General features: G+C 41.7%; 3 protein-coding genes across 7 annotated transcripts in view; 1 reads left to right on the plus strand and 2 right to left on the minus strand.

Annotated features, from left to right (window-relative positions):
* Positions 1–7,532: 7,532 nt before the first annotated feature.
* On the minus strand, positions 7,533–68,245 carry NBN (nibrin). Of its 4 annotated transcripts, XM_050940863.1 has the most exons (16): positions 68,139–68,245; positions 62,749–62,882; positions 60,711–60,859; positions 52,126–52,285; positions 38,729–38,832; positions 28,467–28,584; positions 25,610–25,800; positions 23,065–23,162; positions 22,717–22,864; positions 21,953–22,234; positions 20,920–21,391; positions 18,455–18,526; positions 16,417–16,572; positions 15,114–15,227; positions 12,523–12,572; positions 7,533–7,721 (listed from the first exon to the last, which is right to left on the minus strand). In XM_050940863.1, exons 1-16 carry the CDS (start codon positions 68,179–68,181, stop codon positions 7,691–7,693), a joined length of 2,322 nt encoding a protein of 773 aa, XP_050796820.1. In that variant the 5' UTR covers positions 68,182–68,245; the 3' UTR covers positions 7,533–7,690. The 4 variants fall into 4 exon arrangements, with proteins under 4 accessions (XP_050796820.1, XP_050796821.1, XP_050796823.1 ...); XM_050940864.1 differs by lacking the exon at positions 18,455–18,526; XM_050940866.1 differs by lacking the exons at positions 62,749–62,882; positions 68,139–68,245 and adding an exon at positions 52,988–53,220 and having other exon boundaries at positions 60,711–60,798.
* A 5,914-nt stretch (positions 68,246–74,159) lies between these two features.
* Positions 74,160–111,158, plus strand: DECR1 (2,4-dienoyl-CoA reductase 1). Of its 2 annotated transcripts, XM_050941177.1 has the most exons (10): positions 74,161–74,311; positions 90,679–90,881; positions 94,352–94,409; positions 94,542–94,628; positions 99,197–99,344; positions 104,271–104,370; positions 105,490–105,562; positions 109,186–109,332; positions 110,781–110,843; positions 110,948–111,158. In XM_050941177.1, exons 1-10 carry the CDS (start codon positions 74,240–74,242, stop codon positions 111,005–111,007), a joined length of 1,011 nt encoding a protein of 336 aa, XP_050797134.1. In that variant the 5' UTR covers positions 74,161–74,239; the 3' UTR covers positions 111,008–111,158. The 2 variants fall into 2 exon arrangements, with proteins under 2 accessions (XP_050797135.1, XP_050797134.1); XM_050941178.1 differs by lacking the exon at positions 110,948–111,158 and having other exon boundaries at positions 74,160–74,311; positions 109,186–109,360.
* A 14,838-nt stretch (positions 111,159–125,996) lies between these two features.
* The window catches only part of CALB1 (calbindin 1), a 23,079-nt gene continuing 4,896 nt past the window's right edge, over positions 125,997–144,179 (minus strand). Inside the window, exons 3-11 of the mRNA XM_050941304.1 lie at positions 143,670–143,744; positions 136,570–136,653; positions 136,422–136,478; positions 133,786–133,863; positions 129,622–129,677; positions 129,490–129,529; positions 129,354–129,407; positions 129,121–129,192; positions 125,997–128,780 (exon numbers count right to left, since the gene is read on the minus strand). Of these exons, the coding sequence (XP_050797261.1) occupies positions 128,667–128,780; positions 129,121–129,192; positions 129,354–129,407; positions 129,490–129,529; positions 129,622–129,677; positions 133,786–133,863; positions 136,422–136,478; positions 136,570–136,653; positions 143,670–143,744 (630 nt within the window). The 3' untranslated portion in view covers positions 125,997–128,666. The remainder of the gene's footprint in view (positions 128,781–129,120; positions 129,193–129,353; positions 129,408–129,489; positions 129,530–129,621; positions 129,678–133,785; positions 133,864–136,421; positions 136,479–136,569; positions 136,654–143,669; positions 143,745–144,179) is intronic.

Raw genomic sequence — 144,179 nt, forward strand, 5'->3', positions numbered from 1 at the left:
GGTCTTATATTGTCCATTGCTCTAGTTTTGCAGCACCTCCCAAAGAGTTAACAGTGATCTCTTCCATTCCTGCTAGTGTTCCTAGGCATTCAGCTAAGTTTTGAGTGTAGGTCAGTGGGCTGGACAGAGCAGTAGTTTTCAGTATGCATGTCTAGAATTTGAATAAATGTTAGCTAGCCAGTATGTAAATAAGCCTTCTTACTGATTGAAGCAGTACTGAGAAATCTTCCTTTTATGCTAGGAGCTGCTAGTTTTGTATTTGCAACTGGCTTTTATTCACCGAATGAAAAAACGGTTAACTGTCAATTATGTGACTAATTTTTGGTGTTTTCAGAAGACCTGGACTTATTTTAAAAATTGATAATTAAATTGCAGTTAACCCGGGTAGTACTAACCTGAATTGTGTAACAATGCAATTTATATTTTTATAGTTGCCTTTGGTTCAGAAATAGGTTCTAATCCAAAGCACTGCTGAGTTTATCTTCAGGCTAAATTATAGCTATGAGGTTTTTAAAATAATTTGATCTCTGCAAGTGTCTTGGAGTTAAATCTCAGAATTGGCATACCAGACTTCACTAATGGTGCACTTAGTATGTGACTGTTTAACAGTGGTAATTGTTTAAAGAAACGCACTTGTGTAATAAACTATGGGGAGAGTTTCTTTTGTGGTCTAGCAGATTGGCTTATAACTTGAAACCTGAGGTCTGACAGGTGACTAAAGCTTTCATACTACTGAGTAACTGCAGAATTCTTGATTCAGATACAACATCTAAACTTCTCTTGAATTTTACCAAGGTGTTCACCTAAGGCACTGATTTCCACAGATTGGTGTGTTACATTATAAATGTTGTGCCCACTAATCCTGACTGAATTGCACCCTCTTTCTCTACAGACCGGAAGCAGTTTATGTGCTTTGAAGGGAATGCTGGACCTACTCACCTGGCAACTCACCAGAAGACTTCATCTGAAGTTGTAGAAAATTTAAATCCTAAATGTAATCATTCAATTCAGTTTTGAGATTAGGGTTTGGTTTTTTTTAGGCCTGTCACCCTTAAAGAAGTGGGAGGGAATTGAATTGATTTACTGGGAACCTGCTCTCGGATAAGTAAACTGAATACAGTCGGTTAGGATGATTTAGTGTAATCATAACTGGAAGAAAGAAAATTGGCATTCTTCTGGATAATCTTCACTGATGGCAAGCAATGAGCAGTGATGAACAATAGGGAGAGAAAGTAGGTAAGATAACCTACGAAAGATTCCCTTCTGACCCTGGAGGGTTTAAATTGGGACCAGACACAGGAGTATTGCCCCCCTGAAGGAAGTCTCTTCAGATGCTTGCAAACTGAGTGTGTAGATCTGACAAAAGTGGAGAGAAGACCATACTGCAACCTTATATCTCCCTCTCCCTACTAAGGCTGAAATTCTGACCAACACATTGCCATGCTCCATGACAAATAAGCCTAGATGTCCTTTGGATATTGCATTTCTGGAAGCCTTGCATTGTCTATTATGTAACAGTGAATCCATCTAGTTCCTGAAGCTGCGGAAGACTTGTTAAACTTTGTATTTAGAGTGAAAAACAATGTGGAAGAGTTTCTCAGTACTACTTCATTTAGATATATTTTTAAAGTCTTGCTGACATGCATGGTGTGCTGTTTCCACCCTTGTGGCTGTGTTTGAACTGAGCTGACAAATGGGAGCACATTACCTCAACTGGGGAGAGAAGGAGCATTTATGTTTGTAATAAAACTCAGAGATGGTTTAAGAACTGTTTTGCCTTCCTGAAAGAGGAAAGAAGTGTCTTGCTTGAAAGCGTTATACTGTCTGGGACTCTAAAGTGATGGCAACTGAAACGTCTTTTGACAGAGAAAGCAAGGCTTTGTTGACATTCGCATTCAAATGAAGTCCAAGTAAGGGTGTTGAAGATGCCATTCTGGTCCTTGCAGGGGAAACTGTGAGAATGGCTTTAAGAGGTTTGGCAAGTTTGAGGGTGATAGAGGCCAAGGAAGATCTGGATTTAAAACAGTGAGGGCAGAAAGTTTCACCGTTGAGGAATTAAAGCTGAGACCTATGGACAGATCCTCGTGCAACAGTTGAATAGAAGCCAGCATCCCTGGGGTTATTTTTTATTTTTCCCCTTAAAAAAATTTCTTACAGTGCCAAGAATGTGCTTGGGTCATAGACTTCTTTCTAGATGAGTGCAATGTAAGGATAATTTGTCCAGAATATCTCAAGTCAGATAACAGTTTAGAAACAGAGGGAGAAATATTAAGCCCAGGTCAGAGGAAGGGGTGAGACCAAAAAGGAGAGCTATCATAGCTGATATATGCTACTAGAATCACTGTCCCACCCCACTTTATTTTTGTACTGTGTTGTCTCTTGGAGGAATGTGGAAAATGCATAGCAAAGATTGTGGCCACTAATGTGACCGAATATGCATCCCAGAGGAATCTGAGTTCTCCCTGGAAAAATATTAATCCCTTTAGTTTTTTGTCAGCTTGCAGACAGGTCTGTCTGGGGTTGCCCTAGCTCTGTCTGAAGGAGAAGACCCATTCCATTTGGCATATTGATTGCCTGTGGAGCCGGTTTGTGTTGCTGTTGCTTGAGAGCGGCTAAGGGCCGAGATGAAAGACTAGGGATAAAATTTGCAAAAGCACCTAAGTAGATAAGAGCTAAATTGTGAAGGGCTTTGAAGGTAAGGACCAAATGTTTGTCTTCGATATAGTGGAAAAGGAGGAACCAGAGGAAGGATTTGAAGCATAGTGACAGGATCAACTAGGAAACAGCTTGGCAGCAGTGTTTTGAATGGACCCAAGGTGGTAGTAATTATGGTTAGAGAGGAGGTGGTTCAAATAGTCAAGTCATATGAGATCGATCAAAAAGTTTGACAATCTGGACAAGGAAAAGGTTGGTTCTTGAAGATATTGAAATGGAGAAATTGCAAGATTTGAATATACCTTGGTTACAAGGGTTCAGAGAGGGAAGTGTTGAAAACCCATATGGAGTCTTGGATGTTGGTGGCCATCAACAGTGATAGAGAAGAGGTTTTGGCAGGAACAATGGAGCTCAGTGTTTGCCATGTTCAATTTAAGTTGCCAGATCAACTAAGACAGTGGTTCTCAATCTTTCCAGACGACGGTACCCCTTTCAAGAGTCTGATTTGTCTTGCATACCCTCAAGTTTCACCTCACTTAAAAACTACTTGCTTACAAAATCAGACATAAAAATACAGTGTCACAGCACACTATTACTGAAAAATTGCTGACGTTCTCATTTTTACCATACAATTATAAAATTGGAATATAAATATTGTACTAACATTTTAGTGTATAGGGTACAGAGCAGTATAAACAAATAATTGTCTATGAAATTTTAGTTTGTACTGACTTCACTAATGCTTTTTATGTAGCCTGTTGTAAAACTAAGCAAATGTCTAGATGAGTTGATGTATCTCCTGGAAGACCTCTGAGTACCCCCAGGGGTACACATACCGCTGGCTCAGAACCACTGAGCCAAGGTGTGGAATAGGTCCTGAGTAGTGAGGCATGTATTTGAGTCATAATTACAAGTTGGTGGTCAGAGCCTATGAAAGTGGGTAAGATTGCCTAGACATTTTGTACAAGCTGTGGAGCACAAAGGACAGATACGTGGGAAACAGCTACTGAAAGAGAGGGGAATGGGAAGAAAGACCCAGCAAATGCCATGCTGAAGGGAATAAACATAGTAGCAAAGGAGAGCCATGGGAGGATGGAGTTATGAAAGCCAGCGGTGGACAGGATTTCAAGTACTAGATAGTCATAAAGTGCCATAAGCCTTCAAAAGGAGAGTGAAGATGGAGCAGAAGCCCTCACCTTTGTCCAGGAAAAGGACAGTGGAATGAAGAGGGTAGAAGATAGGTATTTCAGGCAATGATTGAAAATGCAGTTGAGTCAGTTTGGGAGTTCGGGCAATAATTGGAAAGGCAAGTGAGGTCAAAGTTGGGGTATTTAAGATGAGGGAGACTAAAGGATGCTTATTGTGAGGGGAAGAAAAGTGAGAATGGAGCCAAAGGGGGTGAGCAGTGGAATGGGATGGGGCCTCGGGAGAAGATGAGAGGGCTAGAAAACAGCCAAGAAACCTGAGTGTTAGCAAGTGGGTGATAAGGCCCTGCTGGTGATCGTGTCTAAGACCTGATACCTGTCAGCCCCCGTGGAGAGGTGGAGGGGAAGCACCGCACAAGCTCTAAAGCCTGCCCAAGGAGGGACAGGGGAGAGCACAAAGAGCTTTGACATTTTTTTGATGACACACTGTCTGCTGGTTGTCAAAGCGCTCACCTGGGATGTGGGAGAACTGGGTTCAAGTACCTGCTCCAGAGCACATCCCACTTCCCAGGTGAGTAACTTCTGGGCTGGGACACTCTCTCTCTCTCTCTCTCCTATTGGAGTTCTATTGTATAAGTAATTAAATATTCATTGGCGCAGGGACTTGAATGTGAGTCTCCCACATCCCAGGTGACTGCCCTAACCAATGGGCTATAGTCAGTCTGTCTCTGTGACCTAATGAATATTTATTTATACAAGAACAGTGAGAGATTGAGATTCATTTCAGAATACTCTATAGCAGGGGTAGGCAACCTGTGGAACACATGCCAAAGGCAGCACACAAACTGATTTTCAGTGGCACTCACACTGCCTGGGTCCTGGCTACCAGTCAGGGGGCTCTGCATTTTAATTAATTTTAAATGAAGCTGCTTAAACATTTTTAAAACCTGATTTACTTACATACAATAGTTGTCATATTATAGACTTATAGAAAGAGACCTTCTAAAAAGTTAATGTATTACTAGCAGGCAAAACCTTAGAGTGAATAAATGAAGACTCAGCACACCACTTCTGAAAGGTTGCTGACCCCTACTCTATAGCCTGGTGGTTAGGGCATTCACATGGCTTCAAGTTCCTGCTCTGAATCATGCATGCTTCCAGTTGGCTTTTGTGACAGGTATCAGGTCTTAAGTGTGCTCAGAGCCTACGGGTTCAGGCCCTGGTAGCAAGATAGGTTTGAGAATCCTGCTCTGGGGCTCAACTTGAGTTAGGGGTCCAATCCACAATGTGGTGTCAGCATTTAGGCACTTGAGTCCCCTAGGCTCCTACTAGGTTAGATGGTGGCTGAGTAGGGGCTTGCAAGATACCAGTGGTGCCTAAAATGTTGGACTTAAGTATCTAAATGCCTTTGTGAATCTGGGCTATTAGCCCTGCTTCACAGGTAGGGAAACTGAAGCACAGAGCAATGAATGAACTTGACCAAGGTCCCCTAGCAGGTCAGGAGCAGAGCTAAGATCTCCTGACTACCCCTGCTCCACTGTTAACCTTTTCTTCATGGCCTAAACTTTGTCCATAATTATTCTCTCTCTTCCTTGGTTCACCAGCATCCCCCTTCCCCTATAGAGAATGAAGAGGTAGTCTCTTGGATCGAGCCCCTTTCTGTTTGCACAAGGAGTCAAGATAAGAAATGACATTTCTCCTCATTGGAAGACAAGTAACCTGTGCAGAAGGAAACTTTCCCAGAAGAGGAATAGAAAAAGGGATAAATGCTCATTACAGCCACAAAATAAATAAATAAAAATCTGGCTCCCTGCACCTGCAGAGCTACTGGCAGGTTGAGCAATTCTTAGCATTCTCTTCAAGGTGCTTGAGCTGTAGCTGGCCTGAGGAAGAAATGGGCAAGACATTTGTGAATGATGATGGAGAAGTAAAACAAAAAACCTCAGTTTCATCTTGTGCCTTTTTCCACACAGTGTGAAAGAACAGTCTTTATAAACCAAATACTGCAGCCACACGAGTACATTTACACTTGGGAATAGTTCCCTCGACATGTGCTTTAACCTGAAGCACCTCAGAGGTGTTTAACTAGGGCCTATACATTATATACTTTTAATTTATGTTAGTGGTGCTTACTGAGATTATAGAAATAAATAGCAGTGAAGTGGATTTTGAAAAGATTCCTAGTGCGACTTTTAACACAATTGGTCCCAATAAATAGGTAAGCAGGTTTTGAGTCTTTGTATTGTTCCAAACTCATTGATACAACATTTATTTCTACTGGAACAGAACAAATGATGAAAATTTAAAAATGGATATTTGAGGTGATCTGATTTAACTGAAGTTTTGTTTAAAATGAGTATTTGTTATAAAACAATACAGTAACTTCACTCATCAATTTGGTATGTGACAATACTGAAAAGCTCAGGTTCTCAGCTTTGAAGACACTAACTTTGAAAATTCTAAGTAGCTTTGGAAACAGCAGCACGCTGATTATCTTGTTTAACAATTTAAGGAGACATCAAGGGTTTGTGTTAGATCTCTCGTTCACTGGTTGGGGCAAAGGCTTAAGAACCAGACACTTAGGGTATAATGCATTCATAATGGCTCAGCCAGTGCTCCCACAAGAGTGGCAGTTGACTATTGCTGTCTTAAAGCTATATATTGGAATCTAGATTGAGCCTGTTATGAAATAGTAGTATCTGGGTGTTTAAAAAAAAAAAAAACTCTGAATACTTGGCATGTAAAAATAAATGTATGTTTGATGGCTGGCTACATATGACAGCTGTAACTTACACTGATCACTTCAAAGTGGCAGTAACCATCTTGCTAACACATGGAACCTCATTTTCTGACTCTGAATAAGTTGGGCACAGTCTTCTTTAACAGTAATCAAAAAAGAAATCACAAGTGTCAATACTACTGCCATCCACAGACCTAAGTTTCTTCGACTACATCTAATTCTGTGCACCATGTGATTAAAAAGTTAACCAGACCTGTTAACCACAAGTCAAATCATGGTTAGCAGGTTCTAGACTGGCTTTCCTTCACCTGCTGCAGAGAGATTTTATTCTTAGCACACTAACAACAATGCTGTTTACCAGTTGGAAAACAGAGTTGTCAGAATAAAATCCCTGTCTCTAGTGGGCAGGAAAGTTTTAGAATTCTGCCATCCACAACCATGCTTACTGCCGTGGCTATTATTTCAAACCTAGTAAGGGCAGAGTCATAGGTAACATTTAAAATAAAACCCTGCATCACATTAGAAGAGGCTTATAAAGTTTCACTTTAAATAACAGCACCATTTCTGTTGCAGAAATGCAAACAGGAGCTGAAGTTAAGTCACCTTAAGGTTAAAGGGTTGTTTTAAACCAGTGTAAGTATTTACAGTGTTGGAGCCATAAGAGGGGGGCGGGTAAGGTAATCTCTTTCACCAACAGAAGTTGGTCCAATAAGAGAGATTGCTGCCCCCACCATGTCTGTTTTATGTAGTTTAAAGTGTTTGTACTTTGAGCTGTATTGTACAGCAAATGATTACTGTTACACAAAGAGCTAAACAAATTAACTGGGTCTTTTTGCAGAACAACAGAGTAATAACAGAAGTGTATCTCAAACAGACAGAAGAAAGCTTGAAGTGAAGACCTAACTATCCAGAATGTTGTACTGTAGCACTGCTTTGAAGCAAAGGAGTTTAAAGACTCGAAACCAGAAATGTGGACTCTGTACGTTCCAAAACAACGTAAAACTGATTCCGTTTTCCTTTAATAAAAGCAGGACTTAAAACAATTGTTACAAGAAGAAAATTTAAACCTCCCATATATATTGTACACTGGAACCAGCAACCATGATGTCAAGATGATTTTGCTGTAGGTTCATTGTAAATTCAAGAGAATTTATCTTCTCCTTTTCACATTAGGATCGTATCTGCAGTAAGAGGGGAAAAAATGTTATAAGTAAACAGATACCAACTATTTATTTCAGATATTCAAAGCTAAATGTTTGATTTAAACAGTTAAAAGTTGACATTTCCTTTTCAGATGGGGTCAGGAGCACACACTACTCCCACTTAAGTCAATAAATGTTGAGGGTTTTCAGCCTCTTGCAGCACTGTGTTTATTGCCAGTAAAATAAAAAGAGTTACACCTGGACTGTGTGATATTTCTAGAATTTGTGAGTGGTTTTGGTTAAAGGTAACTTACTACCTTCTAGGATTTTTAGATGCTTTAATATTGCAATCAAATGAAAATCTGTAGACATATTTCACCATGAAAGCTGCTATTTCTTGCTGCAAGAATTTTCATTGGCTAATATTGAAAGGACTTCCTCTCAATAACAATGAACTTACGATAGCGACCATGTCATATGCTACAGCTCAGTTCAGAGAAGCATTTACTAATCCCTTCCACTTCTCCTCCCACACTTGATTCTTCTCCAGCTCCTGCCTACCACTTGATCTTTTAATGAACTTTTTTGATAGGGTACAAAATGATTAACTAGTGCCCAGGAATGTGTTTATACTCTGAATTCAAACCTTGTCCTTTTTTCTCTCCAGGCCTGCCTCCCACCCCCAGCCCAAAATACAAACAAAAAACCCTTCTTCGCTTCTAACCTGCTTTGTTTTCACAGATGAATAGGTTACAGCCACAAGCAAATGATCAGGCAGTTTTACTTCCCTAAAATCTCATTCCATTTACTAAGCTTTCTTTTCTCTGAGACAGGAAAATGTCTCAACTTGTGAGCCAATTTACATCACCACATCACAACTGGAAATGTATTACAGGTCATTGCTGTTCCTAGGCAACTCATTTATCCTTTTTTGGGAAAAAGAAATGAACTGTGACTAACTATCACAGGCTGCATGCTGGTAACACTCAGAATTTGGAAAGGCTCTTTACACGTTTGAATATGCTAGAATACTTTATACCTCAAATCACTAGTTCAGCTGGTGAATTAACAAATGTGTTCTGCAACAGCATACAGGATTTTTTTTTTTTTAAAGAAATCACATTTTGTTTAAATTAGGCATAACTGATGCAATTCAAGTCCTACAGCTACTGCTACTTCCCTCCGATAGGGAAACTAAAGATACAACATATACTTTTTGGCTGAGTGGAGCAGGATGTTTGACTATTTCGGCACTACGCAGCTTTTAGCAACAGGATTGTGTAGTTACAGCTAAGGCGCGCAGTGTAGCTGCTCTTTATCGGCTCTCCTGCCACCAAAGAGCTGTTCACAGCAGCACTTGTCATCGACAAAATGTTTGTCTTTTGGGGTGTGTGTGTTTTTTAACACCTCTGAAAGACAAAAGTTTTGTCATTCAGTTGCCAGTGTAGACAAAGCCCTACACTCAACCTGATGGCATTTCTCCACTTGTCTGTCTGGCTAGAACGCAGTCTGCAGTAGTGTTGAGCTGTGTTGGTCCCAGGATATTAGAGAGACAAAGAAGGGGACCTAGTACCTTTTATTGGACCAACTTCTTGGTGAAAGACAAGCTTTCGAGATACATAAAGCTCTTCAGATCTGGGAAACATGCTCAGTGTAACAGGTAAATACAAGGAGTAACAGATAATTTAGCCTATGTAGTTAACACACATTTCAAGGGACCATTCAAGGCGTAAGCACTGACTCCATGAGTGCTCCAGGGCTGAAGCACCCATGGGAAAAATAATGGCTGGTGCTCAAGTACCCACCAGCAGCCCTGCAGATCAGTGTCTCCCCCTTCCTCCCAGCACCTCCCACCTGCCTTGATCAGCTGTTCTGCAGTATGCAGGAGGCACTGGGAGGGAGGGGGAGGAGTGGGGCAGGAAGAGGCAGGGCAAGGGTGGGGGAAGGGGTAGGGCCTGGGGGAGAGCAAGGGTCAAGCATCCCCCAGCATCTGAGTAAGTCAGTGCCTATGATTTAAGGTGAAGTGGCTTGTTACCCCTCCAGTTTGGTGGGGAGCAGCTGGGCAGGCAGTTTGTGGGCTACAGAGTGTTGTAATATGCCATAAATTCCACTTTCTGTTCAGTCCATGATTTTTAGTGTCTAGCAAAGTTATGAATTTAAGTTCCCAGGCTTGTCTTTTGAAAACATGCAGGTTTCCTTTGAGGATGAGAACGGATAGGTCAGAGATTGAACACTTTTTGCTAAGTGATCATTCTCTCAGAGATGACAGAGTGTTTTTGTCTTTTATCATTTTCCTGTGAGAGTTGTCGAGAGCATAACTATTGTCTGGCTTCACCCACCTAGTCAGACATGCCAACTCTCATAGAAATTGTGACTCTCACGATCAGTTTGAGTAAAATTAAGCCGCACACATGATCTCTCAATAGAACTCTCAAATGTCAGGGTTTTTTTTCATATTTCCAGTGAAACAGGAGTTATCCCACTCTCAAGGAAGGAATGTGGTTTCTCTACCTGGCAGTTAATTCCAAAGTACTTTGAAAGACAATGAGAATTTATTTACATATCAGATAAACAAAGCTATCAGACTAACAAGAGAAGAGGGGAGAAGAGACACTGTGGCTACCCCAGCAAGGAAAAGAAACTTCATATTGGACTATGTCTACACTACAGCTAATGTTGGCATAATTTACGTTGCTCAAGGGGGTGAATAAATCACCCCCCGAATAACTTAAGTTACACTGACATAAGCGCCAGTGTGGACAATGCTATGTTGATGGAAGAGCTTCTCCTGCTAAAATAGCTACCGCCGCTCACAGGGGCTGGAGTACTAAAGCTGACAGGAGAGCACTCTCTGACCTAAAAAACAATATGATGTATTGCCACCCTAACTTCTGTGCTGCTCCTGGCGAGGCACTGCCTTCAGAGCTGGGTGTCTGTCCACAGCCCCCCCTGCTCCCCGGCCATCCAGCTCTGAAGGCAGCGCAGAAGTAAGGGTAGCAATACCGCAACCCCCCTAAAATAATCTTGTGACCCTTCCTGCAACTCCCTTTTGGGTCAGGACCTCCAATTTGAGGAACATTTGTTTCCCCCACGAAATCTGTATAGTATAGGGTAAAAGCACACAGACGACCAGATTTCACAATCCGTAACGCGTCTCACATGGCTGTGAATTTGTTAGGGCCCTACTCATATCATATTCTACTGCCCAGGCATTTCTATCCTTTTTTACAGAAGAGTTTGGATTCTGCAAATTGGGATTTTTGCATAATTTTGTCAACTGTAAAATTAAAAAATCAGAGCTGGAATTTTTCTGGGTTCTTCCTCCCCTAGTTAAAAGTTCCAACGGTAGCAGGTTTAATGAGCAATGAAAAATTAATTGTTTCTAAACAATAATATTGTTGGTGAAGTTGCAAATAAGGATTTAACCAAGTGAATGTGTGTGAACTGAGGGTCACTCTTGTGATTACTGAAAAAAGAAAAAAAAAGAGCTCTAGCAATAATCACAAAATACTTCATTCCAGGTTACAATCTATACATACACATACAAGTAAACTATATAGTTTACAATACATATCATACAATGTGCACATGTCGGAACAGTGCTGAACAATACAGTGACTTTTAAAGAGAAGAACTGAATAAACAGAAGCAGACCGCTTAGGAGTGGGCTCCCATTTTTGTTTATTATTAGAGACTGGGTTAGGACTCATGCCTAGGAAAAGAGGCTGTAGAGAGGCCGAGAATGAACTGGCCAAGGAATAGTGTGGAAGAAGAATCTAATGTCTTCTCTAAAGAGGGCAGACAGGGAAGGAGGAGTAGAAGTAAAATGAGGATATCAGCAGAAAACTGGTAAAGAGGGTTTATGGAAGAGAAGGTGCTTTACACAGGGTAGATTTACAGATGTACAAGATACAGCAGCATAACAATATCTTGAGCCAGGATAAGAGCCATCACCTCACTCCAGTGACATGGGTCCTGCCCAAACAGAGGCATTCTGTGACCTGTAGTCCAATCAGGAGCCACAGAACCAGGGGAACAGTAGGCTTCTAACAGCATGCTGGGTATAAAAAGGCTTGCTTTATTCTGGAGAGAGAGATCAGGAAGATGGCAAGACCTGTTCAGTCTCTCTACCAAAAAGGAAACAAGGAAAGCGCAGTATTGATCTTTTTATGGAGAAAGGGGCGAAGCAGCAACCTGGGCAGAAGCCTGGAAATGAATGGGGGAAAGGCCCATTTAGGATCCCTGTGTGAAAAGGTATGAGCCCCTCTGTAAAAAGTGGAGAGGGTCCCCCCAGACTGATTACAGCACTATAACCCAAGCAATCTGTTTTTATTTTGGACTAGTTTTGTTTATGCTGGAAAGGGGAATCTCTGGTTCAGCCAGAGCAAAACCTTCCAACCAATAGGGAGACAGGCACTGGCAAACTCTGCTAGCAGGAAGGAAAGCTGCATCCTCACAAGTAGGAAAGTGATTCTTGATTCAAACTTAATGCCAAGGTTCCTGGAATTGGGGGCTAAAGTGGAGTTTATAGGACGGAGATGAAGTGGCAACAATTCTATCTGAAAAGGCTCTAATTACCATAAGACTAGTAGTTTTGAATGTTGCATTAAAAGGAGTCATGTATGGCCCAGGAACTGATGAAGTTTAAGGTATAAAGAAAGTTAGGAAAGAGCAGAAGAGGATGCCACGTTCTACTCATATGTGGTATCAAGAAAGGAGGCAGCCAATGGAGCTTTAGCCATCGTGGTTTAATTACAAAACTGAAATTTATCCAGAAAATAAGTGAGGTGATTTATAACATATCAGACCTTTTAAAAGCATTAACAAAAAAATCCCTTACCTAAAGAGATCATCAGCGAGTGATTCCTCTCTTGCATGCCGATTCTGTTCCTGACAAAATAAAGTAAATCTCTTCACTATTGTTCATACTAACACAACAGTCCTGTACTGAGACATCTTGCTGTGAATACCTCACATACAATGCATTTTACTAGAATGTCAGATTATGGTTTTCAATTTTTAAAGTAGGCCACAGTTACAGAAACCAATCTGAAAAACGATCAGACACTTGTGGGAATGTCTTCACTGTAGTTAGTCTTAGCCCATGCTCTTACACGTTTTTGCCCAAACCACTCTCATCCACACACAAAACCCTCAAGCATGTACTTATTTGGACTTTGAATTTATGCTTGCTTGCATGGGTAGGGGTACGGATTAAAGTCAGAACTGTGGTTTAGCTCAGGCTAGAACTTGCCTACTTTGCAGTGAACATGCAGGCAAGATCACTCGAGTGCTGAAAGTCCTACAAAACCCTTTCCCACAATTTTCTCCAAAGGACCGAGAAGTTCTCCCACAATTTACTGTGAAAGAATATTAGAGTTTCTGCACAAAAAAACCATAGGCTATGTCCCCAGACATTCATGGATGAGGGCAGTAACAATGAGGACACAGTAACAGAGGGCCAGTTTTGTTGTGGGAATGCTCATACTCAGGCTAAGCTAACTCAAATGCTCAGACCCAGGTGCCAATTACCTGGGCTAACTGCACAGTGTAGCTGTCCTGTGTCAGACAAAACTGAAGGGGACGGAAAAATATCCAGGGCTTTACATTACTTGTAATGATGGAACTTTCAAAAGCAGGAATGTCAGACTAAAACTGCAACAAGCGGAAATCTATTAGTTGGTCAAAATTTTGAGTTTTGTCACAATTAGTTTTAAACTCTGAAACTAGTTCAGCAGTGGTGTGAAGGCTCCTTTACACAGTGTCAAGTAGCTGTAAGTTAACGTAACTTCTGCCAAGGAGATGCAAGTTAAAGTAATGGATGACCTACTTTAGTTTACAGCTATCTAAAGCTTCCTGCTACAGAGTTTTTTCATTTAGTGCTATCATCTTTCAGCAACTGAGTCTGCACTGCACCAACTTCGAGTAATTAAGTCTAGTCTAATACAAGTGATGAGTTATACGGGTGTGTAAGTGGTATGTTGTGAGTCTAAGTTAAAATCTATGCTCTCTAAGTGTAACGTATACTTTGGTGGCAAAAAGGGAAGGGACAAAAGGAGCTGCAAATTTCACCATTTTAAACTGTCCTCTGAGTTTGATCCCTTGTTTTGCTATAATATTTTCAAGAGTTGAGCCGGAGAAATGCTGAACATCCACAACTGAAGACAATACAAGCCGCAGAGCTTTAGCATCTCTCAGGGTTAGGCCAACATCCTGCATGGTACCTTTTTATGCAAACTATATTCTAAACTAGTTTAAAAAAACTGGGTAACAGCATACTCTCAAACTGTGGTCTGCTGACCTCTTCTAACCGGAGTTGCTTCTGTCATGGGAGTAAAGCATCTATGCCTGTTTTCAAGAGAGGATACTTTGTTAATTGGAATCCAGGTTATGATTAATTTTAGGGCTTCCATAGGCTTTTTTAGCTACCTGAGCTGGAGGGTAAGAGGGAAAAAGGAGTCAGAATCACATCGCTGCACTGCTTGTGTCCTTCATAGGCGTGCCTCATATAAATTCAACAATGAGTAAATTTGTGGTGGATGCCAAATTTCAACATGGCTGGGAGAGATTATGCAGTGCTTTCCTGCAAGGTAAAACCTAACACTGAAATCAACGGTTAAAATCAGTGAGAGGAAATAAACAGCAAATACAAAAGTGGGGATGGAGTAAAAACCTCAAGAATTCTCACCTATTGCATTTTCTCCTTAATACTGTTGTATTACCTTTCCAATTAACCAAGTAATATTGATACCACAGGAAAGATACGGAACCTGGAGTGGGAGACTGGAATGGAATGTGGCCTGAGATGCTTTTTTAAAGAAGCATCACACAAAATGAAAAAGTTGAGAACTGCTACAGCAAGATATAAATTACGTACAAATGGAAATATGTTCTCTAGTTAAAAACACAATATTCAGTCTCCTGATTACAACATGCACATCTCATATATTTTTTTCATCTGAATATCAACTGCATTCTAGTCTGTGAGCAGACCATCAGCAGTGCTGCATTGAGTGCCTTGAACACTGAGGTTGCTGAGCTTGTTAATGTAAAAACTTTCACTGTCACACTCAGAATTCATGCAGGGCTAAGCTTCAATCAAATGTTTATTTTACTCAGTCATTAAAATCACTTTCTCCTAGATCAGTGCCTTTTGCTTTACAGCAGTCTCCTCCGCACCCACAGTATGAAAGAGTTAAACATTTTATTACATTTTTTATTAATATTACATGTCAGATTTATCCAAAAGAATCAGTAGAGTGTCAGCCTTATCACGGAACCCCTTTTGTTTATTTAGGTCACATCTCTAACATCTTTTTGGATGTGTTAAGTGGCAGATTTGTTCAGCACATAGGCTCAACTTTTAGTACAGAGCTGCCCTGTTCTTGGGAAGGACTGCAGTTGTTTTGTTGCTTGGAAAGAATTCCTTACCTCCATTTCCTGCCTTAACCATTCTTCCAACTGTGAATTCTTTTTGGCATGGTGACCTATCAGATCTGATCCTCCAATAATGTGTGGAAGTTGTCCTGCTCCAGGATAAGGTACCTGTTGGACAAGAAACATTTGCTGTTATAGTGCAGGCTGACAACCATGCAAAACAAGAGTAGTCACCTCTAGTAAATTCACAGTGGCAGAATACCTTTCATCCAATTTGTCTAACAGTATCTACGTAATGAATATTTCTACTTAAATAGCACACCACCTGCAAACTCTCCCCTAAAAGAAAGACCTGTGACTAGTTATATTTTTAATTTGTTAAATTAATAAACTAATACATTTAAAATGCATTTGAAAACAACAGAAACTGATATTTTAAGTTTCTAATCCAGTCTGATGTACAGAAGAACTTGTAATACAGAACGAAAAGGATGATACATTAAAAGATATTGCATGTTCTATTAAACAATTTTTAAATGCTACTTGGAACTACGGTAGGTACAATATTTTCATACACATGTGATTTTCAAGATGACCATGTCCATTTAAAGGCATTTAAATTTTTTACTTAAATGTAGTGTATTGCATATCTCAGATTACACTGCACTCTCTCTTTAAATTCTGCACTGAAGCTATATTCCTACAATGAACACAAAGGTTTGTAAAAGTCACTCTCAGAACCCAACTGATCTTAGTTTTATAAGATATGCATTTTAGTAGTTATGTTTAGAAATCCAAATTTTCGTAGTCAAAACGTCAAGCCAATATGTGTTCTCAATAGGTTATTTGAAAGTGACACAGTAAGCCTACGAGGAGATACAACCTGAAGTTATAATACTGTTCAAGAGCACAGCATCATTTAATGAGTCAGCTTGAGTAAGAACTGCACAAGCCTCCAAAAAGAACACAGGTCTCTAGGTAATCATCTGGTGGGAGCAGAGATGACCTGTGCTGCTGATGGGGGGAGATGGAGGTTGGTGAGGGCATGCTCAGTCCATGTGAGCATGCTCAGTACAAGGCAAGGAGCAAATCTGGGGGGCACGTGACTCTGCATGCCCCCCCCGGGTTGCCTCTGGGTGGGAGGTAACCTTCTCTGGTATCTGTCTGATAAATTAGTACAAAAATAGCCACTGTATTTTGCTCTTTACCACAATGGTGATAGTAAGTTAATAAAATATAAGTGGAAGTAGAATCTCTAAGAATGCCTTTCATCTAATAACATGTCTATCGTATTAGCAGCACTTACACGGCTATTTCAAACAGTGCCATCTTGTGGCAGTTTAAAATATGCACTCACCTTTTTGAATTTCTTAAAGTTGTTCAGTTGCTTATAACTGATTTGTGCAGCAACAAGACTATTTGGCCTTGGATGACTAACAATCAGTGATCTAAATTCAGTCAACAAAAGTCTGCTGGGCAGATTGCTGGAGACATCTTGAAGTCCGTCAGTGTTCTTTTGAGAAGAAAAAGGGGAAAGGAGAACTTCAAGTTGTTCAGTAAACTAAAAGCCTATTTTTAAGAGATTAAAGAATATACACTTGACGGGTTAGAAATGGAAGGCAGATATTAGCTCAGAACATAACAGTCTAGATAAGGCTTAAAATTTAAAACTAGATTTCTAGTAAACTAAGGCTAACCTTAAGTGTTACCCCTACTCTGGGGAAACTCGGTCCCAGGTGGTTCCTCCCCTTACCATGTGGCTTTGGGGGAAAAACTGCAGGGAAGAACCGGATTTGGGCTTGGATCTACACTGCAGCTGGAGATGCAGTTCCCAGCTCAGACAGATGTACAAGCACTAACTTTGATCAAGCTAGCATGCTAAAAACAGCAGTGTAATCACTGCCGTGTGGACATCATGAGCTAGGTCCAGTGGTGTGCAAACTGTGGGAAACACCCAGAGGAACATTCAGGGGCAAGTGGCAATGCAAGGCAACTTGTGCCAGCTCCGTGCAGTAGGGCCTGGGCCACCGCCACAGGGGAGGTGGGGACAGAGCGCCACCTCCACCCCAACTCACCTCAGCGGGCCACCCAGCCTGTGGATCAGTGTGCCGCGCCAAGTTCCACCCCCAGCAGGCTCTGTGCCCAGCTCTGGCTCCGCCCCCAGAGACCATCACATGCAGCCTCCCTCACCCTGAAAACCGGAGGCGGGAGGGGCAGAGGAGAAGGTATTGGCCCTGCCCTACCAGTGAAAGACTGGCTGGAAGGTAGAATAAGCCTGGTGCAGAGGAGGCCTTGGCTGTGCAGTAGCATGTATATGTGTGGGGTGTGCGCGCGCATGTGTGTTTGGAAACAACAAACAGATTCCTTTAATGGTAAGGGGGTGGGCGTGACTGGAAAAGTTTGCACATCACTGGACTAGTCAACTGAGTACGTACCTGGCATCTCAGATGGGACTGTATTCCAGCCCTTAGCTCGTGATGCTGCCTGCACCACCCTGCCTACCCTGCTATTTTTAGCAAACCAGCTTGATCACAGCTATCACATGTACATCTACCCGAGCTGGAAATTACATCTCCAGCTGCAGAGTACATGTACCCAGAGACTCCAGCCCATAGGAGCAGCTGCAGAAGCAGCCAAATCAGGGACCTTTGGACACTGAGACAACTTCCTATGGTTCTGACTGGACTTTCTCTGGCCTGTGCTGATTGACTGTTTGCTTCAACCCTCTACCCCTCACGATCTCTTCATGTCATCTTCACTCCACACCTGCTCTCTCAACTTCTTCTCCACTGCCCTGTCCTTCACACACCTCCTTTCTTTCAGTGCCCCTTTTTCCTTCATTTCCTCCCTAATTAGCTGATCTTCCAACTCCTCAAAATAATGGAATCAATATGACATTTGCAGCCATCATATTTTTACTATGCTTGTGTGTTATACCCTTTCACTCACCCTGTGTCTGTCTGGTCTATTCATATTATAAACTCTTTGGGACAGGAACTCTACTAGTATTTGTACAGCACCTAGCACAAGGAGGGCCTATTCTTGGTATATGATTACCATAATAAACACGGTTAATCATAATATTTTGGTTAAGAGTGTGATTTATCTCCCTTCCTCTATGGTAATAATCTACATGGGATAAGCACTTTTATACCAATGTAACCGCATCCACATAAGAGAAGTTGGTGGTGTACCTGTACATCTTTGACTATATACTGATATAGTTAAAGCAGTACAACTTTTATGTTTAAATAAGCCCTTATTCATCAAACCCTCCTATGTCCACTGCACACATATGAATTTAGTTTAAAAAGCAAAAAACTGTGGTACATTTCCTTCACATTTCTGAGTATTAACTAATGCTAGGTATTCCTTGCATTTGACTAGTTTCTTACCAAAACTGATGATTCTTGCTTAATCTCAATTTTCTTCTTTGTAGTTGGAACAGCACCAGGTTCATTTTCTTGCTGTTTGACCAAACAATTTTAAAGAGCAATCATTGTAAATGTAAATTATGATTGCATATTTACAAAAAAAACTAATATACCCTGGACATATACTTTAACAATGAATTGTTCTAATAAAACCACTGCCCCTGGTTTGTTTGGATTATTTTTTTTTTAGTATAAGAAAACAAAGTGTTTTTCCTTAAGAATTCATAATTCCTAAAATCCTACCTGTAAGGATTACGAAAATCACTAAGTTTTCATGTATGAATCAAAGTATTAGTTTTCTATTTTAAATTATATCCCAGAGTTCACGGTCAGGAAATAACTAAATGTAAGTGTCAATTTGGGAGCAATTGTGATTAGGATCAAGGCTAGTCTCCTCACAGCCTGTAGTTAAAGAAGGGAAAGCATAATACTACACATCACAATTTTGCTCAGTATCTAATAACTTCCTCTAAGGCTTTTCTATTTCTGCTATAAAGGTGTGTTGATGTCACAAATGGTGTTTGTTATGAAAAAAATCAGGTGGGAAAGGTGCTAGTATCAACACATTTCCTAACGTGTTTACTTGCAGTGGCCCAAGTGGTCAGATTAGATTAATATTTTGCCTTTTATAAAAAGTCCCTGGTCATTTTTGGCTCAATACCAAACACATTCTTTCATACCAGAAAACTAAAGCCTTGCCTACACTTTTACCTCAGCCACATGACCAGAATCTCAGTACAAATCAGACTCTGCACCCTCAGATTCCAGAAAGTGTCCAAAAACACTTATCTGACCTCTGAAAAGGGACACAAACAAAAAAGGATCCTAGGCCACAGTTATGAGGCAAGAAATTGTCTACCACATGAAGAATTAAACTTATAATAAATTCTGTAGTTACTATGTCTAAAGAATCTTTAGAAGTGTTCTCTTCCAGGTGAATGTCATCAGCTTCCTTAATTTCAATAAACAAGTAATTTTCGGTGCTGACCTTCCACAATATAGGTGAAGTGGGGGGATTCTTTACTGTATAATGTAGAGACTTATTTGATGCTAAGAAAAAATTCCATTAATACAGCACTTAGGCCATGTCTACACTAGGTCATTTTCCTACCAGTGTAGATTAAGCTTCAGCAACTTGTGGTGTTTTTACCACTATGTCAATTAAACCTAATCCTTGTTCCCTTAACACCTCTACATACACACACTTGTCCCCTATGCTTTTAATAATATCCTTCTCTCAAGCATCTTCTCTTGTCCTCTTTCAAATAACTTATTTTTAATTAGACCAAACATCCAGTGCCTTCTATTCTTCCTCTAGGACTTTACTTCGTTCTCAAATTTAAGAGTCAGTAATCACAAGCTCATAACCACACAATCAATCACATGAGTCCTTATTTGTTATAACCCTCCGTCTGCCTGCTGTCACCACTCACGTTGTCTAACTTTGATTATACACTCTTTGGGGTAAGAACTAGGGTGACTAAATTCCTAATATTAGGGGCTGTCTTGTATATGCAACTATATTTCCTCCTCTTTCCCCCTTGAGGAAAAAAAATGTGTCACAATTTTTCACACTTGCTATCTGGTCACCCATGTAAGAACAGTTTTACATTTCTACAAGTTTTGTGAAAATTTATAGTGCTATATAAACGTGAAATAAGAACATTTAAAACTCTAGTTTCTTTCTGCAATCTGAAGATAAGAAAAATAGTAAAGAAATTAACCCGATATCAGATCAGACATCTGTCTATGCAGCTTAGTGTCTCTGTTTCACATATGGGGTTTAGCTACTTGAGAGCTATTAGGTGAGAACGCTAAGGATGCATAATGATCTGACAATATATCATCTTGCTGACACCCAACACACAGGTACAGAAACTCTCTGACTGGAAAGGAGCTTGACACAGTTTCTCCTGGGAATTCAGAAGCATAACAATTAATAACAATAACTTCACACTGTACTGAAAAAACTTCTCTTCAGGACAGGAAAAGGTTTGGCTGTTCTGCTTACAAAGGCTGTATTTCTTTAACAAGAGCAAATTGACAGCTTCAGAAAGAAAGTATGAAGCGTAAATAACTGATGCCGGTTAAAAGTTACAAAGTGCCTCCATCTGGGGAAATAAACTCTAAAAACGCTACAGGATAGTGACTTCTGGAGAGCAAGGAAGTCTATATTTTAACTCCTTCATCACAATGTTTACATAAAATCCCCAGACTACACCTACTGCTCATTTATAACGGCATGAGAGCTAATACATTGCATCAAACTGCTCAAAGCTGGTATCTGTTCTTAAGCTGCATTTGTCTTTGTGCTAAGAGGCTAATCTTGCAAGATGCTGCTGCACAGGCTCCTCCAGTGACGCTGTAACTTGCAGGATCAGGTCCATAACGAGTGATTAATAAAGAACATTACTTACATTACTTACCAATATCCTATTGGCTTCCTCTTGAATTACATTTTCTTCTTCAATCCTTTCCCCCTTGGTTTCCAAACGTCTTTTTTTCTGCATATTGGTTCCATGCTCCTCACCGCGATCCCCCACGTCAACTTCCCAATCCAGCTCTTTGCTCCCAAACACAAGCTCTAGCGTAGCCGCATCCTCAACTAAATCATCTAACTCTTTTCTCTTCTTTGATGCAGGCTTTTCACTGGAAACATTTTTAGTAACAGTTTTTTCTTTCTCTGATTTGCTAGTTTCTATTGCAAGCTTTAGGCTTGTATCTACAGGCAAAAGGTTTGTTTTCAAGTCCAAGTTACATTGTTCCTTTTGAGTCTCTTCCACTTTACTTTTCCACATCAAGGAAGTTGTGGGTTGGGTTTGACTGGAAAGATTAGATGACTTTTTATCCATCTTTGCCAGTTTCGGTACAGATGTTTCTCCCTCTTCAATCCTTTCCCTTAGCCAGAAAGAAACAAAGAAATTTTCAACATGATAAACTCAGTAAGTGAACAACGCACAATGACTGAATATGAATCCAAAAATCCACAAGTGATGATTTTCTTCATTTTGATTTTGTAATGTTGCTTACGTGTTTAGAGTACTTGATTGTGTGCACTGTGCTTAGCTATATGTTGGGTGTCCATGGGAGTTTGTTACAGAGATGAACCACCTGCATGAACATTGCATAATACGAGTTAAGGCAATCTTTATTTATATGCCTCAACTGACAATCTTCTGCATTTTTTCATGATTGTGTTGGGATTTGAATCTCAGCAGTCTTAGCATACACTTTTCTGTTTGGGATAACAGATACCTAGAAATGGCCAGTTTAAACTAAAAAATGAATAGAGGAATTCAATTTCTTAGTCAGGTAGTAAAATCTACATTGGGAATAAAATGTATGCCCCTTGAACTAAAACAAATTACTTTCTAAAACAAAAAAAGCACCATCTGAAAAAATATGAAAAATACCCCCCCCCCAAAAAAAAAAAAAAAAAAAGAATTTCTGTGAACATACCTTTTCTTTGGAGCTGCCTGGAAATAATTTTTAATGGAGTTAGACTCTTGCTGTGAAGCTCTCTCTCTATTTCTATTAACTCCTAAAATTTTAGAGGGTGAGAGGGGTTGATTCTTTTGGTCAGCCCCAAGCATTCTATGCATCCTGGGTAATATTGTCCCTGTATTTACACTGCCACTAGTGCTGGGAGTCTCCTTTACAGTAGTTATATTCTGTGAATACACTTTGTCTCTTTGATCCATTTTGGGAGTTTTCTCTCTCTCCTCTCCGCTTATCTCCATACTGCACAAAAGGGAGAAAAAACTCTAAGTAAACATACAGGCAATCGTTGTAGAAACAGCATACACATTACAGAGCAGCACAGTAGTGCAGCTGTACCTGTGGCATACAATGAACACTTATGAAAGCTATATAAATTAATACCTGCTATGACTAAATGATCTAGATAAATATGAAATTGCTTTAGAATTCTGAACATGGTTAAAAGAGCCAATCAGATCTGCTGCATCACCAATTGCATATTCTAGTGTCAAACCTGATGCCCCAAGCTGGCTTTCTTGCTGTACCCTATCACTTCAAGGCAGAATTTGGACCCCTGTGGATAGTGACCACAGTTTACTTTTGCAAGTTAGGGAGTGCCCCATCAAAAGCTGAGCCCCACTGACTATGGCAAGTCTAGAACTGGAAAGTTAAATTTCCTCTGACATGGTAATAGCTTTATTTATAGTCATCAACTTAGGAAACTATTTCAATGTGTACTTTACCACGTGTCCATCAGTTCTTCTGGTTCTGTGTCAGCTACATATGCTCTGTTATCACTTGTAGTAACAGGCATTATGGTCTCATGTACAGACGAACTCTGAGAAAGCGTTGGATGCAGAATAGCTGATCCTGGACTAACTGGCTGTTTAGCTGCAAGTTGAACATATAGAACAATTAAAAAGTCAGCATTCTTCCTGTGGCTCTGTGTATTTATAAGTCATTATTACAGTACTATTACTGTTAACTGATTTTAATTATAAATCCACACAGATTCAATTGAGTACTGTGTTCAGTTCTGGTTCTCTCATCAGAAAAAAGGTACAGCAAAGTATCAAGGTTTATAAAATTACCTATGCCAGGCTGGTTTTGAGGGTTGCAATATCTTTCCATAGACATGAAGATAACTGCTAATCCAATTTCTGCTTCTGGAATGGCTCTGAGATTCTTGCTATTAAAAATAAAAAACAGTTTTAGATAATTAAGTACCAAACAGCAGCAGCTTTTATATCCAAATACTCTGTTTTTTTTATCCAAACGTGCTTCTCAAAAACACATTCAAGACAGAGTAGCAAATGGCAGCAATCCCACTTTATGGTACAAAATGCTTCATGCGCCAACAGCAGGCTTAAGGGAAAAAATGTTAACATATGAGCCTTGCAGGTGAGAACTTCAATGTCCCATGGCCACTGCAGGTCCATTTTTAGTCCTAGTAATCTTGACAGTGCCCCTTCCCTTCCTGACCTCAATCAGTTCAGACCTGGACACTTAACCAAACTAAAGTGCTTCCCATAAAGTGTGCTCTAATTCACTGGGGAGGAGGAGAGTAGAAAAATTATATGAAAAACAAGTTCTTCTGATACGATCTGACTTCTATGGAGACACCTCTCTTCCATGCACACAGCCTCCCGTGAAACAAGACAGGTTCTCTGGTTTTCTTTCCTACGTGGGTGATCTGTGGGCCTAAATACTATTAACCTATTTTAGGTTTGTTAAAGTTTTTCTTTTTTAAATCATTTTTACCAGTGTTATCCTCTATAAAAACAAAGGACAGCCCCTGGATCTTATTAGTATTCAGTAAGAGTTTATTTTGAAAGTACACTGTAGTGGGCCGGCGTGGCTTCCCTCCTCCCTGGAGAGGGTAGGGCCCCGGCAGAGGCCAGAGTGGGCGAAGCTATGGAGCTCTGAGTCCTTCCCTCAAAGGGTCAGGCGGCGACCCGGAACTATAAATGCCAGCCCTCAGAGCTCAGTCAGGCCCCAGCAGCCAGAGAGACCAGACGTCCCTCTGGGAGCTCAAAACTGGGAGATGCCAGCAACCCAGGGGAGCCGCCCCGACTGGCCAGAACTTCCCCACGCTCGCGACCAGGAGGAGCTGCTGGAGCTTCCCCGCGCTCGCTACGAGGAGCTGCCGGAGCTTCCCCACACTCACTACCAGGAGGAGCTGCCTGAGCTTCCCTGCGCTCGCTACCAGGAGGAGCCGCCGGGGCTTCCCCGTGCCTGCTGCTACCCGGAGGAGCCGCTGGCGCTACTGTGGCCTGAGCACCCTGAGGAGCTCCCGGATCTACCACCCAGCCCCAGTCGTGATGAGCCTATGCTCCTGGACCCTGCTGAGGCCAACGTTAGAACCCAGGTAGGTCCTGAGGGGGAGTACGGAAGCAGCCCGGGGGCAGCCGACCCCCGTCAGGCTGCGGAGTTGTCGGAGCCTATGTCAGTGTGTTGCGGCCAGTAACCCCACTGACTGACCAGCGGAGTGACAGCCGCTGTTAGGGCCCTGGGCTGGGATGCAGTGGAGTGGGAGGGCCTGCGTCCCCCCTGCCACCCCACTCCGGGGTGGCAGATTCCCCCTCTCCCTGGCCTGAGGAGGGCGATAACTGTTATCACTGAGCTTACTGCTTCAGCGTTTGCTGCCCGCCCTGACCTAGGGCTGGGCCTTAAAACTGCTACTGTTGCTGAGCCCTGACCAAGGACTGAGCCTATTGACTCAATGTTTTGCTGCCCCACCCTGACCACGGGTTGGGCCCTAAACTATTACTGTTGCTCAGCCCTGACCCAGGCCTGAGCTTACTGATTCCGTGTTGCGATCTGTCCTGATGTAGGAACCAGCGCCTCGTGGTTGTTACGGCTCAGCCCTGCCGGAGGGCCTGAGCCCCTGGCCCGTCGGGCAGACAAGTACCGCAAGGACTGCCGGGCTAACTTCCCGGGCCAACCGGAGCAGAGTGGGCCGGCGTGGCTCCCCTCCTCTCCGGAGAGGGTCGAGCCCCACGTTTACACACCTCTACCTCGATATAACGCTGTCCTTGGGAGCCGACAAATTTTACCTCGTTATAGGTGAAACCATGTTATATTGAACTTGCTTTGATCCACCGGAGTGCGCAACCCTGCCCCCCCCGGAGCACTGCTTTACCGTGTTATATCCAAATTCGTGTTATATTGGGTGGCATTACATCGAGGTAGCGGTGTAGTACGTATTCATCTGTTGAGAAATGCACTTGTGTCTATTTAACCAACAGAGTCTCTCTCCTATTTTTCACAATCCTTTTATTCATAGCTTATTTTTTTAAATGGTAGAACCAAGAAAGGACTTGACTTTCCCTTTTATATTGTAGAAAGCAACAGCTGGTCAAGGAAAAAAGTAAACTGACACTTTAACTGAACAAAGTCCAATTAATTGTGGTTCATTTGGATGTTCTTACACAAAATTATCTAAGACGACAACAATCCTTCCCTCCCCCGAAAGTTTTAGTCAATATTTCCTTAAATTATTGTAAGATTCTCAAGCAATATAAATAGACACCCTCTCTAAAAAGGATCTCATCTTTAATTCGTATACAAAGAACTAATCCATATTACTGCTAAAATTTTCTGAAATGTCTATTAAAGTAAAATAATCTGTTTCACCTTTGTAACATGGTGATAATGGAATCAATCCAATTTCTCACTGAGTCAGACACTGGGACCTGCGAGTTAGTTAATCCTGCATCAATGACACAAACTTCAGGAGCTACAAGTAAAGAAGTTTCTTTTATTCTCTCTGGCAACAGTTTTGCTTCTCCCCCTCCAAGAATAATAGCTGGACTCAGTTTCTTATGCTAAAAATCAAGAAAGAAAATGCAATTTAATGAATAGATTAAATTTAGCCAGACCTATTAGTTTTCTTTTTACTGAAACAACAACAATATTGAATAATATCAGAACCTATTCTAGAATCAGAACTATTAATCTGAGGAAATCTAGATCCAGTTGGAAATTTTCTGATGATTAATTTTGTTGGAAAATGCCTGTTCATCAAAGCCATATTGTCTTGAGAAAATGGGTCAGTTTGACAAACAAACAGCCCTGGGTTCTCAGTCCTGAGGTAGTGGGCATGGCCAGTCTTCCCTGAAGCTGCAGACCCTGAGGGTACGTCTACACAGGGATAAGATTCCCATGGCACAGATGAAGGTGCCCAGGTCATCTGACTCAGGCTCATGGGGCTAAAAACTGATGTGTAAACATTTGGTTTTAGGCTGCCAACATCTACACAGCAATTTTTTAGCCTCAGAGCCCAAGCCCAAGCCAGCTGACCCAGGTCAGCTGCAAGTTTTTTATCCCCTTGTAGACATACCCTGGGAGACCTGGCAGCTACTGACTGAAATGGACACTCCTGTCAGTTTCACCACTGCTAGGAATAGTACCCAACAGTAGTGTTGCAACTGTCAAGAGCGTTTCAGTCAGCAGCTGCCAGATCCTAGGGAACATACTATGTTTCAGAAACACCACGTGACAGCGTTCCCAAAATGAATTTTCTTCTGGATCTTCTGTTAGTGAGAGAATAAAACCAAATTTCAAAGTTTGCAATTTCTCGCAGATTGGAAATCCTGAGTTTCAGCCAGCTCTAAGTAAAATGCACATGTGCTACTCCTGGGGGTATTCTGTATCAAAAAATTAAAATTCTGCACACATTTTAAAATTCTGCAAAATTCTGTAAATTCTGTCACTACATAATTACTCCAGTTTCTAGTGTTTTGGTAATTTATTTCAAAATAGCTGTCAGCAAGTATGTCTGTAATAATAAACAGACACACACAACATTTGCCCCAGGAGCAGAGAGTTAAAGAAACCCCTATGACAACACAGTTCCTATTTCTCTGCCCCCCCCACCTCACCCCCCGCCTGTCCCTCTGAGCCCAGTCGGGAGCCCAGACCCACAACCCCTTCCCCCCAGAGCACTGCCATGGTGCCCTCTCCAGCCAATACACCCAAACGCCCCCCCCCACCCACACCCCAAGCCCAGCTGTTGCCCTCCCATCCCAGGGATCCAGAGGGAGAAACAGCCTGATGCTTGGTCCCAGGCTTGCATGGAGTTTCCTGCACACTGCTGTCTCCTTCCCTTAGGGCATGCTGGGAACTGCAGTTGCCAGGAACTCTTTAGCTCCCTTCCCCTTCCCTCAGCATGTTTTCTGTGTGCGAGTTGGGCTCTGCTGGGTCCAGCAGCCCCTAATGGCGGCCAGCAACACTGCAGCCCATTTCTGTGGGGGAATAGAAATTCTGCATGCATGTTAATTTCTGCAAAATTCTGCATTGCAAGTAGCGCAGAATTCCCCCAAGAGTAATGTGCTTATGTACACCAGCTTATACTACCAGTGCAAATGATTATTCAAATCTCCATTAAGTATGTCTGGCATCAGAAAGACAATATCAAAAGAGACCATTGCAAGTTTTCTGATTCCTCCCAGCCAGTTGCCATCATGTATTCATCAGTATTTCTCTCATTAGACCTTGTCTCAAACTGGGCCCTGATCCTGTAAAGAGTTCTGAAAATGCAGACTTTTCTTTCCTGTGCAGAATTCAGTTATTTCAGTGGGAATCCACATGGGATAATGATCTGCACTTGCAGATTCCTTTGGAGGACTGGGCCTCTGACTCGAAGATCCTGAGGGAAGAGGCAGGGTCTTATGTCTGTAAAGTGCCATGAACATTTATATTTCTCATTTACATAAAAAAGTAAGAGGCACACATATACAATAGCACAGGTAGGCAACATCTGGGAGCAACTAAGATAGCCTTTAAACCCTCTCGCCCAGTTTTGCGATCCAAGACCAAAAAATTAGTATTTCGCACCCAACAGAAGGCATTTTTAGTGATCAACCTAAATGGAATAGCTTAACCCTACTCTTCTTTTACAGATTTCAGCTGTGTGCGTATTCAACTAAAACTGTTACAAAATGTAGGTTTTTATCCAGGCTTCTGCAAGAAAAGATCCCTTTCTTTAAACAGAGACTGTCCAGGAGTTTATATGGGTAAAGTTGCTATAGTTTTAGGATACTTCACAGCCGATAAGCTTGATATAAAACTGCATGAGCACAACTGCTTTTCTATACTCAGAGGATTGTGGACTTTCAGAGCATGCCAATTGGAATCAGACATTCGAGGACAGTTTCCATAGGTGAAGGGAGATGACAATGTTTTAAATGAAAGTGAGTAAGAGACACAGATTGAAGGGCTGAGATCCAATTTCTGTTGATGGGTTAAAACAATGTCTCCAAATAAAGATCAGGTTCCACAGATGTCCCCCACAAAAGTTTCAGTCCCTATTACATACCTTCAGAACGAGTGCAGTTTCAATACACTATCAAAACAGAAGGTGTTACCTTTGAATTCTAATTGGTGCATTTTTACAAACAAAACTAATTTCATACGTTTTCTGTTTCAAAGTATCTTTTAAATACTTTGATCAACATTGTCTTTACATCTTTGCAACCCAGAGACCAGTTACCTGTTTAGCACTTAGGAACAGAAAGGTTTTGCCTCTGAAGATAATTTTTCTTTCATGACGCATAGACAGATCCAATTTTTCAGGGCCAATAGCAGGCTCATCAACTGGAGGATAAAAACTACAATGAGGGGGGAAACAAAGTTATAAAATTCAGATTTATGTTTTATGCAGCTTTTACTGCAATTTATTTCTACTTTGTTTATTTCAAAAGAAATCTTTGAAGGAAGGACATCAAAACATATTGTAATTCTTTACTGCTGTTAAAACTACTGATAAAATGGGGAAAGGAGGGACTGGATCTTTCAAGGGATTTATAACAGTATATGGAGTCTCATTTCTGGATCAGTGATTTGAGGCAGAGATTTTCAAATTCAGTGGAGTTGGGCATCTCTCTCTCTCTCAGGCTCCTTTGATAATCCTTACCTAAATCTGGCACAGGTCAAGTGTGACCCAGAGTCATTACCATCAGTAACGACTTGGTGGTCTAAGTGCCAGTTCTACTAAAATGATAACCACATCATAAAAACTATAATCATGACAGATACCTTATTGGCAATCTCAGCGGAAGCCCATGTCTCAAGGATCCCTGCACAACCTACTCACTACTACAAGTGGTCCTTCTAAACAGGGATAAGGTACATGTATTAGAAGAGATGAAAAACATGTACTAACACTGAGTGTGCTACACATCTTTAAATAGCAATATGTGCATGCGCGCGCACACACACACACACACTTTTCACTAAGCAAAACAGAGAAAGTTATTCACTCTGTGTAGTAACCGAGGTTCTTTGAGATGGGTGTCCACGTGGGTGCTCCACTTTAGATAAACCTGCACCCCTGCCCTTGTAATCGGAGATTTTTAGTAGTAGCGCTTGGTTGGGTCTCCATCTCGTGCCACCTCTCGAAAGTTACATAACATTGTGCGACGAACCTTCACTTCTCTACCACAGTTTCTAGCATAAAAACTCTGAAGTAGAGGGGAGAAAGGTGGGTAGCGGACCACCCACAGGAACAACCATCTCAAAAAACCTCAGTTACTGCACAGTCTGAGTAACCGTCTCTTTTTCAAAGAGTGTCCATGTGGGTGCTCCACTTTAAGTAACTGTAGAGCAGTGCCCCTCTCTGGAATGGAGGGGCTTTGGAGTTGCAGTCTGGGCGGATGATAAAACCACAAGTCCCAGTATAGCGTCTGATGTCGTGTCCAGCTATACCACACAGTACTGTGTGAATGTATGGGCAGAGGCCCAAGTTGCTACTCTGCAGATGTCCATAATGCGCACATTGTGAGGAAGGCTATCAATGTAGAGAGAGCTCTGGTGGAATGTGTGTGGGTCTGCAGTGGAGTTTGTATTTGTTGATGGCGATAGCAAAAGCCAGTGCAGCCAGAGATTCATTTTGACAGCCTTGGGATATGGTGTCTCCCTTAGATCGTTCCATGATGGAAAGAGAGAACTTTGGTGACTGTCTAAAAGACTCTGTCCTTTCAATGTAAAATGCTAGAGTCCTTTGGACATCCAGGGTATGAAGTATTGCTTCTTGTTTGTTCCCATGAGGTTTTGGGAAGAACGATGGGAGATGGATGGGTTGATTTAAATGGAATGACTAAACTATTTTAGGTAGAAACCTGGGGTATGGTCAAAGGGTAAATTTGTAAAGAATATTGTGTATGGGGGATGTGCCATGAGGGTCCCAGTTCTCCCACTCTTCAGGCAGATGTGATAATGACAAGGAAGGCATGGAGAGGTGAAGAAGTGAGCCTATCACCAGAGAGCTTGCATGTGACTGCAGCTCCTGTGTGTATGCTGATGAAAGTGTAAGCTTGGAGGGCTTTACAGCTTGTCACAGCAGCACAGTGTGAGAGGGAACCCAGGCTAGGGGGATCAGAGGGCTCAGTGGTACCCCAGTTCCAGGTGGCACCACTGGGGAACCCGTCACACCCCACCCCTGCAGCCAGACCACTCCTCGCTGAGCTCCCCACACTTGAACCCCCACCCCAACGAGCCCCATCCCACTGCATCAGGACCACTCCAATGAGCCCCCTTCACCAGAGCCCCCACGCCACAGAGCCCAAACCAACTGCACTTGGACCCCCTAATCCAGCATGCCCCACTCCCCCAGCACCCAGACCCTCCCCGCTGATTTCCCCTCAGACCTCCGCTGCTGAGCCCCAACCAACTTCACCTGGACCCCCCTGCTGAGTCCCACTGCTGCTGCATCCAGATCCCCCATACAACCAGATCCCTGACTGAGCCACCCACACCCAGATTGCCCCACACAGAACCCTCTCACTCCCACCTGGGTCCCTCCACATTTGGTTCCTGCCAGGCTGAGCCTGCCTGCCCACACCTGGTACAGAGGGGCAGTGCCCCGGGGTGTTTCTGGGACAGATCCAGCCTTTGCACTGTATCAGGGTAGAGTGTAGTCTCAACACCTGTCATAAACAGATAGCTAAGGGTTAATGTCTCTTTTACCTGAAGCACCTGACCAGAGGACCAATCAGGAAACCGGATTTTTTCAACTTTGGGTGGAGGGATTTGAGTGTCTGAGTCTTTTGTCGTCTGCCTGCTTTCTCTGAGCTTTGGAGAAGTAGTTCTACTTTCTAATCTTCTGTTTCTAAGTGTAAGGACAAAGAGATCAGATAGTAAGTTCTATGGTTTTCTTTTGTGTGCTGCCTCTTTGGCTGCCTGTTCTCTTTGGTAGGCTGCCTGTTCTCTTTGGTAGGCTGCCTGTTCTCTTTGGTAGGCTGCCTCTTTGATCTGTTCTTCTCTTTCTTTCATCTCCATCTCTTTTTGTTTTATTTCCAGTTGTCGCCTGTGTTCAGCTTCTTTGATTTGTTCTTCGGCGTCAATTTTTGCCTTAGAAGTCATGGTTCCTGTTTTTTTGTGTTGGGGTGCCCTCCGGTGTTTATCTTCTGAACTGCAGGTTTTGTTGCCTCCTGGAGTCTGCCTAGCAACAGTGCTTTTTTCCTTTTCTCTCTCTAGCTAATGTTCAATGAAGGGAAACCAGAAAAACCACTTTATTTGCATGCATATAAGTGCTGGTACTTGCCTCCTAATGGGAGGGCTATTGCATGACAAAAGACCCTCAACAGTCTCTTAATGGCTTCTCGCTTAACATGCAAGCCACAAACTGCCAGAGAGAGCAGAAAAAAAAATTCTCTCTGGTTCCCTTTTAAAACCAACTGTTTCTCTCTGCTAAAAAGCCCTTAGCAGAGAAAAGAAAAATATAATATTCCTACTGGCTTCTGGATTCTGTCTATCTCCCACCGCTGCCACCATGTAATAACCTAGTCCCAGATTTGGACCTTAGCGTCCAAAATATGGGGGTTAGCATGAAAACCTCCAAGCTTAGTTACCTGCTTGGACCTGGTACCTGCTGCCACCACCCAAAAAATTAGAGTGTTTTGGGGCACTCTGGTCCCTCTGAAAAACCTTCCCTGGGACCCCAAGACCCAAATTCCTTGAGTCTCACAACAAAGGGAAATAATCCTTTTTCCCTTCCCCCCTCCAGGTGCTCCTGAAGAGATACACAGACACAAGCTCTGTGAAACTACACAGAGGGACTCCCCCTCTCTGTTCCCAATCTGAAAACAAAAAGTACTTTCCTATTCCCCCAGAGGGAATGCAAAATCAGGCTAGCAATCCAACACACAGATCTCCCCTTGACTTCTTCCTCCCACCAATTCCCTGGTGAGTACAGACTCAATTTCCCTGAAGTAAAGAAAAACTCCAACAGGTCTTAAAAGAAAGCTTTATATAAAAAGAAAGAAAAATACATCCAAATGTCTCTCTGTATTAAGATGATACAATACAGGGTCAATTGCTTAAAAGAATATTGAATAAACAGCCTTATTCAAAAAGAATACAAATCAAAGCACTCCAGCACTTATATTCATGCAAATACCAAAGAAAAGAAAACCATAGAACTTACTATCTGATCTCTTTGTCCTTACACTTAGAAACAGAAGATTAGAAAGTAAAACTACTTCTCCAAAGCTCAGAGAAAGCAGGCAGACGACAAAAGACTCAGACACTCAAATCCCTCCACCCAAAGTTGAAAAAATCCGGTTTCCTGATTGGTCCTCTGGTCAGGTGCTTCAGGTAAAAGAGACATTAACCCTTAGCTATCTGTTTATAACAACACCAAATCCATGTCTCTGGTTGGGGAGGGGGAAATGACTCCAAGGTGCTCACCCAGAGCCTCCACATTTGTTGACAAAGTTTGCAGAATTTTTAAATATTGTGCACAGAATTTTTAATTTTTTAGAGCAGAATTACCTCAGGAGTACCTGATGTAATTTCACTCATGCTGGCTTTCTGATAGACTCAAGCTTCTGAACATTATGATTTTTCCTAATGATCAGTGGAAAAGTGTTTCTCCCACAGGGTCTTTGGCACTGCCTAAGAATATTAGTTAAAATATACAGCCAAATCCCCCTCCTCCACCTTTTTTGAGGTGTAGGAAGAAAGCAGATATGATATTTGTGAAAATTAAAGAGTTTTTGGAGATTTAACACAAGCAGTTGCTAAGTAAGTTTATAATAGCTCCCTGAAAATTACATCTTAAGGATCATCCATTCTGAGATACTGTAATTATTTTAAATATAGATCTGGTTATTATATGAGCTGTCTCATCCTGCTTGATGCATAGGTATCTCTTTGAAAGTTAAATGATACACTGCAGTGTCAATCATGTTTAGTGAAGTTCAATTCCACTGGGGGGCTTTAACAGTTAACAAAAATGTTAGGAAGAGAAAATATCCGTCAAATTCTATTTTAGGGAGCACTTAACGTTCAATTATATTGTCACCTTTTAGCACATCTGTACTTAGACTGGTCATTATGTACTCTGATTTTCAGAAGCATATGCACTGGCAACACACATTAACAGTAGCTTTACAGCTAGAAAATGGAGTACCATTAACATACACTAATCGCAGTTTACATTATCAATGAACTTACTCTCATGTAGTAATCAAGGGCTTGGCTATACTTGTGACTTAGAGTGCATTAAAGCATCCCCGGGCACCCTAACTCATGACACGTCCACACTGGCAAGGGACGTAGAGCGCCCGGACTCCATGGCTAGAGTGCTCCTGGTAATCCACCTCAACAAGAAGCATAAAACTTGCTGCACCCTGACTGGAGTGCCATGGTGCCAGTGTGGACACCTGGTCTGTTAATGCACTCTGATGGGCCTCCAGAAGTGTCTCATCATGCCTGTTCTAGCCACTCTGGTCATCACTTTGAACTCTACTGCCCTGCCCTCAGACCTGTCCTTTAAATTCTCTGGGAATTTTGAAAATCCCCTTCCTGTTTGCTCAGCAAGGCGTGGAGTGCTCTCCACAAATCTTTCCATGCCTCCACACACCAGGTGATCCTCAGTATGGAGCAATGGCGAGGTGCTGGACCTCATCAGTGTTTGGAGGGAGGAAGCTGCCCAGTCCCAGTTGCACTCCAGCCATAGGAATTACAATACCTTTGGGCAGAGATGAAAAACATCCCTTGGTATCTGCAAGGGAGTTCTCCAGGTGAAGGAGGAGCACAGACAGCATCTGTGGGGTAAGTGACTGTCTGCAGTGTTTGGGTTTGTGTGTGTGTGTGTGTTTGGGGGTTTGTCAGTCCGCAGATACCAAGGGATACGATGTAGTTGCTGGAATGTGTTAAATTGTATTCTTTTGGAATAAGGCTGTTTACACACATGTAAATACAAAAGAAAACAATATAAACCTATTGTCTTACTATCCTTGTACTTACAACTTGGAAACAGAAGATTAGAAAGCCAGGAGATAAAAAGATCACTCTCAGAGACAAAAAAAGGAACAGATCAAGAACAAAGGACTCACACCCAAAACTTCCCTCCACACAGATTTGAAAAAGTCTTGTTTCCTGATTGGTCCTCTGGTCAGGGGTTTCAGGTTACTGTTGTTACCCCTTTACAGGTAAAAGAATATTAACTCTTAGCTATCTGTTTATAACAAAAGCTCAGTGTGATAACAGGACATACGCAAACCTGTGATTCTCCCATTCCCATTCCCCTTCCCATTCCTTTGCCCTTTCTGTTTCCCAAGCAGTTGTTTTTCTTTTCAATAAATGAATTTTTTGGTTTTGAAAACATTCTTTATTATTGCATTAAGTAAAAGATATCTTAGCCCAGGAAAGAAACAGGCACTGCAAGTCAGAGTATCATATGTAGCAAACACAGATTCCTACTAACATTGGAACCACTGCACTTCACTCCTGTGCAGGGCACCACTGGTGGCTTTCAGCCTCAAATTGCTTCGTCAAAGCATCCCTAATCCTTGCAGTGCCGCGCTGAACCCCTCTAATAGCCCTGCTCTCTTTCTGTTCAAATTCAGCCTCCAGGTCCAGGCCTGAGTGAATCTTTCGCCCTTCCCTTCACAAATGTTATGGAGGGCACAACACACGATATAACCGTGGGGATGTTGTCATCGGCCAGGCCCAGATTCCCATACACAGTTATTCTGCACCGACTCAGCCTGCTGTTGAACCACTCCTTGCTGCTGTCACGGCTCCCTGTGTAGGGTTTCATGAGCCATGGCATTAAAGGGTAAGCGGGGTCTCCAGGGATCATAAGGGGTATTTCGACTTCCCCTATGGTGATCTTCTGGTCTGGGAAGAAAGTCCCGGCTTGCAGCTTCCTGAACAGGCCTGTGTTCTGAAAGAAGTATGCATCAAGCACCTTTCCAGACCAGCCTGAATTAATGTCAGTGAAATACCCACAGTGATCCACAAGCACCTGGAGAACCATAGAGAAATACCCCTTCTGATTTATGCACTTGGAGGCTAGGTGGGCTGGTGCCAGAATTAGAATATGCATCCCATCTATCGTCCCTCCACAGTTAGGGAAACCCATTTGTGCAAAGCAAGCCACAATGTCATGCACCTTACACAGAGTCATGGTTCTTCTGAGCAGGATGCAATTAATGGCCCTGCAAACTTGCATCAACACAATTTCAACAGTCGACTTTCCCACTCCAAACTGGTTAGCAACCGATCGGTAGCTGTCTGGAGTTGCCAGCTTCCAGATTGCAACAGTCATGTGCTTCTCCACCATCAGGGCAGCTCTCAATCTTGTGTCCCTGCGCTGCAGCGTGGGGGCAAGCTCAGCACATACTCCCATGAAAGTGTTTTTTCTCATGCGAAAGTTCTGCAGCCACTGCTCATTGTCCCAGACTTGCATGATGAGGTGATCCCACCAGTCAGTGCTTGTTTCCCAAGTCCAAAACTGGCGTTCCACTGTGGTGAGAATGTCCGTGAATGCTACAAGCTATCTCATGTCGCAAGCGTCATGCGAGTCGACATCAACGTCGGACCCCTCACTGTCAATTTGTAGCTTAAGGAGTAACTCGACTGCCATTTGTGACATGCTGGCGAGACCCATCGGCATATTCCTCAGCATTTCGGGATCCATTCCCACAGACCGAAAGAGAAGACAGAGAGCATAGTACAAAAAACACTGAAAGATGGTGCCAAATGTGGACGGACACACAGGGATTGCTGGGATGTGAAACGATGCATCATGGGGCTTTGGGACAGGACCCAGAATGCCCCGCATCCCCTTACCACAAGCTACAGCGTCAGAATGGGAAGAGGTGTTCTGGAGGATAGCTACCCATAATGCACCGCTCCCAATGCTGCTGCAAGTGCTGCAAATGTGGCCACGCCAGTGCGCTTGCAGCTGATAGTGTGAACACACTGAAGCGCTCTTCCTGCTGTGGTCTCCAAAGGCTGGTTTAACTCACAGTGCTCTACATCTGCAAGTGTAGCCATGGTCTGAGTGATCTTGGACACCACCAGATCTCCTAGAAGTTCTGTAGCATGCAGGTCTATCACCACTGTTTTTAAAAAGAAGAAAAGTTCTGCTCTAGGTCAGGGTACTGCAGTGTCTTGGTCATAATTTAGCTCTCTTAAGCTTTCTCAGCTATTCAGCTGTAGGCGTGAGAAGGAAAAATTCGCAGGTATCAAGTATCTTTGTTTTTAAATCTTTTGTAACTTAAAAGGAAATGAATTAATTATTCTGAATAATGACTGGGCTTGATGTGCCATTAAATTTTTAAAAGTTCGCGATGGCCAGTAACTACTGTGATAAATTCTTCTCTGGCCACCAGTCCAGAACTAATACTTTGAAAAGTTTACTGCTCCAGAAATACTTGTATCACTCTAACAAAGTATTCTTAGCAATTTTCAGCACACACGGTTCTTACATACAAACTGCAAGTTCACATAAGCTTACTGTAATCCTTCAATAATGCTATACGCCACTGAGACTTGTTTGATTTAACAGCAATTTTTCTTTAAAACATTACATTAATGATGAGCTTCAGACATATTAAGATAAAAATTAAATCTCTCTTCCTGGCTTTCCAGCAGCCCTTCAACATGTAAAACAGTCTCCATTCATTTTAGACAACCAAAGAAAACCCCCAACCCCTCCCCTCCCCGCCCTCCCAGTGATGGTATCTTGGGTCCATTACTCACAAATTTAAAAGAATATACGAGGGAAAAACAGGATGGCTTAACTATAGAAAATGAAAGATGGCTTCTCAAGGATCTTCTTCCAATAAGTATATTAGAACTCAGCATCCCTTATTTTTCTTATATCATAAATCCTAACCACTTCCATGTATTGTTTTGACTTTATTTTATATAGTCTTTAATTTCAGAGCATATCAAAGGTAACTAACACCCCTTCCACTTATGATGATTAATGTCACAGACTGTTAATGCGGTAAAAACATCTTAATTAAAAAATTAGTAATAGAAGAATAGCACCTATAGTTACACTATCTAGCATAAAATTACAAAATCTATCCATCTTCATGATTCAGAGTTATAGCCCATTCACTTTAAGATTAAGCTAAACAAGGAAAAAGTTTATAAGAGCATTCATATATGGAACTGTTCTAGAATAACCACAGCACTTTAAATTCATACCGTACTTTATTCCAGAAAAATTTGTGTAAACAAGCTGTGAAGCATTTGATATCAGCCGAGGGGAGAGGTAGGAGAGCAGACTAAAATGGACCATTAGTCTTTTCTAGTCTGACACTGTCTGTTCTTAAATTTCTAACAATGTGAAATATACAAGACCAAATGACAATCTTAGATGCACAGGCATGAACTAAGTGCAATTTGCATTGTGTATTCATGTGATACAGCCACAGTATGCACCCTGTTTATCTTGTAAAATGACTTGCTCCACAGGCACATCATCTGGTTACACAAGATAAAAAGTGATTCTTCCACATAAGATCATGACCTAGCCCTCGTTATCTAGTGGCATATTAATCTTATTTTAACTTCAGACAAAAGCACAAACATTTGATATTAAAGGCAGCTGAACATATTTGGGTTATTTCTGTTGATGACCAAAGCTTAAAATGAACCTAATCTTACGAATTGAAAAAATAGTGGAAGAATAAGTGTTCATATTGAGATAAGCTTTATATAATTATTTTAAAACAAGAAAATTAGATTCTTAACGTATCTATTCCCAGAAGAGTATATATGCTGCTTTGACTATATTACCATAGAGATCTCTATGGCAACCTCTGAAAATGAAGCCTAGGTAGAGCTAGTAGCATCTCTAAGCATCCAATGAACACCAAGAACTCACATTTATACATTAAGTTTTTTAACTCCTCAGGGATCAAGGCAAGAAAATTACCAGAATGTAAAATGTTTCAAATTAAGCAGTTTGCTGCAACTCAAATTATTGCAATCACAACTTTTTTCAGTGCTACACTTTACTTCTTTCCACTTTGTACAAGGCAAGAAGGTGAATTACAAAAAAAATACTGAATTGATCACAGCATCTTTACGTTAGTTGGAATTAGGACTTTTAAGAAAAACATGTAAAAACCTCTCTATACTCTGAAAGACATAAGTAGAACAATGCTATTATAAATTAGTTTAGCTCTTTTATCGGGTAGTTATATGACATATAAATACAGCTGTTACAACAAAGTAGATGCCAGAATATCCTATGGTGCTGAATAATACAGACTATTCCATATGCAATAAGACATGGCAGTTGCATCTAAACAGGACAAGCTTACGGGGTTTCTTGTTTTAGGAGTAAATAAGTATTTATACGTAATATAATGTTATAACTTCAGAAAACAGATGCTACAAATATGAAAAGATTATTAATCTAGCACTCAAGTAATGTAAGTATTAAATTAAATATAAGCCCTGTTAAATGCAACTTTGTGGTTCTGAAAACATGCCATTTACCTTTCCAGTTTTGGCAACTGCTGCTTGGATTGAATGGCTTTGATACATTCCACAAAGTACTCTGGCTTTATAATTGGTCGATTGCAAATCAAAGCACATATAGTCTGAAAAGAAGAAAAGATTCATTACCATACTTAACAATTCAAGCAGAATATGCTGTCATCTAAAAAATAGTACTGAAATCTAATATTTATGTAAGGTCTCAAATGTGGAAAGTGTGTTTCCTAAGTGCATGATCATTCTACTCAGGCTAACGTAAATAAACAAAATACCAAATAGGTTTGTTCTTACACCTACCACTTATTCTTTATAATTGGAATTATGTTGACAAAAGCCATTAAACGTAATAACCCTTTTTATTACTAACCTGCTGGCAAGCACTCTTTAAAAAAAAATTAGAAAAAGGAAAATCAGAGATGCTATACAAACAGTCTTATTTCACCACAAAAGAGCCATACATGCAAATTTACAAAATTGAATATTTAGATATCAAATGGCAAGTAAAATAACTGCTAAAATCTCCTTTTTATGTACTTGTTTGAAGTTTCTAAGGCCTTGTCTACATTACACAGTTTTGTCAACATAAGTCAGGTTTCATTGAGAAAGCAGCAGAGGTGTAAACACAACAATGCTCCTCACACAGATTTAACTCTCCTGTTATGCCGATATAAAACCACCGCGACAAGCAGCATAGAGCTTTTTGCAACAAAGTCAGAGCCACACAGTGTCAGTGCAGACACTGCACTTGCTTATGTCATTCTAAGTGGCCTGCAGAAGGTGTCCCACAATGCCAATCATGATCACTCTGGTAAGCAGTTTCTACTCTGCTGCCCTGCAGCCAGGTACACAGGCATACACCCCGCCGCCTTTAAAACTCAAGAGTATTTGAAATTCTACTTCCTGTTTGCTCAGCACCAACAGATCACATTGTATCTTTCCAGCTGACGACGATGGCTTTCTGCAGCAAACGCGCTCCCACCTGGAGTATACCAAAGTTGCTGGATCCATTGGGAGAGAAGGCTGTGCAGTCACAGCTCCAATCCAGCTGTAGTAACTTTGATACCTACAAGCAGATTGCTCGTGGCATGGATGAGATAGAAGGGACACACAGCAGTGCCATGCTAAAATCAAGGAGCTGAGGCAGGCATACCAGAAGGTAAGGGAAGCCGAAAAGGCAAGGTTGCGGTGCCGAAAACATGCTATTTCTAGAAGGAGCTGCGTGCCACCCTTGGCAGCAACCCCTCCTCTATCTCCAAGAGCCCCATGGATACTTTGGGGGGAATGGAGGCAGTGGCCAGCTGAGTCAACCCCAAGGACAAAGTAGTTGATGAGGAGGTTAGACAGGCAACAGGCTCGTCCGTTGGCATGGTGAGCCAATACCTCTTTTTGGCTCCAGAAGGGCGTAGCCTGTCCCAGCAGTGGCATGCCTGAAGTGGTAAGTACTCTTTGTTTTTTAATAGTGCACAGTCACACGAGGCAGAGATGGCCTTTATTTTGTTACATGGTGCGCATGGAAGAAGAGATCGAAATTAACAACACTAGATACTGTTTGCATCTGCTTCGCATTCCCTTGTGCAGCTATGCTTCTACACACAAGCAGAGTGCCTCAAGAAGGTAAGAAGGCAAACAAGGAGGAGAAAGGAGGACATGTTTGTGTAGTGCTGCAATCGTCAGATCAGGCAGATAGCAAGAACACATCTAGGAGAGAGACAAATGAAAAACTAGAAATGGATAGCCAAAAAGGAGACGGACAGGAGCAGGTAACAGAGGGTCAGGAGCGATGATAAAGCTCATGGATAGGGCCATACCAAATTCATGTCAATTTTGATCAATTTCATGGCCAGTTTTACCAAATATTTGTTTCTGTTTGGTTAGAAATTTGTACAATGAAAATAGAAGAATAATTTTATTTTCCACAATTGGGGAAGTTTTGAAGAGTTGAGACTCGAAAACAAAAACCAAACCAAACAAAAAACAGATTTCCAGGATCTGTATGGCGTGGTTATCATTCATTCTAGTGCACTTACTGGCTAGAAGGACAAAAAACAGTGGAAAAATGAATATTTGAAATTTGAATATTTGAAATAAAATATTTCATTCAAAATTGAAAAACAATTGTTTCACTCCAAGCTTTGCAAATTTAGAAACAATTTAAACTGGAAAAACAATATAGTGAATGTTTAACCAGCTCTGATAAGTAGCCTACGCAACTGACTGTAATCACAGGTTATCAAGGCCAAGGACTTGTTGAGTTTCAAAAAAAGAATTACACTACAACGTTAGGTCGATGTAAGCTGCCTTGCATTGACCTAGCTGTGCATGTGCCTACATTTAATTCGTCTCCCATCAATGTACTTACCCTGTTGTGATCCAATAAAACCACCTTCCCGAATGGCAGAGAGCCATGGTTGATGTTCTGAGGTTGACGTAGTGTGAATGTAGACATTGAATTACCTGTGTCAACCCTAACAGTCCTCCAGCAACTGTCCCACAATTCCCAGCACTGACTGCTCTGGCCACAATTGTGAATGTCATTGTGCAGGGGGATGACAACTGGATCCCTTCCCTCATTTAAAACCTGATGAATTTTTTAAATGCCTTTTCAAGTACACTTAGCAGCTCTGTTGTATGCAGCTGCCCAACCAACCAGCACAGCTACATGCTCCAGACATGCTCTGGCCTGTAGCAGACAGGAGATATTGGATCACTGGGGAGAAGAGGCTATGCAGGCACAGTCACGGGCCAGCCACAGAAATGTGTACATCTATGAGCAGATTGCATGGGGATGCAGGAGAAGGGATACAACAAGAATCATTAGCACTGCTGCAAAGTGAAGGAATGCTGACAGGTATATAAGACAGCCAGGGAACCCAATGGTCAATTCAATGCCAAGCCACAGACCTGCCACTTTGACAAAGAACTGCATGCCATATTTGCTGGAGTCTCCACCACGGATACTTCCGAAGAGCCTGAGCCACAGACCCCAGTGCAAACAGCAAGGATGAGGATAGGGGTCATTTGACCAGGGGGTCCACCTATGCTGCAAGCCAGGACCTGTTTGAGACTCCACTGGAGAGCCAGTCCTGGCAGTCAATCATGGGAAAACCTGATGCAGGGGAACTTTTTCATTATTTTACTCATATTAGAAGTAATGTATAACGAAGAGGCAGCATTATCATCTGCTTTTCATTTCCCAGTAGAGTTAGATGAGGAGCAGTTTATTTATGTACACAGGGATGTCCTTTGAATCCTCCTGAGAGAACTGGCTGAAACGTTTGTGGAGGTACTCTGCAATCCTCCCACCAAGGTTTCTAGTGATGGCAACCTTATTCCTTCCTACGCAGCAAAACATCTCCCTAAGCCAGTCAGCAATTACTGCAATGGTTGTCATAAACAGATAGCTAAGGGTTAATGTCTCTTTCACCTGAAGCACCTGACCAGAGGACCAATCAGGAAACCGGATTTTTTCAACTTTGGGTGGAGGGAATTGAGTGTCTGTGTCTTTGTCTTTTGTCTTTGTTTTCTGGCTGCCTGCCTTCTCTGAGCTTTGGAGAAGTAGCTCTACTTTCTAGTCTTCTGTTTCTAAGTGTAAGGACAAAGAGATCAGATAGTAAGTTCTATGGTTTTCTTTTCTTTGGTATTTGCATGAATATAAGTGCTGGAGTGCTTTGATTTGTATACTTTTGGAATAAGGCTGTTTATTCAATATTCTTTTAAGCAATTGACCCTGTGTTGTATCATCTTAATACAGAGAGATTATTTGTACTTATTTTTCTTTCTTTTTATATAAAGCTTTCTTTTAAGACCTGTTGAAGTTTTTCTTTACTTCAGGGAAATTGAGTCTGTACTCACCAGGGAATTGGTGGGAGGAAGAAATCAAGGGGAGATTTGTGTGTTGGATTGCTAGCCTGACTTTGCATTCCCTCTGGGGGAATAGAAAAGTACTTTTTGTTTCCAGGATTGGGAACAGAGAGGGAGATTCACTCTGTTTGGATTCACAGAGCTTATGTCTGTGTATCTCTCCAGGAGCACCTGGAGGGGGGAAGGGAAAAAGGATTATTTCCCTTTGTTGTGAGACTCAAGGGATTTGGGTCTTGGGGTCCCCAGGAAAGGTTTTTCAGGGGGACCAGAGTGCCCCAAAACACTCTAATTTTTTGGGTGGTGGCAGCAGGTACCAGGTCCAAGCTGGTAACTAAGCTTGGAGGTTTTCATGCTAACCCCCATATTTTGGACGCTAAGGTCCAAATCTGGGACTAAGGTTATTACATGGTGTGCAGCTGGTGGGACTAGAATCCAGAAGCCAGTAGGAATATTATATTTTTCTTTTCTCTGCTAAGGGCTTTTTAGCAGAGAGGAACAGTTTGGTTTTAAAAGGGAACCAGAGAGAAATTTTTTTTTTCTGCTCTCTCTGGCAGTTTGTGGCTTGCATGTTAAGCAGAAGTCGTTAAGGACTATTAACAGTCTTTTGTCACACAATAGCACTCCCATTGAGAGTCGTACCAGCACTTATAGGCATGCAAATAAAGTGGTTTTTCTGGTTTCCCTTCATTGAACATTAGCTAGAGAGAGAAAAGGAAAATTAGCTAAAGGCACTGTTGCTAGGCAGACTTCAGGAGGCAACAGAGAACCTGCAGTTCAGAAGATAAACACCGGAGAGCACCCCAACACCAGAAAACAGGAATCATGACTTCTAAGGCAAAAATTGAGGCCGAAGAACAAATCAAAGAAGCTGAACACAGGCGACAGATGGAGATGAAAGAAAGAGAAGAACAAATCAAAGAGGCAGCACACAAAAGAAAACTAGAAGAAGAAGAGGTGGCCCACCGCCGAGAAATGGAAAAGCACCGCCGAGAAATGGAAAAGCACCAAAAAGAAATGGAAAAACAACAAAAAGAGAATGAAGAGAAGGAAAAACAGAGAAAACATGAACTGGAATTGGCAAAAGCTGGGCTGCATGTGCCAGCCAACCCTAACAACCCGGCGCCAAATATTGCTCCACAGCACAGGAAATTTCCCACCTACAAGGCAGGTGATGACACCGAGGCCTTCTTGGAAAATTTTGAAAGAGCCTGTCTTGGGTACAGCATTCCCGAAGACCAGTACATGGTAGAATTGAGGTCACAGCTCAGTGGACCTTTAGCAGAGGTGGCAGCTGAAATGCCTAAGCACCAAATGAATGACTATAAACTTTTTCTAACCAAGGCCAGATACAGGATGGGGATAACCCCAGATCATGCCCGTCGGCGTTTCAGAAACCAAAAGTGGAAACCAGAGGAGTCATTTCCCAAACACGCCTACTACATTGCAAAAAACTATGAGGCCTGGCTAACAGGAAACAACATTCAAACCTTGGAAGAACTGAACCTCCTCATACAAATGGAGCAGTTCTTGGATGGTGTTCCTGAAGACATCACACGGTACATACAAGATGGAAATCCCAAAGATATCGTTGAGGCGGGGGAGATTGGAGCCAAATGGATGGAACTGGCAGAAAGCAAGAAAGCTACTGTCAAGGGGAACGATTACCCCAGGGGGCACACAGACCATAAACCCTACAACCGAGGACAGCCAAAGACCCCACATACCACCCAAGTAAAGCCACAGATACCCTACCCTTCAACCTCACCAGTCTCCAGTAACTCACCTCGGCCCAGTGACCCATCAGATGGAAGATGCTTTAAGTGTAATGAACTGGGACATATCAAGGCCAAGTGTCCCAAGAACACCATGCGAGTGCAATTCATTACACCACCATCACACCAAAGATCCCCAGGCCCGGATGCCTCTCAAATACCCTTGGAGCGAAGGGAAAATTTGAGAGTGGGCGGAAAGAAGGTTACTGCGTGGAGAGACACGGGGGCACAAGTGTCAGCTATCCACCAATCCTTCGTTGACCCCAAATTCATCAACCCAAAGGCCAAAGTTACAATTTACCCCTTCATGTCACAAGCTGTAGACTTGCCTACAGCTCAACTGCCTGTCCAGTACAAAGGCTGGTCAGGAATGTGGACTTTTGCAGTCTATGACAATTATCCTATCCCCATGCTACTGGGGGAAGACTTGGCCAACCAGGTGAGGCGGGCCAAAAGAGTGGGAATGGTTACACGTAGCCAAACCAGGCAAGCTTCCAGACCCATTCCTGTTCCTGAGCCGTCCACAGAGGCCCCGTCTGTGTTACCAGAGACCCAGACAGAGGTAGTGGACCCGGATTCCATGCCAACCACTGAAACAGCCACAGCACCTCCAGTCCCAGGCCCGGAACTGGAACAGCAACCAGCACCAGCAAGTGCAACCACATCTTCAAACTCAACGCCAGAGGGCGCCAGCGAGCCAAAACTGGCAGAAGCAACAGACAGCCATACCCAAAAGGCTCAGCCAGAGCCTGAAATACCCTCAGGTGCACCAGCGGAGAGCGGTTCACCAGCAACGGAAACAACCCCATCACCTACATCGCTTCCAGAGGGACCAAGCCCAAGTCCACAGTCTGAGGAAGAACTGGTGACCCCAGCCTCAAGGGAACAGTTCCAGACTGAGCAGGAAGCGGATGACAGCCTTCAAAAAGCTTGGGCGGCGGCACGGAGCACCCCACCGCCTCTCAGCTCTTCTAATCGATCCCGGTTTGTTATAGACCAAGGACTTTTATACAAGGAAATTCTTTCTGGTGGACACCGGGAAGAATGGCAGCCGCAAAAACAGTTGGTGGTTCCAACTAAGTACCGGGGGAAGCTCTTAAGCTTAGCCCATGATCATCCCAGTGGCCATGCTGGGGTGAACAGAACCAAGGACCGGTTGGGGAAGTCCTTCCACTGGGAGGGGATGGGCAAGGACGTTGCCAAGTATGTCCGGTCTTGTGAGGTATGCCAAAAAGTGGGAAAGCCTCAAGACCAAGTCAAGGCCCCTCTCCAGCCACTCCCCATAATTGAGGTCCCATTTCAGCGAGTAGCTGTGGATATTCTGGGCCCTTTCCCAAAAAAGACGCCCAGAGGAAAGCAGTACGTACTGACTTTAGTGGACTTTGCTACCCGATGGCCAGAAGCAGTCGCTCTAGGCAACACCAGGGCTAACACTGTGTGCCTGGCCCTAACAGACATCTTTGCCAGGGTAGGTTGGCCCTGCGACATCCTTACAGATTCAGGGTCTAATTTCCTGGCAGGGACCATGGAAAAACTGTGGGAAACTCATGGGGTGAATCACTTGGTTGCCACCCCATACCACCATCAAACCAATGGCCTGGTGGAAAGGTTCAATGGAACTTTGGGGGCCATGATACGAAAATTCATCACCGAATTCTCCAATAATTGGGACCTAGTGTTGCAGCAGTTGCTGTTTGCCTACAGGGCTGTACCACATCCCAGTTTAGGGTTTTCACCATTTGAACTTGTGTATGGTCACGAGGTTAAGGGGCCATTACAGTTGGTGAAGCAGCAATGGGAGGGGTTTACGCCTTCTCCAGGAACTAACATTCTGGACTTTGTAAGCAACCTACAAAGCACCCTCCGACACTCTTTAGCCCTTGCTAGAGAGAACCTAAAGGATGCTCAGGAAGAGCAAAAGGCCTGGTATGACAGACATGCCAGAGAACGTTCCTTCAAGGTAGGAGACCAGGTTATGGTCTTGAAGGCGCAACAGGCCCATAAGATGGAAGCATCATGGGAAGGGCCATTCACGGTCCAAGAGCGCCTGGGAGCTGTAAACTACCTCATAGCATTTCCCAATTCCTCACTAAAGCCTAAAGTGTACCATGTTAATTCTCTCAAGCCTTTCTATTCCAGAGACTTACAGGTTTGTCAGTTTACAGTCCAGGGAGAGGATGCTGAGTGGCCTGACGGTGTCTACTACGACGGGAAAAAAGACGGTGGCGTGGAAGAGGTGAACCTCTCAACCACCCTGGAACGTCTGCAGCGGCAACAAATCAAGGAGCTGTGCACTAGCTTCGCCCCATTGTTCTCAGCCACCCCAGGACGGACTGAACGGGCATACCACTCCATTGATACAGGTAATGCTCACCCAATCAGAACCCCACCCTACCGAGTGTCTCCTCATGCCCAAGCTGCTATAGAACGGGAGATCCAAAACATGCTACAGATGGGTATAATCCGCTCATCTACCAGTGCATGGGCATCTCCAGTGGTTCTGGTACCCAAACCAGATGGGGAAATACGCTTTTGCGTGGACTACCGTAAGCTAAATGCTGTAACTCGTCCGGACAACTATCCAATGCCACGTACCTATGAGCTATTGGAAAAGTTGGGACGTGCCCAGTTCATCTCTACAATAGACTTAACCAAGGGGTACTGGCAAGTACCGCTAGATGAACCTGCCAAGGAGAGGTCAGCGTTCGTCACCCATGCGGGGGTGTATGAATTCAATGTCCTTCCTTTCGGCCTTCGAAATGCACCCGCCACCTTCCAGAGGCTGGTAGATGGTCTACTAGCTGGACTGGGAGAATTTGCAGTTGCCTACCTCGATGATGTGGCCATTTTTTCAGACTCCTGGCCCGAACACCTACTACACCTGGAAAAGGTCTTTGAGCGCATCAGGCAGGCAGGACTAACTGTTAAGGCCAAAAAGTGTCAAATAGGCCAAAACAGAGTGACTTACCTGGGGCACCAGGTGGGTCGAGGAACCATAAACCCCCTACAGGCCAAGGTGGATGCTATCCAAAAGTGGCCTGTCCCACGGTCCAAGAAGCAGGTCCAATCCTTCTTAGGCTTGGCCGGATACTACAGGCGATTTGTACCACACTACAGCCAAATCGCTGCCCCATTGACCGACCTGACCAAAAAGACCCAGCCAAATGCCGTTAAGTGGACTAATGAGTGTCAAAAGGCCTTTACCCAGCTTAAGGCGATGCTCATGTCGGACCCTGTGCTCAGGGCCCCGGATTTTGACAAGCCATTCCTAGTAACCACAGATGCATCTGAGCGTGGTATAGGAGCAGTGCTCATGCAGGAAGCAACAGATCACAACTTCCATCCTGTCGTGTTTCTCAGTAAGAAACTGTCTGAGAGGGAAAGTCACTGGTCAGTCAGTGAAAAGGAATGCTATGCCATTGTGTACGCCCTGGAAAAGCTACGCCCATATGTTTGGGGACGGCGGTTCCAACTACAAACTGACCATGCTGCACTAAAGTGGCTTCATACTGCCAAGGGGAACAACAAGAAACTTCTTCGTTGGAGTTTAGCTCTCCAAGATTTTGATTTTGAAATTCAACACATCACAGGAGCTTCTAATAAAGTTGCTGATGCACTCTCCCGTGAGAGTTTCCCAGAATCCAGTAGTTAAAAAGTGTTCTTAAAATGTAGAAGTGTATTAGTTATATACTTAGGAGTATATGTAAAGGTGTATGTGTTGTATTAATCTGTTTATTTTCAAGTTCTAGAAGGAAATCGCCGCCAGTGAGCTTCCCCACTGTCTGCAATTTGGGGGGCGTGTCATAAACAGATAGCTAAGGGTTAATGTCTCTTTCACCTGAAGCACCTGACCAGAGGACCAATCAGGAAACCGGATTTTTTCAACTTTGGGTGGAGGGAATTGAGTGTCTGTGTCTTTGTCTTTTGTCTTTGTTTTCTGGCTGCCTGCCTTCTCTGAGCTTTGGAGAAGTAGCTCTACTTTCTAGTCTTCTGTTTCTAAGTGTAAGGACAAAGAGATCAGATAGTAAGTTCTATGGTTTTCTTTTCTTTGGTATTTGCATGAATATAAGTGCTGGAGTGCTTTGATTTGTATACTTTTGGAATAAGGCTGTTTATTCAATATTCTTTTAAGCAATTGACCCTGTGTTGTATCATCTTAATACAGAGAGATTATTTGTACTTATTTTTCTTTCTTTTTATATAAAGCTTTCTTTTAAGACCTGTTGAAGTTTTTCTTTACTTCAGGGAAATTGAGTCTGTACTCACCAGGGAATTGGTGGGAGGAAGAAATCAAGGGGAGATTTGTGTGTTGGATTGCTAGCCTGACTTTGCATTCCCTCTGGGGGAATAGAAAAGTACTTTTTGTTTCCAGGATTGGGAACAGAGAGGGAGATTCACTCTGTTTGGATTCACAGAGCTTATGTCTGTGTATCTCTCCAGGAGCACCTGGAGGGGGGAAGGGAAAAAGGATTATTTCCCTTTGTTGTGAGACTCAAGGGATTTGGGTCTTGGGGTCCCCAGGAAAGGTTTTTCAGGGGGACCAGAGTGCCCCAAAACACTCTAATTTTTTGGGTGGTGGCAGCAGGTACCAGGTCCAAGCTGGTAACTAAGCTTGGAGGTTTTCATGCTAACCCCCATATTTTGGACGCTAAGGTCCAAATCTGGGACTAAGGTTATTACAGGTGCCTGCCAAAGTTAACAAGTTAGCAGCATACAGACCTGGGCAGCTTCAGGATGCCAGCAGCAGCTGTGATCTCTCTGCCTTTGTTACCCTCAGGATAAGAGTTAAAAATCACCACCACTTGCAGGAAATGGTGCCAGCATTCAGTACCATAGCCTTATACTTAATTTCATGGAACTGAGAAATGCCTTCCTCATTTTCCTCATCCCTTGAAGGCCATCCTCACCCTGGGTGGTGTTGTGAGCGGTACTGCACAAAAGCTCTCTGAAGCAGAAGTGTCAACAAGCATGTAAAACTTTAGAAGAGCAAAGGAAAGGAGTTCTGAACATTAATTTTTGCTATTCATTGTTACTATACTAACAATGGTACCTCTGTTTTATCTGTAGCTGCTGCTGTTATGGCTATTAAGAGTTCCCCTTCCACACCTGTGAAAAGCCTGAGCCAGACATGGAGAAAAAAATAGGAGGACTCCAGATAACATGTTCAGCGAGATCCTGCATGGCAGTACTGCACTGGGCTGGAGGGTGAGTATTTCAGACTGGAGAAGGAAAAAGCAGACAAGAAACAGACTCAAGAGGCCCACGAGGAAAAGCAGAGAGAGATGCACCAGGACATAATGGGGCTTCACTTTCAGAAAATAAATATGCTGCAGATGTTTGTGGGTCTAGAGCTTCAACAATCACAGACTCGCCTCCTTTTTCAGTCCATGGAGAACTCCAGTACAGCAACTCCGTATATCCACCTCAACATTCTATATGGCAGCAGCGGCTACCACTACCACTCCAGACCAGGGGACTGTAAGTACAACCACAGCTTCACATACACTGACCTGTGAGAGCCACAGTTCCCATATGTGTAACTAAAATGGACATAAATGTTCTTTCCCCTTGTTAAGATCTGTTCCATTATTTTATTAAGTTTTTAATGTATTTGTTTTTTAAAATTGCAGTTTCTATGTGCTGGTTCTGTTACTCAAAATTCTATTCCTCAAGAAATAATTCATTTTTATTAATTCATAATATATGCTGCAGAATGTCTAGGGGTACTGAAAGCACCCACTTACTTGTTCTTGTATAGTGTGACAGAACTCATAGTGTAATAAACACAGAAACACAGTGTACTAGTTATAAATGTAGCTGAATCTTTGTCTTGTTGCTGTTGAGGTGGCTGGTACATTGCTTCATGAGCCATGGGAGCAAGGAGTAGGCTGAGTCCCCCAGGAGCACTACTCATCAACGTCACCCATGGTAATCCGCCAGTCGTAAAAGAAAGTCCCTGCTTGCAGTTTTCTGAACAGTCCTGTGTTCTTAAGGAGACAAGCATCATGCCCCTCCTTTACCATCTGAGACTGATGTCAGTGAAGCGCCCCCAGTAATCCACCAATGCTTGGAAAAAGTAGCCCTTTCTGTTGAAATACTCTGGGACAAGGCAGGCTGGTGCCAAAATAGGGATATTCATACTATCACTCCACTGCAGTTTGGGAATTCCACTGCTGAAAATCCATCCACTATGTCACGCATGTTGCCAAGAGTCACGGTCCTGCATAATAGGAGACAATCAATGGCTCTGCACACTTGTCCGACAATAGCCTAGTGGATTTTCCAACTCCAAAATGCTACCAGTAAGTGGGAAATCAATCTGGTGTTGCAAGTTTCCACAGTGCAGTCACCACTCATTTCCCCACGGCCAGTGCAGCTGTCATTCTGGTATCTATGAGCTGGAGGGTTGGGGTAAGGTTGGCATACAAATCCAGGAATGAGGCCTTGTACCTCCAAAAGTTCTGCAGTCATTGCTCTCGTCCCAAACCTGCATTATGAGGCAATCCCACCAGTCAGTGCTCATTTCTCAGGCCCAGAGTGGTGCTTCACCATTTGCAGCTGCTCTGTTAATGCTACCAATAACCCTCAATTGGTTCTCGCTATTTCCCACAGCAATCTGTCCTCCATGAAATCATCATGTTCCCCACTGATGCAGTTCTTCTTGAAGCTCTGCAAATACAATAGCAGAAGACTGTGCATCCTGTGTTTGCAACACTCATGACAACTGTGCAGAGCAGTGCATCTTCTGTCAGAGACAGAGAGCGAGAAGGGATGCACAGGTTTGCAGGATTTGTAAAGGCTCAAAAATTATGGTATATGGATGACGTTATTTAATGAGACAGTTGCATGCTGGGAACTTCACCCTTTGTTTCCAGTCACCCCCGCACAACTCGTTTCTGCCCCACCATGCATTGCCAAACATGCCAAAAGACAGTGTGCTGGACACTGGCAGGTTGCACCCTCTGATACATAAGCATGATGCACTGCACTTTGCATCAAGACAAACACTCCTTATGAGTACACACAGTACAGACATAAAGAGCCAAATATGCACACGTGAGCCTATACAATATACAATAGCTTTATGTCAAAGTAACTTGAGTCAGCCAAACTTTGTAGTGTAGACATGGTCTTATCCATATAAATGTCTAATGAAAACATCCAGAGTGACATTACATAGGATTTTCATACAAACTAGAAAAGACCTAAATTCTCATGTTTGAAGGTAGAAACTAACCTCTAACTACAAGTTAGGAGGAAACTCCCACCCCCGCAAGGCCATATTATTCCATAATCATTCGCTACAGGGTATCTTGCACTTCCTCTAAAGTATCCAGTTCTGGCCTCTATCAGACAAAAGGATAATTAATATTATGGACTGCAACCCTAAGAGTATGGTATAGTAACTCCTAGGTTCCTCTGATTCTCACTTAAGTGGTCTGCTTCTTTTGCATTTTCAAATACCACAGCGAAGAGAAAAAATGAAGCCCAGAAAAATACATCATGCACAAAAGTGGATGACAATTGCAAAATATTTTATCTGCTATAAACAGTTCAGACTCTTCTGATTTTAGTTAAATATTCATATTAAGGTTGTTTACAAGGACTCTTTACTTGAAAACAATCATTTTCCTAACTGAAAATCTGGACTAACTGAAGTCAATGAGAATTTTGCCACTGACTTCAATAGGGCTCTATGGTTTCACCCCACACATTTTCATGTTGAAGTCACAAAATCTATTAACATATAGAAACTCAACCTACCTTAACAGTAACTTTCACTGATAACATGACAAGATGAGTACATTCTTCTGACCAATCATTCACAACAAGGCCTCCAAGCTGCAGAATAGCTTGATTTAGAGCAGTTTTCCCAGAAGCCTCTAAACACGAGGAGCAGACAATCAAAGGTTCATATTCTACTCTGCAAGGAACAAAATACAGAAGAGAATTGTCTAAATTAGGGCTGTCAAGCGATTACAAAAATTGCAATTAATTGTGCGATTAAAAAAGTAAATCATGATTAATCATGCTGTTAAACAATAGAATACCATTTATTTAAATCTTTTTGGATGTTTTCTATATTTTCAAATATATTGATTTCAACTACAACACAATACAAAGTGTAGCATGATCACTTTATATATATATATATATATATATATATATATATATATATATATATATATAAAACAAATATTTGCACTGTAAAAACAAAAGAAATAGTATTTTTCAATTCCCCCATTACAAGTACTGTAGTGCAATCTCTATCACGAAAGTTGAACTTACAAATGTAGAAATATATACAAAAAAAAAGGGCATTCAAAAATAAAACAAAACTTTACAGTCTACAAGTCCACTCAGTCCTACTTCTTGTTCAGCCAATCACTCAGACAGACAAATTTATTTACATTTGCAGGAGATAATGCTACCTGCATCTTGTTTACAATGTCACCTGAAAGTGAGAACAGGCATATTGTTGTAGCCAGCTTTACAAGATATTTAGGTGACAGATGTGCTAAAGATTCCTACGTCCCTTCATGTTTCAAACCACCATACCAGAGGACATGCGTCCATGCTGATAACAGGTTCTACTTGATAACAAACCAAAGCAGTGTGGACTCACGCATGTTCATTTTCATCATCTAAGTCAGAAGCCACCTGCAGAAGGTTGATTTTCTTTTTTGGTGGTTCGGTAGTTTCTGTAACCAAGTGTTGCTCTTAAGACTTCTAAATGCATGCGCCACACATCGTCCCTCTCAGATTTTGGAAGGCTATTCAGATTCGTAAACCTGGGATCCAGCGCTGTAGCTATCTTTAGAAAGCTCACATAGGTATCTTCTTTGCATTTTGTCAAATCTGCAATAAAATTGTTCTTAAAACAAACATGTGCTTGGTCATCATCCAAGACTGCTGTAACATGAAATATATGGCAGAATGCTGTTAAAAAAGAGCAGGAGACATAATTCTCCCACAAGGAGTTCAGTCCCAAATTTAAATAAAACTTCTTTTATTTTTATTTTTATTTTAAACGAGCATCATCAGCATGGAAGCATGTCCTCTGGAATGGTGGCCAAAGCATGAAGGGGAATACGAATGTTTAGCATATCTGGCAAGTAAATATCTTGCAATGCTAGCTACAAAAGTGCCATGAGAACGCCTGCTCTCACTTTTAGGTGACATTGTAAATAAGAAATGGGCAGCATTATCTCCCGTAAATGTAAACAAACTTGTTTGGCTGAACAGGAAGTAGGACTGAGTGGACTTGTAGGCACTGAAGCTTTACATTGTTTTGTTTTTGAGTGCAGTTATATAACAAAAAAAATTACATTTGTAAGTTGCACTTTCACAATAGAGATTACTGTACTTATATGAGGTGAACTGAAAAATAATATTTCTTCTGTTTATCATTTTTACAATATAAATATTTGTAATAAAAATATATAAAGGGAGCACTGTACACTTTTTATTCTGTGTTGTAACTGAAATCAATATATTTGAAAATGTAGAAAAACATACCAAAATATTTATAATAAATTTCAATTGGTATTCTATTTAATGGTGTGATTAAAACTGCAATTAATCACGATTTTTTAAATTGTGATAAATTTTTTTGAGTTAATCATGTGAGTTAACTGCGATTAATCGACAGTCCTCGTCTAAATAGTTAAAGTGAAACATTATAGACAGACAGAGTTGGCTGAAAACTGGAATTCCTGTCTGAAACATTTCCAGGGTTCTCTGAGCTGCATGGAGCTCCTGCCGGCAGCAAGCTGGGCAGCTCAGGGAGCCTGGATGCCGGACAGCTCAGAGAGCAGAAACTCCAAAGGCTCCCACTGCCAAAGAGCTGGGAGCCTAAAAGCTCTGGGAATCCTTACTCCAAGAAAGGCCTCCTAATTGGCTACCCTGCAGACAAGTAGACTGGAAGTTCAGGAAGAAATTTATATGTGGATCTTTTAAAGTCTAATAGCATCAACAAAATACGGCAAGTATAATGAATAGCACAACTGATTAAAGAAAATACATATAAAACTAACAAATGTCAAAGTGCGTTCAAGTTAAAATAGATGTTGCTTCTTTTAACGAAGTGATTCTCAACCAGGGCATTTGTACCCCTGGGGGTACACAGAAGTCTTCCAGGGGATACATCAACTCATCTAGATATTTGCCTAGTTTTACAACACGCTACAGAAAGTTTGCTAGCACAGTCAGTACAAATTAAAATTTCATATAATTGCTTGTTTATACTGTTCAATATATTATACACTGAAATATAAGTACAATATTTATATCCCAATTGATTTATTTTATAATTATATGGTAAAAATGAGAAAGTAAGCAAATTTTCAGTAACAGCGTGCTGTGTCACTTTTATATTTTTATGTCTGATTTTTAAGCAGGTAGTTTTTAAGTGAAGTGAAACTTGGGAGTATGCAAGACAAATCAGACTCCTGAAAGAGGTAAAGACGTACAGTAGTCTGGAAAGGTTGAGAGTCACTGTTTCAAAGAACGCACTCATTTTGTTCAGCCTAAATGTAAATGTACACTGGTTAACAGCCCTTCATTCCCATTAAGCGTGAAATACATTTTTTTAAATTTATTACAAGTTCAATTTTCTGTCCATTCTCAGCATTGCCTCCTTTCTCCCCTGTTACTGGAAAAAAAAAATCCTTCTTCTAATCTGAATCGCTCTTCCTTATCAAGCCTCCCATCCCTTAAGTCTTAGCTGAGAAACACACATTTTCTTCTTTGGCTTTGACTCTTAATTTCCCCCTCTGCTGCTCTATTACAGTATTATATGATTCTTTAAGGGCTTTATCCCTTCATCGATGGTGGAACTAGGGGTGCCGCAGCACCCCTGGCTTCAAGTGGTTTCCATTAAATACAGGGTTTACAGTTTGGTTCAATGGCTCTCAGCACTCTCACTATAAAAATTGTTCCAGTGTCACTGCCTCTACAGTAGGAAGATAAAACCCTGGGACTGGAAGGAGGATTGGGTGTAGAAAGAAGTCCCAACTCCACAAGAGGTACATCTCCATTTTCAAAATGTTGGGATTTTTGAAGTCAAATTCTTGTGGATCGTGTCACCATTAACTTTCAGAGGGAGAAAGCAGGAGAGTTCTGCAGTGTGCAGGGAGGAATTCTTAGCACATCTGCTCCTGATAGCTGGAAGGCATCAGGGCTAACAGCTATTAGAGATACAAGATTGTTACATGACTGTGGTTTTGCCTCTGAATGTCTTGTTTGCAGTGTTGTAGCTTTGTTGTTCCCGGGATACAAGAAAGATAAAGTAGATGAGGTAATATAAGCTTGTCCATTCCACCAACAGAGGTTGGTCCAATAAAATATATTACCTTATCTATCTTGTCTCTCTGAATATCTTGACATATTAGCTAGTTTAAGGGCTAATCCTCCTCCTCCTTCTATGGCAAGAGAGGGTGAATGCATCAGCAAGTGTTTGCATGAAAATGTTTCAAGTTTCTTGTTCCCTCTGTCCTTTGTAACAAAAAAGGGCAAATATGTCAAGCTGCACAAATTTCTTATTTAGCTTAGTTGCATACATTAATGGAACAATGACATCCAGTCATGAGAAAAAATATTATAAATAGCCAGCAACAGTTATAGTTAGAAACTGGAGAGGTCCAACTATTGGATATTGTGCTAGGAATTATGCAGAAGGATGCACTACTACACGTGTGGCAGAATCCATAAAAGGGGCTATGGCATATGAAAAGAGCTCTTCCAAACCTATTATAAACTGAGATAAAAATCAACAGGCTCCTGTATGCTAAGCTATTGGTTTTCAAACGGGGGGTGAGGAGAGAAGAGGAGCATGACATGGTTATCAGGGAGGAGGAAACAAGCTGGGGTATAGGGCTATGGCCAGCTGGATGTCTAGGCTAGGGCAGGACAGCAGCTGGGAGAGCACACAGGGAGTCCTCAGGGGCAGGACTTGCAGCCCTGAGAGGGCAGCTTGCTGCTCTCTCCCTCCTCCCCTTACAAATCACGGAGGACTCCTTGAGTGCTCTTGTCCCTGCTGCTCTGTCCTGGACATCTGGCCAGCTGCAGCCCTACGTGGGCTAAACCCTCTGGAGCTTGAAGGAGTGAGGGCAGGTGAAGATCGGACCAGGCCTCCTCACCCTCTCTGTGCCATTCTGCCCTGGATTCCTCCAAAGATGGCGCCAGATGGGTCCTACTGCCACCTTGGGCATGAGCCACCCTCTTTCCTGAGTCACCTGCTGCCTCAGATGAATGGGAGTTGGCAAGGCTGTTATGTGACTCCCATGGGGGATCACAGCAAAGTATTTAGGACCCTCTGTGCTAAGACATCTCTTGAAAGTTTTATATTTTGAATATTGAGGTGTTGATTATTGCTAACTTATGCTTACTCTGCAGTAATAAGTTATTTTCTTAAAAATTATTCACCTTAACCTCTGAGGACAGAACAAGTAATGGGCTTAAATTGCAGCAAGAGAGGTTTAGGTTGGCCATTAGGAAAAACTTCCTGTCAGGGTGGTTAAGCACTGGAATAAATTGCCTTGGGAGGTTCTGGAACTTCCGTCATTGGAGATTTTTAATAGCAGGTTAGACAAACACCTGTCAGGGATGGTCTAGTTCAGAGATGTGCAAACTACGGCCCACGGGCAACATCCAGCCCATGGGACCCTCCTGCCTGGCCCCTGAGCTCCTGGCCTGGGAGGCTATCCCCTGGTCCCTCCCTGCTGTTCCCCCTCAGCTCACTGGGCCGCCGGCCCAATGCTCTGGGCAGCGGCGGGGCTGCAAGCTCCTGCAGGTGCAGTGTATTAAACTGTTCCCTGTAGGAATGTGCTAATGGTAGCAGTTCCTGAGACGAAGGCTTATAAGAAACTTCTTTTCTGGCAGCACAGCTGCAAAGCCCTGGCCTGACCCGGTGCCTTGTGCTGCATGGTGCCGTGGCTGGCTCCAGTGGGTCAGAACGGCTGCCTGTCCTAGTGCTCTGCGTGGTGCGGCTGTAGCGTTGCCAGCCACCGGTGCTCCAGACAGGCAGCGGGGGGGCAGGGGGGTTGGATAGAGGGAAGGGGAGTTTGGGGTCGTGGATAGGGGTTGGGGTATGGATAGAGGTTGGGGTGGTCAGAGGACCGGGAACATGGGGATTGAATGGAGACGGGGGGGGCAGCAGTCAGGAATGAAAGGAGGGGTTGGATGGGGTGGCAGGGGACAGTTAGGCATAGGGGATCCTGGGCTGGTCAGGGGGACGGGTGGTTGGATGAGGCAGGAGTTCCAGGGGGCCATCAAGGGGTGAGAAGCAGGGGGGGTCGGATGGGGGCAGGGGCCAGGCCATGCCTGGTTGTTTGGGGAGGCATAGCCTCCACTACCCAGACCTTCATACAATTTCGGAAACCTAATGTGGCCCTCAGGCCAAAGTTTGCCCACCCCGGTCTAGTTATTAAAATAGTTCTTCTTTGAGTGCAGGGGACTGGACTAAATTACCTCTCAAGGTCCCTTCTAGTCCCACGATTCTATTTTCCAAGAGTGTATTGTACCTTGTTCTTTGGCTTAAAAATTATTCAGTTTTTTTATGCTAATGTCATGACTGTATGTGGTTCTATGACAGTTTCTGAAACATGTTTCAAATATATTTTCTAAATATGATATACTAAAATATCTGTTTGTTATAAGAACTGAAGAGTGCTGTTTTGCTACAAACTGACGACACTGGAAGCACTAAATTGGAATAGGAGTCCAATGTAAGAGACAAAGCCAGGGTACATCTACACTACAGGATTATTCTGATTTTACATAAACCGTTTTTGTAAAACAGACTGTATAAAGTTGAGTACACGCAGCCACACAAAGCACAATAATTTGGTGGTGTGCGTCCATGTACCGAGGCTAGCGTCGATTTCTGGAGCGTTGCACTGTGGGTAGCTATCCCGTAGCTATCCTATAGTTCCCGCAGTCTCCCCCGCCCATTGGAATTCTGGGTTGAGATCCCAATGCATGATGGTGCAAAAACAGTGTCGTGGGTGATTCTGGGTAAATGTCGTCACTCATTCCTTCCTCCGTGAAAGCAACAGCAGACAATCATTTCACGCCCTTTTTCCCTGGATTGCCCTGGCAGATGCCATAGGATGGCACCCATGGAGCCCGTTTTGCCTTTTGTCACCATCACTGTATGTGTACTGGATGCCACTAACAGAGGCGGTACTGCAGCGCTACACAGCAGCATTCATTTGCCTTTGCAAGATAACCGTCTCTGCTATCAGTCATTCTGTACCGTCTGCTGCTGTCATGGGTGCTCCTGGCTGACCTTCGCTGAGGTCGGCCGGGGGCGCAAAGATAAAAATGGGAATGACTCATCCGGTCATTCCCTCCTTTATGTTGTATCTAAAAATAGAGTCAGTCCTGCCTAGAATATGGGGCAAGTGTACTAGAGAGTGTACCACAGAGCACAGCCGCTCCATGTCAGATCCCGCAGAAATGATGAGCTGCATGCCATTCTAGGGGGTCCCCCTGCAACAACCCCACCTGTTGCTTCCCTCCTCCCCCAACCCTCCTGGGCTACTGTTGCAGGGTCCCCCCATTTGTGTGATGAAGTAATAAAGAATGCAGGAATAAGAAACACTGAGGTTTTAGTGAGATAAAATGAGGGAGAGGCAGCCTCCAGCTGCTATGATAGTCCAAGCAGTACAGAATCTTTTCTTTAGACATGAAGGGGGGGGGGGGCACGAAGGAGCTCAGCCCCCAGTTGCTATGATGAGGACGGTTACCAGCCGTTCTGTACCATCTGCCGGGAATAACCGGCAGTCATTCCTATTTTTACCCAGGAGCCCCCCGGCCAACCTCACCTGAGGCCAGCCAGGAGCACTCACAGGATGATGACGAGGACGGCTACCAGTCCTTCTGCACTGTACCGTCTGCCACCGGGGAAGGGAGGGGAGAGGATGCTGCTGTTCAGTGCCACAGCACCGTGCCTAGCAGCAGCATGCAGTAGACATACGGTGACATTGAAAAAAGTCAAGAAATGATTTTTTCCCTTTTTTTTTTACGGGGGGTGGGAGGGGAACTGACGAGATATACCCTGAACCACCCTGGACAATGTGTTTGACCCTACAGGCATTGAGAGCTCAGCCAAGAATGCAAATACTTTTCGGAGACTGCGGGGACTGTGGGATAGATGGAGTCCTCAGTCCCCCGCTCCCTTCCTCCATGAGCGTCCATTTGATTCTTTGGCTTTCCGTTACACTTGTCACGCAGCACTGTGCTGTGGACTCTGCATCATAGCCTGGAGATTTTTTTGAAATGCTTTGGCATTTCGTCTTCTGGAACGGAGCTCTGATAGAACAGATTTGTCTCCCCGTACAATGATCAGATCCAGTATCTCCTGTACGGTCCTTGCTGGAGCTCTTTTTGGATTTGGGACTGCATCGCCACCCGTGCTGATCAGAGTTCCACGCTGGGCAAACAGGAAATGCAATTCAAAAGTTCATGGGGCTTTTCCTGTCTACTTAGCCAGTGCATCAGAGTTCAGATTGCTTTCCAGAGCGGTCACAGTGGTGCACTGTGGGATACCGCCCGAAGGCCAATACCGTCGATTTGCGGCCACACGAACCCTAATCCGACATGGCAATACCGATTTCAGTGCTACTCCTCTCGTCAGAGAGGAGTATAGAAACCGGGTTTAAAAGCCCTTTATATTGATATAAAGGGCCTCGTTGTGTGGATGGGTACAGGGTTAAATTGGTTTAACGCTACTAAAATCAGTTTGAACGCATAGTGTAGACCAGGCCCCAGCTTCCAAACTCCTTTAACATTGATTTAACAGTCATTAAAAAAAAAAAGTTATCGGTTATTTTATTTCTTCCTTGAGTACCACTGCATATTTATGAGGAAAAGCACTGACTTACCGCTTAAATTCAAAGCTTTGTGTAGCTCTGCAACTACCTCAGTTCCTTTCTCTCTACATCACTAACTGTGGAAGGAGGCTCTGCCAAGCTTCATCTCAACCCCCAAATTTTATTCCTCTTATAAAATATTCATGAATGTTTTAGGAACAGTATTATTAAACAGGGATTTTATTCTTTGTTTAGGCTAATTTTAGGACACTTAATGCTTATGATGCAGAGTCAATTATGGGCTAATCTTTTACCACAAAAGGTTTCAATGTCAATTCACAGGAAGAACCTTCTACAAGAATGCAGCTTGAACATATATATCACTTTATTTTAATCCTTCTTTATAGAAATGTATCACTACTTGCTTTATTCTTTTACTTCCTTAAGTACACCCTGTGATACTATTTTAAAAAATTACAACTGGCAGCTGCAATTTTATTTCAGCATTTCAGAATCAATCCAAATAGTTCTCACCTGAATTTGCTTTCAAAGACTCCAAAATTGACTCTATCACCAGATTTCAGAGTTCTGGAAGTACCATTCAAAACTTTTTCTCCATTAACAAAGGTACCATACTTAGAGGTGTCTTGTATTATCAATTCAGGGACTGAGAGAGCTTGACTCTGAAAATGAATATAAATTAGTAAAGTCTTATTAGGTACTCAAAAAATATTGTATATTGTTACAGAACAAGCAGCAGCAGATGTATAAAATGAAAGCACATATTATGAAATATTCATATTACTGTCCTAAAAATATACAGTATATTGGGACAAACATGTTAGCTATGCAGTTGAAAGTTTACCACCTGCTTTCCATAACAAACAATTGAGAAAAAAATTCTCCATAACTACTTAAGAGAAGTTGTAGTTTTTGCATTCAACTTTGTTTTGCAATAATTCACTACCTCTACTTTTTGTTATATGGTACTCATGATACCAATGCATCTGCACCCATGTACCAATATCAGGATTTGCTATTATAGCTCAGAGTGATGTTGGGGTGCATTTCCTACCACTACAGATTTCCTTTTTAGTAAATCTTTGTGAAACATTGCTCATTTTTTGCCTTCTCTTGACCAGTCTAGAAGCTATGGAGAAATTTAAATAGCTATTCTATTACCTTTCGAGTTTGTAGATATTCATAAGTATTTGTTATGGGTCAGAATTAAAGCCCTAGTTGTGCAACTCAATGCATGCAGGTGGACCCTGCACACATACAGAGCCCTGTTGACTTTAATGGGCCTCTGTGCTACGGCTAGGGTTCACTATTGTGCATCAAATTACAGAACTCCATTCTAAGGTTGCTGTGTAATGTTTCAGCTGACTTTTTATATATGTGATAGTAATCAAATACACAAACCATAAAGGTAATTGAATATTCACATTAAAATACCTTAATTGATCATATTTACTCTTTACAATCCCTCCCCCCCGTAATGTTCATATGCAACTTACATAAGGGTTATATTAATCATGGGAAATAACAAGAAAAATGTTTGTATGGGACAAACTGTATCAAATTTTGCTCAGTTACATAAGTGAGAAATGGGCCATTTTGATTACCACTACAAAAAGTATTTTTTTTCCCTCCCCTGCTGGTAATAGCTCACCTTAACAGATAGCTTTTGTTATAGTGTGTATGGTAACACCCATTGTTTCATGGGGGGGAGGGTGGTGGTGGTGGTGGTGTGTGTGTTCCTACTGTATTTTCCACTGCATGCATCCAATGAAGTGGGTTTTAGCCCACAAAAGCTTATGCTCAAATAAATGTGTTAGTCTCTAAGATGCCACAAGTACTCACGTTCTTTTTACTGATACAGACTAACATGGCTGCTACTCTGAAACCTGTCACCTACCTTAAGAAGTCAGTTGGAGTTAAACCTCTGTGGCCTTAAAGGGTATGTCTATATAGCAAAGAAAAACCTATGGCTGGCCTGTCCCAGCTGACTTGGGCTTTTGGGGCTCAGGCTGCAGGGCTGTTTCTTTGCTGTGTACACTTCTAGGCTTGGGCTCCCACATTGCATGGTCCCAGAGCTCAGGCTCCAGCTCAAGCCTGGAAGTCTACACAGCAATGAAACAAGCTCCATGGGCCAGCCACAGGTGTCTAGTTGCTGTGTAAACATACCCAAAGACACAAGTTTAGAACACAGAAAGCGAAGTGAGTCAATTCAATACTAAACCTTACCGGGCCTGTCTATATGGGGAAACTTACTGATATAATTACACCAGCATAACTCCTCATGTGGGCATAAGAGTATCCACAGAGGGGATTATACCGATATTCTTACAGCATTATAATTTTGTCGGTCAAATTTCCCTGTGTAGACAAGCCCGTAGAAATATTCAAGAAAAAGATAGCATGAATCTACTGCCAATCTAAGATGTAGGTTTGTTGGAATAGGACTGGAACTGATTTCAGATTGAAGCACATATATTGAAGGTGGGGGAGTATCCCTAAACCCAGTCAGTTTTAGGTCATATAGCCATAACGTAGTAAAGTGGAAACTTACAAGGTTAGTTTCAGGGTGGGTGACAGTCAGAACTGCATGACTTCGACTGATTGACTGATCATCCTGAATTAAAATTGCACAGTTCTTGCGTCCAACAACATACTCAGTACCAACCAAAAGTCGATATGGCTCTCCTGGGAACAACAAAATTAACAAATATTTAACAGCAGAAAAACATAAGTACCTGTGAGCCATTTAAAAGCTTTTTCCAAGATATAACAAACTCAGCCCTGTAATCCTAGATGTATTGGGCAGGATCGGAAGTGCAGTTTTATTTTACAGCTGCATTTTCTCTCTCTCACTGGCTCCTGCACACTTGAGCTGAACTCACTTGTGACAAAAACAGTAGTTCATAGTTCTGCGGCAATCTTCCAGAGAATAAAGTGCATCACAGTGTTAACAAAAAACCAACCTACAGTACTACTTACAGGAAATGTACAGTACCACTATTGGGAACCATTAAGTTTTATGTGAAGGGAAAAAGTATATCATACTGCTATTCCAGAATACTATTCAGAAAGACAACAAAACAGATTCAGATGAAAAAATCCTACAACTTTTTAATTGAATGCTGGATGATCTACAAGAGAAATCAAACCATAGTTGATAAATATGCACTCCACTTTGACTGACTGTTCTATTCTGCTCTTGGCATTTGTCGTCTAGACCAGTGGTTCTCAAACTTGGGCTGCCGCTTATTCAGGAAGGGTGGCTAGCATGCCCCGTGGCCCATGCAGCTTCCTGCAGCCCCCATTGGCCTGGACCGGCGAACCGCAGCCAGTGGGAGCCGCGATCAACCGAACCTGCAGACATGGCAGGTAAACAAACCGGCCTGGCCTGCCAGGGGCTTTCCCTGAACAAGTGGAGGCCCAAATTTGAGAACCACTGATCTAGACATGATGGCACAATCTCATACATTTTGAGTGAACTTGAAAAACATGTTCACCTATTTGCTAGTAAAAAGAAACTTTTCCTGATCAAGGTGGGTAAGTAAAGGTGTAAAGCACCAATTTCTACAGAACACAAGCTTTCATTTAAGGAAAGAGTCACTTTATAGCTCTTAGCAGGTAACTTTCAAATATGATAGCTGTGCAGTGCTGTCTTCCTAATTATGTAGACAGTAACAGTGCCTCTGATGCTGCTCATCACTTCCCTAAGCAGCAATAGAATTACTAAAAAGATTCTGCTCAGTTTCACTGCACTACTTAGAATCCTGTTGCCAGTATTAAAATCAACCCAAACACACTTACTTTGGGTTGGTTTGGGAAACTAAAAGCAGCAGCACTTGTAGGCACTGACATTGTTTACAGGGGAGGAGGACCCCAAAAAAGACTGAGAGAGTAGAAATACTCCCTTCTATGTGTGATAGTAGCCAAGAAAATGGAGATTCTTCCTTTAAGAATGAGGACCTCCATCCTGTCAGTCACCTTCCAACTGGAGATTGACAGAGGAGATGAAGCCGAAATTACACAGATAATGAAACTAAGGCAAAGAAGAGAAGTGACTTGCCAGTGCCAAAACTGCACCCGATCAGCTCAACACTTGCATGTATGCAATTCATACTGAAGTTGCACATGCAACTGAGAAAATGAGAGACCCAGCAGGTCGACTTCCACCCCTGTATTTATTCCCTAGATACTTTTAAGACTGCCAATTTGGAAAATACAGTACCTTATAAATGTATTTTATTAGTTTCTGGAAGATTGGACAGCATCTCACATCCAAAATCCTTCAGTGCAATGAAATGTAAGAGCTGAGCTGCTCAGGACTCATTTGATAGAGTTAAAGAACATAACTGACCTCAAGACCATATAGTTTCAAGGATCAATCCTATAAGACAGTGTTTCCCAAACTTGGGACACCGCTTGTGTAGGGAAAGCCCCTGGTGGGCCGGGCTGGTTTGCGTACCCTGCCGTATCTGCAGGTCCGGTCGATCACGGCTCCCACTGGCCGCAGTTTGCTGCTCTAGGCCAATGGGAGCTGCTGGAAGTGGCACAGGCCAAGGGACGTATTCTACAACTTCACATTTCTGAAGCCTACATGGCTCCATCTATTTGATATCTTTTTCAAGCAATAAAATTCAGATCATAGTGAGGAAAGAGGATGGACTATTTTCCTCAAGAATTTATTTTAAAATGTGAAGTATTTTTTCTCCCCAAAACCCGTCACATTTTAATTCAACTGAAAAAATTTATCCAGCCTTTCTTGTAAATACAATTGCTGTTCTCAGTTAAACAATCAGCGAACTAAGCAGCATAAACAAGGCCACAAGACTGTGTTCTACAAAAGTTTTAATCAAATTTGGGTACTGTCATTGTAGCCCTGGTAAAGTTGCTGCACAGAGCAGGCTCAAATGACACAGTGGCAGTTGGCATACACTAGCTATATGTTGCTGATGTTATTTAAAATATTTGTTAATGAAGTGGAAAGGTGGATGAAACGCAAGGTGGCAAAATTTAAGATGGTCAAAGTTAATAAAAAGTTATTTTGGATAGGCAAGTATATAGATGATTAAGAAAGTTTGGAGGGCCCTGACAAAGCTGAATAACAGATAAAGTTAATTGTTGACACCTACAAAAGTAATGCATATTGGAAGGAATACATCTGAACCATTCATACAAAATATGGGGTTCTAAATTAACTTTAAACACTCAAACAAAAAGACGCGTTGCAGACAACTCAAGGAAAACCTCTCTCAAATGTGCAGCAGCAGTAAAAAATACAAACAAACTACTAACCTGCATAAAGAATAACAGAAAACAACCACCAGAAATATTACATAAATCAATAGCACAACCCCATCTAGAATATTGTGATCAGTTCTGTTCACATGATCGAAAAAAAAGGGGGGGGCTTCAAAGAAGTGATAAAAATGATCAAAAGCACAGAAAGAATTTCATATCAAAAAACCTCAAGAGTAACTATATAAGGATGAGAGAGACAAGGTGGGTGAGGTAATAAGAACAACACTGCATATTTAAAGGGGGAGGGATAGCTCAGTGGTTTGAGCATTGGCCTGCTAAACCCAGGGTTGTGAGTTCAATCCTTGAGGGGGCCATTTAGGGATCTGGGGCAAAAGTCTGTCTGGGGATTGGTCCTGTTTGAGCAGGGGGTTGGACTAGAAGACCCCCTGAGGTCCCTTCCAACCCTGATATTCTATGATTCTATGATAAGAGGGATCACGACAGAGGAACATAAAATAAATGGCAAGGAGAAAGTAAATAGAAGTAAAAGGTATGTTTCCACATTCACTCCTATACACACTTTCACATAATAAAGGGGGAACTGAACAAAACTGAAAAGACAATCACATTAAAATGAATAAATACATTTTTAAAGGAGGCGTTTTTAGCCTGTGGAACTCATGGCCACATGCTATCTATCATTCAGGTGACTAAATCAGGCACTGGTATGGTTAGGAGACCATCCATATTAGACTCAATTTAAAACCCTTATTTAGAGGGGACACACACGCTGATGCATGCTGCACTGCATCACCCAAGCCAGCAGGGCTGGAAGCAGGGACGGCTTTAGGCCGATTCGACCAATTCCGGGGAATCGGGCCCGGCGCCTAAGAGGGTCCCACACCTTAGGCACCTTCTTAATTTTTTTTTTTTTTTAACTTACCCCGGTCCCCGGCTGCGGTCTGCTCCGGGGTCTTCCATGGTCCCGCTCCTTTGAGCGAAGCACCGGCGGAAGCGCGGCGCGGCCCCGCTCTCCCAGCTAGAGCTCCAGCCAGGGTGGCGGGGCCTGCCGTGCTCCGGCCGGGGCTCCAGCTGGGAAAGTGGGGCGGCGGGGCTTTGCCGCGCTCCGGCCGGGGCTCCAGCCGGGAGAGCAGGGCGGCGGGGCTCCGTCGCGCTCCGGCTGGGAGAGCAGGGCGGCGGGGCTTTGCCGTGCTCCGGCCGGGGCTCCGCTGCGCTCCAGCCGGGGCTCCAGCGGGGAAAGCGGGGCGGCGGGGCTTTGCCGCGCTCCGGCCGGAGTGTGGCAAGCCTGGCGGCTCTGGCTGGAGCACGGCAAGCCCCGCGACCCCAACTGGAGCTCCGGCCAGAGCGTGGCAAGCCCTGCGACCCCGGCTGGAGCTCTGGGCCCTTTAAATAGCCCCAGGAGCCTGAGGCAGTGAGGGGCTCCGGGGGCTTTTTAAAGGACCCGGGGTTCCAGCTGCCTTTGCCACTCCAGTCCTTTAAATAGTCGCCGGAGCCCCGCCTCTCCCATGCATCCCCCAGCGCTCCCGTGGCTATTTAAAAGGTCCGGGGCGGGGTAGAAGGGGGTTTGGGGACTACTTAAAGGGCTGGGGTTCCAGCTGCCTCTGCTGCACCCCCTGACCTGCCCACAGCAATCTGGCCCCCCCTGCCTGCAGCCAGCTCTGCACCCCGTGGCCACAGCCAGCCCCTGCCACACACCCCTGGCAGCCCTGCCCAAAGCCAGCCAGCCCACCACACACTGCTGTCCACACCAGCCCTGCACACCCAGCCCAGCCCGCACCCTCTGCCCTGTCTCCAGTCAACCCCTGCTGCACCCCACTGCCTGAAGCCAGCCAGTTCCACACTCCGCTGTCTCCAGACCTGCAAACCCCTGCTGCACCCCCCTGCGGCCCTGCCTGAAGCCAGCCCGCCCCACACCCCCTGTCTCCAACCAGCCCCACACCCCTTGCCCTGCCTGCAGCCAGACCCTACCTCCAGTCAGTCCCTGCCCTGCCTCCAGCCAGCCCCATGTCCACTGCTGTCCTGCAGTTTCCAGGGCAGTAACCCTGCACACCTGCTTCAATGAGGGGGGCAGGGAGCAGCTGGGACCAACACATGTGCACACCCCCAGGGAGTGGCAGGGACCCCCACATGTGAAATGGCGGTCATTAATAGCCCAACAACAGCATATATGTTGTAATGTATATAATATATCATTTTATTATTCATATAGTTATGGAAAGTAAATAATACATGAAAGAAATGAACGGCTTTTTTTTTCAAGTCATCCCTGCCAGGGCCCCTCCGAAAATGTTCGAATTGGGCCCCGCACTTCCTAAAGCCGGCCCTGGCTGGAAGCCCCGCGGGCCCCTCACCTGCTGCACTCACACACTCTGGGGGTAGAAACAACGTGTGTAGTGGGGGTGCTGAAAGCCACTGAAGGAAACTGAAAAGCCTGTATCGAAACCACTTCAACCCAAGGGATGCAGCAGCAGCAGCAGCAGCGCCCCTTGTTCCAGCACCTGTGACTGGGGGCGGGGGTTTCCCAGCACTGCCCTCCGCCCCAGGATCCCTGAGTCGACACCGCACATTGGCCCACCCTCAACGCAACGTGCCCGCCAGGCTCGGTCCTAGTACAGCGGGCGGATCCTGCCGGGCAGGAGCCAAGGGGCTGGGGGTAGGGAACACCGCATTGCTGCCAGCCCTTACCTGGGGCAGGCGCGGGCCCTGCCGCCGACACCAGCTTCCACATCCCGGGGAAGAGGGAAAACCTCCAACCGCCTCAGCCGGCGCCGCCCGTTCCGCAATCTGCGGGCGTGTCCCTGTGCGCGCTTCCGGGCGGCGAGAACTAAGTCTCCCTGAGGCACGGGGCGTGCAGCGCCACTTGTCGCCTGGGAGGGGAACAACAGCTACTTCCGCCTGCTGACTGCGCGCAGGCGCGGCGACTGGACGGACGCAGGAGGGGAGGGAGGAGGTTGCGCTGCTGTCAGCTGGAGTACGGGTGGGGGTAGGGGACACTCCACTGTTGCCAGCTCAGAGTCCGGGCGCGGTTGGAGGTACACTAACACATAAGGTAATCCCATCAATCAGCAACTGCACTGTTGCCAGCCCAAGGTCAGGTCATGGGGGGAAGGAGGGAAGCTGCACTGCTGCCAGCCCACCTACCTTGTGTAGGGTTATGAAGAGACTTGCTATAAATGATTCTTCGAATTAAGTATTGAAATTTAGAATATGATTATTACTATTAAAAGACTTATGAGAGGGGCTCAGAGGTCTGGGAATGGATCCTTTCTCTTCTGCTCTGTGACACTAGTTTGAACTGAATCCATTAGCTAGTGTCTGACAGGGTCTCTGATAGCACATGTGAAATGAGGTTGGAGTTGTTTAGTTCCTAGCAATCAGGCATCCTTATCACAATACTAGCTTAACATTTTTTTTTTAATGTGAATGTTTACAAACAATACCAGAGCTCCCATCCAATGCATTGGGCAATCTTGATAATCCTTTATATATATAGTAGTTTTCCCAAAGCAAATCAACCCAACATATACATAAATATGTATAATAGAAATTAATAACTCCCCACCCTGCATGTGCACAAACACACATAGAGACTATCCTCAGAGTCCCATACCTACCAGTTCTACCCAACACCTTATAGGCAACATTACAGGGGGGAAAGGTGAGCCTTGCAGCACATTCTGAGTAACAAAGTCAACTATCAGGGATCTGGAGAAGAAGTGGTTTCCACAGGTCTGAAGTCCTGCTGAAGAACATCCTGCCAATTGTCATTACTAAGCACAGACATGTAGTTATGAAGGAAATTGAGGGTAGGACAGACTGACAACCATTACAAGGGAATATCAAAAGGTACAGTCAGTGCACTCCTTTTATAAGAATCACATCCATCCCGGATGATTTAATTCTTACAAGCGGAGTATAGGTTAGTATAGGAATGTTTTTATCCCAGTGGTTTTGATTCTTACGGTGGAATATAGGTTAGTATAGGAATGATTTTATCCCAGTCATTTTGATCATGATACATCAGGGCTCAGCAACATTTGGCACGCAGCCCATCAGGGAAATCCGCTGGCGGGCCAGGACGGTTTGTTTACCTGCAGCATCCGCAGGTTCAGCGGATCGCAACTCCCCTGGCCGTGGTTCGCCGTTCCAGGCCAATGGGGGCTGTGGGAAGCAGCGGCCAGAACATCCCCGGCCCGCACTGCTTCCCACAGCCCCCATTGGCCTGGAACGGCGAACTACGGCCACGGGAGCTGCGATCGGCTGAACCTGTGGATGCTGCAGGTAAACAAACCGTCCTGGCCGGCCAGCGGATTTCCCTGACAGGCTGCTTGCCAAAGGTTCTTGAGCCCTGCTATACATGGTTGATTCTTATATCAGTGATTCTGATAAATGAAGTGCACTGTCGTAAAAACGTTGGGGAAAGGAACATGCCCCGTTCATCCTCGTGCTTACCACCAGCCTATGCTGTGCATCGTTGACTTGGCAACCTTCTTAGCAGCCTCAGCAGAGGCCGAGGATTGAATAGGCATAGAGTGTGACCTCTTACCTCTAGATCCTTCAGGTCAGGGAAAAAACGCACTCAACTTGTCAGTCAGTTGTATCTTTTCTGTTGATAAAGGGAAAACTTCAGAATTGTAACATTCAGCATATTTCACCAGCAATAAAATTCACTTTTTTTCTTTTGTAATATTGTTTCTACTTATCTTACTGCTTTTTATCTTGTAAAAAGTCTTTTATTATACTCTTTTAATAGTATTTGCTTTAAATAAACAATTAAAATTTCATGCCCAAAAAGCACTTTACCACATTTAAAGTCATTACACATGGGGATTAAATAACATAAAGAGAGAAATATGGAAATATAGTTCTTACCTGAAATCTCAGCAACTTTAGTACATAAAAGTGGAGTACTTTTGCTGCCTCACTACCCATTTCACTTGCCAGGAAATTAATAAACATATTAAACAGGATTGAGTACAGAACCTTGAGGCACTTCACTGTTACTCTTCTTGTCATGATGAAAATTAACCATCTACTCTATGCTTTCTGTCTCCTAGACAGTTTTTGATCCATTAAAATGTTGCCTCTCTTACTACTTTTTTAGTTGACTCTTGTATGAGACCTTATCAAAGTCCTTTTGTAAGTGTAAATAAATTATGTTGACTGGTTCTCTATCCACCACTTTGACTCAATCAAAGAATTCTAACAGACTAGTGAGACATAATTTTTCTTTGCAGAAATAATACTGGTTAGACCCTGTCATATCATGCTCTTCGGGGGAGGGGGTATTTTTAATTATTATTTCAATCAATTTTTCAGATGCAGATGTAGGACATACTGGTCTACAATTCCCCTAGTGCATTTGCCACCCTCCAATCCTCTAGAACAGTGGGTGTTTTAAATGGGAATAGTCATGTTTCTGTTAACAGCTCATTTTCTTCACACTTAACTCTTTCAGAACTCTTGGATGTAACTCATCTGGCCCTGATGATTTATTAATTTTTAAAATATGCATTTATTTCAGCACCTCCTCTTCTGACACATCATTCTCAGAGAGTAACTCACCTTTTACCAGAAAAGAGCAGGTTCAGGATTCAAAGCTCTCCAACATTCTCTTTGGTGAACTGATGCAAAGAAATCATTTAGCTTCTCAGCAGTGTCCTTATTTTCCTCAATGGCTCGCTTTAAGCCATTGCGATCCACTTTCACAGGCTTCCTATTTTTGCTATACAGTACTTAAAGAATTTTTTGTGGTTTGTTTTTACACCTTTTGCTAGTTACTCCTCAAAATCCTTCTTATTGTCCTCTTACTTGTGGCTTGCTGTGATTTATGTTGCTGTTTATTGGCTTCACTAGGTTCAGATTTCCAAATTTAGAAGGATGTTTGGGGACTTGAATAGCCTCTTGAATGTTCCCATTTAGTAATATTAGTTTACTCCTGGCCTACTTTTTGTTTCTTTGTTTGTTTGTTTGTTTTAAATATCTTACTCTCTTTAATTTTAACTTCAGGGCCTTTTTTGGCTGACTTCATTTTATTGAAATTTCCTTTCTAAAGTTTGATGTCACTGTGTCACTTTTGAGTACCCTATTTGCTCCTTGGATGTTGGATCTAATTATTGTGTGGCTCAGCTACTGTCACTTCTTGAATTAACTCTATAACTAGCTGCTCCAAAAACTAATCACTAAAGTATCAGGAAATTGTTGCTCTAGGTTTTGTCCTGTGTCATTTGACCAGTTGATATGTGGGTAGTTGAAACACCTCATTATCACTGTGTTTGATTTTGTTGCCTATCTGGTCTCTCATAACAGGTATGTTCAAGTTCCTTTTCTTGATCTAGATGCTGGTAGTATAGCTGTACTAATGTGTTTACATCTTGGGATTTGTACCCTATAAAATGGATACATAGTGAGTGTCCCTCTCTTTTTAATTCTGTAGATTATATGGAATCCTTTAGCTACAACTCTCCTCCCAAACATCTTTGGCCTCGCCTGGCATTCATGTATAGTTTGTAACCAAGTATTACAGTATTGTTTCAGTGCATGAAACAAATTGGAGGAGTAGGTTAGATAAATGTCTATTAGGGATGGTCTAGACAGTATTTGGTCCTGGCATGAGGGCAGGGGACTGGACTCGATGGCCTCTCAAGGTCCCTTCCAGTCCTAGGGTCTATGAGTCTATGAGTCTCCTGTTATTTTTTGTCTTGCTACCAAGTTTCCATAATGCTTATTATATCAAGGTCTTTGTCCATTGCAATGCATTCTAGTTCACCTATACTTCAATAGGGTGGGACTCCTCCTTGATCCTTGCAATTACATTTACTGTGTTTGACTTGAAAGAAAGAAGTAGAGCCACTGAAGAATGATTCAGTTAACCCTTATTCCAACATATAGGGCTTGTCTGCCCTTGAAACCCTGCAGTGGCACTGTAGCACTTCAATTTAGACACTACCTATGCTGGCATTCTGCCATCAGCATAGGTAATCCATCTCTCTGAGGTGCAGTAACCAGCTCAGTGGAAGAATTTTTCCATCAAACTAGTGCTGTCTGCACAGGGACTTAGGATGGCTTAACTACATAATGTTCAGGGCAGTGTATTTTTCACACCCAAGTTATGTAGTTGGGTCGATCTAATTTTCTAGTGTAGACCAGCCCGTAGTGAATGATATCAAATATAGGTAACATATTTAAAGGAACAAATGTGGATACTTTATCTTCTCTGATTAGATCAGCAAATGCACTTTCTTTAACATATCCAGACTGAATAGGGTCAAGGAGATTTGAGAATCCCAGATTCTAAAAAAAATTATTTGCCACAACATTCCCAGTTATCTTTCTCAATAACTGATGTGACACAAGGTAAAAAGTTGCCAAGATTGAGTACCCCTGACAACTTGCATGACCTCAGGGAGGCACTGATAGTCTCCTGTGAGAACTGACCCAATGTTTTCTTATTGCCTACTCAAGTTTAATATGAGGGATACAAGATAGAGGAGATAATATTTTTTACTAGAAGATGACGAGCTCTGTGTACGCTCAAAAACTTGTCTTTCTCACCAGCAGAAGTTGGTCCAATAAAAGATATTACTCAGTGTCACCCAGAGGATTCAGGGGGCCTCAGGCGAAGCGGGGGAGCTGCGGTGCTTGTACTCACCCGGCGGCAGTCTGGGTCTTCGGCGGCATTTCGGTGGTGGGGTGCCCTTCAGTCACTCCACGTCTTTGGCAGCATTGAAGGGCCCCCTGCCGCCGAAATGCCAGCTGAAGACCTGGACCACCACCGGACCAAGGCTCGCGGGGCCCCTGCGGGGCCCAGGGCAAATTGTCCCACTTGCCCCTCAGGCAGCCCTGATATTACCTCTCCCATCTGGTCCAGCCATGAGGGCAGGGGACAGGACTTGATGACCTATCAAGGTCCCTTCCAGTCCTAGAGTCTATGAATCTTCTCTCTCATATCCTTGAACCAATAATGCTGCTACAACACTGCACACCAGTCCTGTGGGACAATCAATTAACTTTCTTGTCAGCAAATTCTTCCCCTTACAATGGATGGGAGCAAGAGACTGTACTAAGTCTGTCTGGATGAAATCAATAGAGCCCTGCAAATCTGCGGATATCTGCTTTATAGCCATGTACCATCTTTGTGGATCTCGGATCAGATATGGATATAGATTTTGCATCTGCATTGAGCTCCAGAAATCAGCTACTGAGAGGGAAAGGAGGCATGGGAGGCCTCTTTGGCTGCCCCACCAAAATATCCACTGCTGCGGTGGTGGAAGGAGAACAGGTCACCGCAGGCTGAGCCTCAACCTGTGCCTATATCAGAGAACTTGTGTCTGTGTGTAGACGGGGTTGGGAGCGGCCAGACAAGCGGACACGAGGCTGATCCAGTCTGCGTCAGGCTCCAGCTAGCTACTTAGGTTCCGCTGGCACTTAAATGGGTAACAACATTTCACCAATAAATAATAATTATCGGTGACGGGTGAAAAAGGGCGGGACCGGCCCAGTGCCTCCTCCAATCCCTGCCGCCCTCGCACAGGCCCAAGCCTGACCCCTCTCCACTAAGCCGCTTCGGGGGGCGCTTCCGGTGAGTGAGGTGCGCAGCCTCAGCGAAGGGAAGCTCCGCCCCACCGCCCTGAGGCGAGCACGCGGCTCTCCCTCCTCACCCCCCGCAGGAAACCAGAGGGGGCGGGGCCAGGATTGAAATCAAGTCCCGCCCCTTCCGTGTGCGCCCAAGGTCTCAGGGAGGAGGCCTAATTCGGGGGAGGCAGAGGGAGGGTAACGTCGCGGCCATGGCGTTCCGGGCGGGACGGTGGTGCGGCCAGTGGGCTGCTGCGGCCGCGCGCTTCCTTCCCATGTCGCGGGTAAGGCGCCCCTCTCCCCGCCCCTGCGGAGCTCCCGGCCGGCTGGGGTATCGCTGTTTCCCTCCTGCGTCGACGCAACCGTGCCGTGTCACCCCCGCGTCTCCGTCCGAGCACAGCCTGTCACTCCCGCCCCGCACCCTCAGGCTGCCCCCCCGGCCAGGGCACAGCGTGTCACTCCCGCCTCGCGCCCCCAAGCTGCCGCCTCCCCCCCGTGGCCAGGGCAAAGCGTGTGTCACACCCGCCCCGCGCCCCCAGGCTTGCGCCCACAGGCTTGCCCCCCCCCCCGTGGCTAGGGCACAGCGCGTATCAGCACCCGCCCCATACCCCTAGGCTGCCCCCCGTGGCCAGGGCACAGCGTGTGTCACCCCGTGTCCCCAGGCTGCCCCCCCTGCCCCCCGTGGCCAGGGCACAGCGTGTGTCACCCCGTGTCCCCAGGCTGCCCCCCCTGCCCCCCGTGGCCAGGGCACAGCGTGTGTCACCCCGTGTCCCCAGGCTGCCCCCCCCTGCCCCCCGTGGCCAGGGCACAGCGTGTGTCACCCCGTGTCCCCAGGCTGCCCCCCCTGCCCCCCGTGGCCAGGGCACAGCGTGTACCACCCCGTGTCCCCAGGCTGCCCCCCCTGCCCCCCGTGGCCAGAGCACAGCGTGTGTCACCCCGTGTCCCCAGGCTGCCCCCTCCCCCCCTTGTCCAGGGCCCAGCGTGTGCCACACCCGCCCCGCGCCCCCAGGCTGCCCTCCTCCCCCCGTGGCCAGGGCACAGCGTGTGTCGCCACCTGCCCCGTGCCCCCAGGCTCCCCCCCCCCCCGGCCCAGGCACAGGGTGTAATGCCTCCTCCACTGGTACACACATGCTACCCCCATGGCTAGGAAACAGTAACCTTACTGTCTTCTAGCACACACATGCTGCCAATATGGCCATGGCATGGGGTAACCCATCCCCATCTTCTATTCTTCTTGCCCACAGGGCACACTGTGTAACTATATCCCAGGAACCAGCATAACCCAACTCATCTCCCTTCTCTCCGGATGCAATGCTAACCCTTGCTCCATTCGCGCCCCCCCCCCCATTAAAACACAGTGATATCCAGCATTGCCAGTCCCACCAAGTGTTTAAAATAATCATGAGATTGGCTTATAATAATTAAATTTTAAAAAATAAGTTGTGGTTTCTTTTTATTTGCTTCTTGGTTTCTTAGCCTTTAGGATACACTTGCTTAATTGTTTCGTGTTTTTCTCTGCCACCTTGAGGGCTAGAAATTTACTTTTTAATTAAAGTTGGGATTCTCATGTAATGTCTTGATTTTAGTAACTAGGGCTTTAGAAAAAATGCCAACAGATATCATGAGACTTGTGATAAAATTGTGGGAATTGACAATACTGGAAACCCACTCCATTTCTCTCCTCTCTCTTCCAGGAACATAGTGAAAGCCCTCCATCTCCCCCTCTACCGGCCCAGTATAGCTTCCTTAGGCAGACTCACCTTTACCTCACCATACATACATGGTGTAATTTTCATCCTCCTCTTTCTCCTCCCCCCAAGCAATCAGTGGAACATTCCATTCTCTAGCTGGGTAAATATTGCTGGTGCACAGCAAACCTTTTACCAGCCTTTGGTCTTGGGAGCAGTACTATTCAATACAGTTTAACTAAAATAGCTTACATTTTACAGTCAGAGCAACAAAATAGATTGGTCTGTTTACTTATGGTACCTTTGCAGACCATGTTTTGGAAGAGTTTTGTCGGACACAACACTTACTGTTCAGAAAAGACTTGCTGTGTTCTTCCTGCAGGTGGGGGTAATGTCATGATTTCTTTGCCCTCCTCCTTCAGTGACCTAGCTTGCTCTTTGGCTTGTTTTCAGTTTAATTTGGTTTTTAACCCATGTTTACATGTAGGTTGTTTTGTACTGGTGTAGCTGACTGATGTCTACATTAAGCAATTTCCACCAGTGTGCAACTACAATATTGCATTCACCTGTGTAAAAAGTGACCTAGATTGAAACTGGGCTATCTGCATGGAAATTATGGTTTATACAATTGCAGCATATGTACACTAGTGGTTGGTACCCGCGTCCCAATATAGAACTGAGTATTAGATTTTTTTCAGCCTAAAACCATTGTGGTTTGTGACCATTCCCACTCCTCTGAACAACTTTGCTGCTCTTGTCCTATAAAGAGCCTGTTCTGTTCTCCTGCCCCTAGAAATCAGCTGTATGTTTGTCTTTTACTAATACATATTTTTTGCTGTTGTGTTCAGTCCTTTACTCTTTTGACTCTAATTTGTTTCTAGTTTTCTTTTTTTAATTGAATTTTTTTCTTTAATACGCCATAGTTAGAAATCCAGTGTTGTACCTGGGATGCTGTGTACTCCTTTGACTCTCCAAATCAGCTTTCCATTCAGAGGGTCTGTCCTCTAACTGCTCAGCCCCTTCTGTAATGTGCTCAGTATCTTGCTAGATCAGAATGGGTAAGGCAGGCTCTGACACAGGGAAAATATATAGCTACTCAAGCATCCTGCTGTCTTTTATTTTAGCTAGTTTTTCTTTGTCAGCCTTGCTTGCATATCTCATTTGAAGGACCAATCAGATCTCTATAGAACAGTTATATAAAATGCCTATAAGTCTATGTATCCCTGAATACTTTGCACTTAGTTTTAAAATCATAAAGGTATTACTGCATTTAGGTAAAAAAAGAAAAACATGTTTATTATTTTCTGGCAAATGTACACACGATTTGTCAATTTATCAAGCACATAGTAATTTTACTCTTTCAATGTACTTTACCAAGGTGGATTATTCCTATTTTAAAGACTGTACAGCTGAGATACAGAAATTGTTACTTGCTAATGGTCATGTAATGAGTCAGTAGCAGGCATGGAATAAAAATCCTGGTGGTCTGATTCCCAGTCTCCTATTCTAGTCCCTATATGATTGTCTCCCTTAATAACTTCTCTCTTAGATTTTTCTGTGTAAGTTTTTGTAATGCTAATTCTGACTGATTCTGATTCTGTGTATTTAAACTCATTAGTCCATTTTTGCTTGATTTAGACCACATAACTTCAAACTGTATTATTTCATTTATCTTCAGACTTCTGTCAAATCTTACAGAATTTGTTTTATCATATCCAAATTAATCTGAATATAACGTATAGATAGAGTCCATTAATTTTTTTCCATTTAATCCAAATTTCCTTTGTGCTTCTCTGAAAATCTTCACTGTATATTTTATAGCAAAAGTAGAGTGTGTAAACATTAGCAAGGTTTGTAGATGAATTCAGTGAAAACACTGAAGCAGTTATAAGTGGAAATCGCCTCAAACTCATTATTTCCCACATCATCAGACATCATGACTTCCATGACCTATACATGGCCTTGGACAGCATTTTTAATACCTTGTCTAGTTTAGTGTATAGACTTAATTTAACTTATTTAATTTTTTTTTTCAAGGTAGTTGGTTTGTGAGGCTAACTGTTTTATAAAGAAGTCTAACCTATCAGAGGAGTATCAGAAGGGTGGAGCAGTCAAGGCAAAGGACATATCTGGCTTCAAGACTAAGCTTGATAAGTTTATGGAGGGGATGGTATGATAGGATAACCTAATTTTGACAATTAATTGATCTTTGACTATTTAGCAGTAAATACGCCCGAAGGCCTTTGGTTGGGAGCTAAGATTCTAAGCATTAGAGACACTTTCGTCAAAACCAATGACTCTTTCACTTTGGCTGGCAAGCCTGGATGTGGCCAAAGTATATTAAACCCATGTTCTAAATGTGCCCACTCTCCCATTTCGTTTTCTCCTAGTCTACTTGCCTTTCATTTTCCTATCTTCATATTTTCTCTGAAATTCCTTTTTAAAATTCAGCTAGTCTAGTTTTATTTCTCTTCCGTTCAGCCCTGAAAAAGATTCATGGTCAAAATGTCACTTCTTATGTTCTATTCCTGGGGTAAATACCTTAGGTTAGGTTTTGAGCATCTCACTTAGCTTTTTGTAACCAAGATATGTAAAAGAAAATCAGGAAAGTGGTAATTGAAGGTAGTTTGTGAGGTAGAGAGTTTGAGCATTTTAAAGCTCAGGAGTTCCTAAGGAAAGGAGAAAAGAACTTTGCTAGCATTATTTTTGAAATTATTTTTTCCAGAAAAAGTTTAAGAATTGACAGTGCATCAGGTAAAAATCTGATATTCATTAGAAAAAATATAAAATGTAAGTCTGTATACAGAAATATTCTGTTACAATTCTGATTACTAGGATTTTGGTGCTTCAGAAAACACCTAGTCTGGGAAAATTTTGTTTAATTTTTTTTTCCAGTTGATTCTGAACACAATCTTGATTTGAGTTTTTTGAATTTCTCAAAATCACCTCTAAAGAGTTCTGTGTTGTTTCATGTATATTACTGAGATGTCTGAGTTTTAGCAGGAATATCTGAAATGTGCAGTTTAATGTAAATATTGAAATATTGTTTTGCTTTCATAGTAGGTCTAGCATTGAATCTAATATTGAGCTCCTCCATATTAGGTTAGTGCCTAGAGCTCCACTGGAGTGATGGGATATCTCCTGGCAAAGGAATGAATCATATGTATTGTGTTACTCACAAATTTGTGGAGGAGACCTTGATTGTCATCAGATGTTAATCATTTCATCTGAATGTAGACTGTGTGAGGCAAGGATATATAGGATTGGCAATATATTTTTTCTTAGTGTCCTATAATACATAAAAGTTTCTTCTAGTGGCTGTTTTACTCCACCTTGCTGATGTGTGCATGTGCAATGGGAGCACAAAGTATCTAAAGTTAATATATTTTAGTTGACAACTTCTATATAGTGAAAATGGCCCAAACTGACAACTTAAAATCATATTGGGAGCTTATATTTAAAAGGGCCCATTACAAATATTATTTTAGATTCTTGTTATTAATGTCTTTACAAAAACAAAATACTTTTTAATCATTCATGATTTTTTTATTCAGAAAATAAAAATAGACCAGTTATTTTCACTTATTAGTGCTTTTACATTAGGCCAATGCTGCACTCTGTGGGTTGTGTAAAAATAAATAAATAAATGTAGGTGGAAAATGTGGAATGTTCAAATTCAAGCTTACCCATTTTGGTAATATTTTAAGCACAATTTCTCAAACATTCCTATAGTACTAGGTTTCAACCTAGTTCAAACCTGTTTTCTATGAAACCTGCAAATCTTGAAACAAACCCCTGTGTCTCTCTTCCTTTAAACAGCTGTGTAAAAGTGAACAAAACCAGATCAGAGCTCAGAGGGCTCTAACCAGAAGCACTTGCCTTTTACCAGGTTTTACCCTTCTAGTGTGTTTCTTCTGATGAGACATTTTCCAGCACCTAGCGTTTCAGTACAGTGTGCAAATGGATACTGACAAATTATTCTCCTGGGGGAATTCTGCATCACAGCACATTTGCAGAATTCATGTCCTCTGCAGATTTCTTTCCTTCCCCGCAGAAAATTGACTTCTGACAGGGAAGCAAAGGGAAGACACAAGAGTGGTCATGCATCCCTCCCTGGAAGTGCAGGCAGGTTGGTTTGGGGACCTGGAGTAGCTGATAGAAATGTAAATTGCCGCTGGGGTGGAGGGGATGGACTAGGCAGTTCAGATTTTTTGGCACAGAATTCCCCAGGAGTAGTAATAGAGATAATGGATAAAGTACATTTGTCTATGGAATAAGAGGGCATATGTTCACCATTTGTTGTTGAGTGGAATGGGTAAGAGAATAATTAGGTCTGTAATTGGTCTTCCTGAGGTTGAGAAACCACAAAAGCTAGATGACATAACACTAACATAATGCTTAGTATGTTGCAAGTGCAGTTACAGTGAACCCTTCGCTACATTGTAATATACACGAAAATGAAGATTTTCCAAGAACATTGTATTCTATATGGGTTTGTGTTCCACACTCCTCATCACAGTAGTATCTGATCACTTTCCAGTGGTGCATTTAGTGATGTACCTACCATCTGCCATGTACTGTATGTTCTCTCATCTGCTCCCCAGAGGGAGAAATGCATATAGTGGAGAGTCTTATTTTACTAGAATGTTTTTAATGTTGCTATGTATTTATGTTAGTTGAGGCAAAGTCAAAGAAATGTGAAGTTTAAGATGGCCCTTAGTTTCTGGGGGGAGTTCATTCCGCAGTCTCAGTCTGGCCCCCGAAAGAAAGTTGTCTTTCACACAAACGAGCTTTATCTTCTTTGTAGAGAGTTCCATTGTGTCAGAGGAGTGACGTTGTTGACTATGGTCTTCGTCTCGGAGATACCGAGGGCCCAAATCATGGAATGTCTTGAAAATAAGGACTGAAACCTTGAACTTTATTTGAGATTTTAAGGGTGGTACAGCTTTTAATGCATTTGTAGTAACCTATGTTACTGAAGAGATGTATTACAGCTTTCTATAGCAACTGGAGTTTCCTGAGCACTGAAGGTTTCATGCCCAGGTATTATACATTTCTGTAATCCAGCCAAGAGATCATGAAAGCATGAATAACGAAGGCTAGGTCATTGTCCGCCAGAATGGGACACAACCAACTGTAGATGGCAAGAAAGTGTTGTTTGTGGATGCTGCTATATGAAAGTTTAGTGTCAGCAAGCAATCTAAAAGTACTCCTAAACATCAGACTCAATTGAGCAATTGTGGGTATGTACCTTCAACCAAAGGAGACTTTGCCATGGTTGAAAACTCTTGAAAATATTTTCTTCTGCCCCCTAGCATCATTCTGCCTTGCTCAGGTTCTGCTTCAGCCAGTTGTTTGTATCCAGGAGCCATCTTGCATCCATCATGGACATCTTGATGGTAGGGGTGTGGTTATATGTGTATCTGTGTGTCATCCGCATATTGCTGGCACTTAAGTCTGTGTTTTCTGAATAGTTCACTTAGTGGCTACAGGTAGATGCTGAAAAGGACGAGACTGAAAATTAATCCTTGTAAGACTTGACAAGTGAGGGGGTTGAATGGTGGAGTTGCAGTTTCCTATCCCGACTCATTGGATGTGTCCCTCTAAGAAGGATTTAAACTATTTTAGTGCATTACCCTGGACTTCTGTCACCTCCCTCAGGTGAGACAGGAACATCTTACTGTCAGCAATGTTGAATTCTGCAGAGAGTTTATGTAGGATGAGAATAGATGTCTGTCCTATCCATTGACAAGAGATCAGTGCTTCTAAAACAATTTCAGTTCCATGGTCTGACCTGAATCCAGACAGTGCTGCATCTAGAATATTAGCTTCAATTAGATGAGGTTGTAGTTGGCCTTTCGCTAGCTTCTCTGAATTTGCTTGGAGGGATGGGAGATTTAATGCTGGGCAGTAGTTGTCTAGAACTGATGTGTCCAGGGTAGGTTTTTTCAGTGTAGGTTAGACTGTTGCGTGTTTGAAGTAGGAAGGAAAGATTCCTTTTCTGAATGAGAAATTGCTCTTGACTCTTTCACAAGCCAGGAAGATCATGAGTTGGGTTCAAGAAGTTTCAGGTTGACACTCATGCAATGTCTTGCTGAGTGAATGTGCTGAACTCTAGGAATGCTGATGGTGATAGGTGGAGTGGATCCATGTTGTTTGAGAAGGCTTCCTGAATGTGCATGATCTTTCCAACAAGGTAAGATGATAGGGTTTTTTTGGTGTTTGGCTCTGATGCAGGTTGCAGACCCTTAGGATTGAGAAGTGAGTGGTGTAAATGTCATCCTATGCAAAAGCATTTGACTTTTATAGTCTTCATGTAAAAGTTCTGGATGTGGATGGCAGTCAGATAGTAAAACTGTCTTTGATATGGAAAAGGATTATTGTAGTTTGGCATTGTGTATGAGGAAAACAAGAGAAAAATACTTTGCCAAAATGAAATAACTAGTAAATAGCTAACTGAAAAAGCAAAACATTAACTTATATGATTACAAAAACATTTCCACAAGCTCTGCTGTGGAGGAGTTCCAAATTTTGATATTATTTATCAGGCAGACTGCAAACTGCCCCAGAATATTTACTTTACTATGTAATCTAGATTTTCATGGTGATAAGTGTGCAGACATTTTCTGCCACAGACTTTCTTTATAGTATTGAATTCTTTTCTTTGCCTCACTGTGTTCTTTTTTTTTTACTTGTTACTTCAATCACCAGATTCACTTCAGGAATATAAGATTTCCTTTTCTTTAAAACAAACTTATAACCAAGTAAAGACACTTTTTCTTCTAGTCAGAACCAGGGTGGATTTGATTAGATCAAAATGAAATTGATTTAAATCACTAGTCAGGAAGACTTGATTTAATCATGGATTTCTACATAAGTACATTCTTGTTGGTTGTTATAACCTTAATACATATTCTTCACAACTCAGAAATAGATGTAGGTTTCAGTTTTAGAGGGTACACACTATATATTTTTTAAGTGATTTATTTTGAAAACTTTTCAGATTAGTTTTACAGCTATATCAAAAAATGAATGATTGTTTGGTTAATTTCATTTACCAAAGGTAAATGAAGCAGATATTTTATGAAGTAATTGGCAGGTGAACTACCTCCAATTCAACAGGTTAATCATTAATATTTGGAGGATTTTCTTGCCATGCTGTATTAGGAGCAGAATGTCACCAGATAGACATTTAAATTGTTTTATTTAACTAAAACAACGTTATATATTCTGGAATTTTTCTTCAACAGCAAACATGCAATATTTTAACAAAACAAGCATATTACTTTTTTAATTTAGTTAAACATTCAGGTTTTTTAAAATCAGGTTTGTTTTTGTTAAAATTGTTTAACTAAAATAGTTAAATGAAATATTTAAAAAAAAATGGCCAATGTCAACCAGGTCTACATGAGAAACTTAAAATATTGGCTTCTGCAGCTAACTCCATCATCTTCACCTTCATTTCCCTGTATATTCATAATCTAGAAAAGAAAAACAAGTTTTCCTGCTTTTTCAGGTCCCAAACGATTTCTCAATTTGGAATGAACTGGTTCAAAGGAAGAAAATATTCTTTCTACACTGGCAGAAGAAGCAACTGCTGTTAAAAGTGAGATTATCACTTCAGCAGTCTCTGAATCCACGTGTTTGAGTGACTTCCACCAATTCACTGGTGTGACTTCTTTAAAACATCATCAGCAAACATATATTTCTTGAATGGTTCACCCTTAGCTCTGAAGTTTATTATAGTTGGCATTATGGAGGGATGATTGCTGGATGTCCATTTCATAGCCAACTCCTCTTCTTCAGCACTAAAGGTTTGGCCCTGGTACTAAGTTATGAGAATATTAGCAAGAAGATGAGCTGGCAATAGTGCTTGTCCCATCCTTTTTTTTTTTTAATGCTTATAATTTAACTCTGTCACTGTATATTTCTCTTTTTAAGTTCTTACTCAATTCATTCCAAATTTCAACAGCATCAGCAATAAAACAGTTATTTCCCTGCATTTTGTTCAAGGCTACAGAAATAGACTTCAGGATACTCAACATGTGTGCAACATTTCTTTTAAGCCCAATGTTGATAACTTTGGCTGTGACAGTGCTGTCTATTTTTTCACAGTTTTGCTCACAAACTGTCATCAGATTAGGCCAGTTCTTGATATAATGCTCAAAACAGTCCACGACTGAGTTCCATTGCACATCTTCTGGGAGAGTTAGCTTGGTTCCTCCCACTTTTTTCAGAGGAGCTGCTGCCAAGTGGTTTTTACAGAAGTATTTTGCAATTTTAACATTAGCCTTTATTTCTTTGGCTGGGAGGTGCATCAAATGAGCACTGCAACCATATGTTCTTAACGTGGGACTCTCTTCTAAATAATTTCTTCTCATCTCAGATACATTTGTGGCATTGTATGTGATCAAACCACATACTAGACATTTGAACTTTTTTTCCACCGTTCGTTATAGCCTTTACTGCTGCTTCTTGTAAGTATTCTGCTGTGTGTGCATTTCCTGATGTATCAATTGTTTCTGTAAGGAAAACATTCCCTTTTTCTGTTGTCACACAAGCACATGCAACAGGATCATTGTGGACATTGCTCCACCCATCAAGGCTCAGGTTAACAATTTCACCCTCTAGACCTTTTGCACACTGCTCAATTTCTATTGCATACACTTTATCAAGCAATTTGCCCGCGACATCTGCTCTGTTGGGTGAACTATATCCTGATCTTAATGACTGAACCATGTTAATGAAGTGTGGGGTCTCAGTCATATAGAAAGGAGAGTTTGTTGCATAAACAAACCAGGGAATTTTTTCATCAATTACCTGTTTTTGTTTCTGCTGGTTCTTATCAAACACTTATCTATGGTGGTTTCTGGAAGATGGAGATTTTTTTTTTCTGTTTGCTACAGGTGATATACTGTGGCTATGTGATATCTGCCAATGATAGTGTTATGGTCACATCATGGATAACTCTGAAACTATAGAAAATGATTTGATGGTGATCTTGAAGGTGGATAGTCTTCATAATCCTGTATGTTGAGGGTGAATTCTCCTAAACAAAATAAGTCAATGCAGTTATTTAATTATTATTACTATATTGTCCATTTAGTATTACTCATTGCATTCACTGACATTCAGTACTATAAAGGTGAAATTGTAAAAGGAAGATCTACTTATTTCACCTATTTATTTTTTATCACAACTGCATCTAAAATGATAGTGCCATAGAGTAACAACTATATTTTTTGCTCAAACATGAGAATTCGAGAATAGTCCAGAAGGAAGACAGCAGTCTTTAAGAAAGAAATATGAAATGAAAAAGTTAACCAATCTAAAGAGCCTGCATATTCAGACATGTTCCTTTCTTCAACGCAGCTTCCTCCTGAGAAGGAACACTTCTCATGATGTTGTTTGATTCAGGCAACCAGGCCTTGCATTTCTTTGTTGCACTGTTTGCATTTTGCACGCATGCCTGTCTGACCCACAGGTAGAGGAACTTCATTAAAATATTCACAAACTAGGTCTCTTTTATGGCCTGCTGCCATTATAGGCTTTCCTTTCTGGTGAGAGAATGGTGTGGTAGATCTCAAATCAATGAAGGCTACACTCAAAAAGAACTCCAGACTTCTGGAATATGCTGCTCAAAGTTTCACTTTTGTTTCTACTGCCTGTCCCTCCCTTCTCACATTTATCTCCAGACTTCTTCTCCTTGTCCAGATCTATTCCACTCCCATCAATCTTCTATTCATTGACTTTGTAAGGTAAGGGATTGACTTTGTATACACAAATTTGCAGAGGGACAATAGGGTTGAGATCTGGGGAAGACGCTTAAGGAAATCGAGGCTGAAGGATCTTCAGTGGGATTCTGCTTGTTCCTAGAGAAGGGCAACAAAGGTGTGACAAGATTATGGCGATCAACAGATGGCTCAGGCAGTGGTGTTATAAGGACGGCTTTGGGATGTACGGCCACTGGGAAGCATTCATGGACAGAAGACTGTTCTCTTGGGATGGACTTCATCTGAGTAAGGAGGGAAATAGACTTCTAGGATGCAGGCTCACCCAACTGATTGAGAGCTTTAAACTAGGAATTTGGGGGAGGTGGTTGGGAGATGTCCAGGTAATCTCCACATCAGAATTTAACATTGAGAGGGAAGAAAACAAAGAAAAAGAGGATACAGCCATGGGCAGAAGAATGGACATAAGGAGGAAGGGTAGTGTAGATACCAGTCTAATAGGTGATACTGGTGGTAGAATGTCTGTGCCTAACCAGGTAAAGAATGTCAGTGAAGCCAAACAGCAAAAATTAAGATGTCTGTACACTAATGCGAGGAGCCTAGGTAACGAAATGGAGGAACTAAAACTACTGGTGCAGGAAGTGAAACCGGATATTATAGGGATAACAGAAACATGGTGAAATAGTAGTCATGACTGGAGTACAGGTATTGAAGGCTATGTGCTGTTTAGGAAAGACAGAAATAAAGGCAAAGGTGGTAGAATAGCATTGTATATCAGTGATGAGGTTAACTATAAAGAAATAAGAAGTGATGGAATGGATAAGACAGTCTGTCTGGGCAAAAATCACATTGGGAAAGAAAGCTACTGGAGCCTCCCCTGAGATAGTGCTTGGGGTGTGCTACAGACCGCCGGGATCTGAATTGGATATGGATAGAGACCTCTTTAACGTTTTTAATGAAGTAAAAACTAATGGGAATTGTGTGATCATGGGAGACTTTAACTTCCCAGATATAGACTGGAGGACAAGTGCTAGTAACAATAATAGGGCTCAGATTTTTCTGGATGTGATAGCTGATGGATTTCTTCAAGTAGTTGAAGAACCAACAAGAAGGGATGCCATTTTAGATTTGGTTTTGGTGACTAGTAAGGACCCCATAGAAGAAATGATTGTAGGGGACAACCTTGGTTCGAGTGATCATGAGCTAATTCAGTTCAAACTGATGGAAGGATAAACAAAAATAGATCTGGGACTGGGGTTTTTGATTTCAAAAGGGATAACTTTTTAAAGAATTAAGGAAATTAGTTAGGGAAGTGGATTGGACTGAAGAACTTGTGGATCTAAATGCGGAGGAGGCCTGGAATTACTTCAAGTCAAAGTTGCAGAAACTGTCAGAAGCCTGTATCCCAAGAAAGGGGAAAAAATCATAGACAGGAGTTGTAGACCAAGCTGGATGAGCAAGCATCTCAGAGAGGTGTTTAAGAAAAAGCAGAAAGCCTACAAGGAGTGGAAAATGGCCGGGATTAGCAAGGAAAGCTACCTTATTGAGGTCAGAACATGTAGGGATGAAGTGAGAAAGGCTAAAAGCCATGTAGAGTTGGACCTTGCAAAGGGAATTAAAACCAATAGTAAAAGGTTCTATAGCCATATAAATAAGAAGAAAACAAAGAGAAGAAGTGGGACTGCTAAACACTGAGGATGGAATGGAGGTTAAGGATAATCTACGCATGGCCCAATATCTAAATAAATACTTTGCCTCAGTCAGTCTTTAATAAGGCTAATGAGGAGCTTAGGGATAATGGAAGGATGACAAATGGAAATTAGGATATGGAGGTAGATATTACCACATCCGAGGTAGTAGCCAAACTCAAACAGCTTAATGGGACAAAATCGGAGGGCCCAGGTAATCTTCATCCAAGAATATTAAAGGAACTGGCACATGAAATTGCAAGGCCATTAGCAAGAATTTTTAATGAATCAGTAAACTCAGGGGTTGTACTTACGACTGGAGAATTGCAAATGTAGTTCCTATTTTTAAGAAAGGGAGAAAAAGTGATCCGAGTAACTATACGCCTGTTAGTTTGACATCTGTAGTATGTAAGGTCTTGGAAAAAATTTTGAAGGAGAAAGTAGTTAAGGACATTGAGGTCAGTGGTAATTGGGACAAAATACAGCATAGTTTTACAAAAGGTAGATCATGCCAGACCAACCTGATCTCCTTCTTTGAGAAGGTAACAGATTTTATAGACAAAGGAAACGCAGTGGATCTAATTTACTCGATTTCAGTAAGGCATTTGACACGGTTCCGTATGGGGAATTGCTAGTTAAATTGGAGAAGATGGGGATCAATATGAAAATTGAAAGGTGGATAAGGAACTGGTTAAAGAAGAGACTACAATGGGTTGTACTGAAAGGTGAACTGTCAGGCTGGAAGGAGGTTACTAGTGGAGTTCCTCAGGGATCAGTTTTGGGACCAATCTTATTTAACCTTTTTATTACTGACCTTGGCACAAAAAGCAGGAATGTGCTAATAAAGTTTGCAGATGACACAAAGCTGGGAGGTATTGCTAACACAGAGAAGGACCAGGATATCATACAGGAAGATCTGGATGACCTTGTAAACTGGAGTAATAGTAATAGGATGAAATTTAATAGTGAAAAGTGCAAGGTCATGCATTTACAAATTAATAACAAGAATTTAAGTTATAAATTGGGGACACATCAGTTGGAAGTAACAGAGGAGGAGAAGGACCTCACAGTATTGGTTGAACACAGGATGACTGAACCGCCAATGTGATATGATCATTAAAAAAGCTAATGCAGTTTTAGGGTGCATCAGGCGAGGTATTTCCAGCAAAGATAAGGAGGTGTTAGTACCGTTGTACAAGGCACTGGTGAGACCTCATCTGGAATACTGTGTGCAGTTCTGGTCTCTCATGTTTAAGAAGGATGAATTCAAACTGAAACAGGTTCAGAGACGGGCTACTAAGATGATCCAAGGAATGGAAAACCTGTCTTATGAAAGGAGACTCAAAGAGCTTGGTTTGTTTAGCCTAACCGAAAGAAGGTTGAAGGGGGATATGATTGCTCTTTATAAATGTATCAGAGGGATTAATATCAGAAAGGGAGAGGAATTATTTAAGCTTAGTATCAGTGTGGACACAAGAACAAATGGATATAAACTGGACACTAGGAAGTTTAGACTTGAAATTAGACGAAGGTTTCTAACCATTAGAGGAGTGAAGTTCTGGAACAGCCTTCCAAGGGGAGTAGTGGGGACAAAAGACATATCTGGCTTTAAGACTAAGTTTGATAAGTTTATGGAGGGGATGGTATGATGGGATAGCCTAATTTTAGCAATTGATCTTTGATTATCAGCAGGTAAGTATGCCCAGTGGCCTGTGATGGGATGTTTGATGGGATGGGATCTGAGTTACTGTAGAGAATTCTTTCCTGGGTGCTGGCTGGTGTGTCTTGCCCACCTGCTCAGGGTTTAACTGATTGCCATATTTGGGATCAAGAAGAAATTTTCCTCTGGGGCAGATTGGCAGAGGCCCTGGAGGTTTTTCGCCTTCCTCTGCAGCATGGGGCATGGGTCACTTGCTGAAGGATTCTCTGCAGCTTGAGGTCTTCAGACCACAATTTGAGTACTTCAGTAACTCAGACATAGGTTAGGGTTTTGTTATAGAAGTGGATGAGTAGGGTTCTGTGGCCTGCTTTGTGCAGGAGGTCAGACTAGATGATCATATTGGTCCCTTCTGACTCTAAAGTCTATGAGTAATTTTAGTTTCCATTGGTAGGTACAGGAGCAGCCAGTGTGGCCAGCACTACCCAATTTTGAGGCTAGCCTGAGCCCCTATTGACATTCTTCATGCTCACCTGTGATAGGGAGATAACAGGCAACTTAGACCACTTCAACCTCTCATTGATAGCCTTCCTGCCATCTGAGTTACATAAAACTGGCATAACGCTTGGCATGTTTCTGCATTGGAGTAGATAAGAGATCCTTTAGATTTAGGAGATTATTAGGCATAGTACAGGGTCTAGCATAATGGGTCCCCAATCCTGATTTGGGACTTCTAAGAGGCACTGTAAAGTGGATTCATATTACTGAAGCGCAGTTATAATCATAGTTCATTTTAATTGGTGTTGGTTACTGAAACATTAAGCATTGCCATGGATAACATGAGATTCAGCACAAGGATCAATTTTCTAGTTTAAACTGTTTTACTTTTCATATTTTAAAAAACTAAGTATTTGAGGGTTTTAAAAATATGCATGTATTAAAACTAACCGGTTTTTAATGTAATTTAATAATGAAAATATTTATACAAGAACAAGACTTTAATTTCTTTAATTTTCAGCTAGAAAACTGTGGAAATCTACATAAATGATGATTAAAAAGCGACAAGGAGTCCTGTGGCACCTTATAGACTAACAGGCGTATTGGAGCATAAGCTTTCGTGGGTGAATACCCACTTCGTCAAACACAACTTTAAATAATAGGCAGTGATACCTGCTTCACCTATAATAAAGGTTCTAGTCATAAAAGCCTTACTCATACAAGTAGTCCATTAACCAGTGGGATTAGTTGTATGGGGCTTGGCTTGATCATGTTCTCATTGAAGCCAATAATGAGAATTCCATTTACTTCAATGGTGCAGGATCAAGGCCTTGGGTAGCTACTACTGCAGGCCCCAATTTTGCAAAGACTTATACATCTGCTTATCTTTACATGCCATGAATAGTCCTGCTGACTTAGTGAAGCTACTAACAATGCATATAGTTAAGCACATACAGAAGTCTTTGCAGGATCAGGGTCTAAGGCTTCAATCCTGCTTTAGAATCTACAAACAGCTGATGCATCCAGTGTAGGATTGGGGCCTATGTGAGTAATCATTGCAGGACTGGGCACAATGTTCAAAAGAACCAAAATCACTTAACTGTTGAAAAACATATGTTATTTATTTCATTTGAAAATGTAGTGGAAATTACTGCAGTTTATTAACTTACCCTAAAAATTAAAATTACTTTAATATTCATATTTGTTTAAAAGTATTCACATGTAGTATTGTGATGCAATAAATATAAAATTATTGCTCACAGTGAATTTGTGTCAATTGTGAAAATATTTATTATAATTATTCCAAAATTTAAAACTTAATTTTCTTATTATAGTTGTGGGAATCCATGTATATAAGCAGTAATAAATAATTTTATTTTTTTGTTTCAGTTTTTCAGTCATGGATCAAATGTATTAAGTCAAAGTAGCAATGTACCTCAAGCTAGCTTCTTTCCACCTCTTCAAAACCTGATGTTACCACCAAATGCCTTTCAAGGAAAAGTGGCTTTTATTACTGGTGGAGGTACTGGGCTTGGCAAAGGAATGACAACAGCTCTGTCCAGTTTAGGTGCTGAATGTGTTATATCAAGCAGGTAAATACTAATAATCAAATCTAAAATATCTTTTTAAATTTAGTATTGAAAGCTGCATTGATCTGCTTCCCTGTTCCTTCATAAACAATACGTAAAGATACATTTTTTTATTCATAGCTACAGACGTGTAATTTAGATCTGTCTCTTAACCTGCAGTACCATTTTAATTATAATCTGATGTGCTAAATTTTAAAAAGCTACTCTGAAATATACACAAACACAATGCAGAGTATAAATATTATATTTAAAATTGTTAGTATTTATGTATGACCTGTAATGTCTTGTGCTTGATTGTTGCGTAGCCTTCAATGAGAAGAAATACAAATTAAAGTCGTAATGATAGTCCACAATTAGAAAGTATAATAAAACAAAAGCCAGGTACACGTCACCTCTATTGCAAATCCAAGAGACACAAAAAATAGAATAATAGAAATGTAGACAGGAAGGGACCTCAGGAGGTCATCTAGTCCAGCGTCCTGCCCTATGGCAAGACCAAGTATACCTAGACCATCCCTGACAGGTGTTTGTCCAGCCTGTACTTAAAAATTTCCAATGACGTGGATTCCACATCTTCCCCTGGAAACCTACTCCAGTGCTAAAGTATCCTTATGGTTAGAAAGTTTTTCCTAATATCTAATATAAATCTCTCTTGCTGCAGATTATGCCCATTCCTTCAGTGGACATGAAGAATAATTGATGATCATCCTCTTTTTTTAAAACAGCCCTTAGCATACTTGAAAACTGTTATCAGGTCCCCACTCAGTCTTCTTTTCTCAAGACTAAACATGCTCAGTTTTTTTTAACCTTTCCTCGTAGGTCAGGTTTTCTAAACCTTTTATTAGTTTTGTTGCTCTCCTTTGGATTATATTGGCCTTATTTGCAACTGCATCACACTGACTCTTATTAAATTTGTGATCTACTATAAATGCCAGATCTTTTACATCTATACTACTGCCTAGCCAGTTATTCCCCATTTTATAGTTATGCACTTGATTTGTCTTTCCTAAGTGTAGTACTTTGCAGTTGTCTTTATTGAATTTCTTCTTGTTGCTTTGAGACCAGGTCTCCAATTTGTCAAGGTCATTTTGAATTCTAATCCTGTCCTCTAAACTGGTAGCAATGTTCCCAACCTGGTGGTATCTGCATATTTTATAAACGTACTCTTCACTCCGTTATCCAAGTCTTTAATGAAAATATTGAATAGTACCAGACCCAGGACAGACCTCTTCCGGACCTCCACTCGATATGTCCACTCCAGTGTGACAGCGAACTATTGATTACTACTCTTTGAATCAGGGTGGATTTGACTTAAATCATTAGTCAGGAAGATTTGATTTAATTGTGGATTTCTACATAAAAGTACATTCTTGTCGGTCTTCAGTTTTGTCCTCAAAAAGCATTTTATCAAAAAATCCGATTTAAATCATAAAAGTCCAGGTTTTTTATTTAAAAAAAAAATCATTGATTTTTATGCACCTTGCTTTGAATACTGTCTTTTAACCAGTTGTGCATCCACCTTATATTTATTTAATTTAGACTACTTTTCCATAGTTTGTTTATGATAATGTCATGTGGAACTGTCAAAACCCTTATTAAAATATATCACATTGCAGCTTCCCCCTTATCCACTGGGCCAATAACCCTGTCAAAAAAGGAAATGAAGTTGGTGTCTGCTGGTTCTTGACAAATTCATGTTGGCTATGATCCTCTAGATGCTTACAAAATAAGTCAACAAATTTCTTTTTAAATGGACAGCAATGGCCATTGAGATTTTCATCATTAGAATTATCTTTCTGATCAAGTTTTTTTATCATTTCCTATAGCTAGTATTTCTTTTAAACACAAGGATTTTACAGCAGCCCTAGCATAATTCTCATTATTAAAAATGATCTTTCTAAGGTTTTTAGCATAATAGGAGCAAATAATCTCATCCTTTAAGTTAACACAAACATGACCAATTGCGAGATTAAAAGAATTAATTGCAATTCATTGTGGTTATAATTGCACTGTGCAACAATAATAGAATACCATTTATTTAAATATTTTTTAGGTTTTCTGTATTTTCAAAAATAGGCATGGGGGCTCCAGGTTCCAGCACCCATGAGGGCACCGGGCTTCAGCTGCTCTCAGGGCATGGGGCTCTGGCCCAACTGCCATGCCTCCCCACCTCCAGAGCTCCTAGCTGGAACCCACTCCCCTCCAGCCCACCTGACACTTTGATCTGGGGCCACCAATGATGCCTCCCTTCCTGCCCAAAGGTACGCAATTAACGTGTCTTCAGTTAATCGCAGGCGTTAACTGCGATTTTATTTAGGGCTGTCAATTAATATTTAGAATCATAGGACCATCTACTCTAACCCCCTGCCAACATGTCATTTAGGTGCCAAATGTGTTATGCAGGATTTGTGTTGTCCAAGACAGATGGCTATCCAGCCTCCTTTTGAAAAGTCTAGTGAAGGAGTTTCCACAACCTCCCTAGGAAGTCTGTTCCATTGTCCTACTGTTCTTACAGTTAGGAAATTTTTCCGGAGATTTAATCTAAATCTTCCATGCTTTAGTTTGAACCTGTTTCCTCTAGTCCTGCACTCTGTGGCAAGAGAATAACTTTTCCAACCATTTTTATGGCAGCCTTTCAAGTATTTGAAGACCACTGTCATGTTCCCCCCTTAATCTCATCTTTTCCAAACTAAACATACCCTGTTCTTTCAGCCTTTACTCATATGGTTTACATTCCATCCCTTTGATCATCTTTGTCATTTCCCTTTGGTTACTTTACAGTTTCTCTACATCCTTTCTATCCATTGATGATCAAAATTGGACACAGTACTCCAGCTGAGGCCTAACCACTGCTGAGTAGAGCATTACTATCACCTCTTATTTCTAAATGAAATTTTGCATCCTATGCCTCTGTTAATGGAACGTAAACTGCTTTTACTTTTTTGCAGCAGTATTGCATTGTTGAATCATGTTGAGCTTATGATCCACCACAACTCCCAGATCCTTCTCAGCAGTGCTGCTGCCAAGCCAGTTATCCCCTATTCTGTATTTCTGAATTTGGTTTTTCTTCCCTAAGGGTAGCACCTTACATTTGTCTTTTCTAAATTTCATTGTGCCCAGGATGAAGGCATTTTTTTGTTAAATATCACCTGCTGTGTGTTACTATCAAAAGTATCTCTTTTTTAAGTCCCATCTAAGTTGCTTTTAGCTGATAATATGAGAGAAGATTACTTTGTTGGACATAACTTGGAATTTCTTTAAAGCTCCATTTTACTTGAGAGGTTTTTTCAGAAGCTAAATTGAAATACCAAGACCCTAAATTATTTTTATTTCAAAGGTAAATTTTACACTAACATCACCAACACACAAATAGAATTCATAGAAAGATTTTAATGTTTCAAAGTGTAATGATTTGTAACATAGATGCATTTAGTGGAAACTCAAGTCATGCTAAAATTTATAATTATTTTTAGAAAGATCGATGTTTTGAAACAAACTGCAGAAGAAATTTCTTGTAAAACAGGAAACAAGGTATATTTTTAGATAAGTTTGTATCTTTTTATTATTCTTTACTGCATTTTAAAGAATTTTTTAAAATTCTTTATCTCATGAGTAATACTTTTATAAAGTCTTATAGTTGCCTTTTTCTCCATTAATATATAGGTTCATGCAATCCAGTGTGATGTGAGAGACCCAACTTCAGTTAAGAATGCTGTTGCTGAATTAATCAAGGTGGCAGGACATCCTGATGTAAGTATGATAGTTATGATGCAAGGACTTCAATCTTCAGTGGTGAAAATACCCTGAATAGTATGTGGGAACAAAAGTGATAATCATAGAAAAGCAGCTCTGCATACAGAGACCCAGTAGGAAAAAGACAGCTACTAATACAGCAGTAGTGCAGCACAAAACTAGTGTTTTATCTGTTTCTTAGTTTTCGACAGTGCCTATGCACAGAGTATCTACTCGGTTTTGGGTAGCTACTGAATGATTCAGTAGCCAAATGGACCAAATCCTATCCCTTTACTCATTCATATAGTTCCACTGCTATAAGAGTGGAATTCCTAATGCGAGTGAACTGAGCAGAATGTAGCCATACGAGAATGATTTTATTTATCCCTGTACTTATGACACCTGTCAGCTATCAGAGTGTCTTCCAAATTAAAAGCAGAAGTAACAGTAACACTTTCTCTCTTTCATCCTTCCTTGCCTTTTTTTTTTTTGTGGTGTATACAAAATATACAAAAAAAAGTACCTATTTTGAAAACGAACATGTAAAGAAATTAACAACTAAACCTAGCAGGTAAACACTCTCCAATAACCTGCACACAGCCCTCAGTAACTCACTGTCAGCTAAACAAATCGGAACTCTTCTCACAAAATGTCAACTTCCATAAAGCCTGAGTAAAAAAGATAAGCCTTTCACTGTGCCCAGAAGATGAACAAATAAGGCTATCTTGGACCAAAGCTAAGGGAGCTGGTTCCAAAGCGAAGGGCTGTTCACATAGGATTTTTTATCCCTAGTCCCTCTCTAAGTCCAGAGGTATCTACTGTTGCATTATGGAAAAGGGAGATAGGCAGTGTCTCAAGTAGACTGGTCTCAAGCTGGTTAGAGTTGTAGGAGAACTAGCCTGTTCAGTTTTGGGAGACAGGGTATATCTTTTAAAAACTTAGGGTCAGGCTGGCCCTTGGAAAGGCTCTGCCAGTATAGCTGTAGTGGTATTCCATATCAAAGCACTCCAAGTGCGGACACGGCTTAAACTGGCAAAACTGTGCTTTTTAGCTTAATGCAGTGTTGTAGGGCCATCAGAGGGCAGAACTTGGAGGAGAGAGATACCAAAACCACAAGAAATGAAGGAAGGAAATAACTTGGCAAGAGAATAGAGTAGAGGATATAAAGGAGGTGGTCAGGACAAAAATGAAATAAAGTAGAGGAAGGAGACAGCATGGGTCAGAAGTCAGTAAAAAAAATTCCATGAGAAAAAGAAAATACATACATTTTTTTCACTTTCTTGGGAGTTCTGTATCCTGCTTCAGTACTGTTACAAAACCACTTGACAGTGAGTCTGTTTAAAACATTTATTCTTTTATACCCACTTGTCCTCAGTGGGATATGAGAGTCAGGGTCAGTGAACACTTTTATTAGCAGCTTAGGGAATATTAGGTCTGTGGGTGATGGTTCGAACTATTAGTAAAGATCTCTGAGTTTGACCACCTAAAATTCTACTAAGTTATCTGTCTAGAATAGCTTTCATTCCAGTATTCACTGTGAGACAACATCATGGGGCTGGGACACCCCATCATCCATTGGGGAGCAGAGAAGGGTGTTATATCCCTGTGCCTGAGTTCAAATGACCCCTCTAGCCTCGGGCAGTATGGCCTAATGGCTGGAGTCAAAATGGTTGCCCTCTTCTGCAGGACTGCATGGCCTAGTGGCCAGAGTCAATATGGCTGCCTCCTCAGTCAGAGCTGCATAGCCTAGTGGCCAGTGTGAGCAACAAGAGTGATGTCATGGTGGGAGTCTGCTATAGACCACCAGACCAGGAGGATGAAGTGGACAAGGCTTTCTTCTGGCAACTGGCAGAAGTTACTAGATCACAGACCCTGGTTCTCATGGGGGACTTCCATCACCCCGATATCTGCTGGGAGAGCAGAACAGCAGTATACAGACAATCCAGGAAGTTTTTGGAAAATGTAGGGGACAATTTCCTGGTGCAAGTGCTGAAGGAACCAACTAGGGACAGAGCGCTTCTTGACCTGCTGCTCACAAACAGGGAAGAATTAATAGGGGAAGCAAAAGTGGATGGGAACCTGGGCAGCAGTGACCATGAGATGGTAGAGTTCAGGATCCTGACAAAAGGAAGAAAGGAGAGCAGCAAAATATGGGCCCTGGGCTTCAGAAAAGCAGACTTTGACTCCCTCAGGGAACTGATGGGCAGGATCCCCGGGAGAAGAGCATGAGGGGGAAAGGAGTCCAAGAGAGCTGGCTGTATTTTAAAGAATCCTTATTGAAGTTGCAGGAACAACTCATCCCAATGTGTAGAAAGAATAGTAAATATGGCAGGCGACCAGCTTGGCTTAACAGTGAAATCCTTGCTGATCTTAAACACAAAAAAGAAGCTTACAAGAAGTGAAAGCTTGGACAAATGACCAGGGAGGAGTACAAAAATATTGCTCAGGCATGCAGGAGTGAAGTCAGGAGGGCCAAATCACAACTGGAGTTGCAGCTAGCAAGGGATGTTATAAGTAACAAGAAGGGTTTCTACAGGTATGCTAGCAACAAGAAGGTGGTCATGGACAGAGTGGGACCATTACTGAATGGAGGAAGCAAACTAGTGACAGAGGATGTGGAAAAAGCTAATGTATTCAATGCTTTTTTTTCCCCTCTGTTTTCACAAACAAGCTCAACTCCCAGGCTATTGCACTGGGCAGCACAGTATGGGGAGGAGGTGACCCACTCCCTGTGAAGAAAGTGGTTCAGTACTATTTAGAAAATCTGGACAAGCACAAGTCCATGCGGCCAGCTGCACTGAATCCAAGGATGCTGAGGGAGTTGGCTGATGTGATTGCAGAGCCATTGGCCATTATCTTTGAAAACTCATGGTGATTGAGGGAGGTCCCAGATGACTGGAAAAAGGCTAATGTAGTGCCCATCTTTAAAAAAGTGAAGGAGGATCATCTGAGGAACTACAGGCCGGTCAGCCTCACCTCAGTCCCTGGAAAAATCATGGAGCAGGGCCTCAAAGAATCAATTTTGAAGCACTTCGAGGAGAGGAAAAAAGTGAAGGAGGATCATCTGAGGAACTACAGGCCGGTCAGCCTCACCTCAGTCCCTGGAAAAATCATGGAGCAGGGCCTCAAAGAATCAATTTTGAAGCACTTCGAGGAGAGGAAAGCAATCGGGAACAATCAGCATGGATTCACCAAGGGCAAGTCATGCCTGACTAACCTAATTGCCTTCTACGATGAGATAACTGGCTCTGTGGATGAAGGGAAAGCAGTGAATGTGTTATTCCTTGACTTTAGCAAAGCTTTTGATACGGTCTCCCACAATATTCTTGCCTGCAAATTAAAGTAGTATGGGCTGGATGAATGGACTATAAGGTGGATAGAAAGCTGGCTAGATCGTTGGGCCAATGGGTAGTGATCAAAGGATCTAGTTGGCATCCAGTATCAAGGAGAGTGCCCCAAGGGTCAGTCCTGGGGCTGGTTTTGTTCAATATCTTCATTAATCATCTGGAGGATGGCATGGATTGCACCCTCAGCAAGTTTGCAGATGACACTAAACTGGGAGAAGTGGTAGATACGCTGGAGGGTAGGGATAGGATATAGGGGGACCTAGACAAATTAGAGGATTGGGCCAAAAGAAATATGATGAGGTTCAACAAGGACAAGTGCAGAGTACTGCACTTAGGACAGAAGAATCCCATGCACTGCTACAGACTAAGGACTGAGTGGCTAGGCAACAATTCTGCAGAAAAGGTTACAGTGGACGAGAAGCTGGATATGAGTCAACAGTGTGCCCTTGGTGCCAGGAAGGCTAATGGCATTTTGAGCTGCATAAGTAGGAGCACTGTCAGCACATTGAGGGACATGATCATTCCCCTCTATTCAGCATTGGTGAGGCCTCATCTGGAGTACTGTGTCCAGTTTTGGGCCCCACACTACAAGAAGGATGTGGAAAAATTGGAAAGAGTCCAGCAGAGTGCAACAAAAACGATTAGGGGTCTGGAGTACATGACTTATGAGGAGAGACTGAGGGAACTGGGGTTGTTTAGTCTGCAGAAGAGAAGGATGAGAGGGATCTGATAGCTGCTTTCAACTACTGAAAGGGGGTTCCAAAGAGGATGGATCTAGACCGTTCTCAGTGGTAGCAGATGGCAGAAAAAGGAGTAATGGTCTCAAGTTGTAGTGAGGAAGATTGAGGTTGGATATTAAGAAAAACTTTTTCACTAAGAGGGTGGTGAGGCACTGAAATGGTTTACCTAAGGAGATGGTGGAATCTCCTTCCCTAGAGGTTTTTAAGGTCAAGCTTGACAAAGCCCTAGCCTGGATAATTTAGTTGGTGATTGGTCCTGTTTGGACTAGATGACCTCCTGAGATCCCTTCCAACCCTGCTATTTTATGATTCTATGAATCTATATGGTGGCCCTCCTCTTCAGTTTATGATAGATTATTTCCTGTGTCTGTCTAAACTGTACTTCATTGATAGGAACATTTTTACTTTTATCTCTAGCAATGTGAAAAGTTTTTATACTTAAGTGCTATGGTGAACTAATTTCCATGTAACTTTTTAGGCTTGTCTTCTCTTGCTTTAGGTTGTGATAAACAATGCAGCTGGAAACTTTGTTTCCCCTACTGAACGTCTTTCTGCTAATGCATGGAAAACTATAGTTGATATTGTTCTTAATGGTACTGCCTTTGTAACTCTAGAAATTGGAAAGGAACTAATTAAAGTACAAAAAGGTAAGTTATACTTAAAGCTAAACAATGCCTAAGGATTGTGACATCTCATTACCATTTACTGTCCTCACTTTAACACTTATGTACAATAGCAAGTTTTGATGCTTTAAATAAACATTTTGATAAATGGGTTTTAATGCTGTACAGGTTTGCAAGAAGAAACTTTTGTACAGTGCAAACATCTATACAACACAGCACTACCTTACAGAATCCATAATTTTATTTTAGGACCTGATCCTGCAATCAGATCCAAAGTGAATGATGCTGCCCACACAAATCTGATTGCAGGTTTTGGACCTTATCTGTAAATTATTAAAAAACAAAACGAAACTTCCTTTTACATTACAAATAGTGCTATTACTCGTCTCCTCTGTCCTTTCTCCATTTTCCTTTAAGCAATGAACTATGTGGCATTCATTTAACTGGATTCAGTTAGATTAAAAATCACGGTCGGTTATTCTCCCCTCACCCCAAAAAAATACCATTAGTGTTACTGTAGGCACCTGAGATTTATTTAAAGTAAAAGAACTTCAGACATCGAACTTGCTTTTCACTACATTTGAAGACTTTCTGCATTTCCCTCTACTTCACCAATAAATGTAGATGTATTGGTTTCAGTCTTATTTCTAGTTAGTTTCCAATCATTTTTCAAGTTCCAGGCAGTGATGTGTTTTGGCTAGTAGTGATGCAAGTTCCTGGGTATGGTTTTCCGTATGGTCCCATTTTTATTACCATTTTTCCAGATGTATTAAGGCACAAAGTCACACATTGAGTCAATAGTTCACACTAGATAAAAGCCTAGAATTGTCCTGACTTGTATTTAGATTTAGAAAGATTAGTTTTTTATAGGTAAATGTTGGTAATCGTCGATTTCACTGTATGCACACAAACCAACAAAAAGTGTATCCATCAATGATGATAGAAATGTACATGTAAGCAAAGTAAGAAGTGCTGATTGAGAACTTAAGAGTTTGTTTTAATTACTTTTACTTTGTATATTTTGACATGTGACATCGACAATTTGTGTTTAAGAGTTATATGAAGCTTTAACTTTGAGTCTCATTATCTACTGTCACTAAAAAATTATCTGACCACAATCCATAATTTCCCACAACTGTGAAACTTTAAATTAATAAAAATTGGAAAAAAAATTGCTTGAAGCCTGTAATTTCACACAGTGGTGACAATTTCAATTGATAAAAATAAAAAATGCTTAAAAATAGACATTGATATTATCTGTCAAATATAAACAATAAAAATTGAATTCTGCAAAGCCTATTTGTGTTGCATTTCTCTAGCTGCCTGATCAGATGGACTTGTTCATTCTAAAATTTCATATTTTTGTTGCTTTAACACAGTCTGTAATTATAGAATAGAAGAAAAGTGTTTCCTTTTTAACAGTAAACTTTCCCAAATATGTTCTTAATTATTATGCATTCACTGTGTCAGGCTCTGTCTTTCATACCCAAAACCATTTTTACTGCTCATTAGATTGTAGTTTTAAAATTAGTCTTTAAATAGCCAAAATCATCTCTTCGTATGTTTTGCTGTATATCGTTATGATCTTCATTACGATCTTTTTAATGTATCTGCCTATAACTGCCTCTTTTTGTGTGCTTCAAGGAATCCTTGAGAATAAAATATTTTAATTTCTGTTGGATTTTTCCTGGGGAACATTTAAAATAGTAAATTGCCAGTAGAATATAGACTTAATTCAAGAATGAAGTGCATCCTCTTCCTTTGTTTTTGTGCTAATTATAAAATTCATAGTCTCCTCACTGTACATGAATATTGAGTAGTTTACTATACATATGTGAACCACCTTATCTTTTGACTATTTCTATTCCTCCGTTACCCAAAATATACATTTATTCCAGAAGGATATAGGAAAAGCATTCTGGAAGAAGCCACATCTAGAGCATGAAAATTAATAGCGTGCATAAAGGCCTGTTCCTGTATTTTACTTGAACAAAAATCCGTTACTACAATCATAATTACAAAAAACGCGAATCTGGTCAGATTTATTGAGATTAGTCTTTATGATAGCGTAGTACAACTTTACTCCAAAAAGTATCCACGATGCCTTGAATTTGCTGTGCTATTGCTGTATATTGATGATTACAGTTTTAAGTTACAAAGCTGTGTATACGCTCTTTAGAGTATGTTACGGTCTCTGATCAAATAGTATTTTCATGTGCCACATGCAGTGCATTCTAGAAATGTACAGTTAGTCCAGTAACACTTAGGTACTAATATCTTCTTCCTACTCAGCATCTCCAAGATCCATTCTCACAGACAAATTTCCGTTGGGACTTCTTAATGTCCTGCCTATTTTACTTCAGTAGCTTCTTTTCTGGTCTTCCAAAGATATACCTTGCTTTCCTTTAGTCAGTACACATTGCAGCCATTAAAGTCAGCTTCCTTGTCTCACAACAGGAACTTGTCAATGTCCTCTTCAGTTACCTTCCCTGGCTCCCCATCTCCTATCCCATTAAATTTAAGCTTCTTGCCTCCTTCAAAGCTCCATGTACTTCTTTCCATCTCTATATATCCTTATTAAGTTTCATGGCATCCCTCTACCTTGCCTCTCTATTCTAATAGTGTCCACACCCTTGGCCACCAGTTAGTTATCGTCTTTTACAGTTTTGCTTCCTTCTTCATGGCCCCTGCATGCAAGGCCTGTTTGCATTTAAGGCTCTCTTAAGAGACCCACTTCTGCCATGCTACCTTCAGTGAATCTCATATTTATATTTTTTAAAATTCCCTATTTGTTGTTTCCCTTCCCCTAACCTATGTCTATTTGCCTGTCCTTACACTATGAGCTCCTTGGAGCAGGGACCGTTCTTTCTTGAATGTTTGGGATGCACATAGGACATTGTGAGTGCTACTGTAAACAGATATTTAGTAATAGTATGCTGGCATACATCTCAGCTGTTACAGGGACACTAACATGTATTTTAGGTCCAAAATGTGATTTACATTAAAACTATTTTTGTAAATAGTACACGCTTTATTTAGTTTTAAGCTCTTTGTTGCAGGAAATGTCTTACTGTGCATTTGTATGCTATCTCACACAGTGGGGTCCCAGTCTCTGTTGGGGCATATAAGTGTTACTGTAATACAAATGTCCATTGCCTCTTTATTTAAACATTATTTTAAATTTTAACACATGAGATAGCAAAAACAATTGGATAATGGCCTTTTATTGAACTGATACATTTACACATACACCTTGTAAGAGTGAACTGAAATACATAGAAATAAAACACTGAGCCTTGACAGTACCCGGTAAATATCAGTCTTGCGGCTTCTAAGCTGCGGGCACCTGGTTTTACTTAATAAACCTATCCCTTGTAGTCTACTAACTATGGATAATTTATATCCACATCAAAATAGATTTTAAAGTTAGTTGGGATGGGGGTTGTCTCTTTTTCTGTTCAAAGTCTCTATGAAGAATTTCATTTCTGTAAGGCTAATTGTTGCAGGATATCCTCAGGCATATCTGTTAATGCCCATTTAGCTTATATTGTTGGTTTTAATTTTAATTCTCCTGTGAATTTCTCACCATAAATATTTAACTGAGTTACTTTACTTTGTCTTTGTATATAGGCTATCCCCAAGACATAAAATGTTATTAATGTCCATTGAGCAACAATCATAATTAAAATCATTATTCTACCTATAGTATTTTTAAAAATATTTTTAGTTTTACATTCACTAGCATAGGGAACTAGTGGTCTCTTTACCAGGGACTTATGGCTAATGTTTTGTTCCCTTTCTCAACTAAAGTAGGTACACACTAATGATTGGGCAAGCTATTTTAAGTTACTGAATATTACAAAAGAAAATGAATGAACAAACAAAATATATTACATCATTCATTTATGTTGATAATTGCTATTCTACCTGAATGTCTGTTAATGTATTTTATAAAAATAAGTCTTTGTTGTGAGATCTCATTATGGCACTAATAGCAAGATTAGTACAATTGTCAAGATTAACTTGGGTATATTTTCTGCTGTAGTATGAGTTACTGTAATCTGCTAAGAAAAGAGATCTCTGGGCACTAGAATAAACTTCGGTTTCAGCCTCAAGACCCCTACTGCAATTCGTAATTTAAAACTGTGCTGAAATTAATAATTGTTCACATTGATGTTTTATGTCCTGCCCTTTCAGTCAGGAAGTGTGGGCAACTGATGGAAGCTGTAGCAAAAATAGCTGCCTGAGAACTGATGGTATACCTGCACTGCAGATGGAGGTGTAATTCCCAGCTTGGGAAGACACCCTCCCTAGCTTTCATCAAGCTAAAAATAGCATGCAGCCACAGCAGCATGAGCAGCGGCTCAGGCTATCCGCCAGAGTACATATCTAGGATCTCAGATGGGATTGTACTCAGGCAGCCAGCCCAAGCAGTTGCCTGTGCCATTGCATCTATGCCACTGGTTGTAGAACACTAGCACAAGAAAAACTAACGTGTACATCTACCCAAGCTGGAAATTACACCTCTGATTGCAATATGGATATATCCTAAGGCCTGGACAGCAAGAAGTATCACGAGTATAGTAACCTGGCTCATGCCTTGTGTACACTGCAAGGGGTTTACTGGCATAAGTTCAGTGTCAGTGGGACTCTATGGATGCAAGGGCCTACTTGCACAATTCCAAATGCAGTACTGGGATTTAAAGTACCACCAAGAAAAAGCATTTGTATATGTGGAATAACTCTTTCATTTCAGGGACAGGAAGAACCAAACATGAAAAGAACAGCTGGAGCCAAACTTGTTTGAATTCTGTTTTGCAGCTGAAGGTTAAATCCCTGAAAACAGAGATGATGCAAACACCAGTACTGTTCTAATACTTGTTGTTGTTAATTTTAAGATTTGTAGCTCGTCCTGCGTGTTTAAAAATGTTATCTTCTTGCATCTTACAGGGGCAGCATTCTTGGCTATTACAACAATCTATGCAGAGAGTGGGTCTGGATTTGTGTCACCAAGTGCCTCTGCCAAAGCTGGGGTAGATGCAATGTGCAAGTGAGTAGTTGAGCATACCAATGCTTTATCTTCACATTTCCCAGACTGGGCCGATTTGGTTCTTTATCCACATCCTGTCAGTCTGACAAAATGAAGCTAGTTGACTGGATCATAAATGAACTCCTTAGCTTCCATTTTACGTAACAAGAAAGCAGTTGCTACTATCACAGCTTCTCATGGAAAGAAGTATTTAAGTTTTATTACTTTTGCCATCTTACTAGGGCAAAAAGAGATCAATAAATAGTTTACTCAATTCCATGGATTCTGCTGCTTAGATTTTTATCAGGACTATCTGCAATAATTCCTTTAATAGCATTAAACAGATATCCGTATTCATTCCCCAAACGAAGACATCTGTGATTAGCAGCTATAGGGAAGTAGATGATACCAACAGACAGTGCAGCCGCTACACTTCAGTAGAGATAATCAAATGGAAATGTTTGAAAATATAAGTAGGTCAGGTGTGATTTATTTCTCCAGAAAAACAAAGCAAATAAGGGATACAGAGCAAAGCAGAAGTGTACACTTTTTTCATACAAGTTGAGTGTGACTTGTGTGTATTTCAGAGACTAGCCACCTTATTCGTTTACCACACCAGATGTTTTAGCACCTTTAAAGAAACAGCATATGCAAAGATAATATTTTTCATAAAAGGAAAACTGCACTGCTTACTCTGCTTTGTAAAACACTTTAGAAGTTGGGGTTTGGTTATCTTATTTTCCCTAAAACACTTGGTTTGAGAATTATATTGGCGATCTGCCACAAGTGTATACTGGTGGGATTTTCTGAAGTGCCCAAGGGAAATAGATACCTAACTCCCAATGATGGTCATGAATATATGCTTTATATGCAATATATACTTCAAATGGGTGTTACTGTATTTGTCAGTTCGCTAATTCATATAACATCAGATCCATGTGTGAGAAGATTAAAATTCAGTAACAAAAAAAGGACAATATTTCAAAAAAGATCTACCAGTACATAGGTCAGGATTCAAATGTTAAAGTGTTTATAAATTTGACATATATACTTCCCAGTTTTGATTCTGAATTACATCCTGAATAACATTAGGCAACATGCTATTTGAAATATTTATGCATTCTATTAATGAATTTTTAGGTCTCTTGCAGCTGAATGGGGTAAATATGGCATGAGATTCAATGTGATCCAACCAGGTCCAATAAGAACAAAGGTACATTTCTGTCATTAAAAAGTGAGACATGACCTTACATGTACTTAGGCCTGGTAGAAATTGATTTTTATTTTTGTAATAATTTTGATGGAAATATTAATGTTTGTTTTAAAGCATTTTATATATTTTATTGATATTTTCACAGTTGCACAAAATTGTTTTTTTCAGCTTTTCTTATTTTTTCTCTTAAATTTTCACAATTGTGGGAACTTATGGCAGACATACAATAATTATTTAATTACATTAGATGTTGAGGTTTAAAAAGTTAGTTTTATAACTGTTAACACAAGTTGTTACCATATCAAAATATACAAAATAGTCTTACATCAAACTCCAGAGGGTTCTCAAACAGCATTTTTTACTTTGCCTATCTGTAAATTTTGATAATTGATGGAAATATATTTTATTCGGTTTGTGTGTGTACAGTGAAATTGATGTCATGGAGTGCTCCACTCATCCCTAATCTAGCGCCTCCTCCTGGTTACTCTGGGGATTAACTCTGAAGGCTAGTGCTCCTGTCCGCAGTTTGTATGCCATCACTCTGACTCTGGTCTGCAGCTCCTCTCATTCTAGGACCCGCAGCATTCTCTTTGTGACTTACTCCTCCAGCTAGATCATTCTGTGTTCCCCTTCCGGAGTTCAGACCATCAACAGTCCTAGACAGTCTTCTCATTCACTACCCCAGTGCAACTCCCTCAGTAGCTGGTAGGGGAACCAGGCCTGCCCTCTACTCCTCAGTCCAGGGACCCTTAGCTCGGCAGTTCTGGGCTTTCTCTCTCTGCCCTTTCTGTTCCTTCCCTACTGCTTCCTACTCTCTGGTTCCCCTTTTCTCTCTGGGTGTACCAGCTCCAGAAAGCCTTTTCCCAGGAAGTGACTACCCTTTCTCAGCAGCTGTCCCTATTGCTTGCCAGCTTCCTGGCTTTATAGAGCCCAAGTATTCCTACACAGGTGAGCCTGTTCCTAATTAGCTGCCTGCAGCCAAAAGCTCCCCTATTTGAAGCATATTTAACTGATTGGGCCTTCCTGGCTCAATTCCACTCTTGCATAGCTGGTGTGGGGGTCTCACCCCATCACAGACGTATATCAACATTTACCAGTAAAAATCTAATAATTCCAAGTCTGGATATGCTATGCCATGCATACTTGCTTTAAGATAGTGTAACCCTTACTATAATCCTTTCAGCATAGATAAGACCAAACTTGGTTTCTCCAGTGATCCAACGGTGTTGTGCAACATCGAGCAAGTCGGTTATACTCTCAGTGGTTTATTCTCCCTATCTGTGAAATGAGAGTAATTGTAAAATGCTTTAGGATAGTATTTTCCCAAACTTTTAAAAGGTGAGCCTCCCTTCTCCCAATAAAGGAAAATGGAACTTCATGCCTCCCTTCAGCTCCTCTGAGGGTTATTTAAGGTTTACTCTCGTTTTAGAATTTAAGTTAAATGAAATGAAATTGTATTTTTAAAAAGGTCTTTCAATTTTTATTTTAAGAAATGACACACTTGTTTGAGGAAAGCAAGGCTTTACATTAAATTCTGTGGCATTTATTTGTCTGTAATTCTTTTGAGTGCCACGTCCAATCAATTCCAAAATTTCAGGGAATGTTGTAGGCATCAGTGGGTAGAACCCTATTGATTTTGGTGAAAATAGGAGAACTGGAAGGAGGAAACTGGAGGACACTCAGGCCTCTGGCATCTGGTTAGCAGAACCAGCAGCTTCAACCTCCTCTGCAATTGTGTATACATCAAAGAACTGGTTGATGACAACCCTTAATGCCTTGCAGTATAATAATACCCACCATCTCAGTTCTGCTGATCCTCCCAGAACAGTTTAAAAATGTTGACATCATGAATGACTTATGTGCCAGACAGAATGAAATGAGTGGTATGGAAAATGGGGAGGTTCACAGAAGTCCTGGTTGGGTGGCAGGGAGGAGAACAAATGGTCACTGGTATGGAAAAGGGGGAAAGGGAAAGCATGGAAGAGGGAGAGCAAATAGGGGAGACATAGAGCCCCTGGCATGAGAGACAGTGGTATGGGCGAAGGGAGACCTGAGGAGCACACAGTGCCCCTGGCATGAATGATGGAGTGGGGGATTTGTAGGGAGTCCCTGAACTAGAGGGGGACGGGAGGCTGACGAACGGGAAGCTTGTAGGGATAAGGGAGCAGTGCAAGGAGCCCCAGGTGGAAACAGTATGCTTGGCCTACAGATACAACAAAGGTGCAACTCTCTAGTCAATACTGAATGCTAGATGATTGAATACAACTTACTTTATTATTTAAAACTGAAATAAAACATTTATTTTCAAGTTTACAGTATCACTTCACAGCGATTTTTAGTTCTAGTTGCATGTGCTAAGTGGTGACATTTAATTTTTTTCTCAAACAGTTTCACGCTCATTAACTATGTTAATCATAGTTCTTGGCCTTGGCTTCCTCTCAAGTGGGCATAGATGCCCTCGTGGGCAATTTGGGCTTTGCTTCCTAAGCAGAAGTGTGTGGAGGGGGGAGGAAATAAACCCACCCCTTCGTCACTTAGAGCAGATTGTGTAGATATTCAAGTTTAAATATTATGAAGAATTAAATACTTTACATTAACTATCATCATTGTATCTGAGGTAGTGGAGCAGTTCATGCTTCAGAGCTATTGTTCAGGCTCTCTACGACTGAAGGCAGGCATTGCTGCGTCAGGTGTTAGTGAGTCATGTTTTCAAGGTTCTCTTCAACTGTAATAGCTGGAGACTTATTTTTTAATGAAAGCTGATATGCTGGAGAACAATTGAGAGGCCTATCTATATTCTCCCCCCACCTGCCCTGGGGGAAGGCCCCACTCTTTGGGAAACACTTCTTTTAAGTAACGTAGGAGGAAAAGAAAAGCCCTTTATCAGTGCAAAGTTATTAGATATATAACCTAGTATTTAAAAAAATAAGATCATTAAGCAGTTATATTACTATTTTACTGATATGTTTTACTAAATAGCACTACGCTTGCTTGACTTCACATATGTTTTCTTAGGTTTCTGATTTTGCTCAGTGAAGTTTATTCTTGTTAGTAAGAGTCCATTTGAGTGAGGTTTTTCTCCCCAGGCTCACCTATGTCTTGCACTGTTCCCAGATATTCAAATGCACTTTGAAGCCCAAAGCTATCTAGATGTATTCTGTTAATTGTTCCTGTTCAGCAAGATTAAAGGATACTTGCTTTTCAGTTTGGTTATTCTGTGCTTCGTATGATTTTGGTTTAAGTTTCCCCTACATTTCTATAGTATCCCTGAGGAATTCTCATTTTTCTTTATCCTGCAAGTTTTCAGAAAAAATGTACAAACGCTTACTAGAGCCTCTCTTTACTGCTCTATAATTGTGTAGAAGGGTCACTGCTGAATACCATGAACTGCTTTGTTAAATTCTGATGTAACTGGTTGAATGAATTTACACCAGAATTTGACCTTTGTCTCCTGTTCTCTCTTAACCCACCCCACTAATAAGCATGTGATTGTCACAACACTCCTACTAACTGTTAGATTATGTATTAAGTCTGAAACCAGGAATCAAATCTTAATTTGAATTTATTTTCTAGTTACTCATAACATTTTGCTGAATGTTTTTGTTTGTTTTTAAATTCTGTAGGGTGCTTTTAGCCGTATTGACCCAACAGGTACATTTGAGAAAGAAATGATTGGGAGGATTCCCTGTGGCCGTCTGGGAACTGTAGAAGAAATTGCAAATCTTGCCACGTACCTCTGTAGTGAATATGCAAGTTGGGTTACTGGAGCAGTACGTTTTCATTATTCTGGTTCATGCTGTAAGCAGTATTAAGCTTATAGATGATGATCTTAGTGGTGGTAAGAATTTTTAAAGAAGCTTTAGGTGCTGTAGAGTATTTGAGAGGTTAAGCAAGAGAAATTGCTAATTTGAAAACCTTAGGTTCATTTGTAACCTAGTCAGTTGATTATATTTAAGGCTACGATTTAGTAATGGAGGTTGTGAAGTCATCAGTGACTGTGATGTCCACTGATGTCACAGAATCTGTGACTTCCAGTGACCTCCATGACTTCAGCCTGTGGCACTCGGGAGCTGCAGGGTCCCCGGAGCTCCAAGCTTCCCCATGTGCGGCGGTACCCTGCAGCTCCCAGCCGCCCCTGACAGCGGGGAAACCCCCGAGCTCCAGACAGGTGTCAGGGGAGCTCCCGAGTTGCCAGCCACCGTGGGTGGTGGAGGCCCCTGGAACTGCTGGCAGTGGGAGCATCCTGCAGCTCCTGGCCCACAGGAGCAGCAGGAGAGTGGGGGCACCTCACAGCTCCAACCCCCGCAAGTGGGGGGGAACCCCTGAAGCTGCAGGCGGCTCGGCCCCCACAGCTCCCAGATGTGGGTTGCGGGGGATCCTGGAGCTACAACACCCAACCTGCAGTGGGGGTTCCCAGAGCTCCTAGCCGCTACATAGCTGCACCGTTGCAAACGGTGTTGGGACCCACAGATCCTCATTTTGTCAGGGGTATTTTTAGTAAAAGTCACAGACAAGTCACAGCTTCCGTGAATTTTTCTTTATTGCTCATGACGTCTCTATGACTCTTACTAAAAATATCCATGACAAACTCTTAGTCTTAATTATACTTCACTCTAGCTCAGGGATCTCAAACTCAAATCACCATGAGCACTAGTATGTTGGCCTGTGGGCCGCACCACTGACACCTTTTCATACAAAGATACAAAAGCCCACCCCTGTTCCAACCCCTTCCTGTCTCTATTCCAGTCTCTTCCTCAAATCCCCACCCTGGCCCCACCTCTTCTCTGCCGCCTCCCATGTATGCGCCGCATCCCCGTTCCGCACCCCCCCCCCCTGGAAAGTCCAGCTGTTTGCCGCTTAGGACTTTCCAGGAGGGATGGAGGAGAAGCAGGGATGCGGCATGCTTGGGGGGGCTGAGGCGGGGGAGGTGGGGGGGACCAGGGGTGAGGGGAGCTATGGCGGGCTGCAGGAAATAACTCAGCCCGCGGGGCTGCATGTTTGAGACCCCTGCATGGTTTTAAAGCACAGAGCCTCTTATAAGAAGTGTTGCATTCATTTATTTTGAGTGTATTTTTTAAATCTGAATTTGTTCAAGTTGAGGTTGGTGTTTCCGAACCCTGATATATGAGAATGCTAATGATACAGGATAATAAATAAGCACCAATAATTTTTAATAAAAAAGCACCAATCTTAAGTGCATTGCTTCCTTTTCCCCTAGGTTATTAGACTGGATGGTGGAGAATATGTTTCTATGGCTGGAGAGTTCAATGACCTGAGAAAGGTAGTAAGTTACATGCATACTATTTACATACAAACATACTTAAAAATTTATATAAAATTGTACACAGACTCAAGTGAAATGCTATTTCTTCTTATATTATGTAGGTTACCAATGAGCAGTGGGATGTGATGGAAGCATTAATCAGGAAAACAAAAGGTTCTTAAAATACTCTTGTCTTTAAATACTCTTGTCTTATCTTCCTTACAGAAAGTATCACTGGAAAAGTACTATTAGCTGTAAATCTCACACACATTAAGAAATAATCTTGTTAAATATTTTATCTGACAATTCTAATAAAACATTTTGAAATTGTAATATGTTTTGAATGAGTCTTTTATACTTACCCCTTAATTTGACTGTTTTGTTCCCATAGACAAATGAAGTCTTTTGATTAGGTACGTAAAATATTCTACAGCTTTGAGTAAAACTGTCTATGCCATGCTGTGGAATTAGTTCCCCTTCTCTGCTTGTTTTAATGTGGGCTGGTCTACATGGTGTGATAGCATGCACCAGCATGTCTAGTGTGCACCAGCACTAATTGGTCCATGTGGGTCCCGGCTGGTGCACACTAAAAGTTCCCTAGTCTCCATTTCAAACAGTACTACATTTACAGAAAGTAGGGAACTTTTAGTGTGTGCTCGCAGGATCCATATAGGTCAGTTAGTGCATGACATACTGATGGGCGCTAGAATTTACATCCCAGGTGGAGTACATTAAAACATCATGTAGACAAACCTATATTTCAATGTTTTTTTCCTCAGTTCAGTTATTTGCATATTTTTTAATCATAATTTAAATTTTCAGTAATGTTTCTGGAATATTTTACTGAAAAAATAGATGATAAACTGATGGAAACTACGAAATTAAGGTGTAAGCTTTGCACTCCGGTATTAGTTCCTGACCCTGCAAACACTTACACATGTGCTTTGCTTTACTACCATGAGTCATCAATGGAACATGCATAAGTCTTTGCAGAATTGGAGCCTAATACTGTTGCTGGGAGGAAGAGTGTAAATGGTTAGGGAGTACTAAGATACATCTCACACAGAAGTTAGACTGAATAAATGACTGGTCGTGCTCTTGATTGTGCTGACATTTTTCAGTCTGTTACATCTGTTGTAATTAAAATTAAAAATTGCATTGAAGACTGGGTTTGCCTTTCTGAATATATACATATTTTCTTATATATAATTTTTGCTCCCTCAAAAGTTTTGTGTAAATACTCCTGAAAAGAGAGACACGAGTAGCTCCTTCCAGGCAATTGTGATTCGGAATCCTTTACTCACTGTCTGATATCACTTAGGGCAGAAACAAGACTCTGCCATTCCTGTCTGTCATGCTGTTTGTGTGACAAAAGTTTTGCAGACATAAGTGCTAGTGTAGACATGGCCTCAGACCTCAAAATGTGTCTCAGATCCAGGGAAATGGAAGCAACTCAGTCCTCTAGCAAGGAAAGCACTAACAATTCAGTGCCCTCTGGGCCAGGAGTAAAAGGAACAGTTCAGTTCCCTTTTACCAGAATTTGGGGTATCTCTTGAATCTGTGTCCAAACTTTCCAGGTCTCTGGATTTTTTCTGGCTCTTGAGGAGAGTCAGTTATATGTTATCTGATTGCTTTCTCCGAATCAGGAAGACAGGTTTTCCTTACCTAACAACATTTATTTTCTGGATGACAAATTAGATAAAACATGGCTTGTTGCTTCACACCAGTCTCTGCAAGTGACCTTCATGACAGACAGTTTAACCTTTCTCCTTCCAAATGCAGGACAAATTATTATTTATAATCATTTTTTTAAAAAAATCTCATTTAAAACTGATGGATGAACTTCCAAAGGTGATGTTTCTCTGAACTCCCAAAAATTCAGATGCTTATCTCTGTTACAATCACTATGGAAATCCACTGGAGATTTTTTAAATCAAACTTTGTGGTTTTCCAAAGGGTTTTTTTAAATCCTATGGAATATAAAAATCTTATAATCAGAAGGGTGATCTTGTGACTAAAACACTGGATTGGAACTCTGGGATCTGCCACAAATTTTTGTGTGACCTTGGGCAAGTCACTTGAACTTTTTTGTACCCTCTGTTCCCTATCTGTAAAATGAGACTAGTAATACCTTCTTTCTCTTATCTTCTGTCTTATTTAAATATTAAAATCTTTGGGGCATGGACTACCTGTTACTATGTGTTTGTATAACGGGTCACTAATCTTAGTAGGGGTCTCTAAATGCTATAATACAAATTAATAACACATTTTTAAAAAAAATTCAGATTTAACCTTGTTAGTCCAATTCCAGTCTTAAAATAGTTCCAGTGTCAGGTATGTCCTCAGAACCAGAGCTCATGAACGCTAGAAATCCATGATCTGAATTTTACACAACATGAACATTTCTTTTCAGCTTATCACATTAATATAAAATTACCCTGCATATTTACATTTGCCTTTTTTAAAGTGAACTCTTCACAAGTCAAATCTGAAGTGTATCACTTTCATAGCAAAGTGTGGTGAATACACACAGACTTATTTTAGGAATTCGGAATCCTTTTACAGTTTAGAATGAATTCTACTGGTTGCCTCTTCCCTTCCTCCCCCTCCCCCCCCAAAAGAAAACCTTTGTCTTTTCTCCATCTCCCTATTCATCTCTAAATTGCAGACCAATACTGGCATTCAGCTGCTGGAACAAGAGGAAGTTCCTTCAGACAGAGGGCCCATCGTGACCCACCTAGTCTCAGTCCTGACACAATTTTAGCGCTGAAAAAGCTACATGTACATGTCCTTGAAGGGTCTGTGTTCTGTTTTGTTTTTTTAACCTGATAAAATCAGATGAGTTAAGAGGGATCCATTATAATTTAGCTTATAAATATATATTAGGCATTTATTTAGTAACTGAACTTTGCTCACCTACAAAAATGAGCATTACTTTCAAAGTAACTTCCTGCACCTGTTTATGATCCATAACTAAGCAAGTAATTAATCACAAAATGACTACGAAGCAAAATGGTTTTTTAAATTTTTTTCCAATCTTACTGTGTTTTGTGGCAGAAACAGAAGGAACATTTTAAACTTTAATGAGGAGCCTATACAATGAAAATAGAGCATGTTATACATATTATCTGAGGCTTTACCCATAAAATTTGCTTCAAGTTGCAAAGAGCTTTCAGTAGACAAAGGGGAATATTTGCTACTTCATTTAAAATGCCTTTGTCTGTTAATGAGATGTATACAATTTATGCATCAAGCCTGCCTAAAGTGAGCAAAACAATATGTATTGTTATAAAGAATGCAGTACATTTCATAGGGCTCTTTATAAAATGCTCTCCAATAATAGAATCTTAGACATTAGAAGTGAAAGGAGGGTTAGCGCTGATCCATTCTCCTATTTCAGGACTGTTCCCACAAGAGTATATTCTGTCTTTGCTTGTCTTACTGCTTGTTCTGGTAAAGGAGGTGTCTGACTTGTTGAGGCTAGAGATGAGAAGGGTAACAGTTGACTAACAGTTGAACTTTGACCATTGAAAGTTTATATTTTATTTCACTTCTGCTCTGCTTCTCTTTAGCTATCAGTTGTTATAAACAACAACCCCTGAATTACGTTATCAAAGCTTAAGCACACACTTGTTTCTCAACTCTTTGTTATAGAGAGTTTCCTAATGCTAAGGGTCATATCTGAAAGTCTGGTCTCATAGAATCAAACAGTTAATACTTTCACAACTGGATCTTTTCCCAAAGGTTCTGGGGTAGGAAAGGTCAGTGGTACCTGGGAGGGAAGTAAGTGAGATGGGCTAATACAGGCAGTGCTGCCAAGTTTACAGCCACAGAGGGCATGAAGGGCTGAGGGTATAGTGAGAGGGTACTACTGCTTGTGTGATATCTACGGCCAATGTTCCAGTGCCGCGTGGTGTGAAACACAAATCGCTTATTGCCAAGTGTTCTGTGGGGATTGTAACTAGTGCATGTGCCTATAGAAGCAGGATGCTTTCTCCTGTATTAGAGCTCAGGCACATCACAGGCTCCCACACTTTTTTCCTGTTTAACAAGAACTCTCTATTCACTGTTTTTTTAACTTTCTCCACAAATGTACACATCAGTCCTGGATACAGTGCCCATTCCCTGCTTCCTCTGGGACTGATGAAACCCTCCCTCCATGTCTAGTATGGCGCAGGAATTTTGATCAGGTAATATGCTGGACCTTGGGCCTTTTAGCTTAATTGAACAACTTTTTGTTAGGGGCCTCAGATTTGCTTGAACCAGCCGTGCAGACAAAGGAGGTAGCTGGATGAGTCAGGTGGCTAATAGGAAAAAAAACACTATGCAATGGATGAACAGCATGGGGATGAAACTGGAGCAACAGCTAAAGAGGCAAGCAGGGGAGGGGAGGAAGCAAGAAAGGAAGGTAATGAGCATTGGGAGTACTGGAGAAGAGGAAAGGAGCTAGTGGGAGCTGCAGAGACGGACAAACTGCCTTGGATGCGATGTTGCTGCTGCTTTTTATAAATGTAAAATCACATTTCTAGGGGACAGTAGCTATCACGTCAGTGAAATGTACGATCAGCCCTGTGACCTCGGGATGAACTCATCTTCAACCTGGAGAGAGGGTGCAAATGATTACTCATCATCCTTCTTCAAGCCAGAATTAAATCTGGTCTTCAACTGTATCTTGAAGTTTTTTCCTTTTTGCTTTAGTAAGTGATTTGCTGTCTTGATGAACCTTTTATAATTTTGTGCATTAAGGATGTTCTGTAAAAGTGAATTGTATTGCATTGTACAGTGTGCACATAAATAAGACTATATAATATATTAAACCCATTTCAGATATCTTATGTGGAGAAATAGGGAGTGCAGAATAATTTTGCAGTTACTATCGAAGACTGAATAGAGATGACCTGAAGTGTTCCTCGTTGTGATATTACAGTTGCTGTTTGCCTTTTGTTGCATATAGGAATTCTCTCCTGTAGAACACCACAAGTTCTGTTAAGACCAATGGTGGTGGTGTACCAATCTGAGAATCTGTCGCATTTGTATGATATTTCTATTTTGAGGTCTCTCTGTCCACTTTAGATTCTAAACTCTTTGGACAGAGATTGTGTCTTCCTCTTTGTTCTTTACATCCTGGTATGCACTGACAGCACTTTAATAAATATAGAAGTTGAAGTGGAAGGTAATTTGTAAACTGACTTTTTACCCCAGGTTGCATCTCATGCTGGTGTTAACGAGCATTTTTTCATATAGCTGGTTTCTAATTCTGAAATCAGTCTTCTCTTTCCTGTAGAATTAGTTCATGTAGCTGTTTTGCTGAACAGTGTGCTGTAATTTATATCCCTGCTTTTACATTGTTACACTGTCTTAGGTAAAACATTAACGTGCAGCCGTAATCCAGTAAAATAAAATGATTCTTGATGTTTTAATACATTGTCCTGATTTTCAAGGTGTAGAGCAATTCCTGTTGATTTCAGTGGGATTTGAAGGAGCTCAGCACTTTTGAAAATCAGGCCACTTATATTTAGGTGCTTAATTATGGATTTCTGAGTCTCTTATTAGGCACCTCTGAAGAATGTTATTTCAGTGTGTATCTCTAAAAAATTCTTAGGATGGAAGATGTACTGATTTCTAGTAACAATGCAGTGCAGAAGTTCTCATCATACAAAGTTAGTTTTGCCTAATGAAATCAGCCATTTGTCCTTCCTTAAGTACAGTTTTTGTCAGTTAAATTAGATCTTGAAAATACATGCTTGTCTTGTTATATTAAGCACATCTTACTAAGAAAACAGCATTGGCAAATAGTGTACTGATCTATATTTGACCTTTGCACAGCGTGAGAGTTGCTATTGTTGATTACGGATTGCTCTCGCCCCTCGCTCCACCGATATGGCCGCCAGGTCCCCGTTATCTACCGGGTAATGAGCGTTGGGGTAGGGCGGAGGTTCGATCACTGGATGCCCTCGGGGGGGTGACAAGTGCCCAAGGGTAGTGACGGGGATAACGCAAGCAATCAGTCGTAGTGTTAAAAAATGAGGGTTTATTAAATGAGTCACAGATAAGGATAAGGGACAACACGATTAGTTACAACTTGGGCTTACAATATAATACCAGAACAAATAATACAAATACTGCAATTACAAATAGAAGCTGGCCCTGGTACTTTTCTATGTCCCAGTAATTATGCAGGTTGTTCCAGGGGTTAGTAAAAGTGATATTGGTGCTATTAGTAACCATAAATGCAGCAACTAGTCTCACTAAACACAAATTGTGAGGCTCGACTGGTCCCCCTTGCTTTCAAGGTTTCCTGGTCAACGGGTTTCCCCTAGCAGGAGCCTTGGGGCGGCTGGAATCAGTCTTTGCCTCCTATCTATTAGCACAGTTATACTTAACAGCTAATTCTACTTACACATACAAACCACAAAAGTTTCATTACGGCCGGCAAGCGGTTAGGCTTCAGGAAACGCGTGAGCCGAGAGAGATCTTCAGGTTGATCAGGCCTGGGTACGGTTCGACAGAAGTTCGAGTTCTCTCCGCCCGTCCCCGGGAGGGGGCCGGCAATATATAGCGAATTTTTCGTCATAATTTATGATAAGCCAATTGCGGGGTCGCGAGTGGCTCATGCCCATACAAGGGAGGCAATCGGGCCCCAGCATCCCTACCCAGGAAGCAACCGTCGTGGGGGAACTTCGTCCCTCCAGGCCGGCCGACCACAAGGTTGCTTTTTCCTGTTACAAGTTCTGCTTTCTGAGCAGCTACGTGACCAGTGGCAGTTCTGGGGGCTGGGGGAAAAATCCGTTGGGGGGTGGAGGCCGGAGCACCCGTTGTCTGGCCCTGGGGCCCCAACTTGGGGGTCTAACATGCCCCCATGCTCCGGCCGACAACGCCCAATGTACCTAAACCTCAGTGTCCGAGTCAGCGTCCCCTCCTACGACCGGGCGTGTCTCAGTGGATGAGGCAATAAGGGCACTTCCCACCATCCGCCGAACACAGGCCTTGACAAAAGCGCACCCGAGGCAGAGGAGGCAGAGGCCCACCACGAGCGATACAAAAAGGGACTGGAAATAAGACTTATAGGCACCAAGGTCCAGCCACTCCAGCCATGACCAGAAGCGAAAGGTCTCCCTGGACTCACGCACAGCGGTTCCCAAGGCCTGAAGGTCATCAATTACTTCAGTTAAGTTTCCAGAGATAGAAGAAAGAGAGATACAGCACTTATCTTTAAACTGTGGATACATAGATACGAGGGTTTCACAAAAATCCCGTGATTGCAACAAGAATTGTATCATTAAGCGATTCTGAAAAGAATAATCTGCTAATTCACCTAGCCGCTGATTAACTAAAGTAAAGCCTCTTGCAGTGGTATTAGCTAGCGTTTCAATAGCCAACGATTGGAATAATACTTGCTCACGCAATAACATATATCCCACGGGGTTAAACGAGACCACTGAAGATACTACAGAGGACAACGCACCCTTCGCCCTCTCCCACCATCCCCAAGAACGTCGAACCCGCCCGGCTGAACTGGGCTGCCAGGTCTTGACATAAATACCACCTCCTTTTATCAGGATAGAGCCAATGGTACATATACCTCTAGGGTTAGGGGGAAGCGCCGCATAGGCTGCCTTGCCACACAGCCAAAAGTGCCCGGGTCTGAGGAGGAACCCACCGTCAGTCAGGGAGAGAGTGAACAACTGTCCTACATTGACGGAGGCACCGCCTGAATTCGCCCTAGCGTTGGGCCTAAGGCAATCCGCCTTCCCCCCCTGCGAGAAAGTTTTCTTAATCATCGAGTGAGACAAATAGGTATACTTTAATGACTTATAAAAGTCGTCGCGGGGGGTGCCATTACATGGCTCCGGAACAGGGGGCGGATCTGTCTCATTCATACCAGAAGGGCTGGGGTCGCTCACGTTACCCAGGGCCTGAGTTTGGGAACAATAAGGATACGTGCCTAGCCAATGTAGTTTTGTTACATTATTTCCCAAGAATAGCCAACAATGGGATGCCTTGGGCCAGTCTCCAGGTGACAAGGGGAGTGGGCCCCTGCGACGTGCTTTAGTTTCATTAAAAATAGGGAAGACAAGGGGGGAAATGGGGTTAAAATGATCATTTGTGCAACCTGTCCACTGCACGGTAGGGAGCCACTGAGCAAAGGGGGAAGAACAATTAAGGGGATTATTAATACTACTAAAGTTAAACACTAACGGCAATAAATCAAACAAAGGCCTATTTACAGACAGCCTGTTGGAACATGCAAGGCAGTTATCAGAGGTCAGCGAGGATAAGTCGATGTTTCCTCCCAGGGCTTCCTGGGTCCAGTAGGCTGCAAACAGAAGCTGATGGGTATTTTCGCCCAAAGGATACGAACGTCTCAGGTTCAGCAGAGGTGGGCCCCTCTGATCGTTGTCCTGGCTTCCCGCCGCTATGGTGAACTGTAAGACAGAACAGAAGGCGGCCTTATTGGCCCCCGTTAGTCCGCTCCTGACTCAGAACATTTGCTTATCCAGTTATGGTGGACCAAGGTGTGGTTGCCCTGGACATCCACAATCGTATAGGTATTGGGATATTTACCTGCACTTACAATTTGTGCAGCGTAGGGTTCTCGGTGACCTGAGGCCTGTGGCTCAGCCACCCAGACTAGTTGGTCAGGGTGATATACGGGAGTCCAGGGGCCTCTAGGTCTGGGGCTGATTTCAGGCCAACGAGAATAGTTTGCATTGAGGGAGATAAGAACCTGTGGTAATAGCGCATTCCAACCCTTATAGTCAACGTTGGGATTAACTGAACGTATCATGGTTTTCAGAACTCCGATTTTCCGCTCTACAACGCCATTACTTTCGGGGTGATATTTCAAGTGAATATGGAGGGAAGCCCCCCATCCCAGCACTAATGCTTCGAAACGCTTGCTGGTAAACGGGGGTCCTCCATTTGCTTGAACTTCGGAGGGCACACCCCATGCTGCGGCCACCTGTTGCAGCGCCCCAGCCACAGCCGCAGCCGTGGTGGTATTCAGGGGGATACAGTGAGTTTGACGGGAGCCCAAATCTACCACTACCAGGGCCTTTGGGTGGCGACGGGCTCCAGGTAGGGGTCCCATTAAATCTATTTGCCACACCGCGCCGGGAGGAAAGTACTTTGCAGCGTACGCCCACCGCTCGTAACGCGGGCGGTTTTGGGACCTGATTTGTGCACACTTAAGGCAAGACTGCACTATTCTTTCGCAGTCCTGCCGCCGTACCTCGGGTTTTCCCCGGGCGCCTAGGGTTAACTGATTGTATAGGCGGCCACTAGGCAAATGCCCCCAATCCTCATGAAGCCATCGGAGGAAGGGGTCGGTTTTTAGCTGGGGCTGTTGCCCCAGACACAGTTGGGGTGCCTGAATCTCCCTCATTTTGTGATCCAATTCGGAGTGAAGGGGGTTAGAATCAGGACGATGCGACGGGCAATGGGTTATAAACCAGGGCCGGGAGAACTTACGTACGAGGTTAAAAATAGTCTCCCACAGGGGTGTAAATGCTGTGGGGTTAGCCTCTCCCGTGAGAATGCTAAGACAAAATTGTGAGTCTATACCCAACACGACCTGAGCAGAAACGGAATGGGCCTGGGTGACGTGCTGGGCAGCGAGAAGGACCCCATGGACTTCGCTATGCTGGGCCGATGAACCCGGGGGAAGGAGATCAACCTGGAAGTGGTCGCATTTAGCACAGAGAACTCCTGCCCGGGGGGTCGGGGAAGTGCCCCCGTCGGACACAATCCAGGGGTCATATTTTGTTTCTATACACAAGGGCTCCGAGGCCGCTGGGAATCGGACATCGTTCGGCAGCGATTTAAGAGTCCATTCCCGCCACGTGATCTCCCCCAAATAACACAACTGTTGCCACGTTAGGCTGGTCCCGTGAAAACTGGGGGTGGGGGGCAGCCGCGTGAGCCAAGGAATGAGGTGTACCTCTGGGCCGATCAGGGTTCCCTTACTAGATAGCGGGGCCCAAATGCGTGCCTCGCCTGCGGCTAGCAACATAAGTCCTATGGGTCCATATCGATACTGAGGGCCCTTGAGCCGTCGGGCCCAGTTATAGACCGGTTGCCCGTCTTGTGATACTGAGTACCCATAGTGATGTTGTGTAAAGAAAAGGGTAATGGTAAAAGGTGAGTCCCTTTTATATCGCGCTAGCCGTGGGTTAGAGGCAAACCAGGTGGCTATTCGTTCCAGGCTCTTTTGGGCTTCAGGACTCCATATTTCCCGTTTACGCTTGGACGAGAGGGGTTCCTGGATCGTTTCCAGGTCTACGAGGTGTTTATCTGGGATGAACTGTCGGTGATAATTAATTAGGCCTAAAAGTCTCTGTAGTTGCTTTTTGTTCTCGGGCGGGTCTTTTACCCAAGGGTCTAGAATTCCCGAGGTGGGTTGGCCACAGTTGCAGGGGTCATAATGTTGGCCTAAGAAGGAAAAGCTTTGAGAGGGCACGAGGTGGCTTTTTGTCTCATTAATTCGCCACCCATTGGCCTTTAGTTCGGCTACCACGGTGTTAGTTACGTGTTGGACTATGTGTTCGTTGGGCCCAATTATGATTATGTCGTCCACATAGGCTAGAATGGTGGTGCCCTCAGTGGCTTCTACCCCCTTTAAGGTTTTTGCAAGAGCGGACGTGGCCAAGGCGGGGGAATTACAGAACCCTTGAGGGCACACCTTCCACTGGTACTGTGCGCCCTGGAAAGCGAAATTTAGGATTTGGGGTTTGTCCTCCAACGGGATTTGATAGAACATATCCTTTAAATCCAGGGTGCAGGCCCACCTTCCACTGGCATCGCTTAGCTGTTGCCGTATTTCTGGAATGGTGGCTGGGCCTGCAAACGGGAGGTGTCGGACTCGACTATTTGCTTGTCTATAGTCGATGACCAATCGAAATTCAGAGGGGTTGCCGGGCTTGGGGATACCCCCGCCGGGAGATAGATAGTTTGACGCGGTTGCCTGTGCTATCCGTCCCTCCTTTAATAATTGGTTGAGCAGTTGCTTAATGAGGGGGATGCCTTCAGGCTTCGTGGGAATAGGGGAAAATTTCCATGAACTGTTATTAACAAGCTCGGGGCTATAAGGGGGGGAGGCATCGGGCGACAGGGTGACAGGCAGGGCCTGACAGACTTGTTTTTGTAATCGCAGTCGTTTTATATCCCCAACCCCCAGCAAATTTGTTCCTCCCAACAAAGCCTTAACTTTCCGCTTATACCCTTTGTGAATCAGAGTAAAGCAGACTACAGGCTTTTCTTCAATGCTGTTAAGACCCTGAATAAACATAGTAGAACTTGTGGGTACATGAGGTACATCGGGTTTTATAACGGAGATTTGAGCTCCGGTGTCCAACAGAAAAGATACAGGGGTGTGAAGGGGTTTGGGACCGGCTACCAATAGGGTGTGATATGGTCGGTCATCCCAAGTCTCTGTGGAGGCCGGGGCGCACCCGGCCTCTACTCGTTTTTTGTTCTCAAATAGTCGTCCCAGTCCTTCCATCCTGTTTCCCCAAATCTTGCTGTTGGATATCAGACATCTTCCGCAGTGCTTCCTTGGGGATCCCCTTATGTAATAGGAACCCAAAAAGTGCTCTTTCAGCCTTGGTTCGTTCAGGGTGTTTAGGCTGACCCTTATTAACAGGGCTCTTAGCTGGAAGGGCTGAAATGGGGTTTTTTGAGGCGGGTGGCATTCGAAGACGGTACATAGCCTCATATAAGGTAATAAGGGGTTGCCCAATCCAACCATGCAACAGCAGGGTTCCCCCTGTGTCAATCAGTGGGGCGCCATCTATGGCTAAGTCCACTGCGTCCCGGTTGACCGGAATTTGTGTGGGGTCTGCGACGAAAATAAATGGGACACCCGACCGGAGCTGTTGCGGGTTTAAATTTAACGGTGTCGCTTGTGGGTCCCACATTACGATGGACGCTCCGGCAATGGCCCATATGACTTCGTGGGGGGTGTTTATACTGCCGGGGGGAATATACATGCCCTTGAAACTTCCCTTCATTGCTAGGGCGGCCGCGGCTGGTGTGGTAAGCGGCCAGACCCCATTTCCTAAGAGATGATGGCCCGGGAACCCCGACGACCAATTGGACGTTTTGGCCAGAACAGCGGCTTCTTCCTTATCTACTACCTCCACCCCGTGATCCAGGGCCAGGCGACCCAGCCATATTAGGGGCGCCTCGCCCTCCCTGCGCCTCGTGTCTGCTAAGAATTCCTTCAACTCCGCCTTAGTGCGAGTTCGGTACTCGGTGGTCGTAACCGTCTGGCCTGTATTAGAATCCACCTTACTTTTGGTGATAGCAACGGGCATTGCCTCCATCTGCCCCTCCTTCTCAGGCGCAGGTGGGGCTGAGGGGAGAGCAGGATAGATTGAAGGGGGGGCTTCATAGGGGGGTGGGCTTCTACCAGTCTGACTCCCGTCCTCCTGCTCCTTGCCACTTATCTCACATTCTGCGCTGTCGGTGCCGTTAGCAGCGGCCTGTTTAGCAGCAAATATAGTGCTTCCATGAAGGACCGCACAGAGGTCCAGCGCCTTGTTCAGTGCGCTGAACAAGACCGTGGACACATCTTCCGACTTATACTCGTCTGGTCTAAGTTTCTTTGACCGCCTGGTCTGTTCCAACTCCTTCACTAACTGGGCTAGCAACCCGTGGGCTGGATCGCCCGGCTGTACCCAGGGCGGGGGTATAAGTTTGGAAACGGTGGCCCCGGATCTTTTTATGATACGGCTACACTCCTTCCAAATGCCTGACGGTGTCTCGGTCCGACTAGTATCCGCAACCCCCGTGCACTGGGGTTGCAGGGAACTATCGGCCGGCTGACATTTAATGGTGGGATGGCAATGGAGGAGACATCCTACGGCCGGCAGGGTTAATGAGGTCGTATAGCTTTTTGACCCTGACCCTGACTCTATAACACAAATCCAATCTAGGGTGGGCCTCGCAGACTGTCTGCTGGCCACTTGGTGAAATTGTAGGTGTTGAAATTGCTCGAGCTCAGATTGTTCACGGTCCCCACTACACCACGGGCACTGACCCTCCCGAAGGCATCCTGTTCGTGACGCCATGTTGATTACGGATTGCTCTCGCCCCTCGCTCCACCAATATGGCCGCCAGGTGCCCGTTATCTACCGGGTAATGAGCGTTGGGGTAGGGCGGAGGTTCGATCACTGGATGCCCTCGGGGGGGTGACAAGTGCCCAAGGGTAGTGACGGGGATAACGCAAGCAATCAGTCGTAGTGTTAAAAAATGAGGGTTTATTAAATGAGTCACAGATAAGGATAAGGGACAACACGATTAGTTACAACTTGGGCTTACAATATAATACCAGAACAAATAATACAAATACTGCAATTATAAATAGAAGCTGGCCCTGGTACTTTTCTAAGTCCCAGTAATTATGCAGGTTGTTCCAGGGGTTAGTAAAAGTGATATTGGTGCTATTAGTAACCATAAATGCAGCAACTAGTCTCACTAAACACAAATTGTGAGGCTCGACTGGTCCCCCTTGCTTTCAAGGTTTCCTGGTCAACGGGTTTCCCCTAGCAGGAGCCTTGGGGCGGCTGGAATCAGTCTTTGCCTCCTATCTAATAGCACAGTTATACTTAACAGCTAATTCTACTTACACATACAAACCACAAAAGTTTCATTACGGCCGGCAAGCGGTTAGGCTTCAGGAAACGCGTGAGCCGAGAGAGATCTTCAGGTTGATCAGGCCTGGGTACGGTTCGACAGAAGTTCGAGTTCTCTCCGCCCGTCCCCGGGAGGGGGCCGGCAATATATAGCGAATTTTTCATCATAATTTATGATAAGCCAATTGCGGGGTCGCGAGTGGCTCATGCCCATACAAGGGAGGCAATCGGGCCCCAGCATCCCTACCCAGGAAGCAACCGTCGTGGGGGAACTTCGTCCCTCCAGGCCGGCCGACCACAAGGTTGCTTTTTCCTGTTACAAGTTCTGCTTTCTGAGCAGCTACGTGACCAGTGGCAGTTCTGGGGGCTGGGGGAAAAATCCATTGGGGGGTGGAGGCCGGAGCACCCGTTGTCTGGCCCTGGGGCCCCAACTTGGGGGTCTAACAGCTATCATAAAAATTTTTTAATTTTCAGTGGCCTTTGGGTGGAAAGTGAGGGCTGGGCCTTGGGGTGCAACAATGGGCAGGGCCAAGGCCTGGGTCAGGAGAGGCTTATGATACCTGCCACCCATGCCGGTGGTGTGGCCCCATCCCCAGCACCCATGCCTGGAAGCATAAATTCATAACTTTGCTAGACACTAAAAATCATGCAATGAATGGAGATACTGACTTCATTACTTATTACAACAATCTATAACCCACTATCAACCCCTGTCTTCCCAGATGCCCTTTTCTCCCCTCTGACTAGAAGAGTGTAAATGGGTTGCTTCACCTTGAATGGGCCCTTGAAATATATGTTTACTTCTGCTCAACAATCTGTTCCACCTGAGGAAGTGCTCTGTGTAAACTCAAAAGTTGTCTTTTTCACCAACCAAGTTGATCCAATAAAAGATATTACCTCAGCCACCTTGTCTTTTCAAACAGAACATGTCAGACCTATGTGCAAGAGTAAATGAATGCACAAATTTCTCACTACAGGATCTATGTTCAAATCCTTATTAAGTTGCCAGTGAAAAGCTTGGTTTCTCCTTACTCTGTGTAGTGGTCCTTTGTCACAGACGTCAATAGTGCATTGTTAACTATTTCTGTTTAAGAGATTATAATAATATATGGAGATATATCTATCTCATAGAACTGGAAGGGACCCTGAAAGGTCATCAAGTCCAGCCCCCTGCCTTCACTAGCAGGACTGAGTACTGATTTTGTCCCAGATCCCTAAGTGGCCCTCTCAGGGACTGAGCTCACAACCCTGGATTTAGCAGGCCAATGCTCAAACCACTGAACTATCCCTCCCCCTGAGAGATAGACTATCACGTTGTGTTGTAGGCCAAGATTGGGGAGTGTTTTGGCACCTCCTAGCTTTAATTAGTTAGTTCAATTCCATAAGTAAGGAATTTATTTACAATGCATATAATTGAAGTGTTGGATTAAAGGTAATGAAGACATTTTTTTCCAAAGTACAATAGAACTTTGCTGTTTTACACTTCACTAAACTATACACTTTAAAATGCACATAGACAATGGTCTTCTCAATCAATTTAGTAGCAGATATTGTGGTGAAGGCCTCCATTGTAACAGCATATTTTGTAAAATGTATATATTTAAACTCCAAAATATTATAGCTACTCATATAGCACATTTACTGGCATATTGTATAGTGTTATATATTAGTAGATTATTTTGTTATTGAGTAATAATTTAAACATAGTAACTACAATATTTTATTTCCTGTTTAACTACCTCTATATAGGTTTCTTTATAGAATCTGAATACAGTCTACAGGAGCCCCAGGTATAATTAATATTTTAGCTGTCTTAATCTTCCAGTATGATCTTCTAGGATAAGCAAATTTAGGGTTTGACCATCACCAGCTCCTGTTGTCTTCAGCACCTCTTGAAATCGTGTCAGACTGAGGAACAATTCCAGGGAGGTGCAGATGTTTTAAAAAACGGGCGTTTTTACAGTGATCCCACCTTATATTTGCTAGACTTGACATTGTATTAACATAAGCTAACAACGACATGTCTTTTTTTTAATTGCTATACTTCTGCGGAAATATGGGTTTATGCATGACTTAAACGCTGCACATGTAGATGACTCAAATCTTCTTTATATATTCTGTACAGTACCACAAGGCAGCTGGTTGTAATAGGAATGGTAGAAGCAAGACTCTAGAACAAATCTTTGATAGGCAACTTTTCTTGTGTTCTAGAAGGCACATTCAAGTTTAGATGATGACTTTCTGTCAAAACAATTTAACTACCTCATTTTTCAGTCTAATTATTGTACCAAACAGTCACTTTAAATCAGATATTATTACAAGATTTTTTCACCTTTACTTTTAAGTGTTAAAATAAGGCAAAATCCATTGCTTCATGTGCACAGTATGAACAAAATCTGTCCACAATTCACTTTAATCATATATATTAAGCTTGTAGGCAGATAATTTATTCACTGTTCCTTCACTTAAAATACACAATTATACTTTACATTGCATAGAGAAGAGGTGAACCAGAAGCTGAGTAATTAGATCACTGTGCCTGGAGTGAGGTTGTCATTGACCTGTCTTGATCTGACTTTAAACTTCTTAGTGTGTTGTTTTTTTCCACCAAGAATCACTCTGTTGCTGCCTCCTCCTCCTATCTTCTAATTACATCTATCTCAAGATCGGAGAGTACCCAATACACTTGCTGCTTGAGACCACTTCTATCTAATTAAACTGATTTGCCCATTTGTCAGATAAGTTACTGTGGATGCATTTTAGGCATTGTATCCAGCTAATAAAATAATGTATTGAGCTGGGAGTGCTTCTGAAACACCATACTTTAAGTAGAGGCAGCTTAGGTTGATTGACATTAAGACATAGACCTAATTCTGTTCTCACACTGCTATAAATTGGGAGCAACGCCACTGAAGTCTGTGGAGTTATGCTGGCATAAAATTGGTGTAAGTAAAATTAGACCCAGGCCTACAGAGCACAACTATAAAAAAGACAGGAGCAATTATAGTGGGCTTTCTGCTTTAAGAAAGAATTCCCCTGCAGAGTAATCTAATTTAGAGTCTGATATATAAACGACTAGACTTGGTGTTGAATTAGTACTTTGAGAAATGGATTGTTTTTTTAAGTCTTAAATTCCAATAATTTTCTCCATTAGAAATTTAGTGTAAGATGCAGAAAGCACACTTTTAAAACAAATTATTTCCTTGTTTTCTACTTGCTAAGAAAATCCTGGAAGTAGACAAACTAGACAAGGGTAGTGTTAGTATATTAAATTTAATTATAGGTTACACCGAATGATTTAAAAACAGCAGTTTACTACAATAATTTTAACCTGCAATATGTGCAAATAGTTTAGAAAATGGATTGTCATATTCTCTGACACAGCAATTTTCATGAGTTACACTTATTGTATTATGCAAATGTGTGTATTAATTATCCTATCTGGAGTTTAGCCAGGTTTCCAAAATAGATTAAAAGTTTGTCAAGAACTCTGTCTCTTGTATTTCTTAGATGCTTATCACCTTGTTTAAATTTAGTGAAATTAAACAGCTAAATGGAAAACAACATTGTATGTGAACAGCAGCACTGAGCTGTTCCAGATATCTGCTGTTTATAGATGTTATGTCTGTATGCCATAAGTTCGTAAGCTCTCCTCGTTTACTGCAAAACTGCAAGGAGCATAGATTTGCAAGTAGCTAGTCAGACTACTGAAAATATTTCTCACCAGCTTGGTAAATCTTTCAGTTCCAACATCCCTGGTCATCTTTCCTACTTGAAAACAGCATTTTTACATTCTGCATTTAAAAACTCGTATTTAGTCGTGCACTGAAAGAGCTCTGGGCTTTTACTTAATATGTATAATTGAACAGAAATGTTGCAAGTGTCAAAGGATATGATGAACAAAACAGTCTCAGCAGAATTTTAAATTTTTTTCCAGCTATTTTTATGAAAGCAAAAAAATGTCTTAGTTTCTTCTTGAATATACAGACTGGCCCAAACAGACACTCTTTATCAATCTTATAATTACAAAAACTGTACATTACAAACAGTATAGAAACAGACTGAAAAGAATGTGCCACACATCATGGCTAATTATATGCGATTTAAATTTACAGATATAAAAGAAAGTACAGGCTACTCCCTTATAGTGCACAGTTATTGTGTTGATACAGTATATCACCAGTTCAACTGAAGTGACAGGAGGTCTCTAATCCTGCTCGGCAGAAAGAATAAGAGCAAGTTCTGTTCGGTAAAGCTTTCCTTCATCAGACAAGGCCATGATGTTTTTCTTGTATGTTTCCAGGTTGTTAATGTCTAAGTCCTATTTAAAGAACAGATAATGCTTTATAATCCAGTTTCGTTACCAACTACAGTTGCCAATGGTGTGGGGAGGGGGAAAGCTGTCTGGTGCCTGTCCACCCAACAGTACCATTTGTTTAAGTGCTTGCATACAATTCATATCCATGCACACTAGATTGTTGATATTAATAGTTTCTGAAGCCAATTTATAACATTGCTCACTTAGTTAAGGAATTACATTACTTCTGCCAAGATTTCTAATTGTCCTGCACTTCAGGAATTATGATTTAGTAATTGAGTGGATTTAAACTCTCCTTAAAATCCCAATTTAAACTAATCATTAAGAAAAGCTCTAGAATTACCTTTTTGTTCTTTTCACACAGATCTTTCAGTAATGCATCTAATTCATTTTCATCTATGTATCCATTGCCATCCTGAAAAATATTAATATCAATGGTTGATTTTTGAGCATTTATTTTTCATTTTGGCTACTGCAGCATTACACCTAATCTATTTCCCCTAATTCAGAAAATTTAAGTGATATCAAAGAGTATTCAATCAGTGCATAAAAGGCGAGTTTTTTCGGATCACTTACTTGATCATACAGCTTAAAAGCTTTATTGAACTCTTTCCCACACATTTTGACACTCTAAAATCAAAAAGAAAGCCAAGAGTTAGAAGAATAAAATATAGTGTTACATGTTAAAACTTCAGAATGTAAAGCTACATACCTTAAATTGAAGAAGAAAGTTTTCCTGCACTGGTAGTAAACTTTGGAGATAAAAATGAGAGTTCAAACAATTTTTTTTTCCATAATGGCAACTGACATGCAATACTTAGATGATATAGGTATAAAAACATACCTGGCCATTTCAGTAAGTTCCAGCTTTCCATCATTGTTTGAATCAAACATCTTCAGCTGAAATAAATGTAGATATTAAAGTATTAATCAGCACAGCAAAGAAATAAAGTATTTATTTGGGAAATCTAAAAGCAATGGGAAGGTACTAATTAAATATAATATAGGAACCTAATTCAATAAACTCACATTTATTGGGTGGAACATTTAATATAAGCAAGTTTACAAATTATTGAAAATATAAATTGATAACTAGTTATTCTACTATAAAATTCTGGTAAGGAACTGTTTGCGCAACTCTGATAGTTGTGTTGAAATGTTCACTAAATCCCGCTCCATTCAACAGTGAACTTCCCAAATCAGAGATGTGCACGGAAGCACAATTTACGTCTTTGCAAAAACTGAGCAAGGTCCACTTAAGTATTTTTAAATCATGACAGCTTACTCAGGTTATAATTGTCACTCCCACAGATGCAACGCTCATTGTCCAGAGCCAGAGGGCTTCAAGGAAAGGGTTTCTCACCTTTCTATCTTTGAAAACATCAAATAAAAGAAATTGCTTCCACTTCAGTCCCTACAACCAAATACCTCACTTGGTCAATATAAAGGAGGGACTCAAACAGCTGCACCAGTAGCAATATGCATAGTCATCTAATCTCTATGCTTAATAACCGGTATACACAGTAATCACTACAACTGTGATTCCATTTTTGTACTGCTGAATTCTGTTGTGTAGACTGTAGTGTCAAAAGATTTAAAAAACCCACAAAGGTTCTTGTTTGTAATTCAACTGATTTGAATAGGGATATTCCAGATTTACACCTGTATCACTGAGGTCAGAATTTGGCCCCTCACAAATGGCACATAAGTTATAGCCATGGTATCCAACATCCTCTACTGAACCAGTTTAAACATTATTTTAAGCTCAGATCAAGATTCAGTGCCATATCGTTGTCTATTGAATAAAGAGATTAAAAAGTACAGCTCTTTTTTTTAAGCTACTGAATAGTATATTTGGCCTTGAGTCATGATTTAATACATAGTATACATAAATCTGCATATAAAGGACAAAATTAATTCAGTTTAAAATCTAAAAGCATAGTCGCTAAAATTAAATCTTAAAACATAGGTTGGGGTGTTCAGTTCCATCTAGATGTGCTATCTTCATGTAAAAGACAACATTTATAATCCTTATTCAATTGGTTGCCAAGTCTACACACACACACACACACACAGTAAATGAGATCAGAATCTGCCTCGTGCACTTCAAGAAAATTTTGAGCTTGTGATGTATTACAAGTGAATTAAGTAGCTAATAAATATAATCTTTTGTATAGAATGAAAACAGGACTGACAATGTCTCATGCTTAGCTTATTCCCAGCTTTAAACCCCATAAACACTCAAGTATTAATAACAAAAGGTCTCCACTATTGACATGTAATTAATTTTATATAAGAACTATAAGTAACTTCCATCAAATTGAGTTTTCATTTAATAGAAATATGTATGTTAATGATTTTAAAAATTATATACTACTTTAAACTATTTTCCAGGATCCTGTTGTGTATTTGAAATTGGTTTCCTGCCTAAAATGTAATATTTAATGTATGATAGATACAGTGAAAAGTCAGCAAATTGCATTGCCTCTAATCTCTTAAGAGAGACATGGCTACCTTGAAATTAAGACCTTTTAAAATTTAGTTAGCAGGACGTTGAGGTATTAGACTGCCTGTGACTTCCTCTCCCAGTCACTGTACAATTGTACATTGCTATTTTCAAATGTTCTCCCTCTTGCTATGTGAAAGTTTGAGAAAAAGCATCAGGGAAAACTTACTGTACAAAAAGTTGTTGGGGGTGTAACTGAAAACAAAGGGTTTCTCCCTTCTCTCCCCCACCCCTTTAGTTTCAATTACAGTAACTGTAGCTGTACAGTGGTTGGGTGTAGAATCACACACCCATATCAATTTGTTTGTACCCCTTTAAATACAAAATTCATGCTGCAGGAAAAAGCAAAGTTTTGCCTAATAAAACAAATGAGTGATACAGAGATAGTACAGAGAAGTGACTGTTTCTGCAGGCATACATTCCAGTGTGACCACCTGGCTCCTTCTAATCCTCCCTACCCCTTACAGGAACTTCTTCTCAGTGTACCTTTAAGGGAGAGGGGGCTTTACATTTGGCAGAGGCAAGTAGTTGCTGCCCTAATGTGTCTATTTTATGTCTGGTGGTTAGATACCTCTCCCTTTTTCTAACTGGTAAGTGTTCTTAACTCCTGTTATGTTTTCTGTTTTGTTAGTTTTTCCCTTCTGATTTTCGAGGAGATGGCATATCACTACATTTATCACTTATTTATAGTGTTAATTCTTTATAACTGTTTCAACCTGCTGAGGTCCAAATGTAGGGCACAATTTGGGTTAAAGAGTCATAAAAAATTGCAGTGCCTGAAGGTTAAGGATGTGAGATTTATTTCTCCAGTGTGTAACACTTTCTGCAACTAATCAGTCATGATATTTCTAGACATATAGTTATCATAAGAAAACTAAATCACTAGATATTTATCTTAATTAACCTCTCTCATAGTTGGGGTCAGTTTGAGGCATTTCAGCCTGAAATGTTAAACTCCTAAAATATTTTAGGGTGAAACCAAGTTGCTGGCAAAGCAAAAGAAAAATATCACGACTTTGGCCATTTTTAAAACAGGGAATTTTCTTCTTCCCTTTCTCTGGAACACACAAATCTTACTGACAGTTGCATGGAGGCCACTAGAGAGTCCTGTATTCAGGAGTTAGAGGGAAGGGAGAGTCTGGCTATGTTTAAGGATGGGCCTGGCTAGGACTGAAGCAGAGTCTGTTCTGTCCCACCTATTCCCCTTCTCACACTAGTGTAGGGCACAAGGACGGCAGTAAAAAGTGTAGAACTGGCAAAAAAAAAAACAGACAAAACCTCATCCCAAATCCATTTAGCACTCCTTGCCCATTCATAGAAAAGGAGGATTGAGGCATATTTTGGTATCTATTGGGAGAGAGGTCACAAATGTAGAGTAGGATTTCTTTAGTAGCTGTGAGGAAAGTAAATGAGGAGGAACAGAGGGAGGCATAGTAGGGAGAAGAATATATTCTGCATCCATTCCCTACCTGAGAATTTTAAGAACAAGCATGTGTGTCCTTAGGGTTCTAAAGGTCAAAGTATGGTAAATGGTTACCAGAGATTCTGGGCCCTGCTCTGAGAGGATGGATTAAACCCCACTGCTATTTGTGTGCGCTACTATTCCATCAGTGATATGCAAGGGACACTTAGAGAAAAGTAATAAATATATGCCAAACAAAATGTGCCTGTATCATAGACTATAGATCATTTTAGATAATCATCAGGTTCTATGCACAGAATTAAAAAACAAAGATCACTCTAGTATTTTTAAGTATTTAATGAATGCATACTAGAATTTATATTTTGGGCAGTCTTACTCAGCTTTTCTTTCCTTGTGCCCTATGCTAAACCATGTAGTAACTTTAAAGCTGAGGTGTAGAGCCTTTCATCCAGAACTATCTCATTGCCATTGGCCTTTGCAGATTACGCCAAGAATTGCTTCACTCATCACCAAGATGCAGCCAAATCTAGGCTGAAATGTAGCACCTGTTCAACAGTGCAAGCAATACAGCACAACAGTGCAGGACAAGAAATGAAGTAAACTAAAAAGGAATGGGTAGGTAGACTATAATTAGTTAAATTGGAATTTGGCTCAGGCACAGGTTAATCTACTTATTCTTATGACAAGTGTCATGGGATCTTTAATAACAAGTGTTCAGAGCTTCAGTTTTTAATCTTACCTGAAAGGAAAGAACCTTCAGTGGCAAAGTTCTCCTTAGTACATGCTGTGGTGTTGGTTTGTCAACAACACTTAAAGTTCCTTGAAGGTTTCCTATGCTTATATTAGGCCCAACATGGCTAAATTTACAGATCACAGCCAAAGTTGGCACAGCTATCGAATTACCTGATATGCCTCCTGGGCTTGGACTATAATCTCTAAGGTGTGATGTCTTATTTTGCACAATAGGGATCCAAACTGATTCTCATTCAAGTCAATGAGAGCCTTTAAATGCGAAGTTAGTGGCTTTAGATGTGCCCAGCATTGTGCTTTTTTTGGATGAAATAGCTGAATAATCTTACCATTATTTCGGTGTATTCTGTTAGCTTGGAATCATCAATCTGCTTATTTGCTTTCTGTAGTAAATCTTTCAAAAAACTCTGTGAAAGTAAAGTAAGCACAGGTGAATATTTGCCCCAGAGCCAAAATGATTACAGAATAGTTACTTTCCTTATTGTATTCTAATTTCAGTCTAGAGGCAGTCTGGGAAATTCTAGTTTTACATATTTACTACTGAAATGTAAAATAGGAATGAAAATAAGTAGTAGGTTCCATGTTAAATATCTGACAACAAAAATTCTTTTAACTAGACTAAGTATACTGTATCACCTTATTTTTAAAAAGATTCCCATGGAGCTTTGTGCATAATATGCCTTTTGTTGTACTACACAGAAGTCTGGAAAAGTAGTTTGGCATCCAGCTATACTGTGCACTAATTAATTTTAACAGTAAACTACATTAATTAACCTTGAGACCCATCGGAAAACTTGGATTCCTAGTCACTGCTTGAAATAAAGGAATAGTTTTACAGAAAAGATTAATGATTAATGCAGTCTACTTTCCTGCCTACAGCAGTGACCTGATGCTTCAGGTGAAGGTGAAACCTTCTTGCTCCTTCACACACACATAATGCAAATGCACTTTGCCCATTTTGCTAGTTTGAGAGGAATTGGCGAGGTTTCTTCATGACCTTCAACAACAGCTACTTTTACTCTAAAGAATGAAGTTTTGTTTTCCCCACTGATTAGTTTGAACAACTGTCCTAGATAAGTGACATTAAAAAATCTTAATTTATTAAGAAAGGCATCTGCAAGTCTTGAGAACTGTGCATGCCTGTCAATTTTCAGTGAAGAACACACCAAGCTGGTTTAACCTCTTTATCCCATGTTTTGGAGTGCCATTGCTTTTTTCACAGTTTGGACCACATTTTAAGATAGGATTTTCCTCATGAGCCATCTCTCTTCCTAGTCATGTATGCTTAATGCCCCTGAACTTGAAATACAAGTATGAGAGCTATTGGGTACTATTGTCACCACCATACTGTATATTTTCTCATCAGGTCTCTCTGTACCTGTGTTATATATTAAAATGATTGCAGAAATGTTGTGAACAGATTTCATGTAAACATTTTAGATCATATGTGCTTTAAAATGTAGATCACATGTGCCTTATGTGGGGAGTAAAACCAGTTACAGCAAATGCATAATAATAGTTTCATACTTTCCAAGAGAAGTATTTTATTGATCACTACCTTAAAAAAAACAATTTACAGTATATAGTTCTGAAAGGATGAAAAGGATCCAGATTTTCTGATGCAGATGATGAGATTTGCTCAGCACAGCAGAGATTGGGAGCCATCAGGGAGCCATTTAAGATTTTCTGGTTGCTCACTAGCCCAGCCTTTAGTGGCCGGTCTAAACTATACTCTCTGGAAACAGTCACTTGAGGACTATCCAACAACTGGGGATTGCTAGATACTGTGTGTACCAGTTGTGCCTCGTTCCTGAGCTCACCTCCCTTTTGACACACCTATATGTGGGAACATGGATGGGAGGGGATAGCCACTTGTATACCATGGTCATAAGAGCTAGCTATGCCAACTGACATCTCTTCTGTGAGGTGGGAATCCTCAGCAGAGGCGATACAGACATTCTTCATCTCTTTTGTTCTACCAGAGCAGCTCAAAGAGGATGGAGAAAAAAGACAATTTGGCTACATGGATTTATGAGGTAAGTTTTGCTTTTATAAAGCTCTACTAAGGATTTCAGACAATTTGACTCTTGAATGCTTTGGTTAATGTATGTGCAGTTCTTGTCTAGAATTCTGCATATGGACAAGACAATTGGTCTCAATCACTATGTACACAGGGCCAAGTCCTCAGCTGAGGTCCTGTGGAGCTATGATAGTTTGAACCAACTGAGGATCTGCACCAGAGAGTTACTTGAAGTGGAGTTCTACATAGAAAAATGGTTATGTACAAATGACGCTTTCCCACTTGGTCTTGTTCCCCATGTATATTCAGAGTCAAACAGTATCTGCCAGCTTTAGTGACAAGAATAAGTATGGGCTGCTTTTTACTCCTGTTAACTGCAGAGCCAACACAGCTAATAGAACAAACTAGATGCTGCTGCTGTTTGTGCATCAAATGTACTAAGATCCCATCAGTCATAACTATGCAAACAGAGTGCAGGCAATGGGATTGCAGTTATGTTGTACAGGGGTTAGTATGGGAACAACAGGATTGCACAGGTACTACTGAGGGCTTAAACTGGACCACAGAATGTTTAGTGATGGTAGTGATGCAGCTGGGAGAAAGAACCCACTTTCATTCTCACAGTGCTAGCTAAGTTTGCAGGGCAGTTAGTTTAAAAACATCTTTTTACTTCTAAACTGAGCACTTGTTATTTGGCAATCACTGGGGGGACAAATGGATCTGCACTAAATGCCATTTTTAGAGTCATTTATCAGAATAAAAATTACACTTCAATTTGTCTGTGATAGAAACATCAGTTTCTATCACTTGCCATTTGTGTTTTATATTTTAACATTTCAACAGCCATATATATATATATATATATATATATATATATATATATATATCAGTACTATTGTGTAATACACACACCTTTATATAATCATTGATTATTTCACAATTTACCTTAAGTTCTTCAGTCTCAATGAAGCCACTATGGTCAGTGTCATATTTTCGCCAGGTCTGCAATTAGTAATTAAAAGAGGTTTATTTATGTATCTATTTGAAATCTAGACCTGGATGACTTTGCAAAAGGAAAAATGGGATACAGTACCTGCATGAAATCTTCACTTGACTTGAGCTGCTGGCACCTAAAGAACAATAGGAAGTTCTCTTCTGTTGGTAATATCTGAGCAAGCTGTAACAGATTTGAAGCAAGTTTAAAGTTTTAAAACTGCAACTGTTTCTTTGAGAGCAGATAACCTCCTTAGTCGGGCTCTAGTGACAAGTTAAAAATTGTTTTCAATTCCCGTTATTTGGCTGTTTAGTTGTATTATAATGTGTCTTGCAGCATGCACCAAGAACCTCAGTTGGGTGTCAGGGAGCTTTACAAATACAGTCATTACATTGTCTTACTCTCCAGGTAAGATTTTAATTGTGTGCTCTTACTCCCAGCTGTCTAACAGGTTGTTACATTTAATTTGGACTCTGCTCTAATGCCATTGAAGCCATTAGGAAACTCCCACTGACTTCAGGCATTTTTGGATCAGGTTCTCAGGCCCCAATTTTTCATCTGCTCATTGTGCAGATTCCCACAGAATCAGGTCCTTACAGGTTGTTCAATATTGTTCCAACATGTAGAGTGATGTTGTTGCTTTCTCAGTGGCTCTCTAACCCATTCAAACAGGCCCACCTGTCCCCTTCATTAATAAAAATCAGAGATGCCTTCCCTATCTTGCTCTTGATGTGACCACTGTACAACCCTGATCAGCTCTCCTTTCTTCTCTTGGTAATCAGTACTCTCCATGATGACCCAAGGAGCCACGTGCCATTTGCTGGAGTATCTCCTCTACATTAGAATGGGGAGCATGCCTCTCAGTGGCCTTTGGCTCCCTGCTTTTGATATGTTCCTCAAGAGCAGACACAAATGAAAATCAGAGAGAAAGGAATGAACCAGCAGGCCTAGAGAAAGGGTGAGAGAGGTGCCTCACATTCAAAAATGCAGAGTTACGAAGTGTGGTAAAAGCTTAAGTGTGCAAGAGTGAATGGGAGAGCAAAGGGAGGAGAATACAGAGAACCATGGCGGATACAGAAAGCAGGGGCAAAGGAGAACTGTATGGAGATGTGGGTACTGAATAAGGGAAAAGGCTGAAAAGGATGGTGAAAGGAAGAAGGCAAAGGTGCAGTAAAGCAAGCAGAGAAACCAATGAGGGAAGGAGTAGAGAAAAGAGAACAAGGAAAGCAAATATGTAAGATAGATGGAAATCCATCCTGGAACCACAGCCATTTGTCAGCCCTAAGTATGAGACCTTGCTAAGGAAAAGCCAATTCAAGAATCAGAACAGTGAGGTGACGGGGACTCAGCCCTTCAACCCATCCCATTGACTTCAAGGAATATGCCCTTAAAACTCAAACCTGATGAAAATCTGTTTTCACAAATAGTGATGTGGTTTTCATTTTGAAGTAGTTGAAAAGGTCCATTTTCATTTTTCAAAATTTTTTAGATTTATTAAAATTGAAAATTTTCATTTACTGGAAACCCAGGTTTTAGAAAATGAAAACTTGATGATGGTTTGGATAATGTTTTCTATCATTTAAAACATAAAAATTATTTTTCCAAAGGAAAAGAATTGTTAAATTTTTTTTGGAGGGAAAAAAAGATTAAATATTTTTGAACAAGAAACCTTTTTGTTTGGGAAAAAAATGTTGATCAGCTCTAACTAAAATAGGAAAACCAGGGAGAAGAAATGGAAAAGAGAAGAAATTTGAAAACATAGGTACAGAAGAAAGGGAAGGCAGACACCTTCCTTTTGGTGTTAAAATTCTTCTTAAATAAATCCATTTGTAAAAACAGCAGTAACAAGTGCCACCTCCTTGTAGCCTTGTCAAGACTGGATTCAAAATTCTGTTCTTAACTGTATATTTCAGATCTCAAATCCACCCCTATTTCAATCTCAATTCACTGCAATGACTTGGGATTGCAAAACTGGGGCTTTGTTGCTAGATTCCAATGGGACCATAGCTGCTTGCAACTTCTGTCCCTCACTCCCTAGATATCTTTTAACATGTTTCAATGAGATGGAAATAGAGCATCTGTATTTCAAAAATTACCACTGCAAAAAATCAGTTATATTTGTTAAATGTTGATACAATTTAAAATGCACATCACTCATTTGACTTGCAAGAATAGAGCAATTGGTATAGACCAGGGGCAGGCAACCTATGGCACGTGTGCCGAAGGCGGCATGCGAGCTGATTTTCAGTGGCACTCACCCTGCCCAGGTCCTGGCCATTGGTCCGGGGGGGGGGGACGACTCTGCATTTTAATTTCATTTTAAATGAAGCTTAAACATTTAAAAAACCTTATTTACTTTACATACAACAATAGTTTAGTTATATATTATAGACTTATAGAAAGAGATCATCTAAAAATGTTAAAATGTATTATTGGCCACAAAATCTTAAATTAGAGTGAATAAATGAAGACTCGGCACACCAATTCTGAAAGGTTGCCGACCTCTGGTATAGACTATCAAGTATAGCAAAGTGCATCCTGAGAGATTTTGCTAAATTGCTGAATGCTAAATCTAGTCAATGTAAAATGAGGTTTCTGACTCAAATGTTCAAAATTCCATTCCTCGATAGGTAGAAACCAAGTGTGCATACATACGTATGTGTGTAATGGATATGGGTGTGTGATCTGTTTCTTGAGTATTAGTACATGGGAAAAGTTCAGAGACATGGAATTTCCTTCCCTTCCCCAAAGGTCTCCTCCTTTACCTCTCCCAGTGGAGGAATTGTGACATCAGAAGTAAAACATCACTTCCATTCACTTGGTTGATGTCAGTGGGCTATGGGATTATTGCACTTCGACAATAGGAAGTTGATACGGACTTGTGGTTATTACATAGGTATTTGTGAGAGGATAACAGGCATAGTAATTTCAGATCTTTAGGTATAAGACCATAAAATATTCAGCCTCTACAAGGACTTCCAGTTACTGTCAAGAAAAGATAGTTTAACACAGCACAGCCCTTGCACTACTACTGGATGTTAAGTCATTGCCTAATTGTAAAGATAGGAGTTATAGAAATGGTGGCCTAAAGTTAGGCTCCTAAATCCATAATCAGGCATTCAAATAAATGGCCTCAGAAGCACTGTACACCCAGCAGCTCCCACTGAAATATTGCATCTTGCATATATCAATGGAAGTTGGTGGGTGATTGACAATTCTGAAAAATCAGGCCACCTACGTGCTTAAATTAGGCTCTTATATGTGTATTTAGAAATTAGTTTTTGCAAATCTTCATGAGTATGTAACAAATTCCAGGTTTTTCTATTTAAGGCTGTAGCTATTTTAGGGTCAGATCATGACAGGTCAAGCATGATTGATGACAGAGCACAAAGAGTCAGGTGGTTGGGGCGGCCAATGGAAAGGGGCAGCATGTCCAGGCCTTTTGTTTGTTTACTTTTCTTTGCCACGTGGGGTGGCAAAAAAGCTGGAGCTGGCCCTGCAAGGAGCCCAAAAGGATAGTGTAGCCTACTCCCTGGCTTGTTCAAAATGGGATTTGGGCTTTCCTAAGGCACATCTTCCCAAGCTCCCCTTGAGGTGATCAGTTTCCACACCACACCTTACTTGACCCAGTAGCTAATTGCTACAAGTTGTCCCTTAGTGTCGGGACTTAACTGGCATAAGAAATATTTATTTCCATCAGGAAGAATGTCCTCCATTAGTGTAGTTATGGTAAAAAATGACAATGTAAATGGGGCACAGGGCTGGTCCCTTTTGTAACGTTCAGTGACTGTAACATTACTTGTTTCATTCTGCAGAACAGGAAGGTGTCAATGGACCAGTTTGAGAATTTATTTCTAGGTTTATACCTTAAGCTCATGGAGAGCAAAAGGAATTCCTTCCACTGATTTCAGTGGGACTGAGATCTAACCCTTTGGATCATATAGACAAGTTCCCAGTTTCACAATCAGAAGATATTTAATGTGTACAGTTTAAAGGAGAAACGTGCTGCCACTGCAACATTCCCATTGTGACCTACTGGTAGCTACAGTTAACGGATAGTGAATTCTGAAAGGATTAGTCTAACCTTCCAAAGAACAACCAACTACCAATACTAAGCTACATTTATGGTACAAAATATTTTACCACTGCCAATAAAAATATTACTTTAAGTTTTACTTTCCTTTATGCAGGTGTGTAACTTCCACATAGGCCTGAGAGAAACATATGGTACCACTTTCTCTGTTTTATAGGTAAGTGAACTGTCTCATTTGATAACTCAGTATTAAATCATATTTGCCTAGATTTTTGAGAAAGTAAATTTTCCCTATTTTATTTATTTTGCTCCTGTTAGCATTGTAGGACCAATATGGTGGGAGAAAGGGAGCTAGATTCTTTTGATTCTTGCATCAACAGCATTAATGAAGTTCCAGCTGCAGAATTTTTATTACTAGTTGAGTTGGCGGGGTTAGTAGTTAGGCATACCATCTTTTTACTTGTAAATGGAGCAGATTTGACTAAGTCATTCAGAGATGCTTCTGCTGAGACTGGCTTGACCTCTCTACTTCTCATTATGAACTTGTTAAAGAAAGAAGGGGATTGTTACCTAATTGGAAAAGGAGCTACAATATTTAAAACAGACCAGCATGAACATTTTTCTAGAAATCACTCTCTGAATGAATCTCTTTTGCTGATATTAACCCTTTCCTTAAAACACTTGATTTACATGCTTCAATATATTTGTCTTTAAAATTCTAATCTGGAAGGGGGAGAAAAGCATTTTCAGTATGGTAAGTAATTACTTTGCCTCACAGGAATAAGCATTTAAATCATTTGGATACGGAATAACTGCAGTCCTGAGATGTAAAAAGCTTGCACTTTAAGATCTACATGTCAGTGAAAGCTCTGACTAGATCAAATATTGGGGTGGGGAGTATCTTATAAAGGGGAGTAAGATACGTCAAAAGCTGGAGAACTCACTGCAGCCATGTACTACCAAAGACAGAATCTGCACTTTAAGGCTTCACTTAATCTAGTCAGTAGAGCTGAAAATGCATTACTTTAAGCCATTCAGGACTCCTCTTTAATAGATCTTCCCTGAGGAATCATTATTAATCAGGATATTTTTAAAAATCTTCAGGTGACGTGTTATGGTGATTGAGTGACTGAGTGCTGCATTTATTTATACTAAAAAAAAAAGCATGGTTCATGGACTTTACATGAACTTTGGAGTGGGGAGACTTCATAATACAGCATATAAATGAGCTGAACTCATTTTGGAAACATTTTAAATTAGAAAATTTAAAGGGTCAGGAAAACAAAGTCTAACTGATCTGTAAGATTATTATAACAGTTGCACATGCAGCACCTTTCATCTGAGATCTCACAACACTTTATAAGCAATTCAGCTTCACACTGATACAATGATGTAGGTTAAGTAGTATTAAGGTTACTTATAACCTTCCAGGGTGCTGAGGCCCTCCAGTTAATTGCTAAATGCACTCAGAACCCATTGACATTAGTCAGTGTTGATGGTGCTCAGCACTCTAGCTGTAGGTGCTCAGCACCTTACAAGATCAGGCCCTATGGGACTTGGCCAATGTCACATAATGAGTCAGTCAAAAATAGAACTCAAGAGATACAACCTCCAGTTGCCTTGTCTAACCAATAGACCACTTCAGGAAGTGCCTGTGCGCATTTCATGTGACAGTCTGCTGTCATGTGTACTCGAAATAAAAAAGGCATGCTTCTATTTAAAAAAAAGTATTTAAACTGGCCTGTTTAATTTCATACACTAATAATGTATTTATCAGAATAAGAAAGATGCCTACGCTAACTTTTCCTACTTGCAGAATTTTCAGTCTGATTTATTAATCAAAAGTTTGGTCAAAATTTAGTCAGTTTAACCTTAAATATAATAAGAAATTAACAAATTGAGTCACAGTTCACTTATCCATGTACGTTTAGACTAAATGACATGAATATTTTAGCCAGTATGTGGAAGTTACATATGGGGATTACACCTAAAGAGAATATACTCCAAGGTAATAATTTATATATACTGGTAATAGGATATTTTATATTGTAAATCTCATTCATTGTTATACATTCCATTCAGTATATCAATTCTAAATAGCTGTAACTAAGTCAGTCACAACAGAAATGTTGCAATAATAGCATGTTTCCAAGGAGCTCTTTATAAATTGTTCAGATATATTTTTCTGATAGTCAAACTGGGAACATGATTGTATTTTCTAAGGGTTAAATCCTGATGTCTTTGAATTCAAAGGCAGAACTCCCATTGACTTCAATGAGTCATGAATCTGGTCCTAAAACAGTGGTTCACAAACTGTACACCAGCCCATGGATACCTTCCTGTTGATATGTAGAATTAAACATTGAAAACCAAGTAGTGGGGATTGGGAAGGGATGTGGTCCAGGAGTGTCCCTCTTTCTTAGAAAGTTGTCTACACAGTGGAAAAGCATGAGTACCATATAACCCAGGGCAGTGCAGGTGTCAGGGACTTTTAACTTTTGCAAGCAAAAGTTTTCTGCTTTCTCTGTTCAGTAAAGGAATTCACAAGTAATCAAAATCTCTCACTAACTGGATTGTCAAAATATTGCTGAAAATGCCAACAAGATTTTAGCCTTCCCTTCTGTCCTTACCATATGCATTAATTAGAAATAATAACCGTTATGTACAATTATTACAAAGGAGGAGAGGGAGGGAAATCAGATTCTTAGCCAGTTTACATTGAATTATACCTTACACCCACTACAGGAGTTGTGGGATTGAGGGCCAGTTCAAAATCAAATTCCAGAATAACTCAGGATAAAAAAGTTCACAATATTCCAGCACATCAGTGTTTTTAATAACTTGAATTTCCTGAAAAGATGCAGACTTTAGTTGCATTACAGGAAAACTATAATGATGGTCTTTTATTTCTATTGATTTAAGCCTGTAACGTTCAATGAAGTCTAATGAAATGTCTGAGGGAGAGAAAGAAATATTTTGTTTTCCACTAATGCCTCTGTGAAAAAGATACTAAAGGTCCTGAGATGAGAAAAGAAGTCTGTGTTACAGCAAATGCAAGACAATGCATATATTTATACATTATGTTCAAGTTATCTTCATATTACTACACTAAGAGCATTCTGTGCACATAAAAATGACTGAGCCTGAAATAAAGAAACTAGCTTACCTCGACTATTCCTATTTTTCCATCAGTACTTTTCCCGTACTGGTCCACAAATGCTTTCATTTCAGGTGTTAATTCCTATAAATTCATAATAATGGAATTATTATTTGTAAGATATGTAGAAATGTGCTAAATATTTCAACGAGTAACTACCAGACAATATATAAAAACCTAGTTAGAGCCTAGATTCTGACAGTCTTATGCTGAGTAGTGCTTTACTTTGAATTATCCCGTTGCAATGACAGTGACTACTTGAGCAGTAAGATATTACTTGATAGGACTGAGTTTCAGAATCTGACCTTAAAATAAAAGATCTGAATATCTAACCTTTCAAAATGAGAACATTCACATGTAAAGACAAATCTGCTGGAAGGTAGGTCTTACTGTTCCTTTGTTTAATCAAATAGCAATGAAATTTCACAGTTGATTACTATTCAGTTTTTCTGCAGTTTTCATTTTTGAATGAACAAATCTGAGACAAGCTTAACTCTTTCAGAGTGGGGGAAATTTTTA

This window comes from Gopherus flavomarginatus, chromosome 2 (genome assembly GCF_025201925.1).
Source record: "Gopherus flavomarginatus isolate rGopFla2 chromosome 2, rGopFla2.mat.asm, whole genome shotgun sequence".
NCBI classification, from domain to species: Eukaryota; Metazoa; Chordata; order Testudines; family Testudinidae; genus Gopherus; species Gopherus flavomarginatus.

Bases quoted from the DNA above. Each gene is read 5' to 3' on its own strand.
- NBN (XM_050940863.1), bottom strand. From the start codon at position 68,181: ATGTGGAAGCTGGTGTCGGCGGCAGGGCCCGCGCCTGCCCCAG. The intron at 25,801-28,466 runs GTAACTGGTCTC...CTTGATTTTTAG, and splicing joins TGTTCCTAAGTGCTAAACAG to CATAAGAAACTGAGTCCAGC. The intron at 15,228-16,416 runs GTGAGTGCATAT...CTTGTCCAACAG, and splicing joins ACTTTAAGAAATTCAAAAAG to GTACCTTATCCTGGAGCAGG.
- DECR1 (XM_050941177.1), top strand. From the start codon at position 74,240: ATGGCGTTCCGGGCGGGACGGTGGTGCGGCCAGTGGGCTGCTGCGGCC. The intron at 105,563-109,185 runs GTACATTTCTGT...TAAATTCTGTAG, and splicing joins CAGGTCCAATAAGAACAAAG to GGTGCTTTTAGCCGTATTGA. The intron at 109,333-110,780 runs GTACGTTTTCAT...CTTTTCCCCTAG, and splicing joins CAAGTTGGGTTACTGGAGCA to GTTATTAGACTGGATGGTGG.